General features: G+C 43.3%; 1 protein-coding gene across 2 annotated transcripts; it reads right to left on the bottom strand.

Annotated features, from left to right (window-relative positions):
• Positions 1 to 56,898: 56,898 nt before the first annotated feature.
• Positions 56,899 to 119,798, bottom strand: CHRDL1 (chordin like 1). Of its 2 annotated transcripts, none has more exons than XM_006136207.4 (12): positions 119,293 to 119,798; positions 115,804 to 115,953; positions 113,867 to 113,979; positions 110,006 to 110,099; positions 81,771 to 81,916; positions 80,509 to 80,602; positions 76,290 to 76,357; positions 71,905 to 72,079; positions 67,628 to 67,822; positions 63,903 to 64,070; positions 60,367 to 60,456; positions 56,899 to 59,644 (listed from the first exon to the last, which is right to left on the bottom strand). In XM_006136207.4, exons 2-12 carry the CDS (start codon positions 115,898 to 115,900, stop codon positions 59,514 to 59,516), a joined length of 1,371 nt encoding a protein of 456 aa, XP_006136269.1. In that variant the 5' UTR covers positions 115,901 to 115,953; positions 119,293 to 119,798; the 3' UTR covers positions 56,899 to 59,513. The 2 variants fall into 2 exon arrangements, with proteins under 2 accessions (XP_006136269.1, XP_006136270.1); XM_006136208.4 differs by having other exon boundaries at positions 115,804 to 115,950.
• Between the last annotated feature and the right edge of the window lie 3,310 nt (positions 119,799 to 123,108).

Raw genomic sequence — 123,108 nt, 5'->3', positions numbered from 1 at the left:
ACTCACTGTGTTCAGAGTGAATGTGTTGCTTTCTATTTCACCACACGGGGAGTGCACCTGCTTTGAGTTACTGCCCTCTTTCTGTTCCCTATGTTGACTAATGCAATGTGCACTATAGTCACATTCAAACAAACTGGAAACAAATGTAGATGCAAATGTGGTTGCAATGCTCAAATGCACAGGGCTCATGAACATTTCAGCACTTTAGCTTTACTAGTGCAAGTATTCACAAAACGCAAATGTTTAACTCAAATACTTGCCCCAAATAAATGTCAATAGTGAAATTAATGAATGACAATTCATGCAGTGATCAAGTGAAAGCAGAAAGTGTTTTTAATATATGTGTGTGTGTGAGAGAGAGAGAGAGGGAGAGAGAGAAGGTATATTTGTCAGCACAAGAACATTAATAGTGTCAAAAGTGATGACTGATTTTAATAGCACAATGTCAGACAACTGAAAAGGAAGATACCCCCAAATCAGTGACTCCTTCTGAAGATTTGGATGTACCTCTGTTGCAAATATTCTCTTTCTATCCTCTGTGGAAACTATATTTTTTAGTGATTTAACATGGTACAACTAGTAGTGGACAAAGAGAGCTATAGCACTTAACTAATTTTCACCAGCTGAAACTGTCTCTTAGGCACTGGTCTGTTGTTTAGGAAACACTGGAGTTAATATATTTCTTCCAGCCACACCCTATATATATATGGAGATATACCGATCTCATAGAGCTGGAAGGGACCTTGAGAGGTCATCAAGTCCAGTCCCCTGCCCTCATAGGAGGGCCAAGTACCATCCCTGACAGATTCACCCCAGATCCCTAAATGGCCTCCTCAGTGATTGAGCTCACAACCCTGGGTTTGGTAGGCCAATGCTCAAACCAGTGAGCTCTCCCTCCCCAGCCATGCACCTACCCTTTCCCCTGCCCCCAGCCTGCCCTGGAATGTCACCTACATACCAGACAGTGAGTATGTGGCAAAGAGCCAGCTATGGCTTTATGCCACCGAAGAAACTTCCTATAGCAGGGGACTCTCTGGTTCCCTTTTTTGAGAAACTTTAAGTTCCTTTGAGGTGGTGTGATCCAAAGGGTACTTAGCTCAGGCTAAGGATCCCTCATATTCAGGGCTTGACAAACTGTGGCAAAATCCACTCGCCAGCCCCACACTGCACATGCGCCAGCCCCGCATTGCGCATGCGCACGCCGCTGGTGAACGGGGCGACTGGCTGAAATCTACTCGCCACGGGTAAGTAGATACACTGATTTGTTGAGCCCTGCTCATATATGATATGGATGGGTATAGGATTCCCTACCCCCAAAGAAATTGATGTGCCTGCCCCCAAATTCCACAAATATCTTCTAGGAGAGTAGTCCTCAACCGGGGGGAGGGGGCACAAGCAGGCTTTAAGGGGTCTACCAAAATAAACCAGACAGGGGTTGGTGTTAGACTCACTGGGTCCACAGCAGAAAGTCAGATCCCAAGTCTCACCAGTGGGGCTGAAGCTGAAGCAACTTAGCTTCATGTGGAATAGCTATTTTGGGACACCGAAAGCATTCCAAAATATCGCCACAGTGTAACCATACCCTAAAGCCAAAGCCATGTTATCCTTTCTTCAGAAGCTTCGCAGGGTCAGAGAAGGGTCTACATTGTTCTCTCCAGCTCTACCCCTTTCTCTCTCCACCTGCTCACCCTCTTTTGAGTGCAGAAGGGCAAATCTGTGGGCCTGAGGTATGATCCCCATGGAAGTCAATGCAATTACTCTAGATTTGGTATAAGCAAGGTTAGAATGATGCTCACAATAACACAAAGATATCTGAACAAGGATCCAACTTATAATAAACAACATAAAGTCAATCAGAATGTTTATGCGCAGCAAGTCACTGGTGCAGGAGTATGCTGATTATCTTACTCATTCCGCTGTTGTTTGTTGAGAGAATAAAGCTATTACTTTGTAACTTGAACTCACAGGGTATAGTCAATTAAACACCAGCAAAGCTGGCTAAAGCTGCCAATCCATGGCTTCATTTAAAAAAATCTCCTTTTTAATTTGTTGTTAGCAGCATGAAAATATACAAAAATCAGATACCATTGCCTTTGGATTAGATATTTTAATTATAGCAGGGTGTGTGCAAGACAATGCTTAAGGCTGTGTCAGTATTTCCATTAGAGACCTTTGGCTGTAAAATTATACCCCAGGCTGCAGTTCAGTATAGTAGGTATTCATGGAATTAAAATGTTTTTTTCACCATTTTAAATTGAGTTTAAAAAAATATGGGACAGATTCTAAGCTAGTGCTGGCATAGCTGCATTGAGATTGATGGTGATAAACTGGTTTAGCCCAGCTAGAAATCTGGCAAGAGGCTTATCAGCATTTTAACTACCTTTTAAAAAACCTTTATAATTCAAACCTTCTTTAATTTTAAAGGCTAAAACTCATTAAGCGACAAGGTGAGGGAGGTCATATATTTCATAGGACCAACTTATGTTGGTGTTCTCTCATATCTTGGAACTGACATAGCTAAAACCACATTGCATACAAAATTCATTAATAAATTCCGAAGATGGACTGTGCTGGACCCTTCTCCCATTGAAGTTGGTGAAAATTTTGTCATTGACTTCATTGAGATGCTAGAGTGAGCAGATATAGTATGCCTCTTTCTACCTTTGTTGGAAAGCATGCCCCCAGTGGGAGGTTAGACAGATCCTTAGAGTAAATGGGAATCTTTCCATTGACTTCAGTGGGAGATGAATCAGGACTTTGGAGCTGTTCTGGTTGTTCAGGATAGGAAGGAAGATTTCCTTGGGGCAGATTATCTAACAATTGTCTAGTACAGGTTTTCCTGCATCTCCACTAAAGCGGATGGCACTGGCCATTGTTGGTGTGAGGTCCTGGAGCAGATGCAACACTAGTCTGATCCATTGTGGCAATTCCTTTGGTCTTAGGGGGGTAACAGCAGACTTCATTCTTCAGGGCTGACAATCTTGTTTCCTTCAACAATGCTACAATCTTTGTCTTTTAAACCCATGCCTTATTTTCAGGCTCAGTCTGAAATGTCTTTTGATTATTTGGATAGTTTTTAGTTTCACAACTAAAGAACAAAAAAAATGCTTTTAGACCATACTTTAAAGACTTTTTTTTTCTGGGATGGAAAAAGCAACCAAAGACACACAGTACTGAATTAGTCCAATTATGTTGCATTCTTGTGGTTGAATAAGACACAAAGCAACTAAAACAAACTAACAACAAACAAGGGAGCCAAATAAAATACTTTCATTTATATAGTACAAGAGGATCTTCTCTTCAGGAATGTAATTTAAGCTTTATTTATTTATTTTTAAATAGAGCATAAAATAAGTAAAGGTCTATAGAATACAATTCTAGTGTGAGCTCAATACAGAGTTGTCAGGTAAGAATTCAGAACAGATATTTTAAGGTGACTAAATGTTTGCTCATTATGCAACAGAGTTTAACAAATTTTAAAAAGGGTCACACAATCAGCCATGGCTCTTCATAAAGTAGGAGAAAGTTATCAAATGGACACTCAACACTGAAGGAGGGGGGTAAGAGAGAGAGAGAGAGAGAGAGAGAGAGAGAACTGGGGTGGGTAATTGACACACACAGTCAACCAAATGTCGGAAGGCTGACTTCTTCATGAAGAAAAATGAATGTGGTATGTAAGGAATGCAGATGTTTATCTATATATCATTGCCAGTGGGGTTTCTCACAGTCCTCCTATTAATTGTGCTGCAGGAGAGCTTTTGCACTTGCACAAAACAAATTTGACCTTCTCGTCACTCCCCACTTGAATGTGCTTTGTGGAAAAGAAAATAAATGATGAAGTAGCTCTAGCATAATATGGACATCAAAAGAAATGGAAATACAAAGTTGTAACACAATGCAAGGTAGCAAAAAGTTTTTTTGAGAGGGGTGGGATTTTAACTAGCATAAATGATTTACCTTAACCCAGTGGCTCCTGCGCTGTTATCTATGGTCCTCAGTGGTCTGTAGGGTACCAGCTGGTGGTATTCTGAGAGCTGGTTGATCATATGGTTGCTGTTCCCAGTTGCTAAGCTGAATTAAAAGAATATATTTAATATTACTGTTCCAAGAGCCACACGTCAACACAAGGTGTTCTATGATTGTGAATGGAAGGGTGTTTAGGTGATTTGTTAATGAGAGGGAAGGGGGTACACACAATCACAAATGCAATGGAATGTGAATCATGAACTCCATTACTAAGCTGTCCACATTCTGAAAAAAACCCTTGAGAACCTACCTATAGAGAAGAAGGCCAAAGACTGGATTCTGTTGTCAGTTACAACTGTAGAAATCCATAGCACTGTTAATTTGATTGAATCACAGAATCATAGAATACTAGGACTGGAAGGGACCAAGTACTGACTAGACTATCCCTGGTAGACGTTTATCTAACCTAATCTTAAGTATCTCCAGAGATGGGGATTCCACAACCTCCCTGGGCAATTTATTCCAGTGTTTGACTACCCTGACATTTAGGAACTTTTTCCTAATGTCCAACCTAAACCTCCCTTGATGCAGTTTAAATCCATTGCTTCTTGTTCTATCCTCAGAGGCCAAGATGAACAAGTTTTCTCCCTCCTCCTTATGACACCCTTTTAGATACCTGAAAACTGCTATCATGTCCTCCCTCAATCTTCTCTTTTCTAAACTAAACAAACCCAATTCTTTCAGCCTTCCTTCATAGGTCATGCTCTCTAGACCTTTAATCATTCTTATTGCTCTTCTCTGGACCATCTCCAATTTCTTCATATCTTTCTTGAAATGTGGTGCCCAGAACTGGACACAATACTCCAACTGAGGCCTAACCAGTGCAAAGTAGAGCAGAAGAATGACTTCTCGTGTCTTGCTCACAACATATGTGTTAATGCCTCCCAGAATCATCTTCATCCATGAAGTCCGTGGATTTCAGATAACTTTTCTGTTACTGAGGCTTGTCTACACTATCAAGTTTTGTTGCCAAAAACCTCCTTTTGGTGACAAAATAGTGAGAGCATACACACTGTAATGTGACTTCGGTTGGGAAAAATAGCTGTCTTTGACAACAAAATACTTCCACCCCCACAAGAGACTTTTTTCTTATCCTTCTCTATTGTCAACAAGTGTGGACACCACACTTGCTTTAATCACTTTAATTGGTCTCCAGGAAGTGTCTCATAATGCCCATGCTGACCACTGTGGTCAGCAGTTTGAACTCTGCCGCCCCGCAGCCAGGTAAACAACAACCCATCCCCCTTGTGAGTCCCAGGAATTCTAAATTCCATTCCCTGCTTGGTGGCTTGGTGGAAAGGTCACACTGCGTTTTTCCAGCTGACCAGGGCTCGCTACTGCACCAAACATTCCCCTTCTTGGATCTGATCAGTATATGCACAAAGGAGTATGTGCAGTCCAAGCCATGTTTGGCTTGTGGGAATTGGATACCTATGGGCACACTTCTCGAGACTTCTGCAAAAAGTACTATAATTGGCAGGGCTTGGCAAACCGCAGCAAGAGCTACTCGCCAGTGCCGCACCATGCATGCGCGCAGTGCTGGTGAATGGGGCGCACGGAGCGACTGGCTGAAATCTACTCGCCACGAGCGAGTAGAATCAGCAGTTTGTCGAGCCCTGATAATTGGGACACGCTACAGTGCAGAGCAAAGATAAAGGACCCGAGGCGGGTGTGCCATAAGGCGCGGGAGGCAAACCATTTCTCCAGTGCTTCAACTAAGACCTGCCACTTCTATAAGGAACTGGACACTATTCAGAGAAAGGGAACGAAAGGAGTTCTGGGAAGCCGAAAGGCAGGACAGAAAAGAGAAACAAACTTTTGCTAGGGGTGCAACTGAGAGGATGGTCAAGTTTTTAATAATGCTGCAGAGTGAGCAAATCTGGGCTCGAATGCAACTGCAGCACATGCACAATTCCAGTAACTTCATGATTAACTACGTTGCTATGGGTGATGTCCTCATGATTCTTAATAGAGCATAGGAGAGAAGTACTGGATCCATCCCTTTTCGCCACAGATGCTGGAGTGCACAGCAAAGAATGGCAGTTGAAATGATGGTGTGAAAGAAAGCCAAAGCCCAGGAATGGGACACAAAGCAATGCATGATGGGATATTTAGCACGGTCCCAAGATGTGCCATGCTCTGCTCTACCTTCCAGGAACACCTAGCAACAGAAGGTGTCACCCTACACTGTGGGATATGTTGCTCATACACTGTGGGTATCTAAGGGTATAATCTATGGACAGAGGAGTAAGTGTGAACATTCTTTTGTAACATTCTTTTTCCTTGTTGACTTTTGTGTCTGGTCAACAAAACTTGGTAGCGTAGACAAAGCCTGAGTCAGAATCTGGACTCTATCTGTGTTGAAAAGACAGTTCTGTTGTTTAAATGTGCTTTTCATTTTAAGTCACTGAACTATCTTATCTTGCCCAACTATCACAGTCATTGTGATAGAATCTTTCTGGGTTGTTTTTGTTTGTTTTTAAACAGCCTCCTCAGAAAACTGTCAGGGACATAAGGACAGTTCAGTGTCCTATTCTGGGGTCTACTCCCTGCTGCCTTTAATGAGACAAACCCCCCACTGATTTTACATCAGTTTTTCCTCCATGGGTGTTTGGCCTGCGCAGAGCTAGAGGAGAAGAGTCATCGTTTTTAAGCTTGAAGCTGCTATTTGTTTGTTAGGATTTCCAAGATCGCACACAGAATTTCAACATCTCTAATTATTTCAGCACATCACAGTCCAGAAAAGGAGCTCTCCTGGGTTTTTTGTTTATGTTCTCTATTCTTTCTCTCTATTCTCCCTCTCCTTTCCATTCCCGCCCCCCTCCGCTCCCCTCCCTCTCTGAATCTCTGACAGAACTCTCCTTCACATTTTTGACAGATCACATGGCAGAAAAATCTGAGTTTAAGCCTACAAGAAATCACGGGGAGTTATTTTTCCTTTAGCATTTTTTAAGAACTGGACTTGTATGTTACCCTGCTTGAGTTATGGCTTCTTCCCTTTCTGCCAGTATTATGTTTTAATCCCTCTTCTATTAGCTGGTCCATGTTGCACCATTTCCTGTTCTCGTGGTCTGTAACATCAAGTTTTATTTGTCTGAGGCCAAAATTTTAAAAAATTTGAGCCTAGCTTGAGGTATCCAAGTTCATGGTTAGCCACCGCGACAGATTTTCATTAAGTACTTTCCACTAGTACTTAATGCTAAGGGTTCTCTGCAATTTGGAAAATCAGGCTATTTATTTAGGTGCCTGGACTTAGGCACTAAAGCATGAAAGTCCCACCACTCTGCTCCCATCTCTAATAATGAAATAATATTCCTTCTTTGTATTACGCGGCTAATCCTCTTATTGTGCTTTTTCCACTTAGCTTGTGCCTTTGGTTATTCTAGATAAATGGTATCTGCCATTTTTGTGTGGGCTAACAGAATATGCAGTATAATCAATGGCCAGAGAGAGTAGCCACCAGAACAGCTAGGACCGAAGCTGTGGATTGCTTTCTGGGAGCACTACATATTCTGTGAAAGGTAATGGAAAACTTTGCTGTTTGGAATGTTTTGGTGTGGAGTAATTTGATCTGCATGGCTATTTTTATTCTCTCCTGTTTACATTCTTGGTACCCTTTTCTGATTTTTTAGACATATATGCACTTATCCTCCCATCTCTAAGGGGTTCTGGGTAGAATTTGGCAGAAACAAAGACTGTAGCACAGACAAATACAGATTAAAGATCTGTTTTTTTTTCTTTTGCAAGAGCTCTGTATTCACACTACCATTCTTTGTATTAATCACTTCTGCATACCCTCTGTGCTATCTGTTTGTGGGCACCTGTCTCCCAGTTAAATCACATACCTGTGCTGGATTTAACACTAGTCCACTGTAGTGCAGCCTTGACCTTCTCCATTATTTTTGCCCTTTGTACCATGGGCACATAGTAGGACGTGGGTGTAATTTTGGTGCATAAATAAAAAGCCAAAGGCTCAGTCCCCTGGCATGCTGAGATTATACTTGGTGCAGCTGCTGAGGAGATTAGGATCATAATGACCTTTATTATACTGAACCCTTGGCAAGCCAGGGCTGAAACAGCCTCTAGACTATCTTTTAGGGCAGCCTCAGGACTCCTCTAAATCATAACAGCTGGAGCCAACAACTGTGCCAGCCAAGGATCTGGTGAAGTGCAATGTGCTCTGTCCAGACCCACCCCATTATGTGCCCTCTCTAATTCTGGTAGTTCCCCTATGTGAATGGGGGGGGGGGAGGACAGATGGGTGGCATAGGGTTAGCTATGCTGGCATTCACCATCCAAAGATTCTCCTGAGTCACCCCTGGGTAACTTTCCATTTGCTTTGTTGTGTCTGTGGTTAGGTACAAACCATGCAACACATCATGGACAACTGCCTCATTCATGCTTGTTTGGGTGGTATGAGGAGGATCAATTCAACCCCAGAAGAGTTAGAATGACTTTCAAATCTTCAGATTTAATTTTAATCCCAGCCCATTGCTTTTCAAATGCCATATGAAGGGAGGAGGAGAAGGAGGAGTAGCTTTGTGTTGTCTCAGATCTGAAAAGCAGGCAGAAGTGTCTTGAGAATGTTGTATCTGGCCATGGAGACTCTGCTTCATGTTCACATAAGGCAAGAACCTAAAGCTCAACCTGTGGAATTTAGGAGGTTTTTATTTTCTAATAGATATTTTCCTTTGGTTCTTGCACGGAATGCGAATGCTTTCTTTGGGACCTTGAAGGGAATCTCTGAAATAAATATAACAACCTGGCAAATGCCAAATGTTTGTCTTCTGTTAAACACCATTTAGATTGTTGTCAAAACTGAATTTGCCCAGCTTTTGTGGTGTTTTAGTTACATAGTTGCAGGCTACTCGTGATAATTTTTGGAACTTTGCTCAAATGAGCTATTAAAATAGTGGGTGGAATAAAACAAATTATTATATAATGGACTGAGGTCAATGCATCATCTCCCAGTGTGTTGTCTCTGAAGCCAGAAACAATAACCTCTTTGTGAAAGAATTTAGGAAAAGTGAAGGTTTCTCCCCATTAATATTTTCCTCTCCTATTCTCATGCTATACTGGATGCTGCCCACGGCCAGTTTGTTTGCGGCCCATGGTGCGGTTTGGGTTTATGTAGGGATCAACACGTGGCCAGCAGTTGGGGGCCAGAACAAAAAAGTAGTCAATGTAATGGTCTTCAGTTGAGATGCGTTTTAGTAGATAAATTCTTGAACTGTTATTGCTTGTGAAAAGTGCTGTCACATGGGTGGAAATTGGGTAAATGTTGCATTTTATTAATATCAGCAGAACTGACTTAAATGGGGCCTGTGTGTTGTATAGTCTTGCCTTAATCTTTGTATTCATGCCTGTCAGTGTGAGAGAAGCTATTTGTATATATTTGTTTGTATGTGCAACCACACTTAATTTGAGGCCCCCAGCATGTTCTGTGAGTATCAGTGTGGCTCCCGGGGCTTCCAAAGTTGAGTTGCCCTAGGTCATCCATAGCAGGTGTCTTTCTAACCTGCTCTTAAATATCTCCAGTAATGGAGATTCCGCAATCTCCCTAGGCAAAATTTATTCCAGTGTTTAACCACCCTGACAGGCAGGAAGTTTTTCCAAATGTCCAACCTAAACCTCCCTTGCTGCAGTTTAAGCCCATTGCTTCTCGTCCTATCCTCAGAGGCCAAGGAGAACAATTTTTCTTCCTCCTCCTTATGACACTCTTTTAGATACTTGAAAGCTGCTCTCATGCCCCTTTTCAGTCTTTTCTTTTCCAAGCTCAACAAGGCCAATTCCTTCAGCCTTGCCTCATAGGTCATGTTCTCTATACCTTTCATCATTTGTGTTGCTGGACTTTCTCCAGTTTCTCCACATCTTTCCTGAAATGTGGCACCCGGAACTGGGGCCTAATGTGGATGGCTCATTCCCTGCGCAGGGGATGTGAGACTGGGTGGGTTAATTTCCAATCCTCCTGTTTATTCTTTTCCTAAGCCAGGGGGGCACAGTGGTTCTGAGGGGGGTCTGCAGGAAGGCAGCCCGCACTGCCCCCTGCCTGAAATCCCTTGTGCAGATGCTAAACAGATGTCCAGCCCACCCCAGAGGTGACTGCATTTCAGCATGCCTGAAGCAACACAGCACCAGCAATGGACAGGGGAATGGCTCCCGGGCATGGCTTGCTCTTGACTGCTTCAGTCCTGTTGAATGGGCCTCAGCCCCTTTCCTTCCCCTCCCTTGCTTTGCAATGGAGCTGTAGACTCTGGGGGAGAGGGGTGGAGGCAAGCAGAGGTGTCTCTGCAGCAGATTTAGACACGTCTCTGTATTAATCATTCTCTCATTGAAGTTTTTAGCTTTGTATTGAGTCCTTTTACATGGAAACTTTGTATTACGTCTTGGTAGAATAGTCCCTGAAACAAGTGAGGTAGAGACGGTCCCTGTGGGGTGAATGAGGTGGGAATGGATAAGGCGGAAGGCAAGCACCTCTGGGCAGTTGCAAGGGTTGGAGAGGGAAGAGAAGCCAAGCCAGATCCAAGACCAATGAGCCCTGGGAAGTGGGCCCATTGAAAGGAGACTGGACCTGTGGATGCCTTGGAGGTCAGCAGCAAGGGCCTGCTTTGGGAAACCCCCTCTTTGGAGGTGAATGTGGCAGCATTGAGACACCCCCCAGAAGCAGGTACCACAGACACTAACTGCAGATGCATGGGATGGCTCTCACACATCTTGCACATGCATAAGATGATAGATCTGTAGGATGGGGGAGCAGTGGCGTAGTGTGGGGGCCGGAGGAGTCAGCTGACCCTGGGAACCATACTAGGGAGGTGCCAATTTAATACCATTCTGCTCTCCTTGTCATCCCTTGGCTCGCCTGCTCCTACTTCGCCTGCTGCCAGCAGCTGGAGCCTTCTCCCTACCTCTCTGTTCCTAGCCTGACCATCCTCCATCTCTGATGGCGGGTTAGTGCATGCGGTAGCCCGGCTCCAAACTGGAGGGGGTGGGGGAAGATGAGGTACAAGTTTCCCTCTCCCTCCCCTCCCCGGGTCAGGCTCAGCTGTGCACCAAATTCAGGGCCCTGCCACATGAAGGGGGGGTGGCACGCAAATTTTTCCTTTACCCTCGGGCGCATAACACCCTTGCTCTGGACCGATTGGGGAAAAGGGCAAGGGGATTGTCTGAAGTCCAACCCAGCTCAGGAATTGGCAGGCTCTTGAGCTATAGAGGAAACTGAGCAGGATTTTTACATTGACCCAGAGGAGGTGTGAGTTGGGGAGGCTAAACAAGTGAATTACCTCTGCAGAGCAGGGATGAGCAAACTCCGGCCCGTGGGCTGCATCCAGCCTTTCAGACTTTTTTGTCCAGCCCTCAAGCTCCAGCAGGGGAGCAGAGTTGGAGGCTTGGCACCTGGAGGTCTCCAGTCCCCGACTCACAGTTCCTTGATGAACACCATTTTCCAGCACGCAGGCACAACTTCCCCATGCTGTTTCTGGGATGAGAACCCCAACCCTGGATGGCAGCCCACATCAGAATACCTGATCCCCTCTCAGCCTCATATGACCCCACTCTTGATGACCTCTAAATCACCCAGGGGCCACACCCATCCAAGCTGGGGTGCCTCCACCTGTGTTAGTGCCTGGTACAGCTACCTTAGTGTCACTGCTGGCAGGACCCCTAGGAGTCCACAGTACCTCCCCTGTAGAGCCACCCCCGTATGCTACACCCCAGAGTTGTCTTCCCCCGCCTTGGTAACTTCTCTTATATAGCCACACCCCTCGTGCCGCGCTCCATGGGTCCCCATCCCCCATCTCGGTAACATCCCTTACAAAGCCACTCCCCTTATGCCACATCCCATGAGTCCCCCGCCCCTACCGCAGTAACATCCCTAATAGGGTATGTCTACACTACAAAGTTAATTCGAACTAACGACCATTAGTTCAAATTAACTTTGATAGGCTCTACACACACGATCCACTAGTTCAGACTTAATTCGAACTAGCGGAGCGCTTAATTCAAACTAGGCAAACCTCATTCTACGAGGACTAACGCCTAGTTCGAATTAACTAGTTCGAATTAAGGGCTGTGTAGCCACTTAATTCAAACTAGTGGGAGGCTAACCCTTCCCAGGTTCCCCTGGTGGCCACTCTGGGCACAACCAGGAAAACTCCTCTCCTCTCCCCCAGCCCCGGGCCCCTAAAGGGGTAGACTGTGGCCAGACGGCACTTGACATAGCCAGCCCTGCCAACAGTCTGTGCCCCGAACCAGTGGCCCCAGGATGAGCCAGGGAGCCAGTGCCAGCGAGCCGTCCCCTACCCCGTCCCCCAGCACCAAGGGGCCATCCAGGGGCCGTAGACGGTGTGCGGCCTCCTGGACTAGTGCGGAGGTCATGGACCTCATTGAGGTTTGGGGGCAGGCCCCAATGTCCATGATCTCCACACTAGGAGGAGGAATGCGGCTGTCTACGGGCGCATAGTGGCCCAAAAGGGACACAGGCGCACCTAGGAGCAGGTGCGCCTGAAAGTAAAGCAGCTGCGGCAGGCGTACGCCAGGGCCACCAGGGGCAGTGCCGCAGCAGGGGCTGCCACCTGTCCCTACTTCCCCGCCCTCAACCGACTCTTGAAGGGTGGGGCGGTCCGTGCCAGCCTGGGTGACAGCGAGCCGGGACCAGAGGGCCCTGACCCGGGCACACCGGAGGGGCCACCGCAAGCAGTTCCAGCACCAGAGTCGGCAGAGTCGTCCAGGGAGACCGTACCGGGTAAGTAGTTCAAATTAAGTAGTTCGGGCGGAGGGGGAGGCGGGAGGGAGACCAGAGACCACGCGCGTGGGCCATGTCTTCCACAGATCACGCAGACACCTGTGCACGTGCGAGTACGTGCCATGCCACCCTTGGGCAGGTGGCTCCAGCTGCGTGACACCCAGGGGCCATTGCCCAATAGGCACATGCATGTGTGAAGAGACCTGACATGCTCCTGACCCCGGGGTGGGACCCAGCAGGATGCTTTCCCTTCACATGTCCCCTCTACATGGAGGCAGGGAACATCTCCCACGCCACCCCGGCCACACTATACACAGCACAGGGACATGGGTGCGGTCTTGGGGCAGCTCCCAGTCCTGGGGAGAGCCAGACATCCTGACCATGGCCTCTGTACAAGCACAGCGGCTCTGACGGTGCAGGGCATGGTCGCCCTCACGTCGTGGGGGGGGGAGGGGAAGGGGACTGGGCATCATCCGCTGCATCCCCAGGGAGAACTGACCACTTCTCTTCTTTCTCTACAGCTGCACCAGCTGCTCGTGCAGGGCGCACCACCCCGCCCGGGACATGCTCCCGTACCCGCAGCCTGCTCCGGACCACCACCACGGAGCAGGAGTACTGGGACCAGCACCTCGGATCCTTGCGAGCCGTGCACTGCACAGTGGAGGCCTGGATGCAGGCAGACCTCCAGCTTCGCCAGGAGCAGCTGGCTGAGGTCCGAGGGCTGAACTCAAACCTGCAGGCCCTGCTGCAGAGCATGGTGTCCCGTGCTGGTCCTGCGCCTGCTGCCCCCCCAACGACTGTCCCTCTTCCCACTCCTGCCCCCCCTCCCACCTCTTCCTCCTCAACCCCCACACCCTCTTCCTCAATGTCCACACCCCCCACCTCAACCTCCGCACCCTCCACCCCATCCCCCCGGGACGCTGAGGCTCCCTCCCTCGCCATGCTGGGAGGCGATTGGCCCTGCAAGACCCCCACCCCAATCCCTGAGTTTCCCTTCCCCCTCCTTTCCCTTGCCTCCCCCTTCCAGCTCCCTCCTCCCAGTTTTCCCCCACTCTCCCACACTCTCTCCTGCCCTTTCCCGCCTCCTCTCCCCCATCTTCCCACAGTTTTATTTCCCCCCCCAGTTTTGTGAAATAAAGAAAGATTCTATTTTTGAACACATGTCCTTTATTTTTTTTCATCAGGAAGGGGAGCTATGGAGGGGTAAGTGGAAGGAGGTGAAGGAGGAATGGAGTACGAGCCCCCAAAGGGGAGGACTGTGTTGGCTCTGCGGGCTCCTCGGGGTGGAAGCTCTCCTGAAGCCCCTCAATTGACCCCCCCTCCGGATGGCAGCCTGCGGCAAGTGAAGCCGGGCTGATGGCCGAGTGCTGTGATGTGCCCAGTGTGGGTACTCAGGGCACTCCAAGCCAGGACTGCTTTGCAAGTGGGAAACCCCTGAGAATTGTCTGTCCGGGGTGGGGGTTGGGTCCCTTTAAGCACAGCCCTCGGCTAGCCTGAGACAGCAGCTCCATGCTCTAAGTCCTAACCTGATGCCCTGCCGGCACTGCTTCCGGCCATTCTTAACCTTGGTTCAGGGTCCATGCAGTGTGCACATGCTAGTTCAAATCACTAAAACACTAATTCGAACTAGTTTTTAAGTCTAGATGCACTAATTCGAATTAGCTTAGTTCGAATTAACTAATTCGAATTAAGTTAGTTCGAATTAATGCTGTAGTGTAGACATACCCATAGAGACCTCTTTCTATGCCGTGAGTCCTCCCATCCTACCTCGACTTTCCATATAATTTCCATACCTAGATGCAGCCCCCAGGTAAAAAAAAGTTTTCCCATCTCTGCTACCGAGTGAGTGAATAACCCTGAATCCTGTAGTGAGCTGCTCAACAAAGCTGGTGTGGTGATTGTCAGTATTCCGGACACCTGGGGTCTCTGCCATATGCTTGTAGGGACATGACAAGAAAGTGTGCTGGAGAGCTCTGTGACAGTATGCAAGCCTGAGCCTAATAAGTCTGGTCTGAATACCTGACTCTCGTTTGGCTCATACATAGCATGAAATAAATGTGCAGGTTACTACAGAATATGCACAATAAATAGCATTCTTTCCAAATGTGTTAAATTACACCAGAGCAGCACCTAGAATGGGGGTCCAACTCACATTTAGATTAAGGTCCCTTTGCACTGCTTTAGTAAAGTTATGCGGCCTTCCAATGGGAGCAGTAGAATTTGTATTCTGCACTGTTAGGGTACATATCTAGACTACAGGCTTTTGTCGACTGAGGCTTTGTCGACAGATACTGTTGACAAAGCCTCTGTCAACAAAGAGCGTCTAGACTTCATCCAGTTCTGTCGACAAAGTAAGCCACGCTGTCGACACGAGAGTGTAGACGCAAAGGACAGTGTAGATGCAATAACGCCTTCTGTAGACAGAACTCTGTCGACAAAATGCGTTATTCCTCGTAGAATGAGGTTTACCACCATCGACAAAACTACCGAGTTCTTTCGACATTATGTCGACAGAACTTGGCAGTAGTGTAGGCGCGGGTATAGTTTTGTCGACAAAAGTCCACCTTTGTTGACAAAACCCTGTAGTCTAGACACACCCTTAGAGCAGTGTAGAGAGGGCTTACTGTCAATGAGGCTCTACCCATTTTCCTGTGATTATTATTATTTTTGGCATAGAAATTATTGGTGGCAAATACATGTGAGAAACAGTTCTCAAAACAAATGATATGAATATTTGAATTTGGTTTCAAATATTATTGATACTGTTCCATCTCTATAACACATTTTCTGAATCTCAGGCTATATCTACACTACAGAGCTTTTTCAGAACAACGGCCATTTTTCTGAAAAAAGCTTTAATTACTTCCACACTGCAATCGCGTTCTTTCAAAAGAAAATTGAAAGAAGAGGGGTTATTCCGACATTGATAAACTTCTTGCTATGAGGAAGAAGCCTTTTTCCGAAAGAGCTCTTTCAGAAAAGGCCATGTGTGGACGGGGAAGAGGGAGTTCTTTTGCAAGAAGAGGAAAGAGGAAAAAGCACAAGTGTTCTGGTGGCCACTCCGTCCATAGTAATCACAGCTTGCAAGCGAGATAGTGTCCATTCAGTGTGAACGCTATCTTTCAAAAAAGCAGATTGCTTTTTCAATGCACTTTTGCTGTTCAGACGCTCTCTTTCGGAAGAATTTTTTTCAGAAAATCTCTTCTGGAAAAGCTTCTTCCAAAAGAAGCCTGCAATCTAGACATAGCCTCTGTGTTACAAACAGGTACAATGAACGGCAAAGAGCAAATAACAGAGTGATAGAATAGCTTATGGAATCTGATGTTTAATATTTATTCACACCCTGGCTCTGCTCCAGAGGCAATTCTTTCATATGATAATGATACACCTTATTCATGTGAGGAATTTTTCCTCTTTATAATGAACAGCTGCAATTTGATTGTCTGCCTAGGGAATAACTGTCAGCTGATTAAAAAAAATGTAGTGTGCTCTTCTTGCTCTGAATATGTTCTCTACTCTTTTTTCAGCATGTGAAGCTGAACTTTCTTACACCCCCGCTTGTCTGGAATTTTTGTAATAGGAGAAAGCCAGACCTCAAACCACCTTTACAACAGTTGTCTTTTCTATTCTCATTTACTATAAAAATGTGGTAAAAGAAGAGTTACAAAGGCTTAGCAGTACCTTTTCCTATTCTAAAATGTGGAATTTGGCAAACAAAACCCAAAATTTGCAAGGAATGGGAAATATAAACATTAGGAAAACAGGAAATGCATAACTAAGGTAATACCTCTTATTCACAATCTATTTATTCTTCACTACCCCCATTGGCAAGGATGGCAAAACCTCGATATTCAGTATCATTTTTTCAAAGTCCTAATCTTCTGTAGATTACAGGAAAATTTTACCTTTAATTTAAAAAAAAAAAAAGAGCTCATAGGCCTGGTCTACACTGAAAACTTACTTTGGTGTAGTTACCTCTCGGAGGAGCAGTAGAGGGCTGGGTGCCAGTGGCTTGCTGGCTCATGTTTTGGGGCCATTGGGTCAGGGGCCATGGTGGCCACTGCTGGCTCTAGGCTGGCAGGCTTGGAGCTGACACAGACACTGTGCCCAGGGTCTACCCCTTTAATGGCTCCAGGGCTGGGAGAAAGGAGAGTTAATTTTCCTGGTTGTAAGTTTTCCAGAGTGGCCACCAGGGCTCCCTGGGAAGGGCTGGGGCCCCCCTATTTCAAATTAAGTGTCTACACAGCACTTAATTAAAAATAGCTATTTTGAATTTGGTGTTACTCCTCGTAGAATGAGGATTACCAAATTCGAATTAAGGGCTCCGCTATTTTGAATTAAATTTGAAATAGCGGTTTGCATGTATAGACGCTATTAAAGTTAATTCGAAATAATGGCTGTTATTTCGAATTAACTTTGCAGTGTAGACATACCCTGAGGGATCTGAAAAATCCATTATCCTTTCCAAGAAGTAGCTATGCTGTACGAACCTAATCTCCACTCTAGACAGTGGTAGGTTGACAGCAGAATTCTTCCATCTGCTGTGCTACTGCCTCTCTGGGAGGTGAATTAACAGCAGAGAGAGGAGAACACCTCTAGTCACTGCAGCAGTAGTAAGTGTCTGCACTGAAATGCTACAGAGGTGTAGCTCCAGCTATGCCTCTCCCGCATTTTGAGTGTAGACATACCCCAGCTCAGTAACCAGAAGGCACATAAAAAGAACTGAAATATTATTTTTAAAATCTCAGACTCAAAATCATATCACATGACTTTGGGGAGAGGGGGCTGCCTCGTGACTTTTGAATGCTAGAGGTTGACAATATGTAATTAGTAACTTTGACCAAGACATTCATAACTCTGGGAAATGCAACAGACCTCATGGGTCCCTAAAAGAACTTGCCATGGTCTCTGCTTCAAATCAATATTCCTATTCAGATATTCTCGCTGTGCTGTATTGTTATAAGGGCTACTTGCAGCTGTTTGTCACAGCAGACACTATCTCCTCACAGCTACTAACTTCAGAGTGCTATGTCGAAGCCTTGTATTACAGAAAACTTCTCTTCTTGTAGTGATCCTCCTATGTACTCCTACCATCCAAGCAAGTAACTGTACCTAGTATGAGCTTTTTTCCATGTACCATTTCTTGGATGAGGCTCCTATTGAGTCAGGAGTTTGAATGAGCAATGAGTACAGGATTGATCTCACAGATGTCGTTTCAGCAGAGATGGAAAGTTTAGATTCATTGATGGTCACAGCTAATGAAGATATATGATTGATAATGACAACAAAGAAACCTACTCAGCTGCAGATGTTGGAGTGGGTGGATAAGATTTGATTTGGGTTTTAGGGAATTGTAAGCATCCTGACTTTTTTCATTGGGGTAATTATGAAAGGAGTCCGAAAACAGATAATGATTAAATGGCCAACTCCCCTTAATGAGATGAAGTCTAAACATGAAAACTAAGCAGGGATAAAAGATAATGAATAGAATTCTCTCTCTCTCTCTCTCTCTCTCTCTCTCTCTCTCTCTCTCTCTCTCTTTTTCTGTCTTCATTTTTAGAGCATTTGTGCACCTGTCTGTCTGTGAGGCTGTCTGTACATCTGCAAATCCATTTGTTCAAGAACTCCTGCTAAACTATAAGAGCTAGGATCACCAAATTTGATATGCAGCTTGCTCTTATCTTAACTTTAAGCAAGGTCAAGGTTTGGTTGTGCCAGGAGAATGGGATATCCCTGGAATTGGATTGTTTTCCATAACATGGAAAGGGAGAGGGTTGATAGGAGTGACAGCTATACTGCAGAGTGACCACAGGAGGGTGGCCACCAGCAAAAGAGTGGCCAGCTGGGGATTAGCTTTCCACCTTGCTGGTCACTGGATTGGGTAAGTGGCCTTTGTGCCCCAAACAGTGCTGGCTGGGGGAAGAAGCCCCTGCCCTGCCCTCGAGTCCTGCCACAGCAACCCCACCCAGGACCACCCCTGGATCTGGGCAATGAAGCCCAGCTCTCCCATGAGATGCCCCCTCCCCCAAAATAGGCCAGAGCCAAAAAATGAGCCCCATAATTTAAATAAAGCATGTACATTTTCCTTTTATTTTTTAAAAAAAGTTTACAACAGTTAAGGACCCAAGCAATGCCAGGTATATCTTCTAGCCCCTTTTATCCTCTGCCATTATATTCATTATTTTAAAGAGATCAGCATTCAGTGAGAATTTTAACTGGAACTCTGACATGTCTGATAAAAAAAAATCATTAACGCTAGCCTTGTACTATGTTTTCCCTTTTGAACTCCTCTCCTCTTTTTTCCAGTGTAAGCTTGCTAGTGTTTGTGTAACGTTTCTCAAATTTCACAATATTTAGTTGCTGAACATCCATAGCCTTTCATGGCAGCAGGCTCCACCATGCATATGAATGCATATATGTTTTAAGAATGAGTTGCTGGGAATAATGGGGTGTAACCAAGGAGTTCCTGTGATAAACACTCAGACCTGGGTTAAATAAGAAGACTTATTTAAGGTTCCTGCTATGTGAAATAATAAATATCTAATTACTTCAAACTTTCTCCTCATGCATTGTTTGTTAGGGCTTTAGAGAAAGGACCAGGTGAGGTTTTGTACCATGATGGTTCATACTGTGGCTCTGATCTGGTTAGGGGCTTCTAGGTCCTGTCATAATAAGCATATTTAGTGATAATACGTTGCTAGTTTTGGAAGTGTTATTTTCTTGGTGCTCAGGGGATGTAGAAGCAGTTGGGAATTATGACTAGTGGTAAATAGCCCTCGTTACAATAGTGTTATTACGACCCCCTGAATGGCTGCAGGAAGAGCCTCCGTTGTTGAAGAGAGTTGGTCATGAATGTTATCAGTGTTGGAGGCAGTAGTTCATATCAAACATAAGGTCGTGGCAGACTTGGTTAAAAATAAAAATAAAGACGAATAAGAACTAATGGGTATAATATTAGACAAACTGTCAAGGCCTACATTAGATGCACTGGTGCTCTAAGTGAAATGTGTACGTCCCAGCCTCCCAGATCCTTTCCATGTTTCCCTGTGCCTCTTTCATTCCCACTCCCTGTCTTTCCCCTCATCTTTCCTGGACAACCTCCCTCCAGCTCCTTTGTCTTTCCTTGGGTCTCCTACCCCTTATTCCTCTTTTCACACTAGACCTTAGTAAGTCTTGCACCTTTGGCACTTGGGCTAGGGTGTGTGTGTGGGTCACAACAGGGCTGGCCTTACCATAAAGTGAACTGAGGCGGCTGCCTCAGTTGCCAGACTGTGTGTGTGGGGGGGAGTGCCACTAGGACCCAGAGTGTAGAAAATTGTGTCTCTGCTGGTGCATATGTAGGTAGCAGAGCAGTACCATGAGAGGAGTAGAACAGGAAGAAGGCAGAATTGAGACCTTTCAAAGTTTTGGCCCAAGCGTCATTTGAGCTCCCCGCCTCAGGTGCCAAAATGTTCTGGGCCAGCCCTGGGTCACAACCTATGGAACTGGTGTCTGCTTGCTTCATTGTGGGGGCTATGGCAGGGGATTGTCCTTGGAACCATAGAGAGCAGAACAGTGCTTGCCAGGGCTGTTTGGAGAGACTAAGATTCTGAAAGGTACAACACTATGCCAGAGCTCTGCTTTAGTTCAATGTCCCCAGGGTTTTTATGCCCTAGGATGCTGCTTACCCACTGAAACACAGCTGGAAGCAATTCTCCCACAAGGTCTATCTGTACCCCTTAAGTCCTTGCTTAAGCACTATTTTGTATGTAGGCCTTTTGCAGGCCCTTGGAATGTCCAGTGCCCTGTTCTCTAGACCATACTGCGTCTCAGTTGTTTTTCCATTACTGACATTCATAACTATTTGTCTGTATCAGACTGGAGCCAAAGGAAACTTATGCTGATTCAGAGAGTGAGGCTACATTGCCTGGTAATTACAGAATGCTAGAGCAATCTAAGAACCTTTTAGGTTGAACGTGTTTGATAGGATGCAGATATAAAAAGGCTGCTTCTCAGCTTCACCCCTTAATTTTGGATTGGGATCCTAGCGATGATTTTCAAACACAAGATAACAATCCCTGGAAAGCTGCCCACATAAGACTCGTGTCCTATTGGGAGGAGGAGAATTCACTGTGCACAAGTGAGTCATTTTGGCCAACAGTCATTGCAAAGAAACCCAGGTACAGGTATCAGAGGGGTAGCCGTGTTAGTCTGAATCTGCAAAAGAGGCAAGGAGTCCTGTGGCACCTTATAGACTAACAGAAGTGTTGGAGCATAAGCTTTTGTGGGCAAAGACCCACTTCGTCAGATGCAGGTACAGGACAGTACTTTCAAGGTGCTTGTGCTTCAGTCACTCATTAAAAACAAATGGCTTCAAAAGAGAGAATCTTAGTTATAAAAAGATGTTGGCCAATGGAGACAAAAACAAAGGTATTTTTTAAAATATTGGCTTTCCTTATATATGTAGAGGTTCTTGATTTGACCTCCATCCCCCATGTGTGCCTGTTCACTGGGAATCTGTTCTTCTAGTATAGGTTGGACCTCCCTGGTCCGGCACTCTTGGGACCTGGATGAGGGAATTTGCCTGAGCAGGGGAGGTCCCGCGCCACTGGCTCCCCACCCACGGCTGGCCCTGCTTCTGGCCCTTGCTGGTCGCTGGGCTGATGGTCCCAGACAGGCTGCCTGCTGCTGGCCCTTTGCTTGGCAGGCTGCTATGGCCCCAGCCCCGCTTCTCCGTTGGGCACCCAGGCTGCTGGGCTGCTGCAGCCCTGGCCCCAGCCCTGGTTCCCCTGCTGGGCTGCTGCACTGTCCCAGCCCCAGCTCCCCCATCAGGCTGCTGTTAGCCCTACTGGGCTCCCAGCCCAGCAGGACTGCCAGCTGCCAGCGTTCCTGCTGCCTGCCACCTGGGCTGTCTGGCCTGGGAACATCTGGCCAGCAGCCAGACCATGGAGTCCTCATTTAGAGAGGTTCAATCTGTAGTGCTAGCAGTAGGAGACTGGGTTAGAGATCACAGAATCATAGAAACATAGAATACTAGAACTGGAAGGGACCTCAAGAAGTCATCAAGTCCAGGCCCCTGTCCTCATGGCAGTACCCAGTACCATTTACACCATGCCTGATAATGTCTGTCTTGCCTGCTGTGAAGTATCTCCAGTGATGGAGATTCTACAACCTCTCTAGGCAATTTATTCCAGTGTTTAACCACCCTGACAGTTAGGGTGCCAACCTAAACCTCCCTTGCTACATTTTAAGCTCATTGTTTCTTGTCCTATCATCAGAGGTTAAAGAGAATTTTTTTTCTCCCTCTTCCTTGTAACACCCTTTTAGGTACTTGGAAACTGCTATCATGTCCTCTCTCAGTCTTCTCCTTTCCAAACTAAACAAGCCCAGTTCTTTCAGTCTTCCCTCATAGGTCATGTTTTCTAGAACTTAATCATTTTTGTTGTTCTTCTTTGGACCCTCTCCAATTTCTCCATATTTTCTTGAAATGTGGTGACCAGAATTGGACATGATATTCAAATTGAGGCCTAATCAGTGCAAGGTAGAGCAGAGGAATTTCTCCTTGCTCATAACACTCCTGTTAAAGCTTCCCATAATTGTGTTTGCTTATTTTGCAACAGTGCCACACTGTTGACTCATATGTGGTCTACTATGACCCCTAAATCTCTTCCTAGACATTCACTTCCTATTCTGTATGTGTGAAACTGATTGTTTCTTCCTAATGGAGTACTTTGCATTTGTCCTTATTAAACTTCATCCTATTTACCTCAGACCATTTCTCTAGTTTGTCCAGATCATTTTGAATTATGACCCTATCCTCCAAAGCACTTGTAACCCTTCTCAGCTTGGAATTATCTGAAAACGTTACAAGCATTTTTGTTATGTCATTATCTAAATCGTTGATGAAGATATTGAACAGAACTGGTCCCAAAACGGATCCCTCTGCAAACCCACTTGTTATGCCCTTCCAGCATGACCCTGAACCAGTGTTCCCTCTAAGAGTTTCCATTCATGAGCTGAGTGAGTTTTGTCTTATGAACCAATATTGACGTCACGTGTACTTTTTCGGATGTATGCCACTCTGGCACCCACCAGTTACTAACAAAATTAAATATAAATATAAATGTAAATTGTCATATAAGAAAAATACTAAAACAAGGGATAATTAACAAGGTGCATGACCCTACACCTATTGACCCTGAAAACCACCCATTTGACACCCAGCCCACTCCCACCCAGCCTTGCTCCCTCCATTCCTGCATCCATGGGCTCCCAATCCCTACACCTCCATCCTGTGGATCCTTTACCACTAACCCTGCATTGTGCCCCCTTTGCCTCTAACTTAATCACAGTGGCCCCTTTATCCCAACCCCTGCACTTTCCTCTCAGCTGTACTTCCAACCCCCACCCTGAGCTTCCAGCATGTCCTGCCAAGCACCCCTCTGCCCAGTACTGTCCACCCCCTTTTCCCAGGAACATCCATGGCCAGTTTGCCCAACCCTGAAGCCAGCCCTGTGACAGGGCAGCTACCCACCATGTGGCTCCGGCCCCAGCCTCCACCTGCCATGAGGCTCTGGCACAGCCCTGGCCCCAGCTGCCCACCACGTGACTCTGGCCATGGCCCCGATACAACCAAAGTCTTATTTTTCTTTAAGTTACAATGAGGGGAAGTTATATACTGAATTTGGTGGTCCTAGCTCTTACCGTGTAGAAGGAATTCTTGATCCAACAGACAAACGCTCTAAATATATATAGTAGATAAAGGAAATATAACTAAGAAGCCTATAAAGCTGAGTAAGCAACAAATAAGGCAGGATGAGCAAAGAAGCAGATGCTGGCCTCTCCAAAAAGGGCTAGAAGAGCTGTGTGAACAGTGAGGTCTGTCAGCAGCTAACCATAAAAATTCAGAGCTAGTGGCCATGGGGCAGTGTGCAACACCTGCTCCACACCAGGAATCAGAAAGTGTCTTACAGGTCATGCAGAAGACCAAGCAGATAATTCCCTAGCTGATCTCACAGAGGCAGTGGCAATGGTGAGAGGTCTAGAGCTGTGGCAGCTGGAGAGGAACACACTGCCATGCGGTGGCTCTGGCCTTAGCCCTGGCTGCCAGAGTGGTCGCTGCTGCCCATGACACGGCAGCTCTGGCCCTGGCTGCCAGAGTGGTGGCTCTGGCCCAGCACCAGCTGCTGGAGCTGTTGCTGCCCACCACGTGGTCTACCCTGGCCGCAGCTCCAACCCTGGAGAAGGGCTGAAGCTAGAGCCAGGGCCATGTGGTGGCTGCCCAGCTGCTCTGGGGCATGGGCAGCTGTCTGCCACACAGCCCCTCCCTGGAACATCTGAGTAGCCACTGTCCTGCCCTGCTGAGGAGGTGGGCAGGACTCGAATTCTTGGTGAACACCCGTGCAGGCTCACACCTTCGCGGGAACTATGCTCTCTGAGAAGGGTTATTACTCTCTGATAATGGTATTCTAGGATGTATTTCATCAGGCCCTGGTGACTTGAAGGCATATCACTTCTCTAAGTAATTTGTAACTTATTCTTCTCCTATTTTAAATTCTAAGCCTATCCCTTTTCCACTAGCATTCACTATGTTAGGCATCCAGTCACCACGAACCCTCCTGGTGAAAACTGAAACAAAGAAGTCGTTAAGCACCTCTGACATTTCCATGTTTTCTGTTATTGTTTCTCCCTCTTCATTGAGCAATGGGTCTACCCTGTCCTTGGGCTTCTTCTTGCTTCTAATATATTTGTAGGATGTTTCTTGGTACCCTTTATGTTTCTAGCTGGACTAAGCTCATTTTGTGCCTTCACTTTTCTAATTTTGCCCCTACATACTTGTGTTATTTGCTTTTGTAATTTGGCCTAGTTTCCAAATTTTTATGACTTCTTTCAGATTTTTAGGTCATTTAAGATCTCCTGGATAAGGCAAAGTGCTCTCTTGCCATACTTCCTACATTTCCTATGCAATGGAATAGTTTCTCTTGAGCCCTTAATAATGTCCCTTTGAAAAACTGCCAACTGTCTGCAATTGTTTTTCCACTTCAGCTTGCTTCCCATGGGACCTTACCTACCAGTTCTTTGAGGCTATTTCTACACAGCAGAGTTATTTAGGAATAACCCACATTATTCCAAAATAACATAGTGCGCATCTACACTACAAGCTGGAGGACTTCTTACTCTGACTCCTGTAACCCTCGTTTCATGAAGAGTAAAGGAAGTCGAAGGAAGAGTGTACTTCCTTTGACTTCCTGCTGTGTAGACAGCGCCAAAATCCAAATTAAGTTATTTCGACATAAGCAACGCAGTTGATGTAGCTGAAGTTGCGTAGCTTAATTTGCGTTTTGCCCTGATGTGTAGATGTACCTGGAGATCTGCTTATTTAGTAGATTTTTCATTGAGGTTTATGAAGAAATCAACTTGACCAGTCTTATGTGCTGCTAACAGTACTTTATCCGATGGGAAGATGATTGTCATCTTTATTGTGGAGTGCCTACAATGGCTTTGGCTCCAGCACTAATCTAAGTCAGTGGCGGTCTTCCCATTGATTTGAATGGGCTTTGCAGCCAACCCTTCAGATCGTTAAATATTCCCCCAAAACATTTATTTCACTTCTCCTAAGATTGGGGGATACATATCTGGACATCGATACACAACAAAAAGATTTTATTGTGCTGGCCTGTGCCCAAAATATTTAGGTTTTGAAGCAACTGATTCTTTTACAAAAATCACATCTTCCTCTAAAATATATTATTGAAAAAGTTCAAAGCAAAGTATTCTTCCATCCCACTTTTGATTGTTTGATAAGATTCTTAATTTAATCACTTGATTAAACTGATTATATAAAATAACTTTTCAGCAACTTATATTTGAGTGAAATACTCCACTCTAAAGTAAGCCCACAATGGAGCATTGTTATGCTGTCAGATTTCATAAAGAAGATATTTCACTAAGCTTTTTTTGTACAAAAGTAAAACAATAAAAAGAAAACATAAAAAATTCAGCATTTTCTGGGTTGTCTGCACTGGATTATCTTTGGTCTTTGCAGATATTAGAGTAGATTTCTCCACAATTCCAAGTCTTTTTATCTAGCAATATTTTAACATAACCCATGTTTTCTCAACATGATCATAGAATTTCATTATTTCTTGTATTAAAACATATTCAAAAAGAGAGTGGGGCTTTGGCATGAATTCACAACAGGCTTTGATGAGTTCCAGAAAAGTGACTGTTATACAAACACAAAGAATGAAAAGAACTTGTTATCTTTAACAAGAGCTTGATCGGATGTAATAAAAGTTCCTTGTTAATTTACTGAATGTTAGCAGCTATGCTGTTAACGAATTTATAATGAACAACATTTGATCTTCTGTGAACGCTTTAGCACAAAAAAAAAAAAAAAAATTCCACCCCAAACCACCCCTTCTGGAGACATTCCAGATAACTTCCTTTAATGGGGACCAAAACTTTAAAGAAGTGTTGTTTTATGGGGACCCATTTGGCAATTTATCACAATACTTCGTTAGTCTCTGAAAGTAGTGATATAACTCAGTGGAGGGGTTACTTTAAAACATTGGCCTGGGCTTTCCCCTTTATTTTGAAGGGCAGCACATTGTTTACAGCAATGCCAGCAAAATAAAGAATTGCAAAAATCAGTTAGGAGTGAAGTTGAGATGTATAGGAATGGCTTCAAAGTCCCTTGTCTAGCACATACTGTATTAAGCAAAGTCATTATAGTACTTTGAAACAGTCCTACCCAGAGAGACATAACTTTTTTTTTAACTAATCATGTTACGCTTAGAAAGCTCTGAGAAACAGTCCATGTTTTTCACATAAATGAGGATTGACATTTACATGAGAGCTCCCACAAAGACTGCCCAAGTACTTCATGGGATTTACAGAGAAATCTTCCTGTTGACTTGCTTTGATTTTACAATTCCTTTTACAGCCCTGTGTTGGTTTTTTGCTTAGTTTCTCAATTACTTTTATATTCCATCAAGTTCCAACCCTTGTTAAACACTATCATGGTCTATTGTTAAGAGTGCCAGTGGCACATAGACAGACAGGGCAGACAGACAGCCCATATAATACATCCTATCCTGGCTTTATAAGTCTATAAAAAAATCTAATAAAGAAGAAGTTCTCATTAGCTAGAGGTAGGGGGCTGATTGATTTGCAGGCCACACTCCGTTTATAGCTGCTTTCTGTGTGAAAGTCCACCTTACCGCAGGAGCATGGTCTGGCTGCTCTTGGTAGCATGTTTAGTTAAACTCAATTGACTTGTTATAATCAGTTTTGTTCATGTTGTTGTGGTGCTTTCTACCTATGGTGACTATATTTCCCTATGCTGAACATGGGACACCTGGTAAAATTACTCATATTCAAGCGAATTCAACAGCAATCAAATGTACAAACATTTAAATTAACATGAAGTTGACCGAGTCCCTGTTAAAAAATACTAGAGTTGGATTCTTTTTATTTATCTTCTTATCCTTAAGTCCTGAGGGTTCAAATGAGGAGGGTGACATACGTTCACACCTGCACACCTCTCTCACATGGAGAGGGTGACGGGCTGACTCAACCCTTCCCGCCTGGCACTTTCTGCCCTTCACATGTGGTTGGGCTTCCAGGATGGACCAGCCTCTCCTGGTACCTGGCATAGCAGCTTACTAGGACAACATGGGGGTGGGAGGATTGCAGGGCCACATGCCCCCCTCCGATTTCTCACCAGTATTCAGTGGCCAGAAGCAGCTTTTTGTCACAGTGCAGGAAGGAAGGGATGGGAGCTGCTTCTAGCTGCAAGGGAGGAGCAGGAGGATGATCTGGCAGAGCTCATCTCTTTCCCTCTCCCCACTGCTCTGATTGTGGCTGGACCAGCTTGTGCCTTCCTGCCTGCCCAGTGTCAAAAGGCAGCTAACACCTCCAGGTAGCTGCTGGCCACCAAATAACCCAGCCACCTCCTGTCTCTTGTCTACAGTGTGTGCAGGAAGGGGTTAAGCCCTCAGGATTCATTGTGCACCCAGGCTCAGGGAACCGGACTGTAGTGGCTTCAGCAAATCCAGCCAGATAGGTGACTCAGCAGAGGAGGACACCCTACAGGATGGAGGAGGGCACCCTCAGGGATGGAGGAGAATCCAAGGCCGGGGGTGGGTGAAGAAGGTGCTAAGCTTCTACTCGAGGAGCTGCTGTGGAGTCTGTAGATTCAGGATGTGAACAGGCTGGAAATTGATCCTCCCTCCTGCTACTCTAGAGCTTAACTAAGAGGCAGAGAGGCTTCCCTGTGCCAGAGCTGTGCGGAGCTTTGGCACATGCAGGGCTTGGTTCTTCCTGGCCAGTGTCCTGGGCCAGAAAGTCTAAGGTTTTCCTGGGGCGCTGGCCCAGCCAGAGGCAGTGGGGGAAAGTAGGAGCCTGCTGACCAGGCTCAGTGCTTCAATCAGGGGATGGTTCTCCATGCAGCACTAGAAGCAGGACACATCCCATGGGGGTTGGGGAGTTATGGAAGAGCAGCAGAGCTGAGTGTGGGAGGGCTTAAAGGGGCAAAGCAGGGAGAGGAAAGCAAAAAGGGAAGACATAAAGGATGGATGGATGGGCAGCAGAGGTGACATGTAAACCTGCTATTGCCTGGCACCTGCCTGCACTCACCAACCACTGCAGCCAGAACCAAGTAGAAATGGGACAGACGGCGGGACCTGCTGGCTGAGAGCTGGCATGCAGCAGGGCCTGAACTGACATATGAGCAGGCCCCACGGGCTACATTTTCACCCCACCACCAACCTTGCATGCCCACCCCTATCATTGGCCACTGGCCTCTCCCCACTCACTGCTGGTTGATGGGCAGCTGGCAAGCAAGACTCTGGCCAGAATCAGGACCCACCAGTACTGATGGAGGGAGACAGAAAATACTGGACAATTTGCCAATTTTTAAGAATAAGTTGGGACACCTGCAGGTGGCTTTAAATATGGGATAGTCACTTTAAAAATGGGTCATCTGGTTACCTTATTTCTACCCCAACTTGATACAGAAACATGGTTTCTTTCCTTGTTTCACTTACAGAGCTGGCTGAAATGTTCACAGCGAACTATTTACCTTGGTGCATGAATGTATAAGAGAAGATGAGGGTGTCCAATGAGGCAGAACACTGTGGTTGATGGGGGAAAGTCAATTAAGGGATGCTGTCAATTGCAAAATCACATTTTTGTCTGCAAATATTTTTGCACTATTGTTGTATGTGAATCCAACAATGACTTCAAAGACTAGAAGAAAAACATTCATTCACTACATACGCAATCTGACTGTTCTCCTAGGCCTGTTGAGAGATGTTTGGATCACTGGTATTCATGTTTTCTTGGGTCCCACCTCTACCCATTTCACCCCAGTTACAGATGTTCGGGGAGGGGGCTTGCTGAACTCAGGACCCCAGTACAATAATCCTGCTTTACCCTCCATCATCAAATTTCTCTCTCATTTGTGAGCATTCTTACCAGGGAGCAAAATAAAAAAAATATATATAAGGTTGTGATAGTAGAACTATACAGATTGTCAGAAAGCCTGAAGAGCCGACTTGGTACCCATAGAAGGCCCCCATGTATCCTTTTTGCCATTGTTGCCAAAAGTACAGGGGGAATTAAAGTGAAAGGTGAGTAATGTTGTAATTGAAAAGATAAATGAACCAGCTGAGTATGCAGGAACGTAAGAAATGCCTTATCAGATCAGACCACGTTAGGCAACCTGCGGCCAATGGGGCACATGTGGGCCGTGGGGATTCTATATGTGGTCTGTGAAACATTTTGTTTACCGTTGCCCACATGCAGGGTTGCCAGATTCTGTTTGTTTCCATTTGCAGAGTGGACATGCACGTAAAGCAACATGCACGTAAAGCAACAGCACATGAAGTGAGGTGCCTACTGATTGCTCACAACATTGATTGTGAGAGCCCTGTGCTCCCTCTACAGCCAATCAAAGCACTGCCATGATTCAATCAGCAACACCCTGCTAATTCTAGGTACTCAAGCAGCAGTTAGAAAAACTAACCTCTCCTGGGAGACTGTATTGGTTATGACAATCTTATAACCCACTGAGATGAAGAAGGGCCATTCATGTGGCCCACTCACTAGCCTAGGTTGTCCATCACTGGATCAGACCAATGTGCCATATAGTCTGGTATCCTGACCCTGACAGTGGCTAGTAACACATACATCAGCTGAAGGTGAAAGGAGCTTCATAGTGGACAATTATGGAATAAGCTACAGACAGACCTCAGAGGAGTAGCCATATTAGTTTGTAACTGAAAATACTTAAAAAACAATGAATGGCCCTGCAGCACCTTGGAGACTAACAAAAATGTAGATGGTATCATAAGCTCTCGTGGGCACAACCTGCTTCTTCAGATGAATGGAGCCTGGGGTCCAGAGATACAAATAAATAGCAGAAAAAGAGGGGATGGGGAGGGAAAGAGAAGGAAAAAATCTTATCAATTATAGTGTTCGTGCTAAAGGAGGCTAATAGAGTGGGCTGAAAATGCCCGATACTTAGCTTTTGATGTCATTAGGGTGTTGAATATAGTGGCCCATCCAGTTCATGTCTTTGTTCAAACTTTGATAAAAAGTGTCAAATTTGCAGATGAAGGTAAGTTCTGCAGCTTCTCTCTCTGGCTAGTTTTTTAAATTGCTTTGTAAGAGTATGGTCACTACCAAGATATACCATCTCAAAGAACTGGAAGGGATTTTGTGAGCTCATCCAGTCCAGTTCCCTGCCCTCATAGAAGAACCAAGAACCATCCCTGTCAGATTTGCCCCAGATCCCTAAATGGCCCCCTCAAGGATTAAACTCACAACCCTGGGTTTAGCAGGCCAACACTCAAACCACTGAGCTATCCTTCCCCCTCCCTGCATGATAGTGGCTTACTTTCTGCAGTATGAGGATTTACATATCCCTTATTTGATTTTTCTCCTGTTGTACATATATGTGAATATTCTTATCATCCATATAACTGTCTAATACTTAATTGAATCATATTAACCTCTATCTCAATGATATCCTGAATTTTAAAGAGTAACACTAAAATATTTCCTTTTACCAATTTCTAAATTGTTACTTATTTGATTGGATGACACCTTTTCTTGCACACAGAGAAGCCACACAAGAGAGAGGCCACATGGTTCATTTTCTCTTTGCCACTCATCTTCTGGGCCTTTTCTAGTCTTTCATATCTTTTTTTGAGAGAAGGTGAGGTTATATTCAAGACAAGGAGATATTATTTCAATGATATATAATACATTATGTATCTATGTGTTATTAGTCATGCAGTGGTTGTTCTTATCAGGAACAAATGGGAAACTGTAGATGTGTGTTGACCCTACATTTTCCCATTCAGACCTATTGATGATACAGTACGTTTTGGAACATCCCCAGTGGAAGCCGTCTGAAGAAAAACAATTGCCAAGCTCTTTTTGTTTTGTGCCCTGGGACTCTTAGGCACTACCTCAAATAGCCCATTCTAATAAAGTCAGGCATGATTCAATACTGAATAACTTATAACTCCAGTTAGGAAAAATGGTTTCAAACCATTGAGGATAATGAATGTTCTTAATAATTTTCCACTGACAAAATCCATCACTTGAATCGTTAGAGGATGCCAGTGACTATATGGGTGCAGAGTATATAAAAAAAGTATATCATCTGTTAGTGCTACAGGTCTCCTTGTCACGTTTGCAGATCCAGACTAACTCAGCTACCCCTCTGATATTAGAGCATATAGATGTTCCATGAACAAAAACAAGGACAGCTTCTGTCCAACAAAGGGAAATACGAGGTCAGGCCAAACAATATCCTACATCCAGGCCCACATAAAGTCAGAGCCATCTTAGAAAAGCAGCCATCTAATAACATTGCTGAAATGGGCAATAAACTAAATGCTCTGAGAATACCTGCAGACTGTAAAAGAATAAATTAGGAGAGGGGATGGATCAGGATTGTTAAGATCACCCACAAGGTGTTCTTCTATAGTTTGTATTCTGTAAAAAGCTTTATTATTTGCAAATTGTAATATTTTTATAAGATGTATACAAGAAAAACTGGAGGTAACAATGTTAATGCTTTCTTTCTTAATTATTTCCACCCCTACCCCTCTGGAATTCTGCTAGGCCTTGGCACAAGTGACCATTTGGGCTCCGCACCCCCCATGCAATGTTATTTGCAGATGCCTTCATACTTTTTAAATAAATAAAAGCTTAAAGGTGAGTGAACATTGTGAGAGGTTAGGATCTTCTACTGGGGAGCCAGGTGTGGAATATCTAAAAGTGTCACTGCTGAGAGAGATGTAAAAAGCAAAAATGGGCTAAATAAATAAATCTGCATTAGCCAACTTAAATAATTATTTGCTAAACTCTATCAGTAGGCCAGGAAAACTCTGGCTGAGCTGTTAGCTAGATTGTGGAGCTCTCTGTTCTCTTTATGGATCTTTGCAGAGTATCTAAACTATTGGGAGTGGCCTTTTGAATGTTTAGATCAACCATTTTTTATAGCAGGAGATATTCACTCCACCCTGTTCCCTCACAACCAAATTAAAATCTCCCTCTTCATTAAAAAAACCACCCAAAAATAATTAGGCCCCATGTGATACAATTAGCCAGCCAGCTCATCCCAAAGGTTTAATAGTAAGGCTTAAGCTCATAGGGTGAGATCTTCAAAGCCATCTACTGGAAATGATTGGCTACCACTAATTTTAATGGACACTGGGTATCCAAACCCCACAGGCAATTTTGAAAAACCCAGCAAGGTTCTTTTCTTCACTCAGCCATGCCTGCCAAAAAATGGCCACCCAGCTACTGAACTACAGTTCCCAGAACACTTTATGCCTGGGATCAGATGGTCATAGTAGCTTCCTAACTATAAAAGTTCTCATTTCCTAAGCAAACCCTTTCTTCCAAAAAGCTCTTAATTGCAAGGATATTTGTGGGCAGTAACGAGTTTCCAAGCTGTAGTGATCATCCTGTTACTAACACATTGGCAACAGGTAAAATATATTGTTTTAACAATCAACATATAATGTATTAGTCCTTCCTGGGGTGCATATGATTTTCCTCTTTAGAATATTTACTCCCCTTGCTTCTACCCTGAAATTCCTTTTTAATACAAAATTCCCATTAGAGATACAGGCTTCTTAAACAAACCCTGAGTATGCAGGGGTAAGATTGCTTATTTAAGGATTAGCCCCTCTTCATATAGCAAACTAAGAAGCAATAAAACCACATACCATACATCCATTCATACATATATACTGGCAGTGAGCTGGGTTTCCTGTCTCTACCACTCTAGCCAGTCAGTTATTGGCATTAATAAGATCAAGCCTTTAAATCTCATATTAGGAGAGTAGTTAGAAGCTCCCATGCTTTGCAAACACTTAAAATTTGAACATAAAGGGGAGAGAAGTTGACCATGTATATAAAATGTAGCGCCCTTAATTGCAGCAACGTGGACTGGACTGATTCAAAATTTCCTTTAGTATTCATGTATTTGAGCTATCCTCTATACTGCCTTCTATATATCTTGTAGTTACACTGTTGTCAGTTGTGTTTTTTAAATCTGTATTTTCTCTCATCATAAACTAGTGTGGAAAAAGGCATCTATATTGGCAGCGGTTTTCTGCTTTTAGTGGCTTGACACTTTGGCTTTTTTATGTTGTGAAACAAGTTTTAATTATCTTAACATAGGCCAGGCATGGCACATAAACCTCTTCCTCCCTCCCCTGGGAGGCTTTTATGTGTGATTCCGTTAGTGGCAACGCTTTTGAATGCCTCCCCTTGATTGACTGGATTATGATCTTCCCAATATATATCCTTCATGATGCTGAATTCCAATTAGAGATCCCGAAAGGAATTTACAAGGTTTGATGTTAGATGAAACAGAGGAATGAAATGATCTCAGCTACTATCACGAATTGCAAAAATGAAGAGATGACTGTTGCTGCTGAGGCTCTTCAGTGATTTTTTTTTAGGTGTCCAATTTGAGGCATCATAAAGGAACTGAGTTTCAGTTCTGCAAACCAGGCCTCTGGAAGGTGTCTCAATTTGGGCACCCAAAATCCGAAGCCATTCTATTAGCCCTAAATAACCTTATGATTCAACAGATTGTATCAGGTAAATTGTGCCATATGTTGTACAGGCGATGGGAAGGAAGAAGGCACATGGGGTGGACCTGAACAGTGACAGGGAAGAGCCTTGCTTAGTATCTAGAAGAAGAGAGAGACCTACTCGTGGGCACACCATTGCTACAGGGGAGCTCTCAGAGATGGCCAATCCAATAGCTGGTGAGAGCATTCAGTGGCATAGCCTAGCTATGGTGAAGGCTACTTTTCTAGTACTGGTCCAAAATCGGCACTGTAGGACATATTTCCTAGCCCTGAGCGCTCTGTTTTACTAGCAGCACGGCTGGCAGAACTTCTCTCTCCTCCCTCTTTACTCCTTTCTTCAGAAAGGTCCAGATTTGCCTAGAATAGGGGTGTTCAAGTCCTGGTACTTAGGCTTCTATAACTGGTACTCTAAGCTCCCCCCCTCTTTCCCTACCTTAATGGTGAGCCCTCTGTGGTGGCCATTGGGGTCCAACTCGTACCCCCCTTCCATTCTCCTGAATGTGTGGGCTGAACACACACGGATGAATGGGAGTTTGCAGAGATCGGTTTCTCCAGTTGAGATATTTGTGGGTGAAGTGGCACATCGCATCAAAGTGCTGGAAAATGCTGTGAAAAGCTCATTGCGTGTAACTGACATAAGAGAAAAGACAAACTAGGTTTAGTTTCATAACACTCTCCATGCCCTCTATTCAGTCATCTGCAAAGCGGCTTGGCAAATTCCATTGTTGGCATTATGATGGAAAGAACAATATGAGCATTATTTCTGTTCATGAGTGACCCCACTTTATAGATCTCAGGATCTGGCTTCCCAGTCTGGCTTCCCTATTCTGGCAGCATCCTGGTCTGGTGCCATTAGTGACCCAATGGGTGCCTTGGGACTGGAGCACTCATTAGGAAAAACTGGCGGGCCAGGAGCCAACAGCAGAGCCCCAGTGCCCCATGAGCGATCAGTTAGGCACTGGCAACCTAGGGACTGGCTGCAGAGCCCTGGCTGCCCAATTAACAGAGCAGAAGGAATTCCCAGCCAGGTGGTGGAGTGGAGTCCAGCTGATGGAGCAGAGCCCTGGCTTAGAGAAGATGGGAGGGGAGCCCCAGCACCCCCAGAGTCAGCAGAAGCATCCTGGTGCCCTGGGGATGGGAGAGCCTGGTGTCTTGGGGGCTAGGAGCAGGGAATGGAGGAGCTGCTATTGCTCAGCAAGGTCCTGAGGGTGCTGGACCAGGTAAGTTCAATCTATAATCATTTTCAGTGCCTCAGTTTTGGGGTTTCCAAAATGAGTCCCTGTAAAGGAGACAGGCTGCCAAAGGGCTAGGGCTTTGCACCTGCTGACAATCAAGTTTCTTTTGATGATCCGGGGGGCACCCAAAAACTTCTTAGTGAGTCACTAATCAGTTTCGAAAATGTTGGCTGCAGTGGGGCATGTGTAGCTACAATTCTGGTGGTAATGCACCTATCCATGCACAAAGAGTGATAATAATATCTCTTATAGAGCACTTTTTATTCATAGATCTCAGGCAACGTCTACATTGGCCTGATCTTGTGCAAATACTCTTTAAAGCAAGCAGGGGCGAATGAGAGTGCCACGGGGCCCCGGGCAGCGCCACAGGGCCCCGGGCAGTGAAATTTCACGGGGCCCCTCCTTTGATACAGCGCATGCGCCGTGGCACCACGGTGCATGCACGGGGCCTCGGGAAGCACGGGGCCTGCGGCCGCCACCCCGCTTGCCCTACCCTAAATCCACCGCTGAACGCAAGAGTTCTTGCGTTAAAGTATTTGCGCAAGAGAGCATCTACACTGGCATATGCCTTTGCGCAAGAGATGTACTTTTGCACAAGAGCATCCGTGCCAGTGTAGACACTCTCTTGCGCAAGAAAGCTCCAATGGCCATGTTAGCCATCGGGGTTTCTTGCGCAAGAAATTCATTTTGCCTGTCTACACTGGCCTCTTGCGCAAGAACTCCCCACCACTGTAGACAGGCAGCATGTTTTTGCGCAAAAGCAGCCGTTTTGGCGCAAGATCGCACCAATATAGACACAGCCTCAGAGTACTTTGCAAAGGAGGCCAGGATCACTTTGTGATCTGTAAAATAGAGATAGTGAAGTATAGAGATAGCAAAGTGACTTGCCCAAAGCCCCTCAGCAGATCAGAGATAGAGACTCAGTATCTATTCTTGATTCTGGAGTGCCTGTCTAGGGTTCTAGCCTTACTTAGCCCTGCTGTCATTTGAAGCAAAAAAGCTAGAATAGGGGTTCTCAAACTTCATTGCACCGTGTCACCCTTCTGACAACAAAAATTACTGCATGACCCCGAGCCTAAGCCCCCATAGTTCCATCGCCTCAGGTGTGTGTAGGGGAGCCTGAGATCCCTCCTCTCCCCTGGTGGACAGTTGTCCAGGGTTTCAGCACCAGGTAGGGGCCTATAATCCAGGTCCCATGCAGGCTGAAGTCTTCAGCCTTACAGTTTGGTCCCAGACAGTGGAGTATGGGCTTTGGCTTTAGGCCCCAGTAAGTCTAATGCCATCCCTTGTGACTCCATTAAAATGGGACCACAGTTTGAGAACCACTGGGCTAGAGGACCTTGCTGCATTCCCTCTTGTCGTTAGTATAGTCTTTGTTTTCTCTTTAATCTAAAGCCAGTGGAGCTGGTTGAAAAACAGAGGAGGTACGGAATGAGTTTTACATTTTTCACACAAAACGGACAGACAAACTCTCTAAAATATACAGTAGATGACCAAAAACTGAATAAACTATAAGCTCATTAACCAACTCATTAACCTTTTGTGAGTTGTACATGCTGTGCCATAAAACTGTCATTAGCAAGAACAAAAGAAATTACTTCACAATCTACCGTGTCATTTCAGAGAAGAACCAACTTTCCCCTCTCCTTGGCTGTAAATCCAGCTCCACTCTAGCTTTCCTATTCTTTGTTTCTCTTTGGCTCAAAGGCTACGTCTAGATTGCATCCCTTTTTCGTAAAAGGGATGCAAATTAGACGTATCGCAATTGCTAATGAAGCGGGGATTTAAATCTCCTCCGCTTCATTAGCATAAAAATGGCTGCCGCTTTTTTCGGCACGGAGCTTTGCCGGAAAAAAGCGCCAGTCTAGACGCGGATCTTTCGGAAAATAAAGCCTTTTCCCAAAGATTCCTTATCCCTCTTAAAATAAGGAATAAGAGATCTTTGGGAAAAGGCTTTATTTTCCAAAAGATCCGTGTCTAGTCTGGCGCTTTTTTCCGAGAAAGCTCTGTGCCGAAAAAAGTGGCAGCCATTTAGCAATTGCGATATGTCTAATTTGCATCCCTTTTACGAAAAAGGGATGCAATCTAGACGTAGCCAAAGTGTGTCTTAGATTGGATGTTTCTGGAGCTGCACCTCTTTTCACTGAATTTATCCGCAAGCAGGGTTTATTCACCAGGTGGAGCCTCATTTGTCCATTAGGCACCTTTGAACTGTATTCCATCAATAGACTTTCAAACAATGACTCTCTCTGTTCCTGTTTAGGCTCTTGGTGGGTGGGCTTCTTGTTTACCACTTTCAGGATCTGTTTTCATACAGCACACTTTTTAGTCAATGCCCTTTTTTATCAATTTTATTTCCTTTCAGGTTTTTTCTCCTTGATTCTCTCTCTGTCTCTGTCTCTCTCTCTCTCTGGTAAGTCTGTAGATTTTATTTCCCTCTACTTCCCTTCCTTAACAGTGCCTGCTCACATATCCAGGCCAATTATTTTCTCTGCTTCTCCTGACTTGAAACCTTTCCTGTTTCCCTTCTTTCCTCCTTATCACTCCACAGTCCCCTGTTTTATTCTGCAGTTCCTTTATCCTATCATCTCATCTGCTACCCAAGTTTGAATGCATTCCCTAACTCAGCATCTCGATTGTTTGCCTTCCCTGAGGGTATGTCTACACTAAAGTGTTATTTTGAAATATCTAATTTCGAAATAGTTAATTCGAAATAACTTATTTTGAAATAACGTGTCTACACACAAAATGCATTTTGAAATAGCATTTTTCTATTTTGAAATAGTGCGGCCACACTGAGTGGACATTGAATCGCATTTAAGGCTGGTTGGAACCAGTTCCGGCAGGGCATCAGAACAGAAGTTGCTGTGTGGCCAGGGTGGCCAGCAGGGCACCCTGGGAAGGGCTGGAGGCCCCTTATTTCAAAATAAGCATCTACACAGTGCTAATTTTGAAATTGGCACTATTCCTCAATTTCAAAATAAGCCCTCCGCTATTTCGAATTAATTTTGAAATAATGGAATGGCTGTGTAGATGCTACGATAGTTATTTTGAAATAACAGCTGTTTGCAGTGTAGACATACCCTAACTGCCCCATCCAAGCCCCCTCCCTAGCTCTAGCTGCCCTCTCGTGAACCGTCTCTTTCTCCAAGATAGTATTCCATATTGCTGCATCAAAGAGGTAGTAAGTGCAAGTGCCAGGGTGGGGGTTACCACCTTTACTGCGCTTATTAACTTCACTCACTTATGTTCCCATTCTTCTCTATAAGACAGGCTCCAGATGGATACATCTCTCATGATGCATCATGCCCATATACTCCATAATGCATCACCTCCCCTTATCAAGACTGAAACGTTATGTTATGAGAGATGCTGTCTGACCAGAGACCCAGGCTTATAGAGGGAAACCTGAACTACAACATCCATCAGGCACCACTGCCCACAGTGACGATTCCAAATGAAATATTGCAGTGTTTTGCCAAAAAGTTGAAAGTTTCCAAGGAAATCTTATAGAAAACTAATGTTTTTCATTTGCATAAAATTCTGTCCTTTGCCCCTGCCTCCTCCCCACTCTGACTATTTCTAATTTGGATTAATCTTTGAATGCATAGATAATCATCACAGGTCGGACTTCCGGCGTGAATGGCATCTTGTTCTTTGTCCACAAAATCATGCCTCAGCACAAGCTGCACATTTTCAAAAGACCTGAGATCTTTAATGAATATTAAAAACTAACAACAAATACTGCTAGACTATGGGGGCATGAAACCTTTGGTTCCTCTTAAAAACCCCTTCCCATTGGTGCTAACCTCCCTTTCATTGCAAGAAAATTAACCTTCACTTCTGCTACACACTCTTGCTTTCATCAGGGGACTCTGCATAGCTCTCTTCGTGGTCAATTATCTGGCAGGAAAGGCCACAACAGTAGGGACCATTGCTTAATTGTTATTGGGGGATCCTTATACAGTGTGCCACTGCTGGTGCTCATTTACAATTCTAACACATCCAGAGCACCCTGCATCAGGAGTCCTGTGTACTGGACAAAAGTTAGAAAGTAGCAGCACTGTCCCTGGCTAGAAGCTCATTAAGAGACACGTCTCCTTCTAGTGAACATCACACAGATGACATACACAACTCACTCCAAACAAGCAGCGCTCTTTTGTTCTGCCTCATTGAGGCTTGCAGATAAAAAGAATTTGAGTGTGCTCAAAAGGCCAGCTGTGATATGAAGGGAACAGTTTTAAAATAGCTCTCGCAAGCCTCAAATCCTTAATGATGGGATCTTTCATTGGTCTTAGAACATTTGAGGAAACTCAGCCAGCTAAAATTTTTGTTGATTACTTCAACAGAGGTCTTTTGTTCTTATTATCATGCAGAATAATTAAGCCGATGCAAGCAAGTCCCCTTAGCTGCACACATAATTAAAATGTTAGATTGTGATTGAGCAGACTGTACTGGCACAGAGAGCAGCCTATTCACTTCCTCGGAGTGCCATCACTGCCTTTAACTTGGTTTCAACCTCAACCTTTCTTATTTTTGTTGAGCTGGAAAACAAGCTTTATAGACAACAGGATGGCTGGACTAAAATGAGGAGTGTATGTTACAGTGATAAATTGCAGGCCCTGTTCACTCGGCAAGGGCTTTTTAAAGGTTTGCATCTCAGAACAGTAAAAGGAAAGAACCCACCCTCAAGGATATGAAGATGTCAACTCTACAAAGGAGATCTGACAGATATTGTTCTCTTCTCTTTTTAATAGTGGGTGAGTGGGAAAGATAGAAACATGCTTTGCGTGGCTACCACACAGGGCGCAAAGACCAACATGTGGAAAGAGCATGTCAGTCCATTTCATCTTGTTGAAAAGACTCACTTTTTCAGTAGCTGCCTCTAATGTCCTCGTTCATTCCACGGTCTTGGAAGTTCATATGCAAAAGTCAAATCCCCAAATAAAGTTTTATGGTCATGTGTTAACCGGGAGCTTTTTTGGAAACAGACACTGTTCGATCAATCCAATATCTTAAATGCATTCACAATTTTCTTTCTTTGTTGTGTTACAAGTCTGAGATCAGGAATATACCAGGCTGTCAACCAGACTATCCAGTCCAATCAATTTTTTTTGAGAGGGATATTCTTTCCTTGTCCTGGGAATTGTGAGGGACAGTTATGGCAATGAGTGTTTCCCATACAAGATCAAGGAATTCTTAGAAATTAGACTCTTACTTGGTTTTCCAGCTATGCTAGTCACAGAACTTTGTTTTACTAGAGTTTACCAGGGCCAGAGGGTGATAGGTACTAGGCACATCAATAGATTTGGAGACTGGAAGAGGTTCAGCAGGAAGAAACCAATCAGCAGGAATGAGTTATTATAATAAATGTTCTTTCAAATCTTAGCTCCTCTTTTGAGATTTCCATCAAAGCTCCCACTTTGGCTATATCAGCACTTGGAAAGGGGTGTCTTTCTACTGTATTATCTAACACTGAAATCCTAGTGTGGACATAGAAAGTTGAGGTTTTAAGGGAGAGCTTGAGATTTACTTTTTGACGAGGTTACATGTATTAAAATAGCAAGAGTTTTGATTATGTCATCTCACAGCTACTGCAGTTAGTGCATCGCTTGTGCATGTGCATACTTGGCTCCTTGTGTCATCAGTGCACATACTCCTGAAATCTGCTCACAGATGTCAATGTTTCTGTAGCTGGTTCGGAGCTGTGCCAGCACAGCCTCTTCTCTCAACGGGTCCAGGAGCTGTCTCCTGTCCAGGCTGGAACATGACTGGAGCACGGTCAGCCAGGCAGGTGCACACAACAGTGGTGAGCTACTGGGTGTCCTCACGAAGCCGAAAGAAGAATTTCAAAAGCTTATGGGATTTAAAGAGGAGGGGAGGCTTCTGGTCTCTGTGACCCCCTGGGCAATGAAGTGACCAGAACAGTCAATGTTGGACACTGTGGGACAGTTGCTGAAGGTCATCTGGGGTTGACATAAATAATGCAGTGTCTAAACTTACCCTGTATTGACCTATGTACATCAACCATGGCTCTGTGCTGCTCAGGAAGGGGGATGGGACTATATTGGACTTAATGGGGCACTTGTGTCAGTAGGAGACAAATTTAAATTGTAGACACATGCACAACTCTGAGTTGTTTCACATCCACCTAACTGTAGTATAGACAAGACCTGTCTTGGTCTATGCGTAAACATTAGATCAACCTAGTTTGGCTGCTCTGGGCTGTGAAATATCTTTCACCCTGAGTGGCTGGTTAGGTCAGGGGTGGGCTGAATATGGCCTGCAGCCTGAATCCAGGCCAGCCTCAGTCAGGCTTCCTACCTGCCCCACTTCTGTACAGTGCTCAGAGTAGTTGGCTGCAGGGGCCATGTGTGCTTCTCTGCACATTGCAAGTCTGGGGGAGGGGTGGGGGTGAAGGGGGAGAGAGGCTTTAGACACTGCCCCAGCCCAATCTCATAGCTCCCATTGGCTGATTTTCAGCCAATGGGAGCTGCCTGTTTGCAGGATAGGCAATGCACGAAGTATCGCTCCCTCACTGGCTCTCAGCTTTCAGAGCACGTGGCCCGTACAGCTGGCCTATCTGCACAGCATGTGGGGGCATGGAAGGGAGGGAACCTGGATGAGGAACCTGCTGGGCTGATGGCCAGGAGCTGCTTAGGTAAGTGCCTCCTAGCCAGAGTGTGCCTCTGACACCTGAGCCCATCTCCCCTTCTGCACCCGTATCCCCTCCCAGACACTGCACCCCAATATCTGGCATCCCCTCCTGCATGCCTGTCACCGGTCACAACCCTCTCCCAGACCTTGCATCCCAATCCCCTACCCCAGTCAGAATCTTCTCCTAGACTCAACCCCTTCCCAGATCCTGCATCCTCTCCTCTACCTCAGTCTCCTGCCCCATGTCTCAACCCCCTCCTTCATTCAAACTCCCTCCCAGATCCCACACTGCCTCCTGCATCTAATTCCTTACCACAAGCTCCTTTTTGCACCCAATCTCCATCCCAGACCCCACATCTTCTCCATTAATATCATAGAAGAGTGTGACCCTTTATTACTTACCAAATTCATGGAGTGCTCCCCCATCAAAAATTATTGCCCACCCCAGGTTAGGTTGATGTAAACACCAATAGAGATGCTATTAGGTCGATGGAAGAATGTTTGCATCAGCCTAGCTAGTGCATCTCAGAAAGGGGGATTACCTATACTGAAGGAAAAACCCTTCTGCTGATGTTGGAAGCATCTATTCTAAAGTGGCACAATTGCACTGCCAAAACTGTGCCTCTGTAAATGCTGTTGTGTAAAGAGATCCCAAGCCAGTATTTATTTTACACATCTTCTGGTGTGTATCCTCTTCTTCCCGCAAGTACTTTGAGTTCTGAATTGCTGCCCATTCTTTCCCTCATAAATCCTGGGGCCTTTGCAATTTAGATCACTTTAAGATTCTCCAACTGAATAAATTATAGAAATAAGGGAAGGTTTTAAATGAATCTTTTACGATAGCTGAGTAAAACATTCATAATCCTAAAAAAGGAAAGGTGGAGACAGAGAACCTTACTCGTGAGTCATAACAATATAATTTCTGTGTCTTGAGTTCTGTGTCTTCTGGTTTTAGTGGTAATTGTGTTGGGAGGGGTCTTTGGCTGGTGCAAGTAAGCTGGTTTACACCAAGTAAGGATCTGGCCCTTTCGACTCAGGTTTCCTTCTAAATCTTACCTGAAACTACATGAATACTGAGATGCATAAATATTCTCAAAGCATCTTATCAGGACTAATGTTATTCAGATCTTGACTGCAAATATATTTTTATGGCTGCTAGTATTTTTGTGCTGTTTCGTGGATATCTGTATAATAAGGAATCTGTTGGCAAAATCTTATCCTTCTTTGATACTATCCCACCATGTGCTTTAAGAATCTCTGTTGATTAACTGTGCTGATGGTTGTTTTTGAAGTATAAGCTTCATTTTAAGGTAATCGTCTCACAAACAGTCTTTTCTATATTTTAATCTGTGATAAAGACAAGGATTATTTGTTCAGATGCCTTTCGATCAGGTAGAGAGACCATAAAAAGGCCAACATGAATTCCTATTTGCTCACTTTATAATGTAGCACTATTGCAGCTGACATGAATTCCTTTGGCTTTCTTTAGGGTTATCTTAGCTTGCTGCTTGACAAATAAATTATTCTTAAATGTTTTTGTTGTTGTTAGGATGTCTGTGTAGTTAGTGATATGGGCAGTGGTCACCACAAATGGGATGGTTATGATAGCTTTGTTTGTCTCTGTGAGCTGATCTCATCACGAACATCATTGGGATGTGGTAAATAATACCTAGCACATGCTGACTAGAAAGACCTTGGGAACTATCTGCAAGCTTAGGTCATGGGAAGTGCCGAGTCTCAACAGCAGGAGATTCATTAGTGTAGAATTCTTTAAAAAGAGCCTAAGTTTGAGGAAAGAGGAAAATAAGACTAAGAAAAGCTGCTGTGCATTTCAAAGTATTGTTTTGTTTCAAACATTATTTTACAGTGAACTGAATTTTCCATTTTTTTCTGAAATGGTTGTAAACGCAAGAGTATCTAGCTGGATTTCTTTGAATTCATAAAAAAAAGTCCATGCATGTTTTTGCCCTCATGTGAAAATAACCCATAACCTATAACCTAATCTTTTGATACAAAATAGTGGCAGAATTTTTAATACAAGGCAGTTCTAAAATGTTTGACAAAATAGGAAACTCAGAGACTGTCTCTCTAGTGCCTTGTATAGTCACACTGGTGTGAAATTACCATAAAACACTACCATTGTGATTTGGTAACATATTTACACCCACTTTACATAGGTGTTAATGACTTTCCATTAAGGGCAATGGACATTCAGGGCCAAAGACTCATAAACATCCTTCTGAGGGCAGGGGACTGGAACTGATGACTTCTTGAGGTCCCTTCCATTTCTAGTATTTTATGATTCTGTTATTCATATTGGCCTTGTTCTGAAAAAAGCACAATCCTGCTGTCTGGATGGACTTAAATAATGTGTATTGTGTGAGAGGCTCAGCTCCTGACATGCACCCATATCTTTCCATCTGAAACAGGAAATGTTTTCTAACAGTACAGAAATAATAAATAAATTGCCCTCAGATATACGTGCCTATGTGCAGTTCTTACAGCAGTCAATAGAAGCTGTGTACATGTGTAATGGGGTAGATGCCCCATTTTGGAAGATGGGGGGTAAGGTAGGATGGAAAGAGCTTGCACAGACCCAGCCAATGAGAGATAGATTGTTAGGAGCCAATCAGAAAGCAGCTTGCTGGAGCCATCCAGTTATAAAGAGCTGCTCAGCAGAACAGAAGGCAGTTGGGCCCTGAGCAGCAAGGGAGAAGCACCTTGGGCAGAGTAGTGCTGGGCAGGCTCAGGGAAGGAGAGAAATATCTTCCAGGCTGCAGCCCCTGTTACAAAGGGCTGAGGAAGTGTAAGGGCTATGGGGAAATGGTCGAGTAAACATTGGCAGACAAGGGGAGTGAAGTAGGGTAGGACATAGCGGCTGCCAGAGGGTCCTTGGGTTGGGACCCAGATTAGTGGGCAGGCCTGGGTCTCCCCCCACTCTTTCCTGTGCACTGCACCTTGCCACTATTGAGCATGGTCAAGATAGACTGTGGCTTGCCTCTGAGGTGAGAGGCTAGACTTTAGGTTGCAGTTGAGACAGGGATGAGCCAGAGGACTGCTGATATCCCTGGAAAGGGGGGAGAACAGAACAGTAGGATGCTACTGTCCAGAGCGTGTTGTGGGTTCAGCTACAGAGAGTGGAGACAAGAGAGCAGAGTGATGATGGATGAGGGACTAACCAGAAGGCAGCACACTCAACTGATTGAGCAAATTCCTGGACAAACCAGCATGTATCTCAGATAGATCGTTTGTATGAAAGCCATATTTATAACTGAAACTTCCTCTTTCTGTCAACCTTTTGTGAAGACTGGAATGGTAATCCAAGTGCTGCCATTTAGTTATTAGATAGTTACAAAGTCCTTTTCATAGATAATGCCTTTTCACTGCACCAATGGAAGATATAGCAATAACAGGAAACTTAGAAATGGCAGAGGTGCTTACTGACTTCTTTTTTTTTTTTTTTTTTCAAGAAGATTGATGGTGATGGGATGCCTAATATAGCCAATGTTATTGGAATTGGGGAAGATTTAGAAATGAAAACCAAAAAAGAACAAGTTAAAAATTACTTAAAAAAGTTAGACGTCTTCAAGTCACCAGGGCCTGCTCAAATGCATCCTAGAATAATCAAGAAATTGATAGAGGAGGTATCTGAGCCTTTAGTGATCATCTTTGAAAAGTAATGGAAGTTGGGAGAGATCCCAGAAGATTGGAAAATGGCAAATAGAGTACCCACCTATAAAAAGGGAAATAAGAACAACCCAGTAAACTACCTGTCAGTTTAACTTCTGTGCCAGGGAAGATAATGGAGCAAGTAATTCAGGAATCCATCTGTAAACAACTGGAATAAGGTGATAGGTAACAGCCAGCATGGATTTGTAAAGAACAAATCACGTCAAACCAATATGAGCTTTCTTTGATAGGCTAACACGTCTTGTGGATAAGGAAGAAGTGGTGGACGTAGTATACCTAGACCTTAGTAAGACATTTGTTACAGTCTCGCATGATCTTCTTATCAACAAATTAGGCAAATGCAACTTAGATGGGGCTACTGTAAGGTGGGTGCATAACTGGCTGGATAACCATTTTCAGAGAGTAGTTATTAACGGTTCACAATCCTGCTGGAAGGGATAACAAGTGGGGTTCTGTAGGGGTCTGTTTTGGGACCGGTTTTGTTCAATATTTTCATCAACGATTTAGATATTGGCATAGAGAGTATGCTTATTAAGTTTGCAGAGGATACCAAGTTGGGAGGGCTTGCAACAGCTCTAGCGGATAGGGTCATAATTCAAACTGGAGAAATGGCCTGAGGTAAATAGGATGAAGTTTAATAAGGACAATTAAAAAGTACTTCACTTAGGAACAATCCATTTCACACTAGAGAACGGGAAGCAACTGTCTATTAAGGAGGACTGCAGAAAGGGATCTAGGGGTCATAATGAACCACAAACTAAATATGAGTCAAAAGTGTGACATCATTGCAAAACAAGCAAATATGATTCTGGGATGCATTAATAGGAGTGTTCTGAGCCAGACACGAGAAGTCATTCTTCCACTCTTCTCTGCTGATTAGGCCTCAGTTGGAATACTGTGCCCAGTTCTGGGCACCACATTTCATGAAAGATGTGGAAAAATTGGAGAAGATCCCAAGAAGAGCAACAAAAATGATTAAAGGTCTAGAAAACATGCGCTCTGAGGGAAGACTGAAATAATTAGGCTTGTTTAGTTTAGAAAAGAAGACTGAGAGGGGACATGATAGCAGTTTTCAGGTATCTAAAAAGGTGTCAGAAGGAGGAGAGAGAAAAATTGTTCTCCTTGGTCTCTGATGATAGGACAAGAAGCAATGGGCTTAAACTGCAGCAAGGGAAATTTAGGTTAGACATTAGGAAAAACTTCCTGACTGTCAGGGTGGTTAAACACTGGAATAAATTGCCTAGGGAGGTTGTGGAATCTCCATCACTGGGGATATTTCAGAGCAGGTTGGAGCGAAACGGAGCCAATGGGAGCTGCGAGGCTCCGTGGCTGCGGCACCAGTAAATAAACAAACCAGGGTGGCCAGTTAATGTGTTTCTCAAAATGGTTTTGCAGAGAACTTTCAGAAACACTGATTTAGGCTGCTTGGTCCTACTGTGAGGGCAGGGGACTGGACTTGATGACCTCTTTCGGTCCCTTTCAGTTCTAGTGTTCTGTGATTCTTTGATAGCAGAAAAAGTGCAGAAGGCTTAATATTAGTAAAAGTATCTTACATTTCCATTGTGATTCCCATTCCGAAGTGTATCCCAAATGCTTTAAAAAATATGTTCATAAGAATTATTTCAGTCACCACTGAAATCCAGTCACCTCTTATTATATAACAGGGTGCTACACCATGTCAGTTTCACAAAACATGCAGGATAAGAAATGAAAAATAAATACCAGTTTTTGTTTGACACTGTAGGCTTTAATGGAAAAGTCTGATTTCACTCAGTTGGGAATGTAGGGGGTTAAGTTCACCCCTGTGAAGAAGACTAGCACAAAGCTTAAGCATTGCTTATGTCCCACCTGAGCCTTGAAAACAGTGTTTAAGTAAGACTTATGTCATGTATGGTCTTGTGCTGGCACTCTGTGTGTTGGGGGATGTAAACTGTGGTGAACCAATTACAGTAACAGCGCTGGGTCAAGAACATTTAGGTAGCTCGGGATCTGTCCATGAAGTGTGTAAAATGCTTTGTACCTTCTAACGCGTTTAATGTCAGGACAATATGTAGCAGTACAAATTCTTCAGCCTATTTTAAAAGGTGTAGAGTGTTATGCCTTATGAATAGTTCATTTTGACAGAAGAGACTCTATGGGAAAGCTGGCCAGTAGGATTTGTACACTGCTCTTGCTCTCATTTCTGCATCGTCTCTTTAGGCTCAGTCCTACAAGGAGTTGAATACTTTGATTCTGTCCATCCAAGCACGTCCTGGATTCCAGTGAAGCTATGTATGTACATACTGTTAAGTGCTTTGCTGGATTGCAGTTTTGTGCCTTAACTCCAGTCCTAGGGGCAGAGCCAGCAAACCTTTACTCATGGGAAAGAGATATATAAACAAGGGCAAGGGAAACCAATATAGCTAGTTGGAAACCAGTATTAGTGGTTTGCATTGGTTTAAACGGATGCAAGGTCGTGCATAGAGAAGCCCCTTGTCTCCTTTATTTTCACCAGTTTATAAGTAGCATGGCTTTCTTTTCCTCCTTTCCTCTATCATCACTTTCTTTCATTCTTTGGTGATAGCAATGAATGTTCCTCGGAGAGTACTTAGTCTAACCTTAAGAAGTCACATCTAGAGTTTTTGGAATATCAGGATACAGGTGGAATTATCTCCAACAGAAATCGTGCTGGTCCTTATATATGTGTATGCTTTGATTTATGAACAATATCTGTCTTTGCTTGGTTCCAGTCTTGCACTATGGCCTCACAGTGTGTTGTCCAAAGAGGATTTTAAGTTACTGCTGTTTTTATAGGAGCTACATCTCATTTTAGCTCCTTACACTCTGCATGCTCCTTGGCTCTGATGTTGGCTTTTTTGCATTCTATTAATGTGTGTGTGTGTCTAAAACATACAATGCCTGAACATCAGCTTCCATAAAAACTAAGCAGATCAGAAACCCCCTGAAAGCAAATTTTTTTTTTTACTTAGACAATTATTTCAATTGAAGTGAAAGCTCACCTGGCATCGCTACAACAAAGCAAACAAACCAAATTGCCATTTCTTCTTTAGTCAAGGGCTTGTTACCATTTCAGCTGACTTCATGAAAAATTGTGCATGATTGTAGAGTGTAAAAATGATCAAAGTAGTTCTCAAAATGTCATATTTTCTCCCATCCTCAAACAAGTTAGCAAAGTGATTGCAAGAGACCTGTGTGGACTGCAACATCCTACCTCTTCCAGAGCCACCTGCTGTTGGTTGCTAAAAGGGAAGAGCCAGTAGAAAAATACAGGCAAATTTTAGCTCCCTTTTCCCCCCTCCAAAAAAGCAAAACTTTTATCTACATGTTGACCATTCAATAAAGGTAGAAGGAAAACATCAGGAAAAAGAAATAGTGAGAGCTTTTGAAAAATGTTTGCAAAATATATCTAGTGATAATTAAAGAAGTTTGAATAATTTGTCTTATCAGGCATGTCCTATGACTTCAGTGAGACTAGATCAGCCCCTTTAAAATCTGCTCCTATTGAAATGAAGGAATGGGAACTATGCTATTGACTTAAAACAGGAACAGAAATCAGCCTTTTCAGTTATGTCTTTGCTGAGGCCGAGAGTGACCCTTGTAGCCTATGCAGACACTCTCGTATGTCTACACTGCAATTAAACACCCATTGCCAGCATGGGTCAGCTGACATGGGCTCACAGGGCTTAGACACAGGCCTGAATGTCTTCACTGTAATTAAATATCCCAGCAGCTGGAGCCCCAGCAAGCTGACATGAACCAGCAATGTAGACATATATGCTCCGAGCTAAGTGGGTCTTGAGTAAGAACAGCCATACTGGACCAACCAAGGGCCCATCTAGCCCAGTGTCCTGCCTGAGTGGTGCATGGCAGTGCTGTGAACTGTCTCCCATTACAGGGTTGAATAAAGCACAGGGGGATTTTTTTTTCTCTGAATGCTGTCGCTACTGTTAGTTAAAATCAAACCTGTCAACTTAGCTGAACATATTGAATTAGCAACAGAGGCATTTGTTGAAACCTATTCTCCCAGGTTAAAATAGTTGTTTTGTTTTGTCTTGGCTGTTTCATTTTCATGCTCAGGTATTGTTTTTATATTATGTTAGATAAGGGCAAGATTGTGGGTTTATGCTTTATTCATAGGAATTTGAATTTTCATGCATATTGTACCCAAGCAGCAGGAGTTTCCAAAACCTCAGTGCAGGAGAATAACTTCTTAAAACAAAAACAAAAGGAATACATGGAAATCAGGATTAACAGTGCTTATTTCCCCCTTTCCTTAATAAATAGGAAAAAAAAACCTTGGGTTTTATAGCAGTGGGTAATGCAATAGGCATCAAACAGTGCAGCAATATCACATAAAGGCTTCATGTGTTATCAATTATTCTTGAGATATTAAAAATCTGGGTTGTGAAATGTTTTTAGCTCCTTTCATAATGGAAAATGTATGAAGAGGGAGGCTTAAGACATTGAAGAAACGTTAAAGGATGTTGCAGGCTAGCACAATAGTATTACATTCTCCTTTACCCATCCTGCATGATATGGGAGTCAGATGATCCATGTTCTGTGATGGGTGGAGGGGTAAATAAATCAAGCAACTTAATGTGCTATTGAAAGGTGCTGATAAAGAACAGACCAGTGGGCGTTCTGAATGTGTTTAGTGGCTAGGAAACAAGTTTCTTTAGTTTTGTAACAGATGGTTTGTTAAAACTAAGGAGAGTAGTTTACTGGGAGAAGATGAATATATGCAGGCCAAATGAAATAAAATAATTGTATGAAGGTTTTTTAATGACATGTTAAACCCCAGGTTTGGGTGTTTCCCTATTTTTTTACCTCTTCCAAATTTGAACAGATTATGTTCCAAGATTTGACATTCTGTTTACTCACTTCTATGATTTAGTTGTGTGTGTATGTGATTTTTTTCTCTTACCAAAGACTTCTCATGCTGCAATTTTAAAATTTTGCATAGATGGACTTTTATGAGACTTCTCAAATGATCTTGAGTTGTTCTCATTATGTAAAGAGATCTGTATAGATCTCATAAATGCCAAGGCATAGTTGGTTGTTAAATACCATATATGAATGTTTATGCTTTGCTTATATGAATTACTGGTTCTGAGTGAATTGCTATACTTGCCTAAGTTGAAACTCCTCTCCGCAGAATGGGCTGTGGTACAAGGTCATTGCATTCAGTGATCCCGTGCAGTCTGTTTGTATAGAGGTGAATTTCAGTCCTTGTAAGCTGGCATGACTTGGAGCTCATTTTCAATCATCTGCTCTAGCAGTGTGACCCAAGACATATTTTAAATGCTTTGCATTACAAAGAAGGAAAACATTTTGCTATGAGCATTAAGAAACCCCAGATAAGGTGACCCATCCATTTCTGTGGCTTTCTCCCAGAACCACAGAACTCGTGTTTCTATAAAAACAGTACATTAAAGGCCAGATTTTTAAAGACGTTTGGACCCCTGAAAATGGAGGTGAGTGCCTAGATGTATTTTTAAAATTACATCGGGTGATTTGCATAGTTAGGCACCTTTGAAACCTGGCCCTAATAGACTAGCAAAAAATACACACAGGACATTTCTCAGTCCTTAGTCAGGTAGAGCTCTCATAGGGCATGTCTACACTAGGAAATTGTTTTGAAATAATAACTCCCAAAATAACCATTTCAAAATAGTGTATCCACACTATAGGGAAGCCTTGAAATTAGTTTGAGGCAGGCTCCCTTAATGTGGATGCGCTACCTCAACTTAGGGTGTGTCTACACTACGGGACAAAGTCAAATTAAGATACACAACTTCAGCTACAGTGATTGTGTAGCTGAAGTTGAAGTAGCTTAACTTGGGCTTTTGGCGCTGTCTACACTGCAGGAAATCAAAGGAAGAACACGATTCCTTCGACTTCTCTTACCCCTCGTGAAAGCTGGGTTACCAGCATCGTCTGAAGTGCCCATTTCACTTCGAATTAGCTCTCTTAACTAGTCTGCTAATCAAACCCTGGAAAATCAACAGCAGCAGCTTTGATCTTCCTCTGTAGTGTAGACGTACCCTTAGGCTACATCTAGACAGGCATGATTTTGCGGAAATACTTTTAATGGAAAAGTGTTTCCGTTAAAAATATTTCCGTAAAAGAGCGTCTAGATTGGCAAGGATGCTTTTGCACAAAACATGCTTTTGTGCAAAAGCATCCGTGCCAATCTAGACGCACTTTTGCGCAAGAAAGCTCCGATGGCCATTTTAGCCATCGGGCTTTCTTGCGCAAAAAATTAAGGTGCCTGTCTACACTGGCAGGAGCGTGAAAGTATTAGTGCAAGAAACACTGATTTTGTACATTACAAAGTCAGTGCTCTTGCGCAAATTCAAGCGGCCAATGTAGACAGCTGGCAAGTTTTTGGGCAAAAGCAAGTGCTTTTGCGCAAAACCTTGCTAGTCTAGATGCAGCCTTAGAGTCCCAGGAAGCACTGGAGAGTAATTACTTTGAATGACCCTGGAGAGTAGTTATTTTGAAATAGCAGCAGTGCAGTGTCCACACTATTGCTATTTCAAAATAACTATAATATAACTATTTCAAAATAAGCATTATTCCTTGTGGAAAGTAGGAGTTATTATTTTGAAATAACCAGCCCCTTATTTCAAAATAACAGGCTTGGTAGTGTGGATGCTCCGCTTGTTATTTTGAAACAAGGGGAATTATTTCAAAATAACTGCCTAGTATAGAGCAGGGCATAGACACCAAAGAAAGTTTTGTTTGCATGTCTATTGTGGGATTTACTCCCCCACCTGGAATACTATGATAACTTTGACTTTTCTTTTCAAATACATCTTTGCACCAGAGCATATACTTCTTGTGGGATCACAACCTCCTAAAACATCCAGACATTTGTTGGGAAATACAGCAGGGCACAGACTATCCAATAAGTTCTTAGACTGCATTGGAGACAACTTTTTATTTCAGAAGGTTGAAAAAGCTACTCAGAGGGAAGCTATTCTAGATTTGATCTTAACAAATAGGGAGGAGCTGGTTGAAAATTTGAAAGTGGAAGGCAGGTTGGTTGAAAGTGATCATGAAATCATAGAGTTCATGATTCTAAGGAATGGTAGAAGGGAGAACAGCAAAATAGAGACAATGAATTTCAGGAAGGCAAATTTTGGTAAGTTCGGAGAGCTGGTAGGTAAGGTCCCATGGGAAGCAAGACTAAGGAGAAAAACAACTGTTGAGACTTGGCAGTTTTTCAAAGGGACATTATTAAGGGCCCAAAAGCAAACTATTCCTCTGTGTAGGAAAGATAGAAAGTATGGCAAAGACCACCTTGGCTTAACCAGATGATCTTGCATGGTCTGAAAATCAAAAAGGTGTCTCATTAAAAGTGGAAACTAGGACAAATTACAGGGATGAATATAAGCAAACAATATAGGTATGCAGGGGCAAGATTAGAAAGGCAAAGGCACAAAACAAGCTCAAATTAGCTACAGACATAAAGAGTAACAAGAAGACTTTCTATAAATATATTACAAGCAAGAGGAAGACCAAGGACAGCGTAAGGAGGGACAAACAGTCACTAGAAATTTGGAAATGGCAGAGGTGCTTAATGACTTCTTGTTTCGATCTTCTCCATGACGTCTAATGATGAAGGAATGCCTAACATAGTGAATACTATTGGGAATGGGTAACTTTAGAAGATAAAATAAAAAAAGAACAAGTTAAAAATTACTTAGAAAAGTTAGATGTCTGCAAGTCACCAGGGCCTGATGAAATGCATCCAAGAATACCTAAGGAGTGGATAGAGGAGGTATCTGAACCTTTATCTATCATCTTTGAAAAATTATGGAAGACGGGAGAGATTTCAGAAGACTGGAAAAGGGCAAATATAGTGCCCATCCATTAAAAGGGAAATAAGAACAATCCAGGAAACTACAGACCAGTCAGTTTAACTTCTGTGCCAGGAAAGATAATGGAGCAAGTAATTAAGGAATTCATCTGCAAATACCTGGAAGATAATAGAGTGAAAGGTAACAGCCAACATGGATTTGTAAAGAACAAATCACGTCAAACCAATCTGATAGTTTTCTTTGATAGGATAACGAGTCTTGTGAATAAGGAAGAAGCAGTGGACGTGGTATACCTAGACTTTAGTAAGGCATTTGATACGGTCTCTCATATTCGTCTTATCAACAAATTAGGCAAATACAATTTAGATGTGGCTACTGTAAGGTGGGTGCATAACTGGCTGGATAACCATTTTCAGACCCCTGCTGGAAGGGCATAACAAGTGGGGTTCTGCAGGGGTCTGTTTTGGGACCGGTTCTGTTCAATATTTTCATCAACGATTTAGATAATGTCATAGAAAGTACGCTTATTAAGTTTGCAGATGATACCAAGCTGCAAGGGGCTGCAACTGCTTTGGAGGGTAGGGTCATAATTCAAAATGATCTGGACAAACTGGAGAAATGGTCTGAGGTACATAGAATGAAGTTTAATAAGGACAAATGCAAAGCACTCTACTTAGGAAAGAGCAATCCATTTCACACATACAGAATGGGAAGTAACTGTCTAGGAAGGAGTACTGCAGAAAGGAATCTAGGGGTCATAGTGGATCACAAGCTAAATATGAGTCAACAGTAGGATGCTGTTACAAAATAAGCAAACATGATTGTGGGATGCATTAACAGGGGTGTTGTGAGCAGGATACTAGAAGTCATTCTTCTGCTCTACTCTGTGCTGACCAGGGATCAATTGGAGTATTTTGTCCAGTTCTGATGGAAAGATGTGAAGAAATTGGAGAAAGTCCAGAGAAGAGCATCAAGAATGATTAAAGGTCTAGAGAACAGTACCTATGAAGGAAGACTGAAAGAATTGGGCTTGTTTAGTTTGGAAAGAGAAGACTGAGAGGGGACATGTAAGTGGTTTTCAGGTTTCTAAAATGGTATCAGAAGGAGGAGGAAGAAAATTTGTTCTCCTTGGTCTCTGATGATAGGACAAGAAGCAATGGGCTTAAACTGCAGCAAGGGAAGTTTAGGTTGGACATTAGGAAAAACTTCCTAACTGTCAGGGTGGTTAAACACTGGAATAAATTGCCTAGGGAGATTGTGGAATTTCCATCTCTGGAGATATTTAAGAGCAGGTTAGACAGATACCTGTCAGAGATGGTCTAGACGGTGCTTGGTCCTGCCGTGAGGGCAGGGGACTGGACTCGATGACCTCTCAAGGTCCCTTCCAGTTCTAGTGTTCTATGTTCTATGATTCTGTGAAAACATACCTGTTCACCTGTCTGATCAAGCCCAGGCACGTTGCAGCCAGTTGTGATTGCTGTTCCTCTATCAACAAGTCAGGAAAAGAACAGAACTATGGTTCTTGAGATTAAGCAATTTCAATAGCCCACCTGCTTGATGTTTCACCATTTCTAACCACTCTTTAGTTTATTCTGCTTGCTTAACAACACTTATCTCCAGCATGTCTGGTTGGAGTTAATATCATTTTAATCTTAAAATCTAGATGCAACGTGATCAACTTAAACCAAGAGGAAATGCAAGTGACATGACTAACAGTCTCTAGTGACTGCTGAAATGGCGGTGGTTCCTAGCCAACTGTTGAGTACAGGAGCCAATGTAATCCCATGACAAGCTTCTGGGATGGGAGCTGAGAAGTTAGATTTCTCTTATCAGCTCTTCCTCACTGAGTCATTAAAACTCCCTGTGCTTCAGTTTCCCCATTGTAAAAACTGAGATAAAAGCCAATCTCTGCAGGGCTGCCTATGTGGGGAAGAGGAGAAAAAGGGGCAGCTGCCCCAGGCCCTTTAAATTGACACCAGAGCCCTGTGTGGGACAGTCCGGGGGGTGCTGAGGGCTTACTCACTGAGGAGCAGCAAGGCACTGAGGGCTGGCTGTCCCTAGCCCTGCCCCTTCTATCCAATGTTCCACCCCTTCCAGGGACGGGGAGGGGGAAAGCACTATATAATGTACACATAATTATATTTTTCTGGATAATTTCTGCTAATGAATCTCTGAAAACAAAGTTTAATTAAATGCCTTCTGTCCGGCAGCCTCTTACTTTTCCCCTTCTTGAACTCACTGTAGTAGAAGCATATCGGCCTGATAGTTTCCATACACTGCTACTGCCCCACCGCACGTCTACCCCCTCTTCTGTACTTCAATATATTTTAAAGCTCCAGCAAGGGGCTTAGGGAGATGAAGCAGCATAATATGAAAATGAAATCACATATGTGTAAAAATTTATACTAACCCCATTCTTTCTGGAGTAATGAGCTGAACTTCAGTTGTAATTGGGAGAATCTAAACTTTAACAGCCTTAATTTGAATTGTTTTTGTATAGCTTGCAAAATCTGTGTGTACCAGTGTAACATCAAGAGAAGAGAGAGATTAACCACAGCGTAATAACACCCTTCATCAGTTATTAGGTTAATTCACACGACATGTAACTGAAAATGTGGAAATGGCAGAAGTGCTGAATGACTTTTTTTTTGTTTTCAACAAAAACATTATTGGCATTTGGACATCTGACATAGTAAACACCAGTTAAAATGAAGAAGGATTAGAGATTAAAATATGGGGGAAAAGAAGTTAAAATTTCTTAGACAAGTTAGATGTCTTCAAGATACCAGGGCTTGATTAAATATACCCTACAGTACTCAAATTGCTGACTGAGGAAATATCTAAGCCATTGACAGTTATCTGTGAAAAGTCAAGAAAAATGGGCTAGATTCCAGAGGACTGGAAAAGGGCAAATATCATGCCCATCTGTAAAAAGAGGAATAAGAATAACCTGGGGAATTAGACCAGTCTGATTAACTTCAGTACCTGAAATGTTTAAGAGAAGGTAAGGCAAACACTTCTCAGGAATGATCTAGTGATACGTAGTCCTGACATGAGTGCAGGGGACTGTATTAGAAGACCTCTTCCAGTTCTATGATTCAATTATCTCTCTAGATAGATAGATAGATAGATATAGATACCAACTATACATAGTGAGGAAACCTATGCAGTCAGTAGTGACTCTTAAATCTCTTCCTTTACTCTCACACCTGGATTTAATTAGATGGGACGTTAGCTAATAAGTGATCATTTATGCTGTAGTGAAGGTTTGGGGCAGATGCTGTGTGGCCTCCAAAAGCCTGAGGCAGCTGCTCTGATTCATACTATGGATGGGGTGGCTCTGTTTAAAGTGACAGCATCAACAAAATTGTGAATAGGTCTAACATTTATTTTTTTAATTCACATGCCACATCACTGAGAGAACTTATTGTTTTGAACAACTGCAGTTTATTAATGTATAAAACCAGATCAAAGTGATAGAGCAAGTACATAAATAAGTACCACATCAGGCCCATGTCCTGGGAAGACAGTGAAAAACATGATATTGTGTATTTTATTGTCTTAAGTGACCAGAGACTGTAAAAATGCAAAACTTCATTTACTAAATGGCGCTTATATTTTTTGTTTTTCATAAAGTGTTTATTATACAAATAAATACACAATTTAAACCCCACTTGTTCTGTCACAAACACAAGACTGTTTGTCTTCCCCAAAAAAATACAAATGCTGTACACTTCCCACATAATCTTCATTCAATCAGCTACTGCTACAGACATACTGTGCCGAAAGGTGAGCCATACATAGCCAGGTGTTTGTCTGCTTACCAGAATAATATGACTCCTGAGAATGCCTTCCACTGTGTCCTCATCAGAGATATGTTTGTGTTAATGCATGCCTTATTAGTGGATTGATAATTTAAATTTTTCATTTCTGCAGTCCCTTCCAACCCAAAGGATTGCAGTGTTTTACAAATAGCTGCTCCCACTGCTACCCTGCACGGCACTCACTTCTGATGTGGAACACACAGCTGTTTAATAGTTCACTGGAGCACTACATGCAGTTTTGGATAGGATGTTAACACAGCACCCATTTTAAACACAAAAGAGAATTTAAGGGGCCTAAGACTCATTACCGAATTTGGCCAGGACACTGAAGTTAACTTTTACTCTTATCAGATCATTTATAGGACTGTGCATTTATATCATGGTGTCAGAACCTTGTCTGATTTCTAAATGATTTTACTGATATTACAAGGATTATTTTGTTCTTGCCATTCAAACTGGCTGCTCAAGGAGCCCTCTTCTGCCACACTGTTATGAATTTTAGGCCATTTGGGGCACTGACAGGGAAGGAAGTGCACTAAAAAAATCTGTTCCCTATCCTGGCATGGGGGATATTTTGGTCTTTGCAGGCAGAACCATGAAGATTTTCTGTGTAGGAAATTCTGGGTTTTCTTCTCACTCTCATATCCTCACTTAGTCTCCCTCTTCCTCCTTATCATATTCACCTCAGTCCCCTCTCATTCCCTCCTTGTTCTTAGTACAGATGACCTTTTCAATACACTGCTACTGGCTGTTGCAAGAAACCCTGGCAGGGATTGATCCTGCACCGCTGAAAAAGCGGTAAAAGAGGGTTGCCTCTTAGGACCACAGCTGCTATCAGAAAAAGGTGCAAAGAAATCATGACTGTGAACAAGGCCCTGCTAAAAAGTTTAATATTTCTTCTGCTGTTGGAGCCAGAGTTGGGCTACTGGCATTAAGCACTGAACATCCAGGACCTCTAACCTCTTTATTAAAATGCACATACCCCAGATGAAGACCTAGAATGCCATCACTGGAAACACAGGGCAGAGCAAAGAGCGTAAGATTTGCAAAGTCCCATGGGGATCTTCAAATTCTAGCTACTGTCATTTATGTCACTCCCTGTGAGGACCAAGTGCCTCGCCTGAGGCCTCTTCTTTAGAACTTCATTTCCTATTGTGTTTGAACAGCAGTGTCCCCGGGTGCTTCTGGAATGGAAATGGCGGGAAAGCAGTCACTGTCAGTTGCTTCTCAGGAGTGAATTTCCTCAGACAAAGCCATGTTTTCAAAGTAATGGCCTTGTGTATCAGAACAGAACTCTTTTCTGAAGGCAGACACTGGTCAAATGCTAAGGTTCACCTGTGAACTGCAAACCACACGGAGTGCCTTAATTTTCTTTTTGCATAAAGATAATGGTCTTGTTGGTGCTGCATTGAGTGGCTTGACATAAGTGCTCATAATTTTGCCATTGGAGAGATTTGCCCTCAAAGTTACGCTTATTAGTTTGCTGGGACCTGAGAGGCCCTCAGAACCCTCTTATTGCAACAATTACAATTAATAAATTAAGTGATATCAAAAGATATTTAACAAATTATTAATCGCCCTGGGTTTAACCCTATAGGAATTTTCATAAATGATCTAGTACTCTGCATTCTCCTGTGATGTTACTTTGTAAAGGCAGCTTATTGACCAAGGCTACATGTTAACAGGGCCCATGAGAATGCAGTATGGGGCAACATGAGGAGCTGACATTTCGTACTTCATGTAGAGAAGTGGATAATGGAAACCAAGTGAAAACCACTTAAAAGTTAAACAGTTTCTCAAATTGCTACATAAATGCATTAATTCCTACTAACACCTTCTGGTCTGTTTATGTACTCAGAGTTTGTTCAACTGCAAGGCATCATCCCAAAGCAGTAGGCTGGTTGGGAGTTTTCATTTAAATCTGGATTTTATGGCTCAAACACAAGTATTGTGTCACTTGTGTTTTTTCTCCTTACTAGAAAAACAGGCATTTCAACACCCAAAGTGGTATAAACTCAGTACAGGAAATAATATTCTCCATAGCTCCTGCACAGTTATTAGGTGTCCTTCATTTCATTAGTTTCAATCATTTGCCAAGTTTAAAAAAAAATTCTGTTTTTCCTTTTTACCCTGTAAAGATATGCAACTTTACAAGAAACTACAGTCTCCCTTTCCCTTCCCCCACCAGTAATACAGAGCCTCCTAGTCTTTTTGAGGAGATATTTAAATGTTTGACACAGACCACTACACATAAAGCAGCAAGTTTGCTGTGCATGATGTGAATAATTACTGCATTATAGTTTTGGTTTTTAGGGCAACTGTTGACTTAAGCAAAATAAGCCTGCAGTCCAGCTGCAGATCCAAGTTTTCATAAGTTTTCTTGTTTTCTCCCTCCATTGCTGTCTCCTTTAACAGTGACCCTTTTCAGACTTTTCGAGGTACAAAACCTTTACCAAATCCTCCAGCTCAGTCCTGCACGCTCTGCTTTCACACATTTGGCTGAGCTGAGTTTCTCCCTCGCTAAATATTTTCCACTGGCCTGAAAGCAAAAACACAAAGCAGAGAGACACTGGCTTAAGACAGAGTGCAGGGAGCATTAGAGTCAAAGCACTAACCAGCTGTTGATAGGGAGAATTTCAAACCTTCCATAGGAAAATATTTTAGACATCTCAAGCTCTGAGTATATTCTTTGCAAAAGAACTACATTAAAAGAACACGAAGGGCCAGATTCTGATTGGGGAAGATAGGGAAAAGAGAAATCTTTAGTTTGAAGGTGCTGGCTTGTAATTGCATGCAGCATACTCTCAAGAGTAATTCTTTCAACAGCTGCTGTTGCCCTGCAACAGTGGAAGTTCAAGCACGACAGCAACTTGACAGTGCAGATGATCTGGAGCATAAAAGTGATCATAAACAAGTGAAATTGGGAGGTCAAGTTTCAGAGCCCAAGCTGGGTGAAATACAAAATATAAATTGCACTAGTAGCGAAATATGAATCTGATTTTTTTTAAAGTCAATTTTTAATAATTCAAGGTGTCACTAGGAACTTCAAAAAGACATCTTTTAAACATGACTGATGTTAAAGTAACCCTCTAATCGCATGTTGCATTCTGATTATTTTATTTGATACTCTCAAACTATTGATTCCAGATGTTGTTGGGAAAGTAGCACATTTATTTCAATTGCAGGAGCAATGCAGGCCATGTTTCAAAGTGAAGGTTAGATGGGAAAGTGGAGCCTGAGGAGACCAAGACCTTTACTTACTCAGAGTTGTTCTTGTTATCTGCTTGAAGTAAGGAAGTTCTTCAAATTCACTTTTGGATATCTTCTCAGTGTGGAAGTGATGTAGAATCCCTGCAGCAAAACAGTAAGAGCATCTGTTCAGAGGCGGGCAATCATTTTTAATGGGGGTCCACACCAAGATTTTGGTAAGAGGTCAAGGGCCACATTCTATGGAGGGGGTGCAGGGTCTGGGACGGTGGATGGGGTATAGAAGGGATAAGGGACATGAGGTTGGGATGCAGGATCCAGGAAGGAGTATGGGTGCAGGAGAGGATTCTGGCCTGGGGGAGGCATGTAGGAGGGGGTGCAATAACTGGGAGGGAGTTGTGACCTGGAAGAAGGGGAGAAAAAGGGGGCAGAGGGTTTGGGTGATGACCTGGGGCAGGGGAATAGAGTGCAGGGTCAGGGAGGGGGCATGGGTGCAGGAAAGAATTCTGGCCTGGGGGAGAGATTTAGGAGGGGTGTGCAGGTCTGGGAGAGACCTGGAGGATGACCTGGAGGATGTGGGGAAAGGGGTTGTGACCTGGAGGATGTGGGGAAAGGGGTTTGGGTGGTGACCTGGGGAAGGGAGTTGGGGGGAGAGAGGGTGCCGGGGGGAGAGAGGGTGCCAGAGACAGGCTTTGGCTGGGAGGTGCTTACCTTGGTGGCTTCCAGCCAGCAGCCCTGCAGGAACCTGAGACTGGCTCCATGCCTGTCTGCTGGGCTGGATGCTCCACATGGGTTTGCTCCAGCATGAGGAGGGAGGAGTGAAGAGGCTTTGCTCACTGGCCCTGCCTCCAAGAAAAATTCTCAGCTCCTATTGGCTAGAAACTGGTCAATAGGAGCTAAAGGATTTTGCCAGTGGGCAGGGACAGCACACAAAGCCTTCCCGTCCCTCCCCAGTGTTCCGAGCAATTAGCAGCCACTGTTTAAAGCAGAGCTGCTATATCTAGTAAAGGTGCCAGTGAGGTGGCCACAGGTTGGATCCAGTGACTTTGTGGGCTGGATCTGGCCCGCTAGCCATCTCTTGCCCACCCCGATCTAGTTGGAAAAAGCTCCTCCGCTCTGAGCATGTTGTGGTTGTGTGCAGAATTATTGGCATGTTGAGCCACGTTGTGATATCATCTTTACCAAGATGACAACAGTCCCAGCTAAAGAGAACAAGCTACAGCGAGAACCTTTTAACCGATTCCGTGTGCTCCATCAGTATTTTTCTTTTGCGGTTTTACAATGGTGGAGAGTCTCCCCAAAATCTGAGAGTGAGTTCCTTCTCTGCCCACATAGGTTTACCTCTACCTGGTGTGAATGAAAGAGGACCAGAGCAGAGGCCAAATTCCCAGTGCCTTGGAGAAAAGCAGTTTGGCATGTTGACACTGGACACTGTCTTTTGTCTAATTGCAGCCAGCCAGTAGAACATGCTGCTGCCAAGCCACCAGAAAGATTTGTGTCTTACTGGGAACGTAGGCTAGTATTAATCACCTGCCCTTCAGAGGGCTGTTCATAGATCACGATCTGGGTAACCTTAAGTGTAGTTTGCACTTTGATATGAGCTCAACAATTTGTGAAGCGTCTTTATAAAAAAAGTCAGAGACTAAAACCATTGAGTTGGCAGCGACAGTCTCAAAGCAATCTGTAAACAAGCCTAGCAATGCCCCAGTCCATGAAGTAAATCTATACTCTCCTTTTACAGAGAGGGTAAAGCGAAGTACGAAAAACTGAACGATTTGTTGGAGGCCACACTGTGTGAGTCAATGGCAGAGCCAGGAATAGTACCTAGAAGGCTTGACTCCTGTGTCTGTCTGTCTGCTTGCTCTGACTCTGGGACAACAGTCCCAGCTGAAGAGAAAAAGCTACAGCGAGAATGAATGTACAACTCCTTTAATATTTGGCATGTGCACGAAGGCATTCTGAGATGGAGTGTCATCACTTCGTAAATGTCTTCATGTAAAGGGCCTTTGAGAAGATAGCCAACAAAATTCTTAAGGGAAAGAGAGAGGCAGTTGTAAGAGAAGAAGGGAAAAATAACATTGCCTCTCTTTATAAAATGAATAACAGATCTATTTACGCCCACACTTCTGGCACTTCCTCTTTTGGTTCCCCACTTGTATTTTTTAATTAAACTGAAATAATATTCATTAAGTAGCTCCACTCTTCCCAAAGATTCCTTAAGCTTTTTTTTTTCTTTCAGTAAAGAATTACTATGTCCACTTTGAAATGCAGCCTCCTCAGAGATCATATACTTTTTTAGAATACATAGTGAAACAAATACTCTATTATAGTGCATAGCAATATGACACAAGTTCAGATTCAACTAAAAAGCCGAGACCTGCAGGGAAGTTTGGCATTTATTTGAGATCTAGCTTCTACATCCATAAAACTGAGTTAGCTGAAGTAAAAACTCAGGCTTTATTTATTTGCAGTACATAAAAAACTGAACATCGAAACCCTTCAGACATTCAGGAGTTTGGACAATTGAAGGGACTGGCCTGAAAGCGGTGGAAGTCTGTGCTCAGGGTTAAGACTAGAGCTGGCCATAACGTAGATTCTTTTCCATCCACAGAAAATTAAGAGTTTTCAGAGAGTAATCAAAATCTAAAATATTTTGGTCAAAATCTGAAGAATTTTGATGCTGCAGCACTGCTACAATCAGATTGCTGGAAGAATTTGTACAGTGGGGCGGCTGAGAGTACCAAACTAATTCCTGCATATAATGGAAACTGTTTCAAGTCAGGGGATGCGGCAGCACCCTTAATTCCAGAACCTATGTCTATGGTGTTTCATGGGAATTGTAATTTATGAACTGTGTGCACCTGTTCCCCTTGGCTGTGTCCAGACTCAGGGGTTTTTTCGGGAAAAGTAGCCTTTTTCCGAAAAAACTTCACCTGCGTCTAGACTGCAGCCGCGTTCTTTCGAAATTAAATCGAAAGAACGCGGCTTTTCTTTCGACGGCGGTAAACCTCATTTCACGAGGAAGAACACCTTCTTTCGAAAGTGCTTCTTTCGAAAGAAGGCGTTCTTGAATGTAAATAGGACTTCTTCGAAAGAGAGCATCCAGATTCACTGGGTGCTTTCTTTCGAAAAAGCGGCTTGCTCTTTCGAAAGTTCCGCGTGCAGTCTAGACGCTCTCTTTCGAAAGAGGCTTGCAGTCTAGACATAGCCCTTTATAGGCCAGGCTCTATATCTCCCATGATGTGCTATGGTCTCTCTCTTTTTCTCTCCCCTTTCCCCCACCATAAGAGTGTGTTTTCATGGCGACGCAGAACTGGCTAGTGTGTGCTACTGCCCTCTATTGGTCAAAATCAGAACTGATCCAACCACATATGATATACCCCATACTGCTAACAACAAGGGAGTTTGGCACTAGTTTAAACAATGTGTGCTTTTGTAGTAGGCGGATTGAGTTGTATCTCTGCTGCCAGGGAAGTGCGCCAAATGCCCCAATGTAAGGAATAGGAATAGCTATAAAGTCCTGAGTTGGAAGAATTTGTGAATCTTTCCTGAGGTTATAAACAGAAAAAGAGGGAACTCGATCTACTTACCTTTCCTAATTGTCCACACATGTATTTCTATTTGAGGTGGCTTTTCTGTTTCCATAGCAATTTTTCTAATGGTTTCTCCGACCTCCGTGAAAACAGATTCATAGACAGGAAGCATCTCTTCACCACAAAAGTAATCTTTGCTGTCAAAGCTCTGACTTGGCATCTCTTCTGTAAGCAAAGCATGATACAGCTTTAATAATGGCCCACCAGACTTACTGGACTTGTGCTGCCCAACAAGTTTAGCTTAATTGTAGATAATTCCTCCAAACTGGTCTTTCAAGTCCTTCTCCAGCCAAGTCCAGGCTTTTTAGTGTAATTCTGTTTTGCGCTCCTTTTTTTTTAATGCTCAGATCTGTAAAGAATTTCGGCTTTTAGTTAGTATGTTTTATCATAACCTACACAAGTAACTGACTTTGAGAAAAGATTCTGCTTTTTTGATAGCTGGGGGTGAGTTTCAAGAGGCAGAGAATGGTCTGCAATCTAGATACCAAATTCTTTACTTCTATAGCATTTTTCACCCAAGGTTCTTAGCTAGATTTTTCTGAGTGCCCTTTCCCCCTATTGACTTCAAGAGGAACTGTGGGTGCTCAGCATGTCTACACGCCAGGCTCTGACTTCTTTACTTATTCATTGAATTAAGCCTCACAACACTCCTATAAAGAAGACAAGTATCACCCCCATTTTACATACACAATGATTGAGACACAGGGCAGTTAACTGAGTCTTCTTAGGTCATATGAGTCAAGGACACAGCTAGGGCTTGAACCTTGCTCTCCTATTTCCTAGGATATTGAACCAAGCTGCCTTCCAATAAACCTAGCTAGCACATGCTTTGTGAGTGATTTATGAATATGGTTCTGATACTTGTTTTCTTAGGGTGGTGTCTAGACTGACATGATTTTGCACACACTGGACGTGAGTATTTGTGCAAGAACACTGACTTTGTAATGTACAAAATCAGTGGTTCTTGCGCAAATACTCCGATGCTCCTGCTCAGGGATAAGCCCTCTTGCGCAAGTATTTTTGCGCAAGAGGGCCAGTGTATATAGCCATTTTAATTTCTTGCGTAAGAAAGCCCGATGACTAAAATGGCCATTGGAGCTTTCTTGTGCAAGAGACCGTCTACACTGGCACGGATGCTTCTGCACAAAAACAAATCTTTTGCGCAAAGGCACATGCCAGTATAGATGCTCTCTTGCGCAAATACTTTTAATGGAAAAACTTTTCTGTTAAAAGTATTTGCGCAAAATCATGTCAGTCTAGACACAGCCTTAGAGTATTTCTGCCAGTGTGTTTCAGAACTAAACACAAAAAAGGGGCTAAAAATGTTGTGGGGAAATTTTAAAGGTACAGATAGGAATTAGGCACTTGGCAAAACATCATAACAGGGGTTGGCAGATTTCTAAGTAGCATATTTTTACTAATATCCTACAGCATGCTAATCAAGTAATTATATTTTCTTACAATGCTAAGATAAACTCAGATTGCATTAGTGTTTATACTATGGACCCAATTCCATTATCAGCAGAAAGAACTTTAGGACCAAAACTTTATAATCTTATTGCTATGTCAGGGGTTAGCAACCTTTTCAAACCAAAGAGCCAAACTACATCAAAATTCAGAACAAATGGTCAACAAAGAGCCAAATAAGATTGCCCAGTTGCATGACTGAAAAGATACAACTTAATATTGATAATTGATCATTAATATGATCAATAATAGCATCCATTGTTATCAACAAGGACAAGTGTAGAGTCCTGTACTTGGGACGGAAGAATCCCAAGCATTGTTACAGGCTGGGGACCAACCGGCTAAGTAGCAGTTCTGTAGAAAAGGACCTGGATTACAGTGGATGAGAAGCTGGACATGAGTCAACAGTGCGCCCTTGTAGCCAAGAAGGCTAATGGCATACTAGGTTGCATTAAGAAGAGCATTGCCAGTCGATCCAGAGATGTGATTATTCCTCTTTACTCCGCTCTGGTGAGGCCACATCTGGAGTATTGTGTTCAGTTCTGGGCCCCCAATTACAGGAAGGATGTGGATGCATTGGAGAGGGTCCAGCGGAGGGCAACCAAAATGATTAGGAGGCTGGAGCATATGACCTACAAGGAGAGGCTGAGGGAGTTGGGTCTATTTAGTCTGCAGAAGAAAAGAGTGAGGTGGGATTTGATAGCAGCCTTCAACTTCCAAAAGGAAGGTTCCAAAAAGGCTGAAGAAAGGCTGTTCACAGTAGTGACAGATGGCAGAACAAGGAACAATCGTCTTCTGGTGGGAGAGGTCCAGGTTGGATATTAGGAAAAACTATTTCACTAGGAGGGTGGTGAAGCACTGGAATGGGTTACCTAGGGAAGTAGTGGAGTCTCCAACCCTAGAGGTGTTTAAGTCTCAGCTTGACAAAGCCCTGGCTGGGTTGATTTAATTGGTATTGGTCCTGCCTTGGGCAGGTGGCTGGACTTGATGGCTTTGTAAGGTCTCTTCCAGCTCTATGGTTCTATGATTGTTCTATGATCCATGAAACATTTTACTCACAGACTTTATTTAATGGGACTTCTGATGTTCGAAGTGCAGTTTGGGGGGGTGTAGGAGCCAAGGTTGGGTTTTATGAGGGGGGTTAGGGCAGAGGGTTGGGAGTTTGGAGGTGCAGGAGGCAGGGCAGGGGGCTGGGGAAGGGAAAGAGAGTATGGGGGTGGGGGACTGGGCCAGCTTACCTTCCTTGGCTTGGGCTGGGGCTGGGGCTGGGCTGGGCTGCTGCACCCGGGCAGCAGTGGCTAGATGCTGCAGCTGGATCATGGCTTCCCCTCCTACTTGTGCTGCAGCAGGAGGGGGGCTGCCACCAGCCTTTCCAGCAGCCAGATTGGGGCCAGACCGTGGAGCCTGGTCCAGGATTGGAGCCAGTGACATGATGCTCTGGCCAGGTGGAGGCTGGACTGTGGGGCTTGGCCCAGGATAATAGCTGGGGACAGGATACTATGGCCAGATGGGGGATGGGCAGGGAAAGTCTCCAGGAAGCTCATCTGTGTGCTGCTGTTCCCCTAGCCGGGGGAGGGGAAGGGAAGCAACAGCACCCAGAAGTTGTTTTTGGCTCCACTTCTTCCCCGCAAGCTGGACCGGCGCGGAGGCTCGCAGCTTTCCCCCACAGGAAGCTGGCACTGGCGCTCCAATCTTGGGGGGGGGGGCACCGCGCAGCTGGAGCATCAGCACAAGAGGGAGCAAGGGAGGGCTGAGCTCGAACTGCAAAAGAGCCATATTTGGCTCCCTACTGAGCCATATTTGGCTTGGGAGCCATAGGTTGCCAACCCCTGTGCTATGTTTTGCAAAACAAGCTCTTTTTTATAGTAGCGTAAATATCCCAAGCTAGAAAACAAATAGAAAGCTCTGTGAGAGTATTAAATGGGAAGTATGAGAGAATCTCCTTGAATTATTGTCTGGGAGATAAGGAACTTTCTAGCTGGGAGATATATTCTCTTCTGAAATGGATATTAAAAAGTCATATCAATACTAGACATAAAAGAGAGAGACCAGAATTGGGATCCAATCCTCAGTGTCCTCTACCTGTGGAAATGAAATGAAGGACATGGCTTTCAGAATTGGGTGCTGGATCTAGTCTCTTACTCAGATTTCCCTCTAAAGAAAATATAGGTTGCATAGTTCATTGGGTGTCACCATGACCAACCCTCCTCCCCTTAGACTCCAAAGCCAAAAGACAGTCTGTGATCTAGTCTTACCTGGACAGACTTTACAGCATTTTCCTTCTATTTTTTGAGGGTATTTGCAGGGGTATTGATCTGGGCAATGAATTTTCTTACATTCTTGTTTGGTGATGTTACATGTACACAACACACACTCTACAATTCCATAGGCCCGGAGATAAGGATGCCACGATTCACCATGTGAGTAAGTTTTTCCATTTGAAACACAGACTGTAACAGAATAAGAGAGAGGAAGGAAGGGTACATTGCATGGAAAGGCCTCAACAGATCCATAGTCGAACTACAACCTCAGACTCAGTCCCTGCACGTTGGTTTGAGGCAATGTTTCATTCATGTCTAAGATTCAAACGTGGCTAAAGAACGTACCTCTGCTTGAAAGTGTTTTTTCACTAGTGATTTCTGGCTCAATCCCCCACCCATTGAGAAGTTTTGTCACTTACTTCAAAAGGAACTGCATTTTCTGTGCAATTTGGTCTAAGTTCTGGCCTCACGTATCCCTGAGGGGGCCCTGGTATTTCAGTGAGTGAGGTGGGGCACAGGATTTGACCGTTCCCTTCCAGTTTATGTGCATCTTTGCTGGGGACCAGTTGGCTTTTGTGATGTTGGCTCCTGATGCATGCTCCCCCCTCCAAACTGAACTGGCACCTGCCCCAGAATTTCAGCCTGTAACCAGGCCGATACCCCAGTCCCCAGCATCATGGCATCTTCTACTGCATCACTTGCTTGGCTTTTCTTGCCATTAGGTGGACATTGTCCATTCAGGGACATCCATGCTTGCAGCAGGGTGAGCTGTTGCCACCTGTGCACTTCCAGAGGGACTCCCCAGTAGCGGACGTGGACAGAGCAAAGCAAGAGATGTTTAGAAAATGGAATTTGATCAGTTCCAGATTTTTTTTTCAAAACATACTTTGAGAGTTTGTAGATTTATAATTTGTTATTTGTAATTTCAAAAATGAAACAAAAAACCCCAAAAAACGAAAAAGAGGCTTTAAAGTGAGCGGCTGCAGATGATCCTGAAGTATCTCAGTAGACACCCATTACACAGGTATCTGAATGCCTCCAAGTCTTTAATGGATCTGTCCTCACAACACCCCTGCAAGGTAAGGAAGTACAGCAGGCAAAAGGACATTGTGCAAATTAACAGCTGGCAAAATCTGATTCAGTTCACATTGAAGTTAATGGGAATAATGCCAGTTTACACCAATGCTGAATTTGCTATACGAATCTTGCTTCTTTTAACATTTCATAATAGCATTGAAAAAATGCAAGCCAACCAAAAAAGGTGAAAGAAAGGGCACTGCTGATTTCAAAAAGCAATTAAAATCAAGCTTGGATATGCTGTAAATATTTCCAATTCTTCTAATATGTCATCATTTTTATTAATGCTTTTATTTGTAAAATATGTTCCTCTTTTGCCTGTAACTTTCAAAAGCAATTTAATTTTTATTTGTAATCTTAAATTTACATCTAACTGGTAACAGATGTGAGCAACTGGCTTATGTTTATAAGTTACCAAGATTTATGGTGGGTGTTCTTCATAATGTATTGTCTTTCATGGGGGTTATACCATCATTTGGGTTAATAATTTATTACTTTTAAAAATCTTTTTTAAGAGCTGTTTTCATTTTAGAAGGGGAAACAACTTTTCTCTGATAAGCAAATGAAGTGTTCTCTTCATACAGGAACACAATGAGAAAAGGGAAAAGTTACATAAAATGGAATTAATTAATTACTCTGTTGTTATAATTAACATTCTTACATGCTTTACCATTCTAAATGCTTATGTTTATATCATTTTTTTCCTGCCAGAGAGCTCTAAATGGTTTACCAACATAATTTAAGCCTCACAATGTCTCTGTACTGGTATGTTGACTATAGACACGTTATCCCAATTTTGTAGATAGATAAATTGATGCACTGAAAGGTTAAATAATTAGTCCAAGGGACAGAAGAAGTCTGTAGCCACTGTGAAAATAGAACCTTAGCTGCCAAATGGTCCGCTTCAATCACTGTGTATGCAAAGAAATGTAATTCTGTATCCATGTAATGGAAGTGACATAAAGCTACATCTACACTTCAGCTCTTTTCTGGGATACCTCCAGTATCCCAGAAAAGCTATACCATGTTCAAGGAACACGTCCGCTTTTCTGAAATTTTTTTTGGAAAAATGGACTTGTTCTTTCGCCATCCTTGTGAACCTTATTGAACGAGGAAGAAGGGATGTGCCAAAAGATGAGGCTTTTCTGAAATTTGGCGCCATGTAGATGCACCAAATTTTGGAAAAGCCTCTTCTGAAAGAAAAGCGGAAAAAGATATGCAAATTGCAGTTCTCGATTTGCGTATCTTTTTCTTTGTAGTGTAGACATAGCCATAGATTTGATGCCAATATGACAATTTTGTTTATTTTTACATTTTATAAATGCAAAAATAATCTCAGGAAGCATGTGCATTAATTAATAAAACACACTCTAATTGCATAGAACAAAAGAAAGGACATGATCAGCATTCTGATTTCCATTACACAGATCTCTTAGACTCTCTCTGGGCATCAAGCTCCTAGTTATCACTTGAACTAAACCGCACAGAGAAATGTGCTGTTCATTTGTCTGCTTTTTTACTTGCTGAAACAAATCAGTTAGAAATTGCTTTGATGATGTCTTCGTGTGTGAACTGGATGTCAGAAATTACACTGAGCAGAGATTCCTGCTCGTAGCTTTAGCATAAAACACTGGCATGATCTGAATGCATTTTCATGGTTGTTCAGGTGGATAATAAAGATCCTATGGCCAACATTCCTTCTGTTAGCTAATACCTTAAAAGATTAGTTGGCCCTAACTCAAAGGCTTTTAAGTCTTTGTGGGACATTTTTGAGTGTACGCTACTCTGGGTTTTGTGTATAGTTGCTATTCTATAGCTAATTCTTTTATTACTATTTGGGTCTGACCCTGCAGACCCTTATTCACTTAAATAATACCAACTAGGCACTAAGGTCATATCTACACTACAGATAAGACTGAAGCAGCCGCAGTTGATCTTCTGGGATTTGAATTCGCGGGTCTAGTGAAGACACGTAATTCGAACTGAAAGGGTGCTCCCGTCGGTGCCGGTAAACCTGCTTCTATGAGGAGTAAGGGAAGTTGAAAGGAGAGTGTGCTTCCTTCAACTTCCCATACTGTAGATGGCACCAAAATTCAAGTTAAGTTATTTCAACTTAAGCTACGCTATTAACGCAACTTCACCAATTTATCTTAATTTGAATTTATCCCTAGTTTAGACCAAGCCTGAGTGCATTCAGCATCTTGCAGCATCACTCCCTTTTGCCAGGACATAAAAATCTGATGCCCCTTTTAAATTGGGGATTTGATTATTCCTCGCCCCCTTTTTTTTCTTAGTATAATCCTTGAGGAACATGGCTTAGTCATGCTTGTATAAAGGTTTTCCATATGAGCTTGAGGTCCTAATGTTCCCATAATGTAATAAGTCCTGTATGCCTCTCAGAGGCTTAAGGACATATTATGTTATGTTACTGGAATGCTCTCAGTGCTTTATATATACTACATATATCTTTGATATGAAGTTTTGTATTGATCTTTGGGAAACAGAATAAAAGTTAAATGGGGGGGGAGGGGTGGACCTGCTGGCCCAACCACCAGAGAACAGCTTTGTTCAACACAGATGTTAAAGTAGAAGTCCCTTTTTGCTCAGAGATGGGATATTTTCTAGCAAGGGGATGGCTCCGTAAGTTCTGGTCGTAGCAAACATACTGGTAATGTAGTAGGGCTTTGTAGTCTAAGATTTCTGAGGTAGCTTAACCACATGCTACTTGCATTCACACAGGTTACCAAATATGAGAAAGCGTGAAGAAAATAACCCAGAGCAGATTTTTCCATTCTCTGGATGCTAGGCAAATGGGTGTGTGAAGATAGCAGCAGACCCACAGGCATCGACAGTGGTGTCAACTGCTCACCTTTCTCGTCCCACCAGAATAATGTGGTCTTTATACAGATTCATGGCACACAGCTTCTCAAAGTGCTTTAGAAAGCAATACGGGAGTGCGTGGCTCCCGCATGGCAAATGCAGCAGCCATTGTGTGTCAGACAATTGCATGCAGCCAAAGTAACATTCCAGATAGTCTATCTTTGCTCTCTTTTTGCATTTTTTATTTTCTGACGTGCAGGATTCTGTCATTTGCAAATTTGCAAGGCTCTGCTGTATGTATGAAGAATTCTTTAAGAGCTATCAGGGGCTGAGACCTGACTCAGAGCAGGATCGCTAAGAGCACTTCTCTTTACCTCGTCCATGTTTATGCTTGTTGTTAATGACGATCTGCACTATAGTTCCTGAGGCTTGCTGGGGGTCAGGCAGGACGCCACGATTACTCCTGCCACTGGAAATTCGTGGAATGTTGACCAGCTGTCTAGTGGAGCTGGGTGCTGGATCGTACTGGGAGCGATGGAATGAATGCCTCTGTGTGGAGACAGAAGGAACAAGAATGTAAATGTTTCATTCAAGTGAAGCAATTGGAGAGCTGAACCTTGCATGTAAAGATTAAGTAAATGTCCTGCATTAAGGCTCCCTGTGCGACCAATGTAAGTTTTGCCCCTGATGTCAATGTTGTGCTAAACTTCTTCCTTACCACAAACAGACTCATGCAGGTGCTTGAAATTAACGTGGGTTAAGCTGCAGGTATGTGACACAAACCATTCTAGCCTTCTGCATCCAAACTACATTTTACAGCATCCCCAAATATAGATAAAGTATAGTCCTAGCTGCAAAATGATCAGATGCTGTTTGCCCTCCTGCTTCTCATTTAATTGTAGATGCCAGGGCCACAGACACTCATAAGACCAGATTCAACCATAGTTGCTTAGGACGAATAGCACTTTGTTGGAATCTGGGTCTAAGTTCATCGGCTGGGATGCCTTGAGCGAGTTAGAGGTGAAAATTGCCTGTGCAGTTTTTCAAAACAAAGCACTATGGTTATTTTGGGGGATTTTTTCCTCCGAAATACCCAAAAGCATGGCTGAAGATTGTAAGATTGTTAAAATAGCAAAGAAGGACATTATTCTGAGTAACCCAAAGATTTATCAGAGATCACTGGCATGTATTTATTTTGTGCTCCTAATGCCTAAAAATTCCATGTGCTCTCTCCAAAATTTGTTACAAAAAATCAACACTACTGGACTGAATTATTGATGGTTAGTCTTTACCCAAAAGCAACAACCGGCTTGTGGGCTGGACATGGCTCGCCAGGGTTAGCCCTTGGTGGGCTGCTTCTGCTTTATTTGTATACAGCTGCTTGAAGCTCCTGTTAGCCATGGATCACCATTCCCAGTCAATGGGAGCTGTGGGAAGTTGTCCCTGCCCTAGAGAAATAGCTTGATCTAGTCCTAGAGTGAATTCTTACACCGAAGGAATGCTAACTAGAGACTAAACATGCGGTACTACTATTTAAAAGCAGCGCTCGCATGGGAGACAAACCATTTAGCTAGACGTGCACAAGCATCTGATCCAAAGCCCTTAGGAGACAGTGGGAGGGTCTTTCCAGGTTTTGGATCAGGCCTCCGTTGCACTTAGCCCAGGTCTATGCTAAAGGGGAAGGTCGAATCAAGATCTGCAACTCCAGCAACATTAATGACATAGCTGGAGTCGACGTACCTTGTTTCGAGTTTCCCTGCTGTCTCCACAGCAGGAGGCCAAGGGGAGCAAAGCCTCCCACTGGTTTCCCCTTACTCCTCGCAGAAGCAGAAATACTGGCCACCAACAGGGATGGTGAGAGGAAAGACGGTCCCCTTCGGGTATGGGGTTCCAGTGCTGGATCTAGAGGGACTTCCCTTTCGGTTGTATAAGGTCTCTGAGGCACCCTCTTGAGCCCAGAGTCCGCCAGGTATCAGCTCATGGCAAGGTAGATTTGCTAGGCTCAGCGGTGAATAAGAAATCTTCAGTGGTCTGGATCACTTTAGTAAGCGAGTCGGGGTTATGTCTCTGAACCCATGTTTGAATTGACACTGGTAATATTTTCAAGTATTGGTCTAGGACTATGGAATCAATAATCTCCTGGGCTGTACAGACCTCAGGAGGTAGCCTACAGATGGCCCATTTTTTAAGACAATGGGCTACCATCTGGTATCAAGACCTGGCTCAAAAAGATTCTGAGCAGAACCTATGTCTATAAGTCTCTGGAGATATCCCAGGCTGGTTAAGTACGGTAGTTTTCACTGCTTGAAGATCGGTTGCCCTGTCATCGTCCAGGGCATGGTATGTTGCCTGAGCTTCCCCTGTCAGGAACACTGCCAGGCCAGCAGCCCAGGTGGCTTGTTCCCAACCAGCAGTTGTAGTTACCCATTCAAAAGTATTTAAATAAGTCTCTGTGTCCTCATATAGCCCCAACTTGGCCAGTAGTATCCCCAGCCCTGAGTTCACCGAGTTTGGGGGGGCACCAAGGCAACCAGTTGCTGTAACACTGGCTCTTGAAACTGCGGCTCTGGTTGTTGCTGGTGCTGAAACAGCTCCAGGAGTACATCCTGCTGCTTTTGGGAAGCTTGCTGCACCTTTTGCTGAGCTTCAGTCATTGTTCTCTGTGTCTCAGTTGTGCTGTCGCTGAGACAGCAGCCTTACCAACTCCTCCATAACCCCTTTTGGTCCAGCGACCCCACTCCTGGTACCAATGTAATGGAGCACTACTCAACTCCTGCAAGCGGCTCCCTTTTGGCTGAGTGGCTGCACTCCTTGCTGTGGCAGCCCTCCTGCAGTTCAGCTCTCCAGCCCTGTCTGAGCCTCTTTGGCTCCAAGGAGGAACTGCCTCACTCAGATCCAACAGCTTCCTTTTAACTAGCTTGCTGGGTCCTGATTGGTCACATCCTTTGCACCACTCTATCTTTCCTAGAGGACTTCTCTATGGTTTGTTGGGAAGGGTGTGACAACGTCACAAGTCTCCAGCAGGGGACTTCGGGGCCTGGTCCACCCCATCACACTCCATAAGAAGATTTAGAGGCAACCTGGGTCAGTTACATGTGTGTCCTAGTGCCAATTCACCCACAGGGTTAGAGTCTCCATTGCCCTACACCTGATGTGGTTATTTATAAGGTGGTTGCAATATGCTACTAATCTTGTTAGGTAGCACTCTGCACTCGTTCTGTAGCATTGCAAGTTACCAGACTAAGCAAAGTGCACAGCAATGAAGAGTCAGACCCTTTCACTTTCTTTTAATGTGGCATTTTGTTCTACGATTGTAACTGTTGAATATTGGCAGACACAATAGTATCCCAACAGCTACAGCCTATGAAATACAGCCTACATTTTGCTAAGTACTTACCTGATATTAGCAATGATACATTTTACAACATTTTTACGGTTATATCCAAAGGCTCCCCCTGGCTGTTGCTGAGTCAGAGGCCACCAAAATGTATGTAGAATTTTTGTCTGGCAACAAAATACACTGTGAAACGCAGAAAATAAGCAACATTTCTCCTTCCTCACATGCTGTTTTTTTTTAAACAAAGGACGCTGGGATTTCTTTCTGACAATCATTGTGAGAGATAAACTTAAAAAACAACAAATAGTCTGGTAGCACTTTATAGACTAACAAAACATGTAGATGGTATCATGAGCTTTCGTGGGCGCCGCCCACGTCTTCAGATGTGCCCACGAAAGCTCATGATACCATCTACATGTTTTGTTAGTCTACAAAGTGCTACCAGACTATTTGTTGTTTTTTAAGTTTATTTTGTACAGACTGACTTGGCTACCCCCTGAAGATTGTGAGAAATATTAGACATCTTCTGGTCACAGGCTGCCATTTCAACAGTCCGTGAGCCAGAAATTATTTTAGAAGAAAAAGTAGACTATAATAAGACAGTGAAAGAGGAGAAGGGATCGCAGTGTGGAGAAGAGGGATTATGAAAAGAGCAGGTGGGACAAATCACTACTTAGGAAACTGAAAGCAAAGTATCTTTTTATGAGAGAGACACCCATTCTGCCCTCAAGAGCTCCAATTGCTCACTGTAGTGCCCTTGACTCCCTAGGGCAGGGGTGTGGAACATATGGCCCAGAGCTAGATTCAGCCTCTGAGGCTCCTGCACTCTTCCTCCTACCCACACCCCAAGCCCACTTCCTGGCAGCCCCCTCCCACACACTGAACCCCTTATTTTAATCCCTGCGAGACCTACAAACTCTACTAGCTTGGGTCCCCAAGGCTTGGGGATCATGTAAGTGATGTTGCGGGTTTTATGCTTCTCACTTTTGTGCAGCCCCCCCAACTGATTTTTTTGTGAGTCAGCGGCCCCGACCCAAAAAAGGTTCCCCACCCCTGCCCTAGAGGCACCTTTCAGTTCAGATAGCCAACATGCAAAGTGTACTGTATGGGTTGCAGAGCATCCCATGCAAACTTCTAGCTAGGGAGCACTACGTTCAGGGCCTGGCAGGGAGATGGGGCTGCAATCTACCGCAGAATCATTTCTTTAAGGTCATCTCAGATTTTCAGCTGGGTACAAAGAGTTAAAGACAAGCAGAGGACGTTTCTTTGGGAAAAGGTATTGTTGCTACTATGTATTTTTCTGCTAGGTATTACCACGCCAAGGCAGAACTGGGGAAGACTTAAAGAGTAATCCCCCCTTTTACAAGTGTGTCCATAGCTGGGCAGAAAAACAGTGTTTCTCGTTATACAGGGCACACTTACAGCTTCTCTGTTGGCCGGTTGCCGGAAAATATCCCTATCAGAATGTTCCCAGGATAATTCTCCATCTCCTGCAGGTGTGAGAAAGCAATCAGTTGTGGGAGTGATTGTGCAATATCTTACAAATACCTATGCGAATTCTGTACTGCTAAATGAGACCAAAGACTGAAGCAGAACTGTAGTGAGGTCACTTATTACTAAGACATCATTAATTTTATAAAATATATTTACTATTTGTATTACAGTAGCTCCCAGAAGCTCCCATCCTGGGCAAAGAATCCATCACGGAACAAAATGACAGTCCCTGCATACATAAATTTACAGTCTGTGACATTTTCCTAATTTGCTGTGATTACGCTCAGTCAATACTAACCTACACTTCTATAAAGAACAGAAGTATGTTTTTGTGTTGCATTGTCCTTAAGGGCTTTTTCCTTTTTGTCTGCTGTCCAGCCTGCAAAATTTGTTAACTCACAATTAATTTCCCAAACATTATTGTGAACCAGTTGGGTTCTTTTTTAAAACCCAACACACTGCCACTGAAATAATTTAAAAAATAGAAGCAATGGCTGCTCTTAATGCACTACTATCTGGACACAGAGGCAGGAGGGACCCATATGTATTATCATGTATCAGACTGTATGAGAAATAGACTTAAAAGGGTTGGCGCTAATGTCAGATTTTGATTCCTGTACCTGCAGACAACAGTCATGAAATGTTCAGCTCTGCTGTTCCACAGACCAGTGCTTTTCAACCTGTAGGCTTCAGACACTACAGGGTCCACAGACTAAGATTTTCAAAGGGATCCGCACCCCTATTTGACTTTTTTAGGGGGTTGCAAATGAAAAGAAGTTGAAAACCATGGACCTAGACAAACAGCCAGGAGAAGGTATGTAGGAAGGAATCCCTGTCTCCAGGATAGGGTTCATTTAATTGATACACGTAACAAAGAAGTAAACACTAAAAGGAAGAGTTGGCTTGTATGTTAGAAGAATGTTTGTGCAATCTGAGATATTAGCTGAGGTTAGGAGCTCTGGAAGCTCTCAAGAAGGGAGGGGGGCAATGTTACCCAAACTGTGATTTCACCCCCAACTCTGCCCTTCCTCCCAAACCACCCCCCAAGCTTTGCCCATTCTCTGCCTCTTTCCCTTGAGGCCCTGCCTGCTGTTTGCTCCTCCTCTCCCATTGCTGGCCCATAAGGCAGGTGAAAATGGAAGGAATACCGCCCCCATATTTAAAAGTGATGGGGAAATCCTCCCCCCCTCCATTTCGGCATCCGTGGCTCAGGCACTTGCCATTTGTGAATTGTGATGTGGGAGGAATTAAAATGCTTTAAAGAAGTAACTAGAGGAACTTCAGAGCAAGGCTTTGGCCCCTCAATACTCAACACCAAGGTCTGGGGGAATTTAGAAATGTAAACAAAAAAAAATCTCAGCTTCCATTTATGTCTTTGTGAAGATAGCTTTAGAAATGTAAACTTCTCCCGGGCAGTGTGCACTGATCATTTGCGCTGAGGGGAACAATGATGGAATGCAATATGTTGTGTTTGAGGAAAGGCTCTGGCACACACACAAAAAAGCCAAAAGCTTAGACTGATATTTAATAGTTTAAAAACAGATAGGGGTGGCCTAAAGAAATGGAGGTGGGAGAGTTATGGTATAGGGAGGTATGTTTGTAATTGAATAGCCCTAAAATTTGGTGCTTAGATCCATCTTTTATTATATGTATTATGTAACATGAGCTTTATGAGGGCCCCAAATCTGCACTACTGAAATAAATGGTAACAGCATGTGCCCCCCAAATCAGGATCTGGACTTCATGGCGTGGAGCCATCTCTAATCAGTAGGAAAAGAACTAATTTGAAAATGAAGAAAGCTTTTAAGTGTTCTATTCATAAGTTACCAATCTTTTTCCTTACGAAACAACAAATAGTCTAGTAGAACCTTAAAGACTAACAAAACATGTAGATGGTATCATGAGCTTTCATGGGCACAACCCACTCCTTAAAGTTATCTGAAGAAGTGGGTTGTGCCCACGAAAGCTCATGACACCATTTACATGTTTTGTTAGCCTTTAAGGTGCTACTAGACTATTTCTTGTTTTTTAAGTTTTTCCAGTTACAGACTAACTCAGTTACCCCTCTGAAGCTTTTGTCCTTACAGGGAGTAGAAGTTAACCAACAGATACTTTTCCCCTGCGGTTATGCTCATATATTTTCATGTAAACAAATTGCTTAGAGTTTTGCTTCGGAAGAATTGCAGGGGAAAAATAAATCAGCATGTTCAGACATTCAAAAAGACAAGGCTAGTTAGAAAGGAAATGTTTCTTTTAAGAAAGTATTATAAACAATGAAGCATTTTAAAAGCCATTATGCAAACATGGAGAGCATTTTCAAGGCTGTTGCAGGCTCTGAATCTCCTTTCTGTATAACCTGTCCTGCCTCCCACATCTTGCTATGAATCGCCTACTTCTGATTAACTTTTTTTCTCTTTTAGTGACTGTCCTTTCTTGTTTTAGGTGGCTGACTTTTTTCCAATGTCATCAGAGTACACGGAGTAACTAAAGCATGAAGCTTTGAAAGCCAGTTTGATTTTTGTAATTAGAATTGGTCAGTTTCAAATCCAAGTCACCATATAAAGTAAAATTATGAGCTACCATCCCAGGAAACTAAAAATAGCTATCAGGGAACAGAGACCAGGAACCAGATGATTAGTTAATGTTTCCTTTATTGCACAGTCAACTTATTGACTGTTAAATGTAATTTGCTAAATTCCATGTTAGGAGACAGGGACCATCACCTTTGCCTGCCTGAGTGCAGAGAGTTTCAAAGCCAAGTTGCCTAATATAATGTTTCTTCATTTAGATGCTAGAAATATAATAGGAACCAGCATGGCCTACTGGGTGGGGGGACTAGACTGGGCTAAAAACTGTGGAAACCTGGGTTTTGTGGCTGAGTTGGCCCTGGAAGACCTGCTGTGTTTTTTTTCTCTGTGCCTCAGTTTCCTCTCCCTCTCTTTCTTCTTGGCTGCACAGATTGTAAGCTACTTAAACCAATATAAATCCCTCACTATACATTGGTGCACTGTTGAGTACTGTAGGCACAAATTTTCTACAAATAATATAAATGCTCCTTAATTTTCCAGGTAACAATACTAAGCTCTAGGGGTCAGATATTTATATATATAGGCTGCTAAGGACCCAGATAGGCACCTTGTTGGATTTTCAAAATGCTGAAGTAAAGGTGAGCTATGTCCATTTAAAAAGCTGGTTTATACTTCTTAAGGTATTCCAGTGGTGGGTGACACAGAAACCCTACTATAAATATATAGGTGACATACAGTTATAAAGAAGGCCTCACCTGCAAAATTTGGAGGCCCAGATGTAGGATTTTGACTTTCTCTAGAATTAAGTTCCCTGTGTGTACATGTGGGCTGTTTTGGGATCTATAACAGACTTGCTAATAAAATACCAGAGATAGGCACTTAAAGGGCACGTCTAGACTGCATGGCTCCGTCGATGGAGCCATGCAGATTAGGGTTGTAGGCAAAGTGAAATGAAGCGGCAATTTTAAATAATCACCACTTCATTTAAATTAAAATGGCTGCCGTGCTGTGGCGATCAGCTGTTTGGCGGCACAGCCTGTAGTCTGGATGCTCCGCGGTTGACATCAAAGGCATTTGTCAACCTCCCCGGTAAACCTCATCCAACGAGGCATACCGGGGAGGTTGACAAATGCCTTTGATGTCGACTGCGGAGCGTCCAGACTACAGCGCTGTGCCGCCAAATAGCTGATGGGCACAGCACGGCAGCCATTTTAATTTAAATGAAGCGGCAATTATTTAAATCACTGCTTCATTTCCCTTTGCCTACAACCCTAATCTACATGGGTCCGTCAATGGAGCCATGTAGTCTAGACGTGCCCTTACATTACTTGGAGGCAATAGATCATATCCTAAAAACTGAGTTCTTGCTCTCGTTTTATGACAAGACTAGGTCTAAGCACTTGCGGGATATATACATAATCTTATTTCAAAGCTTGTCTACCAGAGAAGTGGCAGATATTTTAATACTCTGCATCCTTGTTTCATCTCATTATCATAACATTGCTTCTGCTGTGTTAATTGCTCATTCCAATTTTAAGAAAACCAAACAAAGCCACGATACATCTGCTGAAATACAGTGCTTGCAGATAGTACCCTTTTGCTTATGTAGCAGGTTTTACCTCTGCAAACCGGGCAGCAGGACTCCGGAACAGAAACTGGGAAAGAGCAGGCTAATTTAGGGCAAGTCTTCAGGCCACAATACACATTCCCTTCCTGCGATTAAAAACAAAGATGATTAAGAAGTGCTCTCTGTCTGGTGATGCATATTTATTTTTATACAGATAGATATGAATCTGACTCTGTACGTTTACATACGTACCACGCTAGCGACTAGACACAGCATATTGTACTGAAGAATATGCAAAGCAAGGTACAGATAAAGTGATCAGGAAATGTGCCTTAAGTACCAGGAGACTCAGTCCACAAGAGAGGTACAACATGGGCAATGCCATAAAGCAAAGCTCCCCACTCACTACCCTACCAGTGTATTTCAGCCTTGACTGTATTTAGTCATATGATCTCCAAATCCAATCAGAATTTGACCTTGGGGACCAGATGGCTCCTGAATGCAAAATGTGGTGATGATTTGACTAAATTAAGGTCCAAATGTGGCCAGTGTTTGGCCAAGAAGTGGCAGAGAGACTCAAGCTTGTTTCATTTCATAGCGTGGCTCTGAACAGCCACTAGGTGATGACGACTATTGGTTGGTTGCGGGAATCTTTACTGAATTCTGAATAATTCTGGCCTCTTTTAGAGAGCCAGTGTTGAACTTTCCAGTCAGGTTGACAGAAAACTATACATACCCCAAGCAATAAAATGTTACCAGCCACCTAACTACTTTAAGGCCTGGTCTAGGCAGGTTGGCTTAAGGTACACCAGCCACCTATGCAAAATACATAGCTGGATTCGGCTTCCCTTAAGCCAAGCTGCTGAAGCATGTACACTGTGGGACACCAACGGGAGCATATGCTCCCATTGGCTTCCCTTACTCCTCACAGAATGAGGAGTACAGATGCTGGTGGGGGCTGGCCTCAGTGTTCGATTTGGGGTTAAACCCGCTAAATCGAATGCCAGAAAATCGATCTCCGGAGGGTCGATCTTTTCCATACTGTAGACATGCCCAAGTGTGTGGAGTGTGGGCTCATGTATAGAGTATTCACAACATGCTAGATTTTGTCTACTGTTTGGAGTAGGAGGCAGAATGGCATTCACCTGATGTTGCATATTAGCTCTGAGGATGCTTTTATGTGTCACTGTTTTGCTACTCCCAGCCTCCACAGTCCTGGTTTTATTGTATATTAGTTAAGGTTCAATAGGCTAGTCTCCTAGCAAAGATAATCTGGCAGAGCAAACAGCAGGATTCAATCAATTTATTACTTACTGAGCAGCTACACTGAGCGCACTGGTTAGGTTGTCTATTCTGAAAAAGCCCTTCTGCCACAAACATTTCCCCATGCTGGTAGGTGGTGCCATTGTATTCACAGGATTTCCCAGTGATTTTACTGCTGATAGAGAAAAGTGAGTCCTCTGGAACAAAAGAGAAAAAAAAATCATGTAATTAAAATGATACTTTACAAGTCACTCAATCATGTAGCCCATGAGGCTAGTCTGCTAGCTTGCTCTATTACATGCTGTCTTCATTGGTTTTGATTGATGATATTGTTATTTTGGGGGGGTTTGTTTATACCTAATTCTAGTACAACTCGTAATATTTAGCCATAATACAAGGTGCCCAGAGGCCTGTATCCTATATGATTATGTTAGAGCAAGTTAGCATAATTGTTTGTAACCTTTGGCATAGATAAATTACCTACCAGTCACCCCTTTTTTCTTTGGGGTATTGAATGGGGATCCAAACAGAGAACTGAATGTGGTTACCATGAGTCTGAAATGGACTGGTAACTACAAGGTGCACTGCAAAACATGGAAGTCATGGGTTAGACTCATAGAATACTAGAACTGGAAGGGACCTTGAGAGATCATCAAGTCCAGCCCCCTGCCCTCATGGCAGGATCAAGCATCGTATAGATAATCTTTGATAGATGTCTATCTAACCTGCTCTTAAATATCTCCTAAGACAATTTATTCCAGTGTTTAACCACCCTGACAGTTAGGAAGTTTTTCCTAAAATCCAACCTAAACCTCCCTTGCTGCAGTTTAAGCCCATTGCTTCTTGTTTTATCATCAGAGGCCAAGGAGAACAATTTCCACCCTTCCTCCCTGTGACACCCTTTTAGATACCTGAAAACCTCTATCATGTTCACTCTGTCTTCTCTTTTCCAAACTAAAAAAGCCTAATTCTTTCAGCCTTCCCTCAGAGGTCATGTTTTCTAGGCCTTTAATCATTTTTTATGCTCTTTTCAGAACCTTCTACAATTTCTTCACATCTTTCTTGAAATGTGGTGCCCAGAACTGGACACAATACTCCAAGGGTATGTCTACACTACAGCACTAATTCGAACTAACTTAATTCGAATTAGTTAATTCGAACTAAGCTAATTCGAACTAGTGCATCTAGACCTAAAAACTAGTTTGAATTAGCATTTTGCTTATTCAAACTAGCATGTCCACATTGAGTGGACCCTGAACTGAAGTTAAGGATGGTGCCGGCAAGGCATCAGATTAGGACTTAGAGCGTGGAGCTGCTGTCTCAGGCTAGCCGAGGGCTGTGCTTAAAGGGATCCGACCCCCACCCTGGACAGACAGTTCTCAGGGGTTCCCCGCTTGCTTGTCTAACTCGATGAGGGACAGCAAAGCAGTCCTGACTTGGAGTGCCCTGAATGCCCACACTCAGCACATCACAGCACTCAGCCATCAGCCCAGCTGCACTTGCCGCAGGCTGCCATCCGGAGGGGGAGGTCAATCGGGGGGCTGCAGGAGAGCTTCCACCCCAAGGAGCCCGCAGAGCCACCCCAGTCCTCCCTATCGGGGGCTCGTACCCCATTCCTCCCTCACCTCCTTCCACTTACCCCTCCTTAGCCCCCCCTTTCTGATGTACAAAATAAAGGATACATGTGTTCAAAAATAGAAACTCTCTTTATTGAACAAAACTCAGGGAGACTGGGAAAAGGAGGTGGGAGAGGGGAAGAGAGAGGGTGGGAGAGAGGAGGAGGAAACCTGGGAGGAGGGAGCTGGAAGGGGGAAGCCAGGGGAAGAAGGGGGGGGGGGGAGTATCAAACTATGGTACGCCATATCTTCAGTACTGTGTACAGATGTGGTCTCCTTACCCCAGAAAAGATGTTTTGGCCTTGGAAAAGGTTCAGAAAAGGGCAACTAAAATGATCAGGGGTTTGGAACAGGTCCCATATGAAGAGAGGCTAAAGAGACTGGGACTTTTCAGCTTAGAAAAGAGGAGACTGAGAGGGGATATGACAGAGGTCTATAAAAGCACGAGTGGCGTAGAGAGGGTGCATAAAGAAAAGTTCTTCATTAGTTCCCATAATAGAAGGACTAGAGGACACCAAATGAAATGAATGGGTAGCAGGCTTCAAACTAATAACAGAAGGTTCTTCTTCACAAAGCAAATAGTCAACCTGTGGAACTCCTTAATGCAGGAGGCTGTGAAGGCTAGAACTAGAACAGAGTTTAAAGGGAAGTTAGATAAATTCATGGAGGCTGGGACCATGGAGTGCTATTAGCCAGGGGGTAGAAATGGTGTCCCTGGCCTCTGTTTGTGGAAGGCTGGAGATGGATGGCACGAGACAAATGGCTTAGTCATTGTTTTGGTCCATCCCCTCCAGGGTCTCTAGTGTTGGCCGCTGTCGGCAGACAGTCTACTAGGCTAGATGGACCTTTGGTCTGACCCAGTACGGACATTCTAAGCTCTGGGCTCAGGGTCGGGGGTCTCACTGGACCACCCTGATTTTCATGCAAACCTGCTCCTGGGTGGCCAGGCTGGCAGCTATCCTGCCCTAGACGGCTACATTCTTGTGCCTAGTGCGGAGGTCGTGGATGAGGTCCACGATGTCCACACTAGACCAGGTGTGCACCTGCCTCTTGCGGACCCAGGTAGGCACCTGGGAGCCGCCAACCTGGTCCCGGGAAGAGGCAGAGGGCTGGGTGGCAGCGGGTGGCTGGCTCGAGCCATGCCAGGTGCAGTGTCTGCTGGCTGGGTGCTAGCAGGCTTGCACCTGGCACGGGCACCGTAGTCAGCCCGTGCCCCTTTAAGGGCTCCGGGGCCGGAAGGGGGGCAGACGAGTTTCCCTGGTGGTGCCCAGAGTGGCCACCAGGGAAAGCTGGGGAGGGCTAGCCTCCCACTAGTTCGAATTAAGTGGCTACACAGCCCTTAATTCAAACTGCTTAATTCGAACTAGGCGTTAGTCCTCGTAGAATGAGGTTTACCTAGTTCGAATTAAGTGCTCCGCTAGTTCAAATTAAGTTCGAACTAGTGGTTTGTATGTGTAGCGCCTATCAAAGTTAATGCGAACTAACGTCTGTTAGTTTGAATTAACTTTGTAGTGTAGACATACCCTGTGTATGTCTGGCATTCACACACACACACACACACACACACACACACACACACACACACACACAGTCCTTCACTCTCATCTCCCGACCCAACACATACGTGTGGGGTTGTTGTTGTTACTTCTTTTACTGCTTGCAAAGTGGGGTAGTTTTGGTTTTTGACTGCTTGGGACCTGTTACGAGTATTCAGGGTAGTGCCAGGACCCTGTAAAAGGTCAAACAGCTATGCAGAGGGTTTCTGTCTTCTATCTTCTGTTAAGCCAGTGTTTCTCAAACTGTGTTCCGCGGAGCCCTGGGGCTCCGTGAGACATCTCCAGGGGCTCCACGAGGTTGACAAGCTGGAAACATCGATAGGTACAACACATACAATCAGTGGACCGCTGGGGCGCCGCATAAATTTTTACGCACGTAAAGGGCTCCGGAGCCCAAAAAGTTTGAGAACCGCTGCATGAAGCTATAAGCTATCAGCTCAGCTTTGGCAGAATAGTTTAGTTACTCGGCATTTGTGCACGATGTCTACCAAGCTGGGGAGCCTGAACCATCAAATTCATTGGGCATACCAAAGATGAGGCTGGGCCTCTGTCTCCCACACCAGGACTCTAGGGAAGAGTATGAGTATGTTAGTTTAAATAGACTTTTAGAATAAAAATGTTACAACCATGGAATTGTATTAGTTCTTTGTGACTGTGTGTTTTCTATCATTTATTATTCTTTTATTCATTTTAGTAAAGATCTTGAAATTTTGTATTGTCCTCAATATGTATCCCTGCCACACACCCCATGAGTCTGCTCATGACATTGACCTCTCTGAGTTCTCTAATCCTGTAGTCTAAATTGGCACAAAAATCTAAGTATCTTCTGTCAGATCATTGGGAAGAGGTAATAAAAACTAGCCCATAAATTCAGGTCAACAATCATGAGTGTCAACAGCTGGGGTCTTTGAAGGGAGATGGGAGAGGAGTTAAAATTGCATTAATAAATAAAGGAAACACTGAGTTTGGAACAGAAACATGTTTATGACTTTCTTAAAAGTGGGCAAATTTAGTCATGGTACAAAACTTACTCTTGGAAAGCTATATTAAACAGCTATTTTTTTAACTTAAGAACCCCAGATTTGTTTTAAAAAAGCTGTCTCTGTCCCTGTTATTCTTTGCAGACCTACAGTCAAATACAATAACAGCATTGATAGCATGATTTCAGTCTGCTACAGTACTTCTACTGAAGGAGCAGTGTCACAGCATTGCTAACCACACAGCAGTGTTTTCCAGCTAATGGGACAGGTGGCCTTGGTTAAAAACTGACTAAGAAAAGATTAAATTGTATATAATGTTTCTCTAGAACTGCTAAATATCTGACTTTTTAGTTCACTGTCAATTTAAAAAAATAGCTTCAAGCTGACCTGAAAGAAACTTACAGGACTTTTTTTTTTTTTTTTTTTTTTTTGCAAACCATAAAATTGTGGAGGGGAGGAGAGTTCATTTCGGGTAAAATGAAATGTTTTATATGAACTAAAATGGAACTTTAAATTTTGAGGATTTTTTTAAAAATAGTTTTTAACAGTGAAATTGATGGAAATTTCAAAGCAAAGACATTTTGAATTGAAACATTTTGTTTCAAATGTTTTGAGACCTTTTTAGAATATTTGTTTAGCTTTTTTCAACCACAACAATTTGTAAAATGTTTCAGTCAATCCAAATCTGCATTTTTGGGTGAAAATAGGTTTTGAACAAAAAACAAAAAACAAAAAAAAAAAAAACAAAAAAAAATCACCCAGTTCTGGTTTCTCCTTTCAAGAGACCAATATTATTTGCACTGCAATAGTGCTAAGCAGACCCAGGTATGGACCAGCACCCTATTGTGCTGGGTGCTGTACAAACACCAAAGAGCTGCCCCAAAGAGCATATGAATCCACATTACCAAGGACACATAAAAGCCACGTTAGTCACCTGTGCTATAGCTTATTTTCACCTCCACACTAGGGATGTAATAGTGTAGTTGATTAACCGATTAACCGATAAGCAAAAGCTTATAAGTTAATGCTATAGACTACACACATTTCCTCCCTCCCCCTTGCCAGTACATTTTTTAGCAGTTTGGCCAGCAACCCAGCTCATTCCTGGCTTGCGCTGGGTCTTGGGACCTACCCCCACTGTGGCTCTGCATTTAAAGTGTATTAGGAGCTTGACAGACAGGCAGCCCAGCTCAGTTCTGACTCATGCCAGGTCTGGGAGCTCAAGCCCCACCTACACAGGGACGGCTGACACCCCATGCTGCTGCCTCTTTATTCCAGACAGCAGCATGGGGCAACAGGCAGCTAGTCCATGAGGGGAGCTGGTGTTTAAACTGGCTTTCCTCTGAGACCAGCTCCTGCCTGGCACCCCACGCTGCTGCCTCTGATACAGAGAGAGCAGTGCTAAGTGGCAGGGGACTCCTCAGGCTGTTGGCCCCGCACCGGGGACTTTAGAATAGTCGACTAACTGATAAGAATTTGTGAGGTTATTCGACTATTCAATTAACTGATATTTAACATTCCTACTCCACACCGGGGAATAACATTGCTCCTAATGCTGCTGTTAGGCAAAATAATGTTACCTATATTGTGCAACAAAGTCATGGCAGAACTCTGATCTCAGCAAAGTTGCCCAAACATAGCTGTACCTTGCAGGCCTCTGTTCCCAGGGGCTTCCACACTAGCCTTTTCCTCCCTAGCATTGACCACAGCTGTCAAAGAGACACCTTTCGCCTCAACTTAATACAGTCGATGTTGTTAAAGCTGATGTTTGATTGCATGCAAATTATTTTCAAATATTCACATTAGCCCATTAAGGAATTTGCATGCGATGTCACATACAGTGCTGCCCAGAATTTGGAAGCCACGATCCAGTTCTGGGCCCTGTTGCCTTAGCTCAGCCGAATTACTGGCCAGGTTTTCTTCCATGGCTGAGCTTCTGGGCCAACCCCAACCCCAGTTCTAGTGAAGCAGCTTAGGGGTTGTTCTAACAAATCTCAGTTCACAAAAGTCCCAAAGGGGGCATCCTCCAGCTTGGGAGCAGCTGAAGTGGGCCATCCTCAGAGCTACAGGCTTGGCTCAATGTGAATGGGTGAGACTCCCTCACCTCCGCAGAATCCTCATTTGGGGAGCTGTGGGCAGTCTCTGCTCGCGTCGTGACTCCTGAGTGGTGCTCTGAGAGTGGAGTGGGGCTGTGACTCTGGCGCTAGACATTTACATTTGTCAGTCTAGCATCCAGAAATGGGCACAGGCATTTTTAAGCAGGAGCTTCATAAAAATAACAGTGCAGTGATTGTTCTCTGGAGCCAGAAAATCACTTCAGCTTTCAAGGAATGCAGCTGACATTTCACTTGATGGGTTTGGGGTTTCACATTAGAGAAACTGAACTGCAACATCATGTTTGGCAGTAGCCCTTTAATATCTGCCAGCTCATTTCATATAAAAACCTCTCCACGATGATTATGTCATCAAAGAATGTAGGTATTTTAGCTGAGCACTCAATCAAAAGAGTTTTTAGACTATTGGCATTGAATTTAAACTCTGATATTTAGAGACCGCCATAAAAGTGTTTGTTTTTTGGAATGCTGGCACCGTTGCATATTAATAATCTTTTCAACATGGGGGAAGTTAGTAAATGTCAAATAGAAGTGTGCTGGGTGCACAAAACTCAACATTTTAAGGTCTGTTTTGTTAGTGCAGGTCCAACTGCTATAACAAAAGGAGTTGGAGGAGGAGAAGCAATGCTAGCCAAAGCACTAGAAGATTTAGTTCTCCTAAATGACCCTTTGTACTTTATGTACATGGTAGTATCTTTTTAGGGGGGGGTATATACAATTTTCATTTTCAGTCTGTGAAAGGTCACTCTTTGCATTTATTTCAGCTCCATAAATGACTCCCTGCGATGATGTAAAAGCAAAAGGCAAATGCATGGCTGAAGCATGGCTACAAGATCCTGTGCAAACCTCTAACATTTTCCTTCACTGATCTTTCAACATACTCAGGCTTTATATCTTTGACATATTTTATGTAGGATGACATGAATGGTTATGTGGAAACTCCTGTTTGTCAGCAATGTTCAACAGTCTAGGAGCAGAATCCTTATTTGCCCATATTCTGGTACCTATTATTAGTATATGTCAGACATGAAAGGTAAATGAGTCTCTTAATTGTAATTCTGGGGGGGGGAAAAGAGCCTCTTCTGCTTCTACTCTGGCAGATGCTGTCGCATCCATGCGTCCAGCTACTAGTACCATCTTGGGCAGGATAGGAGCATGTATAGTCTCCAGAGCCAAGAAATAAAACTCAGTTTCCTGTCATAAGCTGCAAGTGTAGAAAATCAGCAGGTTCTATACATGCCCAGAGTGCAGAAAAGGGGATGCTGCTTTAAAAAATGTATAGAAAACAGGATCTGATTCCTTGATCATCATTAGCTGCTAAGGTACTGCAAGGCAAGAAGCAACTAAAATCTTAAATGTTACTGCTGAAGAAGTGGGCTATGCCCACAAAAGCTCATGAGACCATCTACATATTTTGTTAGTCTTTAAAGTGCTACCAGACTATTTGTTGTTTTTTATGTTTTAACTTAGGGTTGAGTATCATTGCTTAAATAAAATCACCATCAATTCCCGAACGATTGAATTATGGCCCCTAATTATGTTTTTTGGGGGTGTGGAAGGGATTGTACAAGATTTTCTTTGTCAGGTAGTTTCTTCTTCTGAAAGAAGATTGTCTCCTGCCCACAGGGCTGTCAAACTATTGTGGGGTCTTGGCTGCATACAGCAGCAGATGGAGGAAATTGCTCTGCAACTGACAAACCTGCAACTGCATTGCATCAATAATGAGTCTAGAAACCCAACGGCAGACTGAGAAGGCAACAGTAGGTGCCTTTGCATCTGGAAGAAAATGGGGAGGTCAGAGGAGAGCTAAAGACCCAACATACACACAGGAATCTTCCTGATTTTGGCCTCATTTTCCAACACTATGGGCTTGGCTTTCATCTGAAAACCAATCTGCAGTCAATGTTGTCTCCAGGCTGTCTCGTTACTGAATTTGAGGGAAGCAGCCAGATCACTGCTGCACCCATGGTAAGAGGAGTGTTGGCCCCAAAAGTGGTACAAAGGGAGCCATGTGAGGTGTCAAATAGAAGCTTACTTTCTTCTGATTCTATATATGCTATTCATGTAATTGTATAATGTCTGTGTGTGAAGTTATAAGCATGTACTTTGTATGGATACTGAATGTTTCTCAGTATTGGTTGAGCAATGGGCAGAGCTCGGCCTATGGATATGCTAATGAGCAGAGCTCTATGGAACAATGGCCCTCTATAGTCCAAGGACACACCTTGAGAATGGGGACTGATACCTAAGGGCTACCAGCAGGGAACACAGGGATAGGCCACTGGCCAGGTGACCTGCTGCAGCCAAGAAGAGACCAGAAAGGAGATATAAATATGCCATGTGGCCGACTCCATCTTGGTACTCAGAGGCAGCAGTGCAGGGATCGAAGAGACGGAAAGAACTGTGGACCTATCCTGACATAGGATGTTCACCAAAGACTTTTAAGCCAGCAGTTATAACATCTCTGCTGCAAGCCTGTATCGAGAACTGGGAGATTCGATGCATGTAATGTATGATACTTTAACAACCTTACTCTCATGCTTTTCTTTCTTGTAGTAATAAACCTTTAGATGTTAGATTCTAAAGGATTGGCTCAGTGTGATCTTGTGGGCAAATTGACCTGGGATCTGTGGCTGGTTTCTTGGAACCAGACAGAACTTGTTTGGGGAAGGTGAGATTGGGCTCTAAAACCCCTCACCTGTGTATGAGGCCCAGGGTCATCTGGGGCACGGATATTGCTGGGGTGTCGGAGGAGTGTTGCTCACAAGGCTTCAGGCAGGCACTGAAGCACTCCGTGGGACTGGTTTGTGGCCTGTTTGGGAAGGTCTCCAGTCTGGGGGCTGTAAGGAGCCCTGAATTTGAGCAATTCACCCTGAGCAGACGCCCTCAGCTATGCCCAGCCCCAGCCCGGTCAGTCATACAGGCTAATTAAATTGAGTAGATGTTTCTGACTGTGGCACAATATGGAAGGGCAGGATGGGGGTTGGGACCACAGAGAAGGTTGTGAAATAATGGGATGATGGACTTCCCTCTGGACCAGTTTAAGATTGCAGCTCCCGCTTGGTCCCTCTACTCTCTGTTGTTGGCTCAGAATTAAGCCCTCTGTTAATTCCACATTGCTCAGCATGAGACTCTTTTTGTCTATTAGAGTTGAAGCAAAGAGGACAAGAAACCACATAAGATTACCAAGAACACATTTAGTTGGGAATTGAATTATTTGTTCCCGGAAGATCTTTCCATAGTCTAGAGCCTGAACTAACTCTAGTGCGACTGCAAGTGCATAAATACGCTCTTCTCCAAATGGGGCTAGCATAGAATCATAGAAAAGTAGGGCTGGAAGACACCTCAGCAGGGGAGTCGACAGCCGTGTCAGGTCCCTGGGCAAGGTGAGGGAGGGTCCGGCTCCATGCTCCGGGAAGGGGCAAAGCCTCAGGAGGAGGAGTGGGGCCAGGGCAGCCAGCCTTCAGCACTGCCTGGACCATGGCACAGTGCCTCCCCCAGCCCTTAGAGCCACCTGGAGCACACATTACAGCACTCCAGCAGTGAGCTGAAGGGCCTGCAGCTCCGGTCGTTGAGCCCTGGACCCTTTAGAATCACCTTTAGATTTGCCTCCTTGTATCCCACCCTGTTGGCAGGTTTGGACCTCAGGAGAGTATCTAGTCCAACCCGCTACTCAAAGCAGGACCAACCCCAACTAAATCATTCCAGCCAGGGCTTTGTAAAACCTACCTTAAAAACTTCTAAGGATGGAGATTCCATCACCTCCCTAGGCAACCCATTCTGGTGCTTCTCCACTCTCCTAGTGAAATAAATTTTTCCTAATATCCCTCCTAAGCCTCCTCCACTGCAACCTGAGACTATTCCTTCTTGTTCTGTCATTCCTTCTTGTTCTGAGAACAGCCTGGCTCCATCAGATGCACTGTACAGTCATATATCCCAGTTCCTTCAGTAGATCATTTCACACACCTGTATTTAGAATGATCATCCAGAAAAGTTAAGCCTGTAACAGAAGCCGTAACACTCTCCTTCGTGTGCCTATGAAAGCCTCTTAGGATTTATGACATAGAGTGAAGTCCTCCTCGCTTTTGAAGACTTAAGTGGTATACAAATGTTGTGCTGAGCACAGAGGGGGAGAATATGACTTTATGCCTATGGCTCTGATCATCTGTTATTAGGAGTCCCTATTGACTTCAGTGGGACTATTTAGATCTAGCTTGGGAATAAGGAATGGCAGTATCGGGGCCTAGACCATTAAGACTGCAACAAAAGACCTCAAATTGACTGTTGGAGACTGCATGTGAGAGTGTGTGTTCCTGTACAAAAACAGCATCTGTCTGAAATTGTAAGGAGGCTTTGTTTATACTGTATATCTATATATAACTTCTGTCTCTTGCAATTTCACTCTCTCTCTCTCCCTCTCTTCCCATGTGTGGCTGCCTTTCTGATGGTAAAACATGCCTTTTCATTTTTTTTGTCTGCTTTTTGTATCATGCCTAATTAGAAGACTTGAGATTCCGTTGTTGTATCCTGTTCTCCTGCAGAATGTGCACTTAGCATGATTGTGGCTAATTTTAGTAAGCGCCAGGTTGTATTTTGAAAGAACTTGGCTATCAGCATGTGTTATTCCATACCACGGATGTGCAAGGATTAATGTGTAAGGATTAATGTGCAAGGATTAATTAGCCGCAGATATGCAGAACTGCACAGAAGCCACTCTCTGGGAACCTTGTTTCTCAAGAAGGATTGAAGCTTGGAGGATAAAGTGTTTTATAGCATCAGTGGAAAGGAAATGTCTTTGTTCCTAGGGCTGACAGTATCCTCTAAGGGTCCAGTGCCACATTACTGAGACAGGTGCCCCAGCAATTCAAAGGGGCCTGGGGCACCCAGCTGCTCCTACTGTTACTATGGCAGCGGTGGCTGCTGGAGCCCCAAGCTCTTTAAATCACTGCCAGAGCACTGCTCCCCACAGCTCTGAGGACTGGGGGGTAGAGCCCAGTGCTGCAGTCTGGGTGGCGCTGAGGGCTGGCTGCCCTGGCCCTTCCCCTTCTGCCTGAGGCCCTGCAGAGTGCTCCCCCCACTCACACCTTGCTCAGGAGCCTGTGGAAGCTGCCAGCCCCTCCTGTGCACGATGCATGGTTTTGCCCTTAATCTCAGTGGTATCAGGATCAGGCCATTCCTTAGCAATATTACCTATATTTATCTGTTGGTAATTGCATTAGAGTTAGATAATACCAACAGAATGAGACGTGTGACCAGGCTTAACTATCTTAACATGGAAATAATCTTATCTTGAAAAAGGTTAAAGGCCTCAACCTGCCTAGAGGACTCTTCCAGGTTGAGAGCTAGACAATGGAGTTCGCTGCCATGACAACATGTTCCGTTAGCTTTCAAAGAGTGTCCATTTTTTTAAGAAAAGGAGAACATTCAGACGGACACTAAAATAAACAAATTCATAAATACAAATGTTCTTCTTCCACACACTTTGAATTCCATTCACTCAGTACCAATCTAGGTGGTGTGTTATACACCAACTCACCATACACACATTGGGCATGAAATCCCCAGCTCATTGGAGTCAAGAAAATCTCCCTTTGACTTCGGGAGGATAACATTTCACCTCCAGTTCTTATCGTAATGACAGTATGTTCTGTTAAGATACACGTAAAGGAATGAAACCACCATTCTGTATATTAGGGAAGGGCACACACAAGTTTTACATAAATTCAAATCCAACATCATGGGTGTGGAAGTTCTGTCTGATGGGATTCATATGATGTTGTGATAACCTGCGGTGAAAACCACATGCCTCCTTTCCACATATCCAAGCAAAGGGAACCTAAGAAACGTTGAACTCCCACTCTGTGGGCCTGTCTTGAAGATGCCGCTGTCGATCTTCCGAGGTTCGAATTAGCGGGTCTAGTGAAGACATGCTAATTCAAACTGAGAGGGTGCTCCAGTCGGCACCGGTAGTCCTGCTCCTACAAAGAGTAAGGGAAGTTGAAAGGAGAGTCTGCTCCCGTCAACCTCTCACTGTATGGACGGTGCCAAAATGCAATTTAAGAAACCTTGTTGCCAGCTACATAATTAATGTAGCTGAAGTTGCGTATCTTAATTCAGACTTATCGCCTAGTGTAGGGACAGTGCATCATTATCATGTTCCTTCCTGGAACATGCTTGGATTGTCCTATAGTTATTTAGGTGTGAAGCAGTGGGCTGGTATTGACATGCAGCATGTGCTCTTGTACAGCTTGTGGATTTTCACTTAGCAATTGCACGGGGAAATGATTGCTGCTTGAAACAGCCTTCACTTCTGTAAAGTTCTATCCATGGTAGAAACTGGCCAATAGCAGGATGGTTCCTTTGGGAATTCTGCATTAGAACCACTGATGAGGCCTGCAGGATCCAAGCCCATGGGTTTTATTACAGTTGGTAAAGTTTCCCTCTTTGGTCTTTCTGGACAGATGCACAATGCACACGTAAGAATATTAACAAATGATTTGGTATGCAATGGCATGAGAACACCAGCGCATAGACTGGCAGAACAGCCAACAACAACCAAAAAAATCAGTCCTGTCATGCTAAATTAATCAGTGGCTTAGTCTTTACTGTAAATCTGTGAGGGTAGGTCTATACTGTAGAGGAAGATTGAAGCTGCTGCTGTCAATTTTCCAGAGTTCAAATTAGTGGTCTAGTTAAGACAGAACATAAGAATGGCCATACTGTGAGAAGTCAGTCGGTTGATGATCTCAGACATGTATTTGAGAGTTAGACTAGACACAGCATTGATTTAATATTAGTGTTCATGTGTAATTCTTAATGCAAGTTTGTTAATCTTCCCTCGTATAAAATAAGGCCTTTTTCTACAAACCAAATGAGTCAAATTCATCTCTAGTATAACTAATGGAATACAAGAAATTAGTGGCAAGACTTTTTGAGTCTTTGTCCTGGTGTGTCTTGTAGCAGTGTTCAAGGCCAGTCAAATGGCCTTAAAAATGACATTGTTAAAGATAAAGTCATATTTAGATTCCAAAGTAATTATGTTCAAAGTAACAGTAATATGCACAGTTATCCATATACAGGACAGTTACATTTAATTCTACAGTGACTTATGTGGGGACGTAAGTTAGAAATTGCTTTCAGATGCTTAGATAATGGTTGTAAGTGGATTAATATAGAGGGTAAGTGGTATCTGACCTTCAGTGCATCTACAAAACATGCCATGGGCTGGAAGCAGAGAAAGCAACATCAGGTTGTTCTAAGATAGGATGCTGGGATACTGATTTATTTTATACCACCTTGTAAACTGACTTTCTTGTTTCATCTCCAGTCTGTTCCTCCAGCATGTCCGCTACAGTTACTGAAGGCCAGAACCGTGCTGGTTGCACCCATTTACATCCTAAATGCATTTTCTGCACAATTTTGTGCTACCCTTTGAGACACCACAGAACACAGTTCAGAGAGTAGCCGAGGGAAGAACAGGCATGGCAATTTGTATTTGGTTAATCAGCCTTTTTGACTAAATGGAGGGACCTATTGTGGGCTAAATTTCATATTGTGAGTGCGTTTTCTCTATAGAGTATTAGCATTTTTAAAAATCTAACTAATATAGACTAAGGCCCCAGATCTTCACACATGCATATGATGAGTAGATCCTTACTTCATAGACAAGCCCATAGATTCAGAATGGGTCACCTCAGTTCCAGTGGGTTTACCTGTGGAGCAAACTACTCCTCGGAGAATGAGCCTAGAGACTTGTACCCTTAAGTAAATAGGAAATGGGGATCTTCTATGTAATGTATGAATTTCACCTTGAGACAGCATTTGAACTCAGTGGAAAATATTAAAGCTGTGCCTTGGCTTAAGAGTTCTCACTTAAGTGAGCAGTGCTGCTTTTGATTATATTGTCTGGTCCCAAGAGAAACTGCATTAAAAAGAAGAAATGGCTGAGACTCCTGGTAAGTGAAGAAATGTTCTGTGTTTGAGATAACCCCTTTCCTGATGCTTCTCCTAGTGCAGGGGTTAGAGACGAACCAGTTAGAGACGAAGAGCCAAAATAGCTGTGGATAGAGTGTGAAGAGCCAAGTATGATATATTTATGTTTATATATCGATCTATAGATAGATCGATATAGTACACACAATATAGTGATAAAAATAACATTACAGGCATTTCGGACAAAAACCAATAAAAAAGTCTCTAGTCCATGGGTTCCCAAACTGGGAAGGTGTGAAGAAATTCTGGGGGGGGGCACGAGGCAACTCAGGCCCCCCCCCATCAAGTTTTGCTGCCCCAGTCAGTTCCTTTTTTTTTGCTCAACAAGTTTTGCTGTTGCGGGGGGGGGGGGGAAGGGTCAAAAATCAAAAAGGGGGCATGATGCTGAAAAGTTTGGGAACCACTGCTCTAGTCACTTAAAAAATTCATGGCCAGTCCATAGATCTTCACATAGAACTTGACAAGGAACAAACATCAAATTTAAAATAAAAAAAAAAACTTTAAAAATACAGTAATATTCTCACGCTACAAAAAAAGCATCCCCACCATGTAGTTTAAATGGAACACTACTGTCTTCTTATGTCCTGTGAGTTTTTTTTAAATTTAACTGAACTGAGAAGTAAATTAGCACAATTTGAAGTGCCTGTTTCACTCCAGCTTGTTGATCTCTGGTATGGTTTCCTTGGTTTTTGTTTTCTGTTTGTTTTTTTTACTTATGAAGATTATGGCTTTTTTATAGTTCTAAAAATTCAGGTCTGCCCCAAACTGCAAATATGAGAGGTTCAAAAACAAGAAGGGAGAGACTCATATCTCAGAATAATTACTTCAGCCTGGCAAACAATAGCCTTTGAATTTTCTTTAAAGAAACAGAGTGTAAACCAGGTACATGCTGAATCTTTTTTTGCCCTGGAATTTAAATATGACATCTGTGTTGGCTGCCTTATTCTGCATCCATGACGACTTTGAGTTTAAGGTGTTTAAACCTCTCCTTCCCCCCCCCAACCCATTCCTCCTCTTCTTCCCCAGAGCCAGGCACCTCCAGACCTCCCCCCCCACTCTAACCCATTCCCTCTCCTCTCCCCCAGGGCCAGGCACCCTCAGTCCTCCCTCATTCTAACCCAATCCTCCTCCTCCTCCCCCTGAGCCAGGCACCCTGCCCCACTCTAACCCAATGACTGGGTCCCAGAGCCGCCGCTGCCGCCATTCATTTCTCCCTTCAGGCGCTGGGGTGTGTGCGCAGAGTGGCCAGCCATGAGCAGTCCGGGTGTGCGGCTCAGAACAAAGGACATGTTTCTTTAACCAGAGAGCCACATGTGGCTTGAGAGCTGTGGGTTGGCCACCCCTGCCCTAGTGCATTGAGAAAGCAGTCCCCCATGAGAAATCTATCGTGTTGGATTTCTGCCTTCCTTGCTTGTCTCTGTTTTCATGGTGTCACTAGAGATCAAGGGTTGTAATATTGCTCTAAGACTGTGGTGTCCAACCAGATCTGAACCAGACACCTACAGCGAACTAACCACACGTAACCACCCAAACAGCTACATGTGGCTAGTGGCTAGTGTGTTGGACACCACGGTTAAGTTCACTATCCAATAGCTCTCCATATTTACAGCCCCACATCGACCCCAACCCACGCGCACACACAATACAAACCCAACTTCTAGGGACTTCAATGGAAGTCAAAGTTGCTCAGCATCTCACAGGATCAGGCCCAACATGAGTGTCTGAGTTTAGCAGACATGCAACTTTTTTACTATATAGCTATTGGAGGTAATTTTGGAGCTTGCCTTGCTGCTGCACGTGGAAAAGGGGCCATAAAACCAATGGACCTGGCCTGTCTGAAAGTCCTTCTGCAGGTAACTGGCCTGGTGACCCTGTTCTATCCCCTGCCCCTCCAGCTCCTAGAGGAAGGTATGTCTAGCTATATACTCTTGCTATTTCTAGATGATGGAACAGTCTTGGGGGACCTGGATGGTCATATGTAGCTCCAGACAGGCCTGGGGCTGCTCTGATTTACACCATGGCCTGAACCAGCCCCCATTCAGCCAAAGAATCAGAGCCCCCAAAAAGGTGGCATTCTGCCCTGCACTGGTAAAATCCGTGCTGCAAACAATTTGGCCAGACCTGGGATAGGGCCCTCTGCGAGGAAGAGTTTTCATTTCAGTACTAGTGTTATTCCAAATGAAGGATATTAAAAACAAACGTCCAATCAGAAACGCTCCAGTTTCAGACTCTACCATCCATGAGCCAACAAAATATGATAACGGTGGATCAGAAACAGCCTATTCTGTACCAGTGACACATTTCTAATAGAAGAATAAATAAGTGCTGAGAATTTGAGCCATACAAATCCAAACCACAGTGGCAGGAGGGTTAAAGAGATAAGGATAGCATCCTGCAACAAGAGATTTATGGGACTTGCTACAGGAATTGACAGAGAAGGTGGACCTGATTTTGATCTGTTACATTGGTGTAAATCTGGAGTAACAATTGCCTTCTGTCCTCAGATGAGATTGCAGGGTGGAGAGGATCAGTTCTGGCTTTATTTGCACTAGAGGCTATAAATGTATTGTTGTCCCTCCCAGCCCCTGGGGTTTTTTGTTCAACCTAAAATTCTATTTTGAAAAACATCTGATGCTTTTTGTTTTAAAAGAACTCGCATGTTTATATGGGAAATAGATCAAATGAATAATAATCGTTTGAGTTTATAAAGAGCTTTTTATTCAAGGTCTTAAGACATTTTGCCACAACAGAGAGGGCCAAATTCTGCTTTCATCTCTCCTCTTGCAGCCCCCCTGAAAGCAAGGAACAATGAAAGCAACAGGGTTGCAAGAATGTGTCTGAGAGCAGAATTTATACTTAGGCATCCAATTTATCATTGCCTCTGGGGCACTTTATACCTGCAGAGCTGATGCAAAGTGGCTGGATAGCAGGTGTAAACTCAACATCACCCTAGGGGTCAGCGCCATAATTAGGTATTTTTGCACCTGGGGCAAATGATTATTTATGAGCTCTCTCTCCTTAGGTTAGCACATGTCGTGCTCTTTAATTTTTGCAGCTTATTGTTTTTATTTATTGCATTTTTGTGCCCCTGATTATGATGTTATGGCCTTTGTTATGGCTCTGCTAGGTGTACCCCAGCATAGGGGGGATCCCATGTACAGGCACAGAGCCATTTCTGCTGGAAACACCTCACCCTACAGCAACCCCTGGGTAGAGAAGGCCCTCTGTGGTCAGGGCTGGTGACAGACTTTGCCGGGTTCTGGGAAATGTGTGTGTGGAGGGGAGGAAGGCAGGGCCTAGCTCCAAGCTCCCCAGAAGGAGCGTGGCATCAGGCAGAAGGACTGGGACTGGGGATAGCTGTCAGTACCACCCAGACTGTGCCGCACCTCCCCCAGCCAGCCCTTCGTGCCACCTGGGCCACGCCATGTGGAGCTCTGGCGGTGATTTAAAGGGCCAGAGCTTTGGCTGCTGCTGCTGCCACAGTAGCAATGCCAGCGGCTGGGAGTCCCTGGTCCTTTTACATCACCAGACCCTGGGGCAGCTGTCCTCTTTGCCTCCTCTCTCCACAACATCTGCGGCCCTTTCTGTGGTGGGTACCAACAGAGAGGATGGATCAGGAGGGGACATAGCCAAGCAGAGCTATGCCATGACGATTCTGCACCCTGGCAAAGTCTTGTGGGGGCCATTGTTAGGCTGTGCTAAGGGTTGCCTTAGTCTGCTCCAGGTGTCTTAGCTCCTGAATATTACCTCACCCGCTGTGTTTTATAGTCATGTTTTATAGTCAGTTTAGCATCAGAGCTAAATCCTGCTTCACTCTCCCATGGGATCATAGGACCAGAGACGGAGAAGACCAACTGTGTTGCTCTAATGAACACACATCTTCTAATGATTTACCAGTTTAGGTTTAAATACCATTTGTAATGGGAGACCTGTGGGAGATTTTTGCATAGGGTTATAGAACTAATTGACTTTTTTCTCTCTCAAATGCCCTTTGCTTAATTTAATCTCTTTCCTTCCACTTATATCCCTGGCTATAACTAGGTTCCCAGCATATGCATAGAAGTTAAGTAAAATCATCAAATATTGAGGCTGGAAGGTTGCAATATAACACTTTATTTCTTCATTCAGAAAAATAACACACAAGACCCTAAAAACACACAGAAAGAAAGCAGGCTGCCCCCTAAAACCAAGAGGCACACCATACTGTAGACTGCCTCTCTTCAGACTGATGCTCCCAGATACTTCACTACAGAGACCCATAGCCCACAAGCATACCAGGAAATACCTTGCTCTTAAAATGATAGCCTGAAATTCCAGCACAGTCTTCAAAACACCACAGGGACCCAAAGTCCATTCATCTTAGTGATTCCATCTTCTCAATAATTTTTCTGTTTTATTCATTAGCATTTCTGGATGGTGGTGTGTATTAATGGCAACCCTTTTTCCAAGCAGGCCTTATCCAAAATCAGTAGGAGTATATTCAAATGCAGATAGCCTTTTCCTAGTGTTCATGCATCACAATCTAGTTGTATATAAATCTGAAATGTAAATAACATATAACTAATATGGTACAGGGTATGGGTTTTTTTTAAGGCAATTTAATTGTCTTGCTTTTGAGGAGTGGTTGAGGGTGATAATAAATTTCAGTTGAAAAGCTATCCACTATCAAACAACTGTGAACACAAGAACTAACAGAATCCATATGAGCAGCTCTGGAGATGCAGGTGTCAAAGATATTAAATCACAAAACACCTTATATTAAAGTAACTTCAATGATTAGGTGAAAATCAGAAAGAACAAGGCAATTCAAAGATAAAGGGAACAGTTGGCCTTTAAAAGAACTGGCCTGTAACATGTGTAAGATCACCTACCTCTTGAAGGGACCAGCAATGCTTTACCTAGGCAGTATAAGTTTCCATACTGAGCTGAGTTAAGGATGCCCTTTAACGCTAAATGGGTTAGCTTTCTTGGGTTAAAGTCAGATGCTATGTTATTTTAATATATTTTGTGAGGTTTAATTTCCTGTATTTTCTTTTATGACCACCTAAAAAATAGCCTAACAAATGTCTGAGGGGAACTATTTAAAAAAAATGCTTTCTATGTAACTACATTTGAGTTCTTGCACTAAGGCCGAACCACTGTATAAATCATTTCCCCAGCATTCCAGGGTAGCAAACTGCATGGAGTCTTGATGCATTTTGTGCTGTACTTGAAATACTTTTGATGCGTTGCTGAATCTGTCTTTCACCAAATAACTTTGAAAAAATGTCAAGGAGATCTCATGGCAGTCCAAAGTACTGAAAATTGCAACCACCTAATCTGTGTATATAGACATGGGTTTATTCTGTGGCATGTTGAGGAGATGATTTTCAAATAGACTTGTTTTTAAATGACCAAAGGAAATTGGATGTGACAATTCCACCTGGTGAGATTAGCAAGCAGTGCTAATAACTTTAGCATTACGTGTGAACTGCACAGCAACACTGAACATTGAGTTAAACCCTGAGTAGCAGGATGTATTGAAATCCACCTAGGAAAGTCTGTTCTCGTTATGTTTCTTGTTCAGATTTGGGACATCAAGAGGCTGAGATAAGTTTACTTTGAACTTTGGATACTCATCTGAATCAAACCTTCAGGGATTCTGAGGATCACATGTTGCTGGTAATGAGTAAATGAGCAATCCCAGGACACTGGGTCACTTATTTCTGATGCTCTGAGTCTATGACATTCTGCCATGAGAGTTTCATACTCCATATTGTTAGAATATCAACCCAGGCATTTTCCTGAACTCTTGAGACCCTGACTCTTTCAAAAGGCAATTGTGCCATTCTGTACCTAATCTGTTAGTGCAACTGTGTGTCCAGTTTTTGTGTTGTTGCCCAGAAAGAGACTTCATTTGCTGTCTGCGCATATAAATGTCCAGTTTTTACATGCAGAATAATAACTATGCACATCAGACAAACCTCCAGGTAATCCAGTTCTGACCCTCAACTCTGATTTCTGGCTCCAACTCTGTCTCAACCTTTGGCTCTGGCTATAGCTCTGCCCCGTAGCCTTGGTTCCTGGTTCTGACCATCTCTGGCAGACTCCAACTACTGGACCTGACTCCTGCTCCAGCCACTAGCCCTGACTGCTTACACCCTAGTCTCCTGACAATTTGAGCAGCCTGTCTAAAAGGAAGGAATCATTCAGAGAAATAGGCTCTATGATCAGGGATTCCAACAAGACCAGTGTGGCCCTCTCAGATATAGTGGATGCCATACGGAATCTGCAGGCACAGCTGACAATCCTGCAAGTGAAAACCACGGTGTTTGCCACCCTGCTCCACCCCATTCAGAACCAAAGATTCCACTGTCAGATAAATTTGGCTGTGACTGCAGCATCTTCCACATTTCTTTATATAGCTCCTGTGACATCAGTCAGATTCCAAGACTCCCTTGACATGTTTAACAAGAAGACAACAAATATCTTGCTACCCCAGTGCAGTTATGACTACCCCACTGAACTTCCACTGGGAACAGTGGGTCCTTTGGCCAGACCTACTCTTTTGAAGAGTCCAAGCTATTGGCTCTCCTGGACTACCTTCAAGACAACAAGCAAAGGGTTTGTACGCCCATGCACCTCTCCAGCTTGGATACTGATCTTCTTTGTAAAATGGGATGGATCCCTTCAGTCCTAAGTGGACTCCAGGATGCTGAACAAGGTTGCTGTTTGCAACTGAATCAATTAACACAGATCAATTAATTCAGAGGCTTTGTTCTGTCAAGATTTTCCTGAAATTTGACTTCTGTAGTACATGTAACTCAGTATGGATCCAGAAAGGAGATGAGTAGAAGACCACCTTCCATACCCAGTATGGATGTTTCTAGTATTTAGTTATGCTAAGGAAACATCAGGGTCCCTAGTAAAGGTAGTCTCGTGCAACTCCACATTTAAAATATGCATTTCAGACCTCCCACCATTGTGAACCAATGTACCATGGTACACTGACTTATCACAGTGGTGGGCAACCACAAATAGTGAGTGTGTTGCATGAGTGGCCCTCCGTCATCTCAGAGGGCTGCAGCAACCTGTGGCCCAATGGGGTTCTGTCTGTGGCCCCCTGTCTGCCCCTCTTCCCACATGTGCCTCTTACCGCTGGGACACTGGAGTCCGCACTTCCTACTGCTTCCTTTCCCTCCCAGCACTTTTGGAGTGCTGCGAATCTGCTGATTTGTGCTCCTTCCCCTCCTTTCCAGGGCAGGAACAGCCAGGAACAGCTGATTGGGGGTATTCCAGCTCTGGGAAGGAGGGGGAGGAGCGGGGACAGAGTGTGAGTGAGCAGATTCATGGTGCTCCAAAGGTATTGACAGGGAGAGAAAGGGCTGGGAGGTGTAGTAGCCATGAATCAGTTAAGTCAACAACAGGATGAACGAAACATAACAGTCCACATGGCAGGTATGTAGCAACAGGCCCTGAGTAATTGCCCACACCCAATACTGTGTACCCCCACTCCATTAGGGAAAACCCTGAGACCAAGGAAATGACCTTGCTAGGAACATTTGCAGGGAGGGGCCTGTAAAGACCCCGAAAGGAAGGCCTGTGAGGAAGAAGGGAAACCTTCTGTTTGCAGGGACATAGGAATGGATTTTGGTTGGGGATTTTGAGGATTATTTAAATAATTGCCACTTCATTTACATCAAAATGGCCGCCACGCTGTGCCAATCAGTTGTTTGGCAGCACAGCGGGGCAGTCTGGACACACCGAGGTCAACAACAGAAGCCTTTGTATCGCAAGCCCATGCATATCTCCTTCTAGCAGTGAACTTTTTCATGTTTAACTCACTAACGTGAAGAGCAGATTATACCCAATTCCGAAGAAACTTTATCACTTGTAGGTCTTATATCTCCCATGTAACTAGACTCAGGGTGGTTGCATTCAGTAGAAAAAAATATTGATATAGTACTTTCTTACTGGCTCCATCGACGGAGCCCTGTAGATGAGTTTACTAGACATAGGCGTATACTAGACTAGAAGTATAATCTGCTCTTCACGTTAGTGAGTTAAACATGAAAAAGTTCACTGCTAGAAGGAGATATGCATGGGCTTGCGATGCAAATTTTGGTCTAGCTCTAGACTGCCACACAGACTGGACTTGTTTGGATCTGGGATTTCAAAAGCAAGCCACGAATTTTGTTTCAAAATCAAAAATTCATACAAAGCTCTTGGTGCTTGGATTCAGGTTACTGATTTGGGTTTGTTTCTTCATAGAGAGGATCTTGTACATGTTGAACTTCTCTAGTCCAGAACTCTCTGATCCAGAAATATCCGTCATCTGGGATGATTTTAGTTAGCCAGGCGTCCACTTTTCATGGGTGTGGCAAAGTTTCCCGCGGTCTCATAAAGTTCATTTACAGCCACTAATCCTAGCTCTGAGTGTTCTGTGCTATTATTTGGCTCTAATTTACCACTAAATGTCCTCTAGCAGCCCATTAAGCAGTGGAAGTGTTGATAATGCTGCTAGACAATATTGACCTCCTATGGTCCAGAAAATTCTATGATTCAGCACAAGTCAGGTCTCGAGGATACCAGACTAGAAAGGTTCAACCTGTACTCTCTGATGTATTGTTCATAAAGCATTTAATACAGGGTATTTTTCTTGTACTCCACTTGAAATCTTTAAGCAGCTGAAATATATTCCTACTGATAATTTCATACAGTGCATTGTCAGTCAGTAAAGGTACATTCTATATGGGAGAAACCAATCTCTCAATCACCCATAGTCTCATTTTGATGGTAGGTCAACTGGACAATCTTTGGGATTACTACCTCCCTGATTTTTTTCCCTTTCTTCCGAACCTCTCTGGTTAGGCCTGACCTTGCTCCCATTCAAGTTAATTAAAACACCTCTTGACTTCAATAGAATCTAGGCCCTTAATTTGTTTTCCTTTCTGTTTAGATTTCAATGTCCTTCAGGTAAGTCAATTACCCTTGAAAGTGGAGTCCTAATTCAGAGGCTCTGAATCTTTTTATGCTGTAACTCCCTAGCGCTCCATTCTTCCTAGCCAGGACACAACTGTGCCTCCTCCCATTTTGCAGTATCAGAGCTCCAGGGTGGTGGTGCCTCCCAATGCCTTTTTATGACCACTAGGCTGAGAACCCCATTCTAATCCAATGCAAAGTGTCCTTATATTTATGCATATTATATAAGTAATGGGAAGGAAGAGCTCTCAGCAATCTGCAGTGACATTCTAATATGACTACATATGACGGTGGCAAGAAACTGGATTCGGTCTCTCCTTGTGATAGGTCATGTGTTTGTAAACCTCTGCCTTTCCCTTCGCTGTTGCAGCTATTTCAATATCCGAATAAAACATTAAATGAGGAAAGAAACAGATTGAATTGGAAACATGCTGAAAAATCATAACACCACAGGAGCCTGAACATAAATATGTTACTAATCATGAAAGTTCTTGGAAGCCAGTGTGTGTATCTGGGCAGCAAGCTTAAAAAACGATGGAGCCAGACAGACTGCTTCATATGGCAATATGCTGGGTTACCCAGCAAAACGTAGCTGAAGATTACAACAGTAAATGGAACATGGAGACCCTGTCTAAATTGAGAAGTGTACCTTTTTACTCCTCTTTTAGGTTTATGGTGCTTAGTATTCAACTATTCACTTTATCATCTTAAATGTAACTTTGAATATCCTGTATTGGGACGACTTGTATTGCTCTATGTAGAATATGTATATTTTAAATGAGTTACATTGATAAATGTGGTATCCATCATAATGTCATGACTGAAGGATTCATCTACATGTCTTAAAAACTTATCAGGAAACTTTGCTTTCATGAATGTTATCATTCAGAAGAGGCTTGCAGACTTAAGTTCTCTCATTATTAACAGGACTGGTCCAGGTCAAACAGTTGCAGTGCAAAGTTCCCCTAATGTATCTCCATCCTGATCTGGATGGACAAGTTTCAGGAGCAGTTAAGGAGTTTAGATTCCATGCCCATTTGTAAGCTAATTCTTCAGTGATTTTAGATTGCCAGCAAAGGTACCAACTGTTTCGATGGCCTGTCAGATAAGGACATCTGTTGTTTGGTACTTGGGCTCATGAACATGCACAGAGCACAAAAGATTCCATTGTGTGGCACCAGATGAAAAATGATCTCAGCTTTCTAGAAGATCCTTGTATTATCTGTAACTTTCTGTGCTTTGGCAGGGAGCAATCTTAATTCCAAGAGAATTGTCATTGCCAACTCCCCCCCTCACCAATCTCTCCCTCTTGGGTTGCTATGAGTTCCCAATTAAAATTCCTGCCTCCTGGCATTACCTCTGGGGCATTAAATACAGAGGATTTATTTGAGGGAATTACACTATATGGCGCTTGTGCATTATCAGGACCAAGAGTCTAAGGTCATGTGACTCAAGAACTAGGGATGTTAAATATCAGTTAATTTAATAGTCGAGTAACCTCATGAATTTTTATCAGTTAGTCGACTATTCTGTAGTCCCCAGGGGCAGAGCCGGCAGCCACTGTAGCAGAGGCAGTAGTGCAGGGTGCCAGGCAAGAGCTGGTATACAAGGGCAGCCAGTTTAAAAATCAGCTCTCCTTCTGGACTGGCTGCCTATGAGCCAGTGCTGCTGCCTCTGATAAAGAGGCAGCAACATAGGGTGGCAGCAGCCCCTGTCTAAGGTGGCTCTGAGCTCCTGGACCTGGCGGGAGCCATAACTGAGCCAGGCTGCCTGCTCACATGGCTCCTAATACACTATAAATGCAGAGCCGCAGCAGGGGTAGGGTCTGGACCCGGTGGGAGCCAGAACTGAGCCAGGCTGCTGGCCAGCCTGCAAAACATTTACTGGTGGGGGGGAGGGGGAAATGCGTGTAGTTTATAGCATTAACATATAAGCTTTTGCTTATTGGTTAATCGGTTAATTGACTACACTATTACATCCTTATCAAGAACTACCCATTTCTGAAATGCAGTTTGAGAAACTCTGAGGACAAATACATATGACTGAATATTGCATAGGATAAATTCAAATGAATCTTTCAAGCAACAAGATTTATGTGGCCCATAGAGATGAAATTCCTGCATATCATGGGATTCTGCAAAAAGGACATTGTATCATACTACCACAAACCACGCGTTCATAATCTGAATTGAGATGTGTACGAATAGCACCACAAATACTACTACAGTATAAAAACTATGGTCAATGCAGGAGGCAGAATGCAAAAGAACTACTGAAACCATGAGATAACATGCTTGGTCCACATTTGGGCAGATCCATTTGAATTAAAAGTAAAAAGATTAATCATTAGTGGACAACTGTTAACATTTTTTAAATGAATTGCTGCCCAACACATAAATTAGCAAGGTGATCACTCACTCTGCATTGCACTTTGATTGTAATGGGATTCTAAATGAGTTAAAGAAGAGATAATGACCAACAATTCATGAATGGCTCTTGAGTACACCTTGTCTAACACTTGCTAGGATAGCAAAAGTCAATACAAACCGCTATACTTGATTTGATAAAAGAGCCCTGGGAATTTCATTTAACATTGCTAGAATATTGCAGTACACTTTCTCAGGTCTTTATTAAGATCACTCATTTATTGAAAATGTCTTAGTATTCATTATGGCAGCACCAAGGGGCCAATGCTTATTATGCTGGGCACTGTGCAAAAATAACAAAGACGCTGTCTGCCCCCTAGAAGAGCTGTGCAGCAGGATACTAAAAGAAGAGCAATACCAAAAGAATGCCAAACAACTCCCTTCATTTGCAACTGAGAGATGTTCCAAACAAAAAGTGGCTGGCAACCTGCTAAGATGGCAGCCCACAGCAAGGTGATATGTAATAAACAATCCAGTGAGTCATTCCTAGAGAGGAACACGATGCCTAAACATAGCTAAGGAGAAGAATGACTGTCTTTCCATCTCTTGAGGACTTCCAGAATGCTACAGAGTATACGTCTGAGCAGACAACGAAAAGCAACAGGATCAGGAGAAATGGGCACCGAGTGTCAGATGTACGGATATGGGTGAAGAGGCCACTGAAGAAAGAAATAGCATGAGGACACTAATTCCGTGTCTTAAGAGCAAGCCCGTTGTATCGAAATATAATGGGCTTGTGATTCCAACGTCCCTGTAAACCTGATTGCACGAGGGATAAAGGACGTTTTGGAATAATGTCTTATTTCGAAATAACATCAAAATAAGCTATGCAATTTCATAGCTTGCATAGCTTATTTCGAGGTAGGGGTGCTGTGTAAATGCACCCTAAGTGGCCATGTGATCAGGAATCCACAGAGGTTTAGAAATGATAATTATGACAGAGGTCCAGCCAGAGGCAGAATAATTCACTCATCTGCCAAGCGCTTCAGGTTGACCTGACCTTAGTCCAACACATGTGATTTGTGTAGTGCTCTGTATTCATCTGTGATTGGGTTTTTTGGGTAGATAATGCTTTACTTGCACTTGGTTAATAAAAAAAAATTAGAGCTATCTCTGGAGTTTCCCTTCATTATAGGAAATAACTGTACTACAGCCAGCTGCAGTAATTAACAATATCAGTGCTTTCTCCAAGCACATTTTTCTCCCCAAGGCTTGATCCTTGTGGTTTAGAATACACACGTTGTTGCAGAAAAGCGATCAGAAGAATCTGTGAGAGCCTCAACCCCAATCCTAACAAATAGCGATGGATTTCTGCCTCCCTACAGGCTCCACCCCCTCTGACTATTAGGTAGCCTGTTCGTTTCCTGTCTTACTCCTGAGTGCCTCCATCCATTACTCCACTCTTGGGCACTCACAGAAACTCAGGACCCAACTTTCTGCTTGCGGGTATGCAAGTTGGGACTGTTGCATGTCATTTGTGAGACCCAAAATCTATGACACTGTGGAATGTAATCTCCGAAGTGAAGTGTGGAGACCATGACTGCTTGGGACACAAATATAACCAGGACAGAGTACTGGAAAACTTCCTGGAGGAAGCAGCCCTGCATAGCTGACTAAGCAGGAGAGATTAGGAGATAGATGTAGCCAAATGGATCAGTTGAGCTTTTGCAACAGCTGCAGTCTTGACTCACACAAGCCAGGGACCTCTAGTGCTAAAACCAAGAGCTGCTACTGATGCCATGCTCACTAGCTGAGAGCTGTAACCGACTCACATCCTCTGTGGGTTGGGTCCAGACAGTAAACGTAACCCACCTGACAAGTAGGTTGTGCTTGCATTGTGGTTGGTGCTTCAAATATTCACCTAGCTCTGCTGAGTAGCAGATGGGTTCCCAAGTTCACTGCTCTGTGCTCACATATTTCAGTAGTAGAATGGTTCTTTCCTCAGACAACGAAGCTCTCTCTGGAGAGAGCCAAATAAACACCCTTTCTACAGTGCTGCATAAATAGCTTTTTATAGCTGGAAATGAGGGGTACCATTATGAGACAACCTGGGGGAAAAATCCAGTCAAAACTTTAGGTCACGTTAGGACTGCTGTAACAGTCTCATTAAAGATTCTGGTAACCTCCTTCATACAGTGGCTCTTAACAATGAACAGCTAATAAACTTATAGTCTGCAGGAATTTACTATACAGTAACTAATCAGATTTATATAGTCATAATAAACTTCAACAGCTCTGCTTCTATGATTTATAGCAGTCCTTAATTATGAAGCTATACTAGGATGTGAGATGTAGGACACTAATTGTATAGAGGTGTTCTACGATTGCACGTTGGTCACAGCATTTTTGGAACTACTTATTAATACAGCACAATCTATAAGTGACCCTTTTAAAAATAAATCTTAGCACCACTGTCAGGCTAAGCATGACAAAGAAATCCCAAAAGAAACCACCACAGGAAATATGAGGGCTTATTATAACATAGAACGAGTCTCCCTCCTATTATAAAAGGAATGTATACTGGCGTTTTCTGCATGAAAGCTTTTCATCATTTTCCAACTCATGGACATTCTCTGCTTCCCATAGCCCAACATAATAGAATACATACCAGATCAAATTATAGTTCTGTAAACTTCATTACCTGGGCACCGGGGGCAGCACAGCTGTGGCACATGCACTGGAGTAGGGCAATGAAGGCTTGGGCATCTTATTCTGCTGCATAATACGTTCCCATTCTGGAGAAGGAATGTAACAATTAAGTAAATGAAGTTGGTATTGAGACCTCTGTTCTGCCTCTAGGTAATATGGGTGAAGAATGTTGTTTTGGGCCAGATTCTGACCTCAGTTAGGCTAGAGTAAACCTGGGGTAACGCCGCTAATTCCAGATTTGCATTGCAGTAATGGAAATTAGAATGTGGAATAACTGCACAAAATAGCCTAAATGCTTTCAGATCAAAGGGGGCATTTACAAATGGGATCACAATGATTTTCACTGCTGTATTCAAGTGTCCTTTGAGCCCCATTATACTTAGAAACAGCTTTTTCCACAGCTACGGATTAGATGATGAATGATAGGTCTCTAAGGCACCTCCTGCTGAGGATTCATTTGAGAGCAAAAGAGATCATAGAGTCTGTAATTTTTAATTCTTCCACTAAACCTGCAGAGAGTCCTCTCTGTTCATTGTATTGATTCCCCAGCAGGCAAAGAAAACCAGTTGGTTGACAGCTATTTTTCTGAGTAATATGAGCAGGATTTGAGAATAGTATTCATTATTCATAATTAATGTAATATTCTGTTTGACCGTGTCTAGGTTTGATTTATAATTAAAGCACAGGGAATATTCAGTCTCCAATGTCTCTAACCCATCTATGTTAGACCAGAAGAGACTATGCATTTAAGATTTTCACTTCCCATCCCTAATTTATAACCTTAATTCAGCTATAAAAGCTGTTTATATTTGCAAATAAAAGGGACTCTTCAACATGAACACTAATGCTGTGCTACATTTGTGAATGATTTAGTTTCTGATGTAGTTTGAAATAAATCCACTTCAGCTTCATATGAGCCATCAGAATACTATGAGATTAGTCCAGCTAGTGTTCATTTGATTGGGCTCCAGCATGCCTTAGAATGCCTTGATATGATACCATCCCTATTCACAAGCACTCCTTGTCTTCATCAAAAAGTGCAATGCCATACTGAAAATGACTCTCAAGCTTTGTGTTTCAGTGATTCCAGATTGGATATGGTAGAGTTGAGAAAAATGGGCCAGCCTTTTTGTTGTAAACTGTTCGGGGCACAGTGACTGTCATTGACTGTCATCAGGTCTGTACAGTGCCTTGCACGATAGGATCCCAGACCGACTGGTTACAGGCATTGCTGTAATGTAAATGTTAAATTCTCCGCTGGTGTAAATAGGCTCCAGAAGAGTTTACATCAACAAATTTACATCAACAAAAAATGTTGACTCCAAATGGTGGGGTGTTTTTTTTTTTTGAACTACCAGCCATGCGAACTCAACCTGAGCTCTGAAAACTAAGATTCTTTCTTTCCTGTGCATCATTAACATCATGCATGCTGCAGGCCAGGTTCTATCCTCAGTGGATTTACATTGTTGTAACTGATTAGACTTAGTAAGCAATTCTGTTTCTGATAAGCAAGGAAGAATAGAATTCAACTTCCTCTTTCTTAGCTGTGTCAACACTGCTAAAAAGTAATAAACTTGTTAGTCCCTGACGTCTGCAGATCTGACTCAGAACACACACAAGAAGCAGCTTTGATGGGTAGGACGGTGCCCTGTTTGTAGCATTACTTTTCAGAGTAGAATAATGATCTGGCCATTTGTAAACACTTCACTTAGCTGAAGCTAAGGGTCTCCAAGCAATTCTAACTTACTCTGTCCCTCTCTGGTGGGAGACAATGAGCTATCTTTAGTTGCTTTTCTTTACTTTAACCTGTAAGCTTTTACTTTTAAACAGTAACATGCACTCACAGTAACACATGAAATACCAGTTATTACTGATTTACTGCTATCATTTCCTCCTTAACACAAGAGCCTTCTCACAATTCAGATGCTATTTCTTTGCGATAAATCTTTGTCCAAGCACAAAGCTGGAGTAAATGGGTGGGCCCTGGGGATATGCGTATGGAATTTTCCCATCCAAGCTGCAGAGTGACTGTGAATCCATTCCACAGCTACTTTTGCACCCCTGCATGAAGGGAGACGAGGGAATTGGTTGGTGGATCCATGTAGCCCTGTATCCACTAAGGTGCAGGGAGCCTCTTCTGGGCTCTGCTTGGTGGTGCACCTACCCTCTGTTGGGCTCTGTCAGAAATGTTGTGACAGCCTTTTGAAAGATCCTGTGTAATCTCCTTCACACAGTGGACATGGTCTTCTACCCTACTTCCACTCCCCCATATCCCTTTGCACCAGCTCTGTGGTCGTTCAGTCCACGTGTGTTTGTGGAAACAGGATTTTCCCCACATGACTCTTGTGATGAATGGGTTTGCATGGAACATGGCAGTTCTCCTGTAACTTTAATACCTATGAGGCCTTCCCTATACAGTAAGTTAGCATTCTACATATTTTCCTTTTCCTCCAGCTTGTCTAACTTCTTCCTAAAAATCACTGATGGATGATTTCTCTCTCTCTCAAATTAATATCCCTTCAACTCCCCCACAACTGCTTACCCTTAAACAGGGTAAAGAGTATTTTCTGAACACGGGTTCAGAAGGACTTTTAAACATTCATAAAAAGGTCAGCAAAAGGGAATGGAAAGTCCCAATAACTTTAAAACTCTGGAGTCTCACATGTTAGTGATTCAAATCCCCGAACTATGGGGACATTTCTGTATAGTCATTTTAAAGTACTCGGGGACAAATTCTGCTCTCTGATATACTCCTCTGTCCTGAACGATCAGTCATGTTGTGAAGGGATCTATCACTGGGGTATCTAAACAAGAGTCACCCATTGAAGGGAGCCTGATCATGCCCACGAATCTTATAGCTTTAAAAAGAGATTTGTCCCCTTCCCTGCACACTGTGTTTCTGTGCAGCAGAGAGAAGCTGGAAGAGATGACGTGCACCATTGCCAAGCTTGTGTGCTACTGTTTGCACATGTGCATAAAAGTGAAGAGGCAGATTCTTCAGGATAAGAGCTGCACAGGGTCCAATGGTTCATACTTGCAAGGGGATAAACGGTCAAAAAGAATGTACTGAGCATCAATGATAGCAGACCAAATGCAACATCTGGAATGTCACATGTGGTAGTGATTCAAATCCCTGAACCATGGTGAGGTTTGTGTTTAAAATGCCTATGTAGCACTGTAAGGGACAAATTCTGCCTTCTGAGATCTCCCCCCACTATCTGCCATGTTGCGAAGGGATCTATCACTGTAGTATCTAAACATCAATCTCCCACTGAAGGGAGCCTAATCATGCCCAGAACAGCTCATCCCTTCATGTCAAAGCCAATTCTCCCCCTCCCCAACCTTTTCTTTTCTCTTCCTTCATTCTCCCTGCTTTTCCCTGGGTTTTTATCAGTTGTGCCATCCCAGCCCAATCCTCCCCAATGCCCCATGCTTCAAGGAGGAGATTTCTTTGCTATGGGAATGCCTTACTGGAGAAGAGGGTGTTGCATTTAGATCTCACAGTCAAATATATGGGCTCAGTCTAATCTTCCATCCACGTTGGTGAGGACCATATGTGGATGCAGGGATCATATTAGTCAAGGTTTAATGCAAAGACTATGCAAGGCTGATGTCTCGTTATGGAGTCTCTTGCCTGTCTCATCACTGTAAAAGGCATGTATGATGTGTAATTTTTGCCAATATTGCCCTTTTCTGTTGAAGCGGTAAAATCTCAGCTTTCTCTCTGAAGTCAACGGGTGATGGACACCATAGGAGAGCAGCACTGGGCCACACTGCCATGTAAATACAATGGAAAGACTTGCAAGGTAAGAACATGCAAGAAGTCACTAGATCTAACCCTGAATTGACCTACCTCTGAGCAAAGACAGTTAACACAGTAAACGAGTCCATGGGGTTCCAGATAGGGATGCCATCTTTCTCCTACCCGGTACTTCTTATCTTGAAACACACAGTATGTCTCTGAATCTGTTAAAAATATGAAATAGAAAGAGCTAGGAATTAATAATCCCTTTCAGTGCAGGAAAACTGTTGTAGATATGGAGCCAACTGCCCCCCAGAAAAGCTGCGCTTGCGATTCATGTGCAAATAAGTTAATAAAGAATCCTACTTTTTCCTTTTCTTGGAGAATGCTATTTAAAAAGTAGCACTGCCCTATCAGATACCAGTTTCTAGCACAAAACCTACCAGATTTCTGTTGTGGTGGCTTTCAGGCTGGGTTGAGTCACTTCCCTTTCACAACCTAGTGACTTGAGTTCATATTCTGCGTAGGTCACAAATGAAAGGGCTTAATCCCTCAGCCTGGTTCATAGTAAATAAAATGTTCCCTTTTCAAAGGCACTCTACAGCCATCTCTGCTCAGGCCAGCAGAAGTGTTGAAGGACAGGGCTGCAGAATGAGGAAATGTGCATTGTACTTTTACTGCATGTTCCATAGTTTAAGAACCAGATCAAAGAGGGATATGTCATGTTATTTGATAGTGTTTTGGTCTTACCTATGCAGTAATGTGCAAGATATTTTAGGGGCCTATTTTTCAGCCATGGCCTCTAATTTCACAAGTATAGTTTTCCACTTGCAACTAACAGCAAACAGAACTGTTATCATTTAGCCATTTACCCATGTGATTGCTTTGGTAAATTTTAATGTCAAGCCTCATGATAAATTATCACCCTTCCTGCAAACACATCTCATAGCAACACACAAATACTTGACTCCCAAATGTTAGAAATGGAGTGGAATGTCCTTCATATTCAGTCTGCTAAAAGCAGGTAGCAAGATGCCGGGATTACTGGTAGCGTGTGTAAAGTGATCTGCTTTCACTTCAGACAGCTGCACGGTGAATGACGCTTAGTGTCTGAAAAAGTAATGAGTGGAAGTTGCTGAAGTTTTCTTGTGCTGCCTCTGCTCTGGACAAGGCTAATTTGCACAGTTTCTTCTTGTGAATGAGCTCAGGAGAGCAAAGATTGCCTTCTTTGGACCAATTCTATTTATTTATTGCTACATCCACTTGCCTAGGACAAGAAGCTAGGTTTAAAAGATTTGACATTCTGTCTGAAAACTGTGACTACGTCTTGAATTGCAAGCATTGAGCTCAGACACATGCCAAAAGAAATGTACATGCAGATAGAGAAGAGCACTTGGTGTATCCTAGCAAAACCATAGTCTTCCTAAAGATACTGCAGTGTGCTATTAATTACTCCTTCCTGTCACTCACTCTTTCTGAAATGTGTTAACATCTCCCATGGATCACTGGGTTTCTAAAAATATTTCCTTTGTCTTGTTTGTGTTCCTTTCAATATATCACACAAAGTTTTTGACAGTGCCTGGATGCTTAATTGTCTCAAAGACTATTTCATTTCTAATCCACTTCATATGAGGTTTTTGGAGGAGGTTTAAACAAGCTGAAAACTTCAGCACAATAGTCTTATAGATGGGACAAAATCCAGATAATCTGTCAGATGTTTATAGAGGTCACTAAAATGCAATTAAGCACACTCTATATGCAGGATATTTGAAGTAAAACAGATTTGGCAGCTCAATGTGTTATGTTCTTTATGATGTGATGAAAACTGTACGGCTTTATGGAAAAAGACCAAATTATTTTGATTTGATTCTGTTAAATGAAAACAAGCAGACACATTTTTTCTTGGTTAGGCTCATTTTAATGCAAAACTGTTGTTAAAGTTCTATTACATATTAAATTTTCATTTGACATACACAATTGACAGACAACAGGAAAACCCACATTTAGTTTAATATGATAGATGCATTTTTCTTTTGAAGTTTACTTACGTTTTACTTGTTCCGGTTTACCTCCTTCTATGAAAAGGAGCCAGAGCACACAGGAAAAGATAAATCGAAAGTCCTCCAATCTCCATTTTTTCCTCATCTTTGCCAACAAAAAGGAAAGAAAAATCCTTCAAAGGGCAGAATGTTGAGCTGCTGGAAAGAAAATGTGAAAAGGCTTAAGACTGAAATCCTCTGGGACTACTTAAAATTAAGATCTCCAATATGATTTCCACCAATATGTAAAAATCTTAAGCTGCCAGAAAACAAGACAAGACAAAACAAAACAACAGCAAAAAAGTCTGTACTTTATTTGTTTAATGGAAACATTTTAGACTTGAGATTAAATTACTTCATTTTTGGAAAAAGGAACAGATTCCTATTTATAAAAGCAGAAAAGTGGTATTACATCTTATGAAGTCCCTGTCTAATTACAAAGCAAAGAACTTGCAAAGTGCATGCTGCCTAACTACTTAGAAACCCTCTTTCACGGGAGAAATAGTTTGTTTAGAATTCCCCCCCAATGGACAGAATCAAATCTTTTATATATTTAAAGAGGGAAGTATGAATGTAAAGAGCTTTGTCATGGTAAGAGTAATCTGAACCTTGATTGTATGTTAACTCTTTAATGCACATTCACATTTATTTCAGTAGGTTCAGGATTTCACTCCTAATCAGTTCATCCCCCATCTCTTATTTTGGGACTCCATAAAATTGATTGTTCAGGAGTTAACTCTTATTGTTACCTTGAAACTTGTCTGAATAACTCTGCATTCAGCAGTTTTATGCTGATGGTACACTATGCAAATAACATGCCAGTCTATTCATGCAGATCTTTAGTACCAATAGCCTGTTAGCATACAGCATGGTCACCAAGTATGCACTGCCCTGATGGTGCCAAAGTGCAAATTCTATTTGTCCTTTGTCTGACTTTTTAAGATGGTGATCAAACTGTAATTAATGTGGATCTTCTTTTAAAAAATCCAGTCTCTAACAATACATTAATAAATATGGGAACCACATTAAAGAACATTATTGCCCCGTTAAAAGGACAATTGGGGATAATTTACAGTGTTATGCATGTGGGTTCTTAAAAACAGTCTCAGTATTTATTTCCTTTTTGAAACTTTGAAAAGTGATTCACTACTGGAGATTTAAACAATTATATAAGCTTTTAAAAATATGTTAAAGTCATTTGACCTCTTTAGATACTTTTCAAAAATAGAACCCTGGACCCAGATTTCACCAGGTTTCACTGATGCATTATCAAAACAGAAATATTTACTATAGCTGTACAGTAAAAAACTAAGGACAATTTGGAAGAATAGAGAGAGATGCATTGAGAAAAAACAACGGAAGTTCATCTAAAAATACTGGTTTTCAAATTCTTGTTAAAGAAACTAAACTAAATGATTATACAAACTACAGAGTAATCATTTTAAGTTATGTACTGATCAAATGCCCTTTTTAAACATCTTGCAGGTAGAGTGATTGTTTCTGGGATTCTATAACAAGAGGCCCTTAATATGGATAATTTGAACTATTATGTATGTCTTTTTATGCTATAATTTCTTGCATTCCATATCTCTAAAACAAACAACACTACAAGGCTGACTATCTATTCATTAAAAACAATATAACCATTCTTGTCTACTTATCACTGACCTCTGGCTGGTACAGTATTGTCTTATTTTAAATCATTTACCATGCATCTGAAAATATTCAAAAGTATAACAGAATTTTAAAAGGGTATTCTTTACGCAATAACAACATAGAATTTTACATTTCTTCCTGGTAATAAGAAATAAAATTTCATTTTAGGAACACAAGTTTGTCATCGTTTTTTCCCTCAAGGTGTTCAGCTCTCCCTGGACATTTTCTAAGACAAATACTTTTTAAAAAATTGTTCAAAAATCGAAAAAAATTCACTTTAGTCTCAGTACAATATGCTTGTATTTGGATCAACAGTAGGCTGCCGCAGATCACTGGCAGAATATGGGCTATTAAATACTCTGGTATTTTTGGGGTGCTGTCTGGCTGTTTGACCAAAAAAAAAATTGTAAATGGAGCACCACTACTCCTCTTTGAGTCTCTGGAACACATTGACTGTTATCTAGACTGGAGACAGCTCAGAAATCCTTTTGTTTCAAAATGTCATTTCTTTAAACTCTTTAAAACCCACCTTGCTTAAAAATAGGAATTATAAATTGAACAATGAACTAGGGGAGCTAATGGAAATTAGATGGACTTTTATATATTTAATTTCAAACTCTTCGTTACAATAAACCCGAATAAACATGCTGCTAGCAATAAACATACCCCTTTATTTTTGAGCAATATCCACAATTACAAATATTTTGAAGCAATTAATTGTAATTAAAATTAACCTTGTCATTATCCATTATTGATATTCATCAGTTAGAACATATCATAAGCATTACCTAGGACTGAAATAAGGCAGAAAACAAAGACCTATTTGCATGTACAAAGACCTATTTGCATGTCTTTTGATTTCCAGTAAATCAGATGAAGTGGCTAAAAAGACAGAGCATGGGTACACTACTTTATATTATTAATACAAAGCAGGAATGGTCAAAGAGCATTTGAATACATTTTTAAAAGATCTGTGACATGATCAATGTTATAACACACAGCTAGACCACAAATTATTCAGTTAAACTTTCTCCTAGAAGTTTAATAGGGGTAATGAGCACAAGATGTAAATTGCAAGAAATTGACCTATTAATTTAAGAAATTGGCTGTTGACTGCAGAGAGTGTAGTGGGTTATGCCCAGGAAAGCTCATCTATCTATCTATCTATCTATCTATCTATCTATCTATCTATCTATCTATCTATCTATCTATCTTTAGTTAGTCTCTAAGGTGCTACAGGGCCACTCTTATTTTTTAAGTATTTTTAGTCACCTAAGGAGTGGCGAGCTGTCCTTCTGTAACATAAAAATGTACCCATCAGAGCAAACGTTTTCTCATCGGCAAAGCACAGTAGGGGGAAAGGGTTCCTAGGCACTTCGTTAGGCTTGTTTTCTTCCAATGGCAGCCAATTTGTACTAAAAGGTAGCTGGATGTTTAGCGAACGAGCTCTTTCCATGGCAGAGGGCTGGCTTTTAATGGCAAAGCACATGGTGCTCGAATATAGAGACCTGTGTCTCGGCTGGCAGGGTCCTCAGCCTCCCACCCCTGAGTAGGATGAAAGTTTAGTTCAGGGACTCGCTCCCCGGGGTCACCTGGGGCGGAGGAGAGGTCTGTGTTGAGTTGCTACAGCCGAGCCCCATCAGCGCTGCTCCCGGACCCAGACAGGCCAGCGCTGCGCGCCTGACGCGCTCCCCATGGCCCAGGGCATGAGCGGCAGCCTCCGCCCGAAGGGCGAGCTAGCCAGGTGGGGTGGGTGCTGGCCCCGGGGGCCCGTCCTCAGGCCCGCACGAACTCCCCCGCGGTCCCTGCCCGGCTATGGGCGGCGGCGAGACGGGCACAAACCTGCTGGGGAGGCAGAAGCCGGAGGGCCGGTCAGTTTCAGCAGCGGTGGCTCCCGAGAGGCAGGGTCGCTCCGCCGCGAGCGGCTCCCCCGGCTCAGCAACGCAGTCCCGGTGCCACCCGCCCGCCGGCAACGCTGCGCTTGGGAGTCAGGCCCTTCCCTTCCTCCCCTCCAGGAGCCTGGGCGCGGGGGGGTTATGGGCCCTGCTCCCCCCGCCGCCGCCACCCCACCAGGAGCCGGGCTGGGGCGGAGAGCGCAGGGACGAGCTGCACAGAGCGTGGGGCTGCCCTGCGTGGGGGGGAGAGCGGGGGCATCTGCCGCCCACGGTCCTTCCTCTCGCCGCGGCTCGCGGAGCTAGAGGTGGCTCCAGCAGCGCCTCGGAGGATGCTCTGAAGCGCCTCGTGCCCTGCAGCCCCCGCAGAGACAGCCGCCGGCAGCGGGGCTGCTGCAGGAGCAGGAATGTAGCCAGAGCCCAGTCGATTCGCCTGCCCCTCCCACCCTTTCCTTTCTCTGCTCCCCCCCCCCCCCCCTCCGGCCTGGCACACAAGTGGTGATTGACAAAAGTTTGGGGTGGAGTTTGATTTGGGGGGCTAGGGGGAGGGGCTGTCGCAGGGAGGCTGGAAAGTAAGCGCCTTAGGAAAACGAGCTCTTTCCACGGCAGGGACCTCAGAGCCTCCCTCCCTCTGTGCTCGGAGGAAGCATCAAAAGATCCTCTCTGCTCAAGCAAACTTCACCCTGAGCTTAAAGGGACCGCTCGCCCAGATCCTGGGACTAGTCTCCCCGCCCTTCATAAACTTGCAGGGGAGGATGTACCACAGGGCAGGATATTTCATTTCCAGAAAGAGAGAGGAGAAAAAAGATCTGACTATCCTTGGGCAGCAAGTGGCAATGGTCAAAGTTTTAACAGAAACCTATTAAATGTCTATAACATTATAAACGTACATGTATTAGCAAATGAGGTTCCCTCTATTGGGGTGTGTTAATCATACAGAATTCTATCACAGCACTAAATTTCACTAATCCATTCTATAAGGTGATTAAAATAAAATGCTCTAGCAAGGTTCCTATTGTCTAACAACTTTTATAGGCCTGCCTCATAAAGCAAAGCTTTCAGTTCTGCTCAGGTTTCTAACAGATAGAAATGTAAACCAAGCTGGCTCTGAAACTGGCTTTCCACACCCACTACCCTGCAGATCCTTGCTGGACTGATTAAGTTATTGTTTCAGAGGGGTAGCTGTGTTAGTCTGTAACTGAAAAAACTTATTTTTTAAAAATTATTGTTTGTTGGGATTCCTCAGGCAACCTTTTTTGATATTCGTGACCTGCTCTGGTTTTCTGTGTTAGAAGGTTTCAAGGTCATGCTGAAATTCTGGTGGAACTAAATTAAACCCATGACCCCTGACATTATAAGCTTGATCAAACATTCTTGTTCATCTTGTTGTAGCCCCTTTAACTAATAAGAAGAGATCAGTGAACCCTTGATAAATGATCTGAGAAAAAGGGTGAGGTATGAAAAGACATCATGTAGGGAAACAAATTACAGCCTGTTTCCCTCTAGTTTTGTATACGGGTATTTGGGAGTCTAATACTACTTAGAGGTCACAAGTCTCTTTGGACTCCAGTAAATCCCATAAAGTTGAAAACCTAGTGCAACTTTTATTCCCTCTATTATAATACTAGACTAGATAAAACAGTAGGCATAGACTTTATGGAACAATCCTGCATTGGCAGGGGGATGGATTAGATACCTCATGGCTGTTTTCCAGCTCTATAAGTAAGTGGGACTATGTGCTAATGTGATTTTACAATTCTTAGCATAAAACCCTCCCCCTCCCCCATGTTCTGAAACTATACTTTTGGAAAAGATTTCAGACTGTGAAAACATAATCTCCCAGTTATGTCTTTCAATCTAGAGTCCAGGTGTAAATGTATTGACCTCACACACCTATTTCTGTAGGAAGAGAACTTCACTAATTATTAAAAAATCCCAGTAATGAGGTAGGAAGCCACAGCTGCAGAATGACTGCCAGCACATCTCTTGGAATGGGTGTTACAGGCAGAGGAAGAAATGTGCTTGGGGAGAAAAACAAATGCCAGGATTCTAGCAGGAAGGAACATGATAACCATAAACTGCATGTGTGGAAAGAGAATCCTACTAATTTAGGCCCTGATCCTGCAAAGACTTATCAATAGAACTATTCATATTGGATAAAGTTAAGTGTGTGCATAAATTTTTGCAAAACTGGAGCCTAAAGTTCTGAGATAAGGTTGTGCATCACCTATAGGGATGGGCCTTGGAACATTTGGTGTGGTAGAACAGCTCAGGCCTATAAGACAAATACAATATGATGGGTGAACAACTCCCCTATATGCACCCAGGTATGGGGTTTTGAGATTTCTGAGAATTTAACTCAGCGCTTCATCCAAAATTCTGTTACCTAAATCTTCCATTGACTTCAGCGAGCACTGGCCCTAACTTTCCCAGGGTATACTATTGGCGAGTTGGGAGTCAGCCAGATGTGTGGCCCCTTGCAAACCCACTGCCTTTTCATTTCAGATGATGTGGCCTTAATCTCACAAGCTAAGCAGAAACAGGCCTGCAGACCTCCATGAAATGTAGTAGAACAGGCCTCGAGTCACAAGGTTCAATGGCTAGACATTGAAGCCAGAATCATTCAAATGAAAAAAAGAATGAATTGTTCAGTGAGGGTAACACTGGGAAAGCTTCACAAGAGACACTCCATCACTTGAAGACTTTACATCAAGATTGCTTCCTTTCTGAGAAAGAGGTTCTAGGAATTCAACTGAGATTGTCAGCTTTGATTTGATGCCAGAATAACAGTCTGACGTTCCATGGTGTGTGTTACGCTGGGGCTCAGAGTAGTTAGTCATTGTGATTCCTTCTGTTCTTATTACCTCTGTGTGTGTGGCGGGAGGGGGGGAAGCATGGTGCTGTGGGAAGTGGTGTTGGTGTCAGGTTTTACTCAAAGTCAGAACTGAACCCATTTCCCTACCTGGCGTCAGGAAAAGCCATGTTGGTAGGGTTCATTCTTTCAGATGAGATATTCAAGGTTTCCTGATCACCGGTGATGATTAAAGACCTCCCAGGCATTTCTTTCGAAGAGGAGGGATGACTGACATGGTGTCCTGGCTGGATTGCTGTATAATATGGTTTAGCTTATTCCTGAATTCCCATATTGCTACAGTTGGATAAGAAAGTCTTTACCATGCCAGGACTCTAAACAGTTCTTTATCAAAGCTGCCCTGTGTTCTGCCATTGAGCTAGTTGAGTCATGAGGGTGGATTAATTTACCTCTATATAATAGGTCTGTATGGTGGAATTTTCAAAAGTACCCAAAGGTGTCTGACATCCAGTTCCTATTGACTTTCAGTGGGAGGTGGGTAACTTTTTGAAGAGGCCTAACCATAACTTGTCATTTGAAAAAAGGAACACTATAGAAATTAATGTATAGTAAAAATAAAAATGTATGCTGAGCTTCTGCCTGACTCTGTCTGTAATCCCCTTTTCATGATCTGTTCTTATGGAAAAGTCCACTGGAATGTAATAGTCATTAAACTAATAGGATTTGTATAGGTATTACTCTATGGCTGTGTCTAGACTGGCAAGTTTTTCCGCAAAATCAAATGATTTTGTCTACACTGTCTACACTGGCCACTTGAATTTCCAGAAAAGCACTGACGATCTCCTGTAAAATCATCAGTGCTTTTCCAGAAATACTGTGCTGCTCCCGTTCAGGCAAAAGTCTTTTTCCGAAAGACTTTTGCGCAAAAGGGCCAGTGTAGACAGCATAGTACAG

The sequence above is a fragment of the Pelodiscus sinensis genome, chromosome 13 (assembly GCF_049634645.1).
Source record: "Pelodiscus sinensis isolate JC-2024 chromosome 13, ASM4963464v1, whole genome shotgun sequence".
Taxonomy (NCBI): Eukaryota; Metazoa; Chordata; order Testudines; family Trionychidae; genus Pelodiscus; species Pelodiscus sinensis.
The sequence above is the reverse complement of the archived record's forward strand: the minus strand, read 5'-3'. Positions and strand labels throughout refer to the sequence as shown.

Excerpts from the sequence above, each read along its gene's own strand:
- CHRDL1 (XM_006136207.4), bottom strand. The coding sequence starts at position 115,900 with ATGAGGAAAAAATGGAGATTGGAGGACTTTCGATTTATCTTTTCCTGT. Across the intron at positions 80,603-81,770 it reads GCGCTCAGTGTAGCTGCTCA|GAAGGGAATGTGTATTGTGG; the intron begins GTAAGTAATAAA and ends TTTTAATCGCAG. Across the intron at positions 64,071-67,627 it reads ATGCTGTAAAGTCTGTCCAG|AAGAGATGCCAAGTCAGAGC; the intron begins GTAAGACTAGAT and ends CTTTGCTTACAG.